Genomic DNA, 119,222 nt, shown 5'->3' with positions numbered 1-119,222 from the left:
GTCCCTTCTTCCTTCCGCCTTCTACCATGGGATGACATGGAAAGACGGCTCCTGCCAGATGCGAGCCACTGACCTTCAACTTCCAGTCCGAGAAGGAACTTTTCTCTTGAGAGTGTCTCCTGTAGTCATGTTGGCCTTGAGCTCACTATGTATTGAGGGTGACCTTGAATTCCCAAAGGTCTTGCCTGCACCTCCCCAGTGCTAGGTTTCCAGATTGTGTCACCACGCCTAGTCTACGCTCCGGAGGACTGAACCCAGAGCCTGGAGCACTGAAGTCCACTACCCATGAGCCGTACTCCTGGCTGGAAATGAGCTCCTGGTGTACTGTTCAGCCTGCATATTTTTGTCCCAGACAGACCTCTGTACTCCCAACTGGTACTTCTCGCAGGCAGGGTGGAGGCCTCTGGGGTGCACAGTGGACAATTAGAAAACAGACTGAGGTTCTGTTCTGCAGAACACCTGGCAGAGTTAATGGTCTGAGACATAAATCATGGCGTCGTGATTGAATCTTCACACTGTCTTTGCTTTCCAGATATTTCTTGGTCTTGCATGCTCCTCCAGAGTGTGTCGTCTTTACGTGCTCATGTTAACTCACCCTGGCACCTGACGTCATGATTAGCTTTATGCTAGGCTACAAAAGGCAGCTCTCCTCGCTGAAGCAGGCTGTTTGTTCTTTACAGTTAGTGCCTTGCGCTGCTGATGCTCTGCGCCCAGCGCTGTGTATTTGGTATACTGAGGACTCCAAACGAGTCCTGGTAGAAAAGGCACGGTCCAATCTGCACAGCATTAGGGAGCTTGTGTCAGATTCTCCAAGTTCACTGCCATTACATTGTCAAAGCACCCACAGCGCGGTGGCCCTGGTGTCAGACTGTTGGAACTGAGTGGGTATGGAAATCCAGCCATTTTAATTTACAGAGAACTGGGCCCCACAGTACTGCAATGGGTGACCCAAGGTTATCTCTCTTGGCAAAACCCATGAGAGTTAATCTTTTAGCTATAGAAGGGAGTTCCCAGGACCTTGTACAGGGGAGACAGACTCCTTAGACGCAAAGGAACTGGGGAACTAGCCACTTCTTGGGGTACACTTGGGTCTCACAGGTGAGGACCGGCTTTTCCCCCAAACATTCCCTAAGCTATTAGAAGTTGGCCCTGTCCTTAGGACTCCACAGATATCTCTGTCCGGAGAGCCGTGGCTCAGGTCGCTGCAAGTCACTCAGGACGTGGGGCTCGGGAGGCTGGGTGGAACCAAATGTCTGTGAGTGGAGCCTGTGTGGCCCCTGGTGCACCCGTCTGCATTCCTGCCCCCACTCCGCGTGCTCTTGCTACATTACCCATCGGTACTGATAACAGTCTGGAAGCTTCTGGAACAGAGGCTTTCCAACACTGGCAACATTCTGAGGACCTGACGGCTTGCTCACCTGGTAAGGCTTTCTCTAGCAGTTTAAGTTCCAAGATAGACAGGAGCCGAGGGGGTCATGGCCAGAGCTGCGGACTGTTTCCTGCCCCACCCAGGTTTGGATGAACCAGAGAGTGCTCCCCCCTAGTCTCGCCTTATCTCAGTGGAGTGGGGTTCATTCTTGTTCCTAGTGACAGGGTTCCTGAAGCAGTTCCTCAGCAAGACTCAGGGGCAGAGTCCTGGAAGCATTTGGCCTTGTGTATTTTAAGAAGCAGGATGAGTGTGAAGGCAATTGTAGACAGGCCCGATCTGGGTGACAGTGACCTTGACCGAGCCTAGAATTCACACCAGTTGGCCTTGTAAGCAACCATTGCTAGTGCCTTCATTTCAACCCCGTGTCCAAATTCTGGAAACATCTATGCTACACGTACCCCTTAACGAAAAAGAAGCTGACCTTCCCCAGACCTTCCCATGGGTGACAGACAAGGAGGCTGGAGTGTGAGGCCTGGAAAGGCAAACATGAAATGCTCAGAAGATTCAGGGAGGGAGGAGTATGAGAATTTTGGATAAAGAACAAAGAACAACTGAGGTATTAAAGCGAGGAGGCAGGAACTGTACTCAGCAACTAAGGTAAAAACCAGGGCGCCTCCGCTTCCCCTGCTAAAGGCTTGGGATGGTGAACTTAGGCCGACTGCATAGTACACACACCACCGGGTTGTGTGCAATGTTAAATAACCCTGCAGTGACCTTTGTCCCTGCTCTCCTCAAGAGTTCGTGCAGGGCATCTCTATGCCACAGGCCCTTCAAAGGCTAGACAGAATGGTAAACTGTGAGAACGCTGGCTGTCTGCCCCTCCCGGTGCCAGTCTCTCCCTCCCAGAGTAGGAGAAGGGTTTGCTCTGTAAGGGTGGGAGCCCCGCTCAACCAGAACCACTGCAGTGAGGGAGGGGGGTCACGGAGACCACACACTGTGTGCTGGGAGCGGCCTGGGAGATTATTCCTGTTAAAATTCACAGTTTTTTATTTTTATAATTTTTTTTTGCATGATACAATTTATCTACACGGCTCTCTGCCTTATCTCTAAAAAGGGTTGAGTGCTTATTGGTGCCGTGCCCTTTCGTCCAGCATCTTCACTCTCCATAATGCTCGCCCAGCAATCCTTTCCCATAGCGCTGTATGCTTGTATGTGGTGTAGCTTCCTTAGTCACGGTGCTTGCTGTCGGATGTTCCTCTTCCCACTGAAAGGTGAGCTCCCTAAGCGGGATTTCTGCGAGAGCTGTTTCTCATTCTGCCCAGAACAGCTGGAACAGAGTGTGCATCTGCATCTGGGAATGCAGCGATCATTCATCAGAAGCAGGCATGCACGCATGAATGCACGGATGCCTCCGAGTTCCATCCGAACTCCCAGAATGAGAGACCACACAGGCAGCCGCTGGCTCACCCCCAGAGACGCGGGCGACACCTGCGAATCTCCCTGAGGTCCTTCAAGGGCTTGTATTTTTAGAAGTGATTCCTAATCCACTATCAAATGCAAGATGTGCAGGGTGATGTCAGGACTGATTCCGTGGGAACTTGGGGTGCCTTCCTCATTTACAGGGAAAACCCAACAGGCGAGGAAGGCAGAAGTGTTTGACCTCTTGGATACAATGTGAATTGTATCCAGGAATCGGAGGAGCACAGGTGAACTTAGCAAAGGGCCCCTCAGGGACCACAAAAGGCAACTACAGTGTTACAGTCTTCCTCTGTGGGGGGCGGACACTGTGCTATCAGTCTCCGCAGAGACAGCCCAGGTGTGTGGGGCGGGTGCATTAGATGACCCAATCGCTCTTTTATCTCAGTGGAGTGCAGTAGGGATTAGGGATTAGGCGTGCACCTTAGCTGTTACCTGGCTTTCTTCGAGAAGCTTCCCATTCCCTCATAACTGCAGCTACGATCAGATATCAACCTTGTTCTCCATGTCCCGTGCCTTTCCCACAGCAAAAAAAAACCAAAACAAAAAACAAACAAAAAAAAACCCCAAAAAACAAAACAAAGAAACTTCCTGATCAAAATAATTAAATAATTAATCAATAAAATAAAGTCAAGGTTCTTTGTGACCGATATGCTTCAAGTATTGCTGAATTGGGGGTGGGGGGGATCTCTTTAAGGCTGAGGACTGGGGGTGGTGGTTTTAATCTTCATTTGATGCTTTTAAATATTTTCCAAATTTTCTCCAAGAATGCAAGCCAGTAAATAATAAAAGTAAAAAACGTTTTCCTTTAACTTTCCTGTAAGTGAAGACAGGCAGAGAGGGGACTGGCTAGGAGTTAAATCCATGGCCCCAGTATACAATGTGCCTGTAGCCAAGACTGGTCCTGGCAGGGTACCTGTCCCAGAGGCCGGAGCCCCTGTCTTACCTGGGTCTAGAAGCCTCTAGAAGCCAAGGGAGCCTGGTGTGCAGCGGGATCCTTGGTGCCTGTGCCGGGGTCTAGGACTGACAAGCCAGAAGCACCCAAGCGATGTAGCTTTGGGTGGGCGGAGCCTCACAGACCCTGGGGCTTCCTGCGGGCTCAGCTTGCGCTCTGCCAGCCCAGATCTCCGAGGTTACCCAGCCCACCCTGCACCCTGCACCCTGCACCCTGCACCCTGCACACCGCACCCAGCCCCAAGGGCAGGAAGCACTTTGAATCCAGCGGGTGGGCTAGGGCTGGCAGACAGTCTGTGGGAGACTAAAGAGAACAGACCGGGGCAGCACCGGACAAACACCCTGTTAAGCAGCTCCAAACACTGTCACCTCAGAGATGGCTCCAGATCCCTTTATCTTAATATCCTGCTGGACCCCTGTGGCTCCGCAGCTATTCAGCAAGGCTATCTTGAGCATCTACTTACTGGGTGCCTGGTCCTGGGTGGATGGTGCAGAGGTGGCTAAACAGTCGGGGCTCTGCTGTGGGCAGTCTGTTGCTGGAGGAACTCCAGCCTTGGCGCCACCTCAGTTCTCAGGCAAGTATGAACCGCCTTTCTCTCTCAGCGGGAGCAAGCTCTGAAGGCTCAGGTGACTTCCTGGTCAGTTTCACAGCGTTGCCCACCCGCTTGACAGGTGTGAGTCAGCAGGGGCAGTTCTGGTGAGAGGACTTGGCCAGGCTAGCAGATGAGATACAGAGGCAGGCTTCTGAGGTACAGCTAAAAGACACAGCCAAGGGTCACTGCCCCCACCCTGTGGTCTTCCTCATCTGGTCACTTCTAAGGACCACAGTCCCTGTGTGCCCCTGGGTACAACTGGCTGCAACTGAAGGCCCTCCCGCAGCCCTACCTGCAACATTCCAGGATAATACTCCTGTTGACACAGGCAGATGGGGAGCTGTGTGGGTGGCAGAATCCAGGGACTGAGCCACACTGGAGTGCACTAGAACGCCTCCAGCTTTTGACCTGTAATGTTATCCTGAGGAATCTATTTTCTCCCATAGGCTCCGAGTTTAGAGACGTCTTAAGGATATAAAGGTTCTTCATAGTTTTATTTACAATAATTAAAATCTTGATGCCTAGCGCTAAAAATATAAAAATAAAATAATCATTAAATTAGGTCCTGTATAGTACCAAGTTATTTCTCAGTGAAATATCCTAAGAAGCCACTAGCAAAATGTCTACAAGTGGGATGTAATGTGGTTTTCATTTGTCTGTTTGTTGAGACAGAGTCTCACTATGTTACTCTGACTGTCCTGGAACTCTCTGTGTAGACCAGGCTGGCCTCAGGGTCACAGATACCTACCAGTGTCTCCCTCTGTGTGCTAAGACTTAAGTTATGCAGTATCATACTTGGCTCACACCACGTATCTTATAGTGCTACATGAAAAAGACAGGCCTAGATTTTATAGAAAGTGAAACATTGTTTCAAGGGAAGCAAGGGAAACACCGCGGAGCTCAGCGCTGGCTGGTGGGGATCACCCAAGATGGACTTTGTGGGTTCAGTTAGATACCTTCAACAACCGTACATACTCCAGAGAAAATAAAATTCATAAACTTGGCCTTAAAAAAATTCCCAGTTCTTTCTCCTCTGTGCTGTATGTACTGTGTGGGTGTGTTGTCCTTCTGTCCGTCTTCCCAAAGCCAGAGTCCAGCAGACGGGGGGAGGGGTGAACAGTGTTTATCCTACCAAGCTCTTAGATGCGGTCCTTCCACAGACAACGCCTCCCTCCCGTCCCTGGGCACTGCGAATGGGAACGTTTCCAGAAAGGTAGTGTTGCTCACGGCAGTGTTCTCAGCTCTCTTCCGGATTCTCGCTGCTCCCCACAAAATTAGTTATTATTCAACAGCTGTGCTAGACATCTCATTTGTCACCGAGAGGTGTGCTCCACCCTTCGTGAGCATGGCCGGGGGAGGTGCGCTCTACCCCTGGTGAGCTGGGACGGCCTCCCCGTCTTTTCCCTTCACCCTTTCATCCGCACCCCTTCTCCTCTTAGGTACAATGGATATGACCCCAGACACTTCAAATGATCCTGTACCAGAGCCCCTTCCTCCTCCTCCTCCTTTCTTCCTGATCCTTTATCAGAGTCGTGACAGATATGGCCCCTGTCCTCTCGGTAGGGTTAGCTTCATCTTCCAGAAGCCCCTACTTCAGTGAGTGTGACTTCCGCAAGCCAACCACTTGCCATCATCCTCTGTTAGGAACGCCTCAAATCCAGGCAGGCGCTTTGCTCTCTCCTAGCTCCGCTCATTCTCTGATGCTAAGAGAGTCAGCCTAAGGCTTCAGTGTGTGTGTGTGTGTGTGTGTGTGTGTCGTGGTCATCCCCTGTGGCTGCTGTTCGGCTGGTGTCCTTGCTGCATCGGGCCGGGCATTCCCTGTCCTTTGGCTCCTCCATTGCTGTCCAGGTTAAGCAGCTTTGCATTACCTCAGCAAACACCTGAGATAATTACCTCACAGGAGAAAAGGTTCTCTCTATGCTGGGTGGGACCCATCGCTTCGGACCTGTGTGGTGAGACAGCGTGTCACAGCTGAACCAAACCAGTATCTGGAAGCCAGGAAGCAAAAAGGGCAGAGAGGGAGCTGGAATGCCTCTGGCCCTTGCAAAGAATCATTCTCCGAATGTCTTAAAGGCTCCATGTCCGTCTTTCTTTCTTTCTTTCTTTCTTTCTTTCTTTCTTTCTTTCTTTCTTTCTTTCTTTCTTTCTTTCTTTCTTTCTTTCTCTCTCTCTCTCTCTCTCTCTCTCTCTCTCTCTCTCTCTCTCTCTCTCTCTCTTTCTTTCTTTTAACATCTTGGCTGTCAGTAGCACCAATTGAGGATCAGACTTTGGAGGACATTTAAGGCCCAAACCATAAGGCTGGGGAGATGGTTCCGAGGATAAAGTGTTTGTCTTGTTTGCATGGGAACCTCTGTTTGACACCCCCCACCCAAGAATCCAAGTCCCCACCCTAGGGTTGGGGAGGTAGAGGCAGGAGGATACCCACGGCCTGCAACCTACCTCAGTTGATGAATCCCGGGTCAGTGAGAGCCAGTAACAAAAAAGGCTGGCAGCACCTGGGGACCAGCACTGGCCGCAGTCCTCTGTCCTCCATATGCACACACACGCACACAGGTGCTGCACATAAATGTGCAGTCCTCGTGCACATGCACACACACACACATACACACACACACACACACACACACATACACACACACACACACACACACACACACACACACACACACACACGACCATGCACAGAGATCAAAGTCATAACATTGCCCGTGACCCTTCTATCCCGGGACTCTTTATTGCCTCTGGGGGCAACTGTAAGCTTTCTGTATCCTAAACACGGGACACAGCTGTAGCATGCTGGCCCTGGTTCTTCCTCACCAGGCAGAGACAGGATTGGGGGTGGGGACTCAAGGCCCATTGTGAGTCCCCTGGAAGATGGAAGATGGCCTCTGGGCCATCTGCTTCTCCATCTCTCTCAGGGGCATTGTCATTCCCACATCCACGTGACCTCCATGTGCCCTCTAATCCCTACAACCCTCCCCTTGACTACACTTCCTCACCTGACAAGATTCAGGAAGATATAGATCTGCCTCAGTTTACCCCAGAGCTCCTCTGTGGGGAGAGCCCTGCTCAGAAGCGGCATCCATCAGCAACGCTGGTCTCATGGCGCTCCCAATGACTTCTGGGAGTGCCCTGGACTAGAAAAGAAACTGCCCACCCCCTTCTGGGCTGGCGGGCCGCACTGGTGACTAACCTCAGTCCCCACCACAACTTTCCTCCAATTGAGCTGAGGCGGCAGATGGGGAGCCCCCACTCTTTTTGCCATGGGGACCCTCCCTCAGGGACACTGCCTTCTCTTTTCTGCTTTCCAACTCACAGACTTAAGACCATCCTCCACACAGACCCCAGGGCTGGTTCAGACCTCAGCCACACAGTAGGGGTCAGCTCTGAGCCTGTAAGTCTAGGTCTGTCTACTTAATTTTCTGTTAATTTTTTAAAATTAAAAATAGAAATATCTAGATTTTTGGTTCTCAAACTCAAGGAATCTGGAAAGGCCCCCCATCTGGTAAGATGAATCCCTCTGTACAAAATTCAAGTTACTCACCAGAGACCCCCCTCTCAGCCCATGTTCCCTCCAACAGTGGACCTCAGCAGGCTTAGCTTGTCATCACGACCTGCCTGGTTCTGGTATGGAGTTTGTTACTGTGGCAGGTCTGTCCCTTCTAGGGCCCGCTGCCTGCAAAGCCAGGGCGGTGCAGCCCAGCAGTTCCTTTCTCACACCTGAAAAACTCACTTCCCCATCCTTTGTTCTTGGGCTGCCAGTATTTTTAGGCTGGTCAGGTATGTGCCATTTTAGAGCAAGAGTGACAACCTTTCCCCAGATTCTGGGAATATGGAAGAGAGAGAGAGGGAGGGAGGGAGGAGGAAGAGAAGAAGGAGGAGGAGGAGGAGAAGGAGGAGAGATACAAACAAAATACTACAGCTTTCAGTCTTCCTGCCTACAACCCACACATGCAGCACCTCAACCTAGCTGCAGAGGTCTGCAGATCAGCAGCACTGCCACACTGTGGCTACCACACCTTCAGGCAATGGCTGCCTTTTCCAGTTACCTCAACTGTAGCATCAGTCCTACCGGACTCTACCGTGGACGAAGACCATCAAATGCCTTGCACATGGCCCTGCTGCAGGAAAGCAAGATGCTCACTGAAATTAACTTCCAGCTGGCTCTGGCCAGGGTTCGAGGACATATCTGCCAACTCGAAACATCCTTGACTACACCCAAAGAAGTGGCAGCTTTAGGCTCATGGCCGCCCTTGACAAATCGCCGAGATCTTCATGATGTTATAAATGGAGCACACACGCGATTAAGACGGCTTTTCCAAAAGAAATAATGGAGTCCCCACCCCCTCAGCCTCTCCCCCGACCATTGTCTGTCCAGGAATAATGCAGGGCTACTGGAAAGGTGGATAAATTAATCACAGCTTGGAATATTACTCCTGGGTCGGAAAGAATGCCAAATCTACTCATACGGGGTTTGACATTTGAACATCAACACTGCCTTTATATTTTCCTTTTTAAACTCAATCGGTCCAGTTTGCCCAGACATGGGTGTAATCCCTTTGAACACTGTGGACCTAAGATTGAAAGGGTAAGAGCATGCCGGGTGTTTTCCTAGGCCCGGGAGTGTGGAGATGAGGGAATGAGATTGCAGTCTCCCTTCCCTGCATGTCTGATATTATTTTGGTTTGTCTCCAGTTCCTGAGAACACAGAAACCTCATTGTTGAAGTCCTTGAAATGAAAGGACAGGGCACCTCTGCATTTCACCTGGGTGCAAGTGGTCTTCTTGGGGAAAGCACGTGTGCATGTTTGTGTGTGTGTGTGTGCATGTCTGTGTGTACATGTATATGTGCACACATGTGTGTGCATGTGTGGACATGTGGGGGCCTTGAGGCTAGAGGTTGACATTATACCCTGTGACAAGATGTCTTGTCCCACCACCACGTCAGCCCCAGGCCTGTGGGAGCTTCAGCCCTGAGGTCTAGACACACATGGCTTCTTGTCTGTGTCCCAATGGGTACGCAGTGAGTGAGAGAATAAAGCAAGAGCAGAGGCAGAGGCAGGCATGACTCATAGGAAAGAAAAAATATATTCATATGAAATTTTTAGAAAAAGCAAATGTCAAAAATCTGTAGTATGAAATTTATAAAATAGTAAAAAGATTTAGAAGACAACCTTGACCTTCAAACCGTAATCTTGGTTCCCACCGTGTCTCATCTGAGCATGGACCCATTGCCTTGATTTTTTTTTCCTCAATAAGGAAATCGCCGCTGTCTTCTCAGCTTAATTCAGAGTTTTCTGATGTCCTATGTGGGGAGGGCACAGGGCACTGGGTTGCATGCATCTGTGTGACTGGACGCCTTACAGGTAAAGCTAGGATTGCAGTCCTCTCCTCTCACCAGCCTGCCCTCCCTAGACCCACAAAGAATTTCCAACAGAGTGGTCGTCACTCCTTGCTGGGAGCAGCTGGGAAGTTTCCAGCACCAGAGTGACCCTTCCTCCTCTCAGTGCACCTAGGGCAGTTTCTCCCTGTCCATTCCTGAAGCCCCCACTGAAGACCATCCTGGACCTGCTTTAGACAGGGTCTGGACAAGAGCTCCAGGCTGATCTCTCGGTCTCCCGTGACCCTGAGCGGTCTATTCCAGGGTATGTCACGTCCCATCTTAGCCAAGAATGGCTACTGTGGCTTTACTTGGAAGCTTCCAAAGGGCAGATTCGGACAGCCCATTTTGTTCCCAGTCCTCCATCTCCAAGGAAGAGCTTGGCCACGTGCCACGAACTTTCTGGATGGCTCTGAAGTAGCAGGTCAGTCGTCTCTCTGAGATCCAGGGGCCCCTTCTTGGGATGGAAGCAGCCCAGCCTGCATCCCGCAGTGGTGTGTGAGCACAGAGCCCAGTGAGGGCCAGGCTGAGCTGAACTCGGTGGCGGCAAGTTGGAGCATGTGTGCTTGCGCCACAAGTGTGAGAAGGAAGGACAAACGAGCGAGAATGATAGGAGCTAAATGGAAACCGCTGAGGTGACAGCGGGTCAGACTGTCTCCTCGGCCATTGTTCTTCTGGAAATCACAAAATGCCACAAAATGTAAGCATTGAATAAGTGGACAAGGAAACCATCTTCAACAAAGGTCACGGTCACTTACGTGTTCCATTTCTCTTGGCAAGAGTGAAGTGGTTCCTGGAACACCTCGTGGGGTCCCAGGCTCAGCAGCCAGCCATTCGTGGACCCCGAGCCAGGGGACTGGAGTTCTGTGTCTGGCTTTGTTCATGTGTCCCTCAGAGGTAAGAACGCATGCTCTGTTTCAGGAGTCGCGCTGCCCTGTGATTCCCCATCTCAGTCCCGGCTCATAAAGTTGGTTGGTATCAGTGTGTGCCAACTCTGTAAACTAAGGTGAGGTCCGTTAGGCACCTTTGGTATTAGAGCTCATCATGTTTTCAGATTTTAGGTTTCAGCCTCACCATGGGTGAGTTTTGCCTTCATCTCCTTTCCTTCTCTGCCCAGCTGCCCCTGACACCCAGGCGGTCCTGCCTTGATCACCATTGTAGAGCAGCTTCTGCCCGACCTCTGGGGTATCCTGGATTGGAGGCATAACAGAAACTTGGGGACACTAGGGACAGTTTCCCATCACGAGGACAGTGTGTCGTTAGACTTGGGTCTCCTCTGGGCCTTGGCTCTGAGAATCTGAGAGTCACTGTTCACTCTTTCGAGGCCTCCCCTGGTCTCTGACTTTATGCTCCATGTTTGGTTCCTGTGGGATTTCCTTACGGAACACTCTGGGTTTGCCCAGCAAGGGCCAAGTTCCTCGCTAGGTTAGACAAAGAGGCCTGTGAGCTGGTGTCCCAGCAGCCTCTTCCCTGTTTCTGTTGAATTAGACATTTTTTCCAACTCTTTATGTGTAATGCGTCACCTGCCGTGACTTTGTGCTCAGAGCTGAAGATGATCAGAGCTCCAACTCACTGAGCCTCCTTGTCTAGGACGACTTCCTCTAGCTTCCTTCCCCCTCCCTCAGGGTAGATTAATTGTACAAAGGAATGGATTTCCTGCCACACAACCACAGCTGTGTGCAGTGTGCTTTTCAGGTTTGCTCCAGCACTGCTCTTTCTTACCTCTCTTCCCTTCTTTCCTGTTTATCCATCTGGTCTAGGGTGCGATCCCAGGGGTCAGGCAGAAGCTGCTCTACAATGGTGATCAAGGCAGGACTGCCTGGGTGTCAGGGGCAGCTGGGCAGAGAAGGAAAGGAGATGAAGGCAAAACTCACCCACGGTGAGGCTGAAACCTAAAATCCTAAAACATGATGAGCTCTAATACCATAGGTGCCTAACGGACCTCACCTTAGTTTACAGCGTTGGCACACACACTGATACCAACTTGCCAGGACCAAGATGGGAAATCAGAGGGCAGCAGGACTCCTGGAACATGCCAAAATACGAGACCAAATGTTAGTGGATGGAATCCAACAGTCCTAAAATAAATACATGTGCTAATTACGGTAAGCTGTTTTTTAAAACATTAGGTTGTTAAAGCATTGTGTGACACAGGAAAGCGATGGCTACCAGTCACAGCTTAGCATTACATAGCAGGGTTCAACTTGCCTAGGACGTGTACTGCCCAGATACTTATTTGGTCAAAACATTATTCTGGGGTTGAGGAGACAGCTTAGTAGATAATGCAGCCGTGAACAAGCATGAAGACCTGAGTTCAGGTCCCCTGCACGTATGTAAAAGGCTATGGATGCTCACACACGCCTGCGACCCTGAGCTGGGTGGTAGAGACAGGCAGACCCTGGGGCTCACTGGCCAGTCTATCAGGAACTGCAAGCTCAGTGTTCTGACAGAGAGCCTGTCTCAGAAAATAAACCAAAGAGAGACAGAGGAAGGCACTCAACATCAACCTCTGGCCCCTCTGCATGTGCACACATGGGCCAGCGCACTCCACACACACACACTCACACACACACACACACACTCCTGGAGAGATGCTCTGAGGAAGATGTCTTGGGGTGAGACTGCTATTGTCGTCTGCACACTGACTAAAGCAGCTTGCTCTCCACTGTGTGTCCCCACCCCCATCCACTCAGGCAACCAAAGGCTTCACCTACTGTGCACAGCATGGAGATGGGAAAAGAATAACTCCAGTGGGTAGTCTGACAGGCCCTGCTTCACACAGGTGACCGAGGCCTCTGCCCACACACATAAATCACGGTGACAGTCACCACGACAGTGAGTCTGCTTGATAGGATGTGAAGAAAATAGCCTGTCCCTCTCAATGACCCATAACCTCAATCTCATCCCAAGATGAACCTCAGACAGGCTCTGCCGGTGGGACAGCCTGCAGATCACCTGCTTGCAGTTCTCTAGACATCCGAGGGCAAGGGGAATGAGGACCTGAACACGGCACGGCGAGCACAGCGCCATCGGGAGATGGAGTGTGATCCTCGCCTGAATATAGGAAATGGATATTGGGTAAAGGTTTCAAAAGCAGAAACAAATTATGAATTTACTAATCATATGTCATTCTAGTTCACTGTAACAGACAGAACATACGGGCACAGCGGTTTAATAAGAGAACTTGCTTCTGGGGGACATGGGAACCCTGTATATGACCTCTGCCATTTTCCTGAAGTTCTAAAACCTATTGTAAAATGTTGACTCTTAAAAATAAAGGAACTGAGTCAGTCAGCTCATGTTACCCCAAAACAAAGGGACGAGATTGTCAGCTAAGACAGAGAGAGAGAGAGAGAGAGAGAGAGAGAGAGAGAGAGAGAGCTCTGTGAGAGAGAGAGAGAGAGAGAGAGAGAGAGAGAGAGAGAGACAGCTCTGTGACCCGGTTCCTTCCGTGGCATCTGGAACTGGGAGAACTTGGTGGTATGGTATTTTTGTTTTTGGTTTTTTTTAATTGGCTATTTTATTTATTTACATTTCAAATGTTATCCCCTTTCCCAATCCACCCCCCTAGAAACCTTCTATCCCATTCCTCCTCCTCCTGCTTCTATGAAGGTGTGACCCCTCACCCACCCACTCCTGCTTCCAACCACCTTGCATTCCCCTACACCGGGGCATCCAGCCTTCATGGGACCAAGGACCTTTTCTCCCATAGATGCCCAACAAGGCCGTCCTCTGTTACATATGCGGCTGGAGCCATGGGTCCCCCATGTGTACTCCTTGGTTAGTGGTTTAGACCCTGGGAGCTCTCGGGGGTCTGGTTGGTTGGTTTTGCTGCTCTTCCTATGGGGCTGCAAACCCCTTCTGCTCCTTAGTCCTTTCTCTAGCTCCTCCACTGGGGATCCCATGATCAGTCTAATGGTTGGCTGTGAGCATCCACCTCCGTATATGTCAGGCTCTGGCAGAACTTCTCAGTATCAGGCTCCTCTCAGCAAGCACTTGTTGGCATCCACAGTAGTGTCTGGGTTTGGTGACTGTATATGTGACGGATCCCCAGGCGGGGCAGTCTCTGGATGGCCTTTCCTTCAGTCTCTGCTCTGCACTTTGTCTCTGCATTTGCTCCTGTGAGTATTTTGTTCCCCCTTCTAAGAAGGACTGAGGTACCCATACTTTGGTCTTCCTTCTTCTTGAGTTTCATGTGGTCTGTGAATTGTATCTTGGGTATTCCAGGCTTTTGGGGGTGTGGTTTCTGAGAGAGCTTGGGGGTGTGGTTACATTGGTGGAGCAGAACTGGTGGTGACTGGTTGACGTGGCATAGAACTTCTGAGGCTCAGTTGGCTCTGTTTCTTGTGTGATGACATGGGACGGACCTTTACTGAACCAGCACTCATGATTTTTGTCTTTTCCCATAAAAGTGAACCAACACAGACAAATCTCACAAAAGAACCCCCAACTCAACAGGTAAGGTGCCAAGAAAAGATGCCATTTAAAAAGGGAGGCCATACTTGTTTATGAACAAAATGTATTCCAACCCTTCAACATACTCAAAATCACAAAAACCAAATTCATGATAGCAGCTATGCCTGTCGAGAGAGGAACAGAAACAGAAAATTTAAAGCGGGGTTGCTTCTCCATCTAGCTTTAACCTTTTTGAGATGGGATGTTGCTGAAATTTCTTCCCTGGGAGAGATGTAAACAACACCCACCCCTCCCTCCAAGGTCCCAGGGACAAACAGGCACTACTCTGCCAACGGGGCGTGGACGGGCATGCTGAGGTGAGGGAGCAGCCACACTGGCCAGTCTGCACCCAGAAGGCATGATGGCTCCCCCAGGGCCCCTCCCTCAACCTTCCCTATCACCCCACCCCCGCCATGTCCTCTAACCCTTCCCCAAAGACAAGGCAGAGTTAGGGCAGATTACACATAACTTATTGGGAGGGGTGACTAGCTATGGAGGTAGGGTCACATCTCTCTTGGCCCCTCCTCCTCTGAGGGGACCGATGACAGGCCCAATGGTGATTCTTGGCAAGCAGGCTCCACAGACCTCCTGAAGAGGGTAGCACTTGGTTGGAGGATAGTCCTGTACAACCGAGGTCTCATGTAGCCCAGGTTAGCCTCAAGCTCACAACCTAGTAGAAGATAACTCTGATCCTCCTGCCTCCATCCCCTGAGTGCTGAGTTAACAGGTAGGCAGCACCACACCTGTTTCATTCAGTGCCGGGGATGGAACCCAAGGCTGTGCGCATGCCCCACACCAACTGAGCCAACCCCGGTCCTTACAGCTTTTCATGTCTTATAAAGCAGGGAGCCCGGGCTGTCACCTGAAGTAGAGCATTAACTCACACACACCCAAGGCTCTAGATTTTATCCACTGCGGTGCAGACGGATCAGAAGCCCACACTGTAAAGTGCTGTGATGGACAGTTGGGTTCTGTTCTGCGGGTAAACACGCTGCTCTGTGTTATGATTTATGCTTCTTTCCATTTAAAAAAACGTACATACATAAGTATAAACAAACGCACGTTTAGAGAAAGATAACCAGGAGAACACATGGTTCCTGGGCGAGCACACGGCAGGGCTGTGCAGAGCAGCGGAGGAGCACGAAGGAGCACGAGGAGCACAAAGGAGCACGAGGAGCACTTTGTCATCAGCACCACCTTCCCTGTCTCTGGCAGCTCGGCTTTTCATCCGGTGTTCCCCGACCTCTGCTTTTCACCGCCCCCTTGGTACACTCCTATCTTCTAAGGAATCTAGCCTCCCAGTTCCCTGGGAAAGCAATTACATTTGCTGACAAGCTTGCCAAAGCCTGGCACGGTCAGGTCCTGGAGGTCAGCGAGGCTCTGACCTGGCCCGGCACTGTGCAGTGTGAGCTGAGCACCTGCTGGAATCTAGAAGACAGGGTGGGCTGGGGCTCACAGGAGATAGGGTGGAGAGGGGTGGGGAGGGGTGGAGAGGGGTGGGGAGGGGTGGGAAGGGGTAGGGACAGGGTAGGCAGAGGTCTCTGAAGATACAGACTGGGTCTTAACATGTCAGGGCCTAAGAGAGGGGAAGAGGAATTGAGGATGATGAAGAGTTGGTTTGAGCAGCTATATGGAGGCTGACAGACAGAGGGCAGGGCAAAGAGACAGACAGGTGGACTGAGGAAAGTTCTAGGCTACTCAAGTCTGTCTTCTGGATGTGTGGTGGGTGAGGTGCCTTTCAAAGCCCAAGACTAAAGGTAGGGAGTCAAGTATTGGATCTTGAGCCGAGAGAGGCCCAAACCAAGGAGAAATGCACAGAGTGTCATATGTTCAGTGATGGTAGCTTCATGCCAGGGCTCCCCAGAGACACCTGGCTGGCTTTGGATCCGCAGCCACTACAGTGGTCATCACACCTCACAGGAGAGACCTGAACTAGTGATCAATCAGGTGAGGAAAGCCAAGGCTGCTCAGAGCTAGCGTGGCCAAGGCTCCCCATCTCCTGCAGGGCCTCAGAGGCATAGGGAGGGTCAGAAAGCCTCACTGGATAAAGGGAAGACTTCGGGTCTGCCCTAGTTGGAGGCTGTTGGTCTAGGGAAGCTGCAGGTGGGTTAGCAGGATGCAGGATAGCTTATGAGAACGGTCAGAGGGCTCTCTCTGGTGGGGACAAATGTCAGGGAGATGTCAGGTAATCAAGTTCTGGCCATTTGGAAGTGGTTGGTGCTGATGTTAGTTTTGAGTTTCCTGGATTACTACTGGAGAGAGCAAGCTGGCTTCCTACAGGCCTAGCCCAAGGCAGGCTGGCCCCCCCTCACCCCACCCCACCCCCACCTGCTGTTTAGTTTCCTATTTATAGATAAAGGGGGGTGGTTTCTAGGAGGTGGCTATAGGTGGTGAGCCAGGGTTCCCCATCTCTCCTGCAGGGCCTCAGAGGCATGGGGAGACCTCTTTGAAGGAAAGATAAAGTCTTCCCTTTATCCAGTGAGGCTTTCTTACCCTCCCCATGCCTCTGAGGCCCTGCAGGAGATGGGGAGCCTTGGCCATATGGTTTGGCCACTGTCCATCGGCACACGAGTCTCTCTGAAGAATCAAGCAGGACGAGAACCCACAAAGGAAAGTCAGAGTGAAGGGGGGAGTGCGGGGGGAGGGAGGAGGAAGAGGGAGAGGGGAGGGAGTGGAGAGGGAAGGAGAGGTACCTGCCAGGAGAAACATCCTCTTGGACTCAGGAGTTCTCAGCGGCAGGGGGTTGGTGCTAAGCTGTAGAGCTGTCTGCAGAGAGGATGCCCAGGAAGGTGAAAGCCAGGGGATGAAAAGAAGACACAGCCATTGTTCTTGTGTTCTCCAGTGCAAAGCACTTCCTGTGCTCCAAGCGATAGTGAACTCAGAAATAAATAAACTAGGAAGAGAAAAAACTGTCCACTCCTTCTGGGCCACAAAGGGCTCCCTGGCTGAGAACTGAACAGCCCCTTCCCCCACTTGTCTCTTTCCTGTGACAAAACTACTTAAGGACTTAAGGAAGGAGGTTTATTTTGATTCATGTGGGCCCTGGCAGGGAAGGCACCGGAGAGAGCAGCAGCTGTCACAGTTTCCAGTCAGGGAGCAGAGAGAGACTAATGTCCATGCTCAGTCCGCCTTTTCTCTCTCTCTCTCTCTCTTTCTTTCTTTCTTTCTTTCTTTCTTTCTTTCTTTCTTTCTTTCACCCCAAATCCCAGTCCCCAGAACGGAACAGCTAATGTAGGGTGAATCTTTCCACCTCAATCTAACTTGCATATAGTCGCTTGCAGGGAAGCCTAGAGACTCGTTTCCATGGTGATTGTAATTGGATGAAGCTGATGGTCAGTATTAAAACACCATGGCCTTCTATTTGGAAGAAGTGGGTTCCAGCTCAGCTCAGGGGTCCCTGACTTGGTTAGATAGGCAGGCTGAGGGCGCCCAGGCCCAGTCCCCGCAGCTCTAATGCAAGGGAGTGGGGAGATGGGGAGACAGGGAGCCCCTCACGCCCCGTGCTGTGACTCCCATTCTCATCAGACTTTCATCTTTCCAGTGAGGCAGAGCCAGGGGGAAGAGAAAGGGTCTCTGTGTCTCCCACCCACTTTGAACTTCACTGTGGGAACTTAAAATCAGCCACAAGAATGGCACTCTAAGAAGGGATTCTTCAATACTTTCCATGATCACAAATACAGATTTCTTTCACATAAGCAGTATAATCACGGTTCAAAAAATTTCAAAGTGCAAAATTGTTCTGTGTCTGTGTGGTGCTGCTATGTATTCAAATGCTAAATCTTCTACCCCACAATCTGGCCGCCCGCCCTGGGGTGAGTGACTCCTCACGTGCGCCAGCTTGTGTTGAGTATGCCTTGCTCCCCAAGTTAAAACTATTGGTTAAATAAAAATGGCACCAATTTCTGGATGAAACAGAGGTAGGCAGGGTTTTAGTCACGCGCCTGGGAGTGGCAGGTAGGGATGGGAGGAGGACTGAGGGGAGAGAGGAGTACAGAGATTACAGAACAGGTCTCCATTAGTCATGAAGGGCCAGCGGCTCGTGCCAGAGGGAAATGCCCCCAACCCCAGGCTGCTGGGGCACAAATACCCAGGAAGATTCAACAGCAAGTATTGGGGGACCACAGTTGGGGAGGTAGGCAGTCCAGGGTTAGAGAACAGAATAGAGGTTATCCCCCAGTAATTACACAGAGCCAAATAAATAAATTATAGTTTGAGCCTCATTCATTTGAAGCTAGACTGATATAAACATAATTTATATTATTTTACTGAAAATGGGTGAAATTTACCAAGAACTCAGTGGGTTACCCCCCAAAAAGACATAAAGTTGAGGTGTTGGGGTAGATATGGGAGATGGGCATAATCAAAATATACTGAGTGAAATTCTCAAAGATTGATAAAAATATTATATATACCGTTAAAAGTTACCCATCTCACCGGGCGGTGGTGGCACACGCCTGTAATCCCAGCACTCTGGGAGGCAGAGGCAGGTGGATTTCTGAGTTCGAGGCCAGCCTGGTCTACAGAGTGAGTTCCAGGTTAGCCAGAGCTACACAGAGAAACCCTGTCTCGAAAAAATCAAATCCAAAAAAACAAGACAAAACAAAACAAAAAAGTTACCCATCTCTCTACCTAACATCCCTTTTATAACTTTATAATCATCATTTTATTTTTATCTAATTTTATTAAATTTTTTTTTTTTTTTTTGAGAATTTCAGGCTGTCCTTGAACTAACTCGTGAGTAGCCAAGGCTAATCCTGAGTAATCCTGCTTCCTGTACTCTCCCAGCTCTGGGATTACCCACATGCGCAGTGGGGACCCATACCTCCTGCGCCCCACCTGCCCTTCTTAGTCATCATTGTTGAGTGATTTGAGCAGGTGTTTCTTCCTCTCTGTGTTGGAAACACTCTCCTTGCTTGGTATATAAACCGAAGTTTATTTCTTTGACAATCTCCTTAAAGATGGCGGAGGTTGAAGAGCAGAGAAAGGTGGAGAGGGATACCCCTGTGTGACGCTGACGTCACCTCCCGTCACCTCCCACAGTAGGTTTGCCTTCCAGTCATTTATCCCTACAGCCTGGGCTCAGCTGCCTCCGGTCCAGAGCCCTGGTTTCGGTGGTCCTGCAAAAGCCCCATTCGCACTACTGGGAGCTCGTGAAAACTTTAACACAGGGGTTTGGGGGCGCGTAGTGGAGGCTTTCAGGCCTATGTGGATGTGTCCTCAAAAGATGCCTTGGAGCCCTGGCCCTCTCGCCATCTTTACTCTCTGGTGCCAGTTGACCATGGCCCGGAGCCTCCAAATCCGTGATCTCGTATGGACCGTCCTCTGTAAGCTGGCTTTCCCGGGATGTTTGTTATGGTAATAGAAAGCTGACTGATGTAGTGTACAATCTCCCAGGTAGAGATCCCCTGTTCTATCCTTTCCTATCTGTCCTCCACACAATCCTGCCATCTTGCCGCTCTCCCCTACACCCTCTGGAAGGCTTCCCTCTGCTGGAAAGTTCTAACCCAGACCCCCACCAACACACAAAGTTCCTCCACAGCCTATCTCCAGTGAGTTGTTCTTAACCTTGGCTACATTTCAGAACCTGCAGGAACATTAAAAACTGCCCGTGAGTTATCATTTAATTAGTCTGGCCAGGTCCCAGGCATCTGAAATTTTATTTCTTTTCCCAAGACCAGGTGCTGCTTCCGTGGACTATTTGCAGATTCCGGTGCCTCCACTGCGGGGCCTGGCACCTTCTAATCTCAGATCTGAGAATCGATGTAGGAATTGTCTCGAGGCTTGAATCATTTTCTTCTGCCCGTCATAGTTGATAGTCAGTCTGCTACATTTAAAATCAAAAGCAAGAAAAGCCTTCTGTGTTACCAGATCTGGGCCCCATTGCTGCACACAGGAGGCTATCCCAAAACATGCCCTGTGAGGGTTTATATTATCAACGTGACAACTTGGAGATACGTCTCTGGGCATGTCCATCGGATTTTCTTTTAGGCTGGTTTAAAATGGGTAGCTTCCCTCTAACTGGGGCTTTACCACCCCCAGGAGGGACCCCAGGCTGAATAAGAGAGAGAAGCTGGTGGGGCAACAGCGCCCACTCCTTCTTGCTTCTTGGCTACAGATGCCTCAGCCTCTGCCAGCCTGCCTTCGCTGCTGTGATGGACTGTACCCCACCTGTGAGCCCCAACTGCCTTCCCTTCTCTAAGGTCAAGTTATTCTGCTGCAGCAACAAGGCATGTAACTAGCCCATGCTTCTCCGCCATCCAGATCATTATGACCGAAGGAGTTTTAAGGAAGAGAGGGATGGAAAGGTCTTACCCACAGAGTAAGTTTTCTTCTTAGGAAGGACCATGGGGGTGCCACAGAAAGACCCTTAACAACACAAGGAAGAGGCATAAACTTAAATATGTACAACAGATCTCACGAATCAAGCCTGTTCGCTGCGTTTCCTGGTCACCTTTTCATAACTTGCTTTCCCCGCCCAGGAGCATCCATCTCCTCCCTTTCCTTTTAGCTGAGGATGGGCATTTACACCCAAGTCTTTTTCAGGCATCGGGGATGTTTGAGGTAGGGTTTCTCAGTATAGGCCTGGCTGCCCTGGAGCTCACTCTGTTGACCAGGCTACCCTCGAACCTCTGTCTCCCAAGCACTGGGATTAAAGGCGTGTGCCACCAGCACCCAGCTTGAGCCCACGTCTTAACTTCATGATTGGGTTGCTCATTTTTGCGGTACCAGAAATTCCCCATCGTTTTCCGGGCAGTGTTGCAAAATATCATTGCTGTCATGCTCTGGAGAGTTTTTGGTGTCCCATATCACCTGTCAATCAGTCATTGGTCCTTGGAAGTCAGAGTGGTTGTTCTGCCCAAACTTTGTAGCCTGTTGTGCAAGGCACACTGCAGCCTGGCTCTCCTGTTCCCTGTGATTTGTGGGGCACCTAACAGGGCCCACCTCTGTCGGTTCTCAGGGTGCTTAGGTTAGCTTTGATGAAGGCCATCTTTGTGGTCTCTGCTTTGTACCACCTCTTGGTGTTCACAGCCAAAACCACAAATCCTGCCGGAGAGTGCAGCGCCACGGCGTCTTAAGAAGCATCTGCCGGGATGTGTCACACTCATATTTGGCTGAATTTATGTGGTGTGGCTGTTTTGGAAAAAAATGTTTCCAGTCCCTTAGCACATCTATCAGGACAATTTCCTGTTGACTAAAGACGTCTTGATTAATATGATGTTTCCTTTCAGTACATGCAAACATCAAGGGACAAAATCTTCAGCTGAATCCATCAGCGGCATACTGCTTGGTTGGCCTTTTTTTTGCTTCCTTTTGAGCAGGTTTTCTTAAAACGCCAGATTTTATTTTAAGTATTTTCCCAATAGCAAGCAAATCCTGGCACATTCTCACAACACCCAGATCCTTGGCAAGAGAGGAACCTGATAAATGCCCGAGAGTCCCAGGACCATTTCCAAGTACTAGGGGGGTCATTGGGTGTCTGTCAGGAGGGAGAGCCAGTCTCTGGGGATGGACTGAGACATACCACCCATTCAGCCCTCTGAGAAGGAAGCACAGACTCTCACTACAGGCCCGCCATGTCTGAGTAGTTTTAAACTTTTGCACAACTTGAGCGTCTTCCCAAACGCGGGTGCAAGCGTGGTCTAACAGGCTTCCCGGTCTTTTTCGTTCCCAATGACGAAGATCCCCATCTTCCTCAGAGCTCTGTTCAGGTAATCTGGTGTCTTCTGGAACTACAGGAAGTCTTCAGAGACGCCAGCGTCTCTGCTGTAGGGATGCATGTCCCAGGGTTGTATCGCACAGACAGCAGAGACCTTATGTGCCTATTGAAGAAAGTAGGGATGCTCAGAGCTGCAGTGGGCATGGACGCGGCTCATCATGGAGGTGGGGCATGTTCCCCCAGCTTGGGAGGACAATTCAGATTCCAGTCCCATCTCTTGCTGATTCCCTGGAGGCCGATACTCTGCTGCCTGAGAAAGAACATGAAGTCACCTCTGTTGGTTTCAGAATGTGTGCACAGAGGTGCAGGGCCTGAGGGGCAGGCTGGAGGTGGAGGGCAAGGTTGATAATATCTGTTGTGGATTAGAAGGTTGGTGATGTCTGGATCCTGGAGGCGGGGCTAATGAAGCACGTGGGTGTGCTCAGGGGCCAGCACCCACCTAGGGCATAGAGGCTGGCTGGCAGAAGACAGCTTTGAGTTCGAGGGCCCCACACCAGTACCCAGGAACAAGCCCAGACACGGGGACCCACCCCTGAACTGTGACCTCATCCCAAGCAGGCCACCACTCTATGGTTGGCTTGTCCATGACTCCCACACACTGAGATGGCACCTGCCAGTCACCTGCCCAGACACAGCTGAATGATGGAAACAGTGAGCCAGATAACAGCCCTGAGTGACTTAGATTAGCACATCCCGAGCGGGAGGGGAGGGGTGATGTCATCAGTCAGCAGCTGATGTCAGGGCAGCACAAACCAAGCCAGGTGTTGGGAAAGATGCCATCCCTGATGAGCTGCTGTGGACCAGCCAGCCAAGACTACTGAGGCCATGGAAACGGGGGCTTGTGGTGATTTGAATGAGATGTTCCATAGTCTCGGGGCATTTAGATACCTGATCTCTTGTGGTGGCACTGTTTGAGTAGGGTTATGAGGTATTGTAGCCTGTGAGTGACATGCAGTTCCTCCACTCAGTGAGGCACCGCAGGGAGCTACTACCATGAACTACCACCACAGGAGCCGCTGTGGTGGCGGCACCTCCTCTCCAGCCGCCCTGAATACCTCCATGGTCAGAAATGTCTTCCTTGTCCTAACCCACGGGCCCAATGTAAGTAAAAAGGGGTGAAAAAAAAAAAAACCACCAATCCTGAACTTTCCAAATTCACTAAACAGGAGAATCCACCAATACCTGAGCTTTCCTTAGAAACTCACCAATCCCTGAACAGGAAAACCCGCCAATCCCTGGGCCCTCCAAGTACTGGACTTGAAATCTCACCAATGCTTGCCCTCGGCCTCACTGCGGGGAATCGGCTGAGGTGGACTTTGCGTTTATAAATAGAATCGCTTCTCTCTCACGCCCTTCATCTTTGGGGTTCAGGGCACAGGCAGTCAGCCCCTACTGCCTTTCTTGCTCCCCTTGAGGAGAAGGACTCAGTTCCTGGTTCCATTTGCGTCCAGTCACAGCCAGATCATGAAGACTTGGTTTATTCTCAGTACTAGCCCCCAGCCTGTTCTTAGTAATCGTTAATAAGTGAATGAGTGAACGAATGAATTCAGCAGCCAAGGAAACTGGTCTGAATATCATCTGCTGGTTCCCAAGGTCACAAGTTCAACTCAGCGCTGTACCTGCTGGGAAATAGAGGTCAAAAGAGGCGTGTTCTTCCTGAGACCGGTCCTGCCTCTTGTACCGACTGGGTTGGCATTTCAATTTGACACAAGTCAGAGTCATCAGAGAGGAAAGAGCCTCAGCTGAGGAAATGCCTCCATGAGATCCAGCCGCAAGGCATTTCTCAATTAGTGAAGGATGAGGGAGGGCCCAGCCCACTGTGGGTGGGGCAATCCCCGGGCTGGTGGTCCTGAGAGCTATAAAAAGGCCAGCTGAGCAAGTCGTGGGGAGCAGCACCCACCATGGCCTCTGCAGCACCCACCATGGCCTCTGCAGCACCCACCATGGCCTCTGCAGCACCCACCACGGCCTCTGCAGCACCCACCATGGCCTCTGCAGCACCCACCATGGCCTCTGCAGCACCCACCATGGCCTATGCAGCACCCACCATGGCCTCTGCAGCACCCACCATGGCCTCTGCAGCACCCACCATGGCCTCTGCAGCACCCACCATGGCCTATGCAGCACCCACCACAGCCTCTGCAGCACCCTACCATGGCCTCTGCGTCGGCTCCTGCTCCAGGTTCCTGCTCAGTTTGCACTCCTGTCCTGACTTCCTTCAGTGATGGACTGCAGTGTGGAAGTGTGAGCTGAATGAGCCCTTTCCTCTCCAGCTTGCTGTTTGGTCATGGTGTTTCATCCCAGCAGATGAAACCATCTTTCATCCCTAAGCCCTGTGTAGTCGTGGGCACGCTCAGAGTTCTTACTGCCAGTCCTTAGCTCTTCCCCCCCCCCCTTGGTGGGCCTTGCCATGAGCTACAATTAGGTCAGTCTGTTCTTAGCACCACACTCACCGACCCACCTCAGCTGAGGGCCTGCAGGTCTCTCTGTCAGTGGCAGGCTTCCCGGAGACACTGCTCACTGTTCATTGTTCTCTACTGATGCGGACAAGAGATGCTCAGGGCAACGGGGACACAGCCAGGCTGGAGATCACACTAACACTCCCTTTAAGCCATAAATTTCTGAAGGAAACATGAGTCTTGCCATGTCTGGTGACGTGTGCCTGCGATCCCAGCTATGTGGGAGGTGAGGAGTGGAAAATCCCAAGTTCAGGGTTAGCTTGGGCTATATAGACCTTGTATTGAAATAAAATCTAAAGCCAGGTTTGTGGCTCAGGCCTGTGATCTTGGCATCCTGAAAGCTGAGGTTGGACGAATGCTACCAATTAGAGGCCAACCTGGGCTAGATAGTGAGCTTGTGGTCAGCCTCGACCCTGTCTCAAAAAAAATTAACCAACCAGTCTCAGCCAATGAATAAGCTCAAAGACCCAGAACTTCCCTATAACCTTGGCTATGGCCCCCATCAGGATGCATAGCTGAAATGTGATATACATCCCACAGAATCACTCAGTTATTGGAAGGAGTGAAGTCCTAACTCACAGGACAATGTAGACGAATCACAGAAACAATAACTCTAAGAGACAGAAGCCCGCTAGCTACAAAAGACCACATCTTAAAGAGATGCCATTCAGAGCAAAGACCTAAGCAGAGAAACCGATTGGTAGAAGGTGGATGGGTGGTGTCAAGGGCTGGAGGGGCATGGGAGGAGGGGCTGGGATGCAGGGGGTGAGGGTTGGAGGGACACGGGATGGGGGATGTGATGGAGAGGTGGCAACAGCTAGGGTTCAGAGTTTCTTTCACACTACAAAGCCCGTCAAACAACACATGCCAAGTGGGTGAGCTGTCTATATGTGGATTATATCTTGGAAACTCCATTAAAAACAAAACAAATCAGAAAACCAATAGGATGTGGCCATGAGGCACGAGAGGAAGGAGAAGCTTGTGGGCGGAGCACAAGGCCTCAGTCTCACCCTCTGGCCTCCCCACAGCTACGGACGTTGTACCCAGTGCCTGGTGGCCTAGTCAGGACTGGTGGGCACTGGTGCTACAAACAAATGTCTTCCTCCTCCCCACAACCGCCACAGCTGAGAGTGCATCTGTTCACATTTGTTTCCTGCACATTCCTGAGGGACCCAGGCATGCCTGCTCCTCTTCAGGCCTCACCTGTGAGAGCCAACACCCTTACTGGTCACTAGAGAGACAGACAGAGAGATCAGACCAGGTCTCTGCAAAGGACCAGACAGCCTTGTCTTCTGGAGTCAGTCCTGCACCCGAAGGCCATCAACTGTCTGAGTTACCAAGGTCTCTTAGCCGAGGATGAGGTCCTGATTTCGCATGTTCACCAGTGTGCTTGAGCTACTGTTCATCTAGTGTGAACTGTCTGGTGTGAAGTCTGTCACCCTGGCTTTGACATCCTTCCCCCCCAGCCCCCCTAAATCCCCCCCTCCACCCCCCTCATCCCCCCCCCCCCCATGGAGTATCTTCCTGTGCTCATTAGCCATTTGGTTGGAACTAGCTGGCCTCACACACACACACACACACACACACACACACACGCACTTCTCCTCACTCTTTTCCTATGTTACTCAGCAAGACAAGGGCTTCCTAAACAAGGAGGGTTTCAAGCATGGCGTATTTCTGAATTACTTATTTAATTTTGTTGTATGTGGCTGGTGTGCATGTGTGAGCGCCTGGCCACAGTGCACGGGTGGAGTTTGTTCTGCCCCTCCACCTTTACATAGGTTCCAGGGATCGAATTCAGTCATGTTCAGTGAAAGCTCACAGAGCTCTCTTGCTGTGCCCCCCACCCGCAGCCGCCCATCCCCCGCCCCAGTGTATTTCACAGACCACTGCTGCTTAGGGAGTCTGATACCTACCCTGTGTGTCGAGTGACTGGTGGTGAGCTTGCAGATGCTCTACATCGGGGTTAGTTTGATTTTGGTTCCCTGTAGGAAATCCTGCAGGAGTAAATGCTATCCTGCTCTCTGATGTAGCCATGATGGTTGGATGGTTGCATCCAGCAGGTCTTGAAACTCACGAATGTGCCCTTTCTGTCCCAGCTCCCCAGGCCGGGCCCACGGAGACAGACACACTTCCAGATAATTTCTGGCTTGCTGGACTTCTCTGTCTTTGAAATGCTTTCTCAGTGTTTAGTTATTTCTTGCTTCAGTTTAACTCCACTGACCTTGGGCAGGTGACAGTTTCATAGCCAGGGGCACACAGGAGGAAAACCAAGCTACCCTGACTGCACCTGGGGGAAGAAAGGCTGACATTCCCATGTTTGGATACATTGTCTCCATCGAGAAAACAAGTTCCCTGAAATATTTACTACATCAGGTGCTTGGCCCCGCCCACACAGTCTCAGCATAACCTGTGGTGTCCAGGGACATCTGGGTCTATAAAGGGTTAATAAACACTCTGGAGGCAGGTGGATTTCTGAGTTTGAGGCCAGCCTGGTCTACATAGTGAGCTCCAGGACAGCCAGGGCTACACAGAGAAACCCTGTCTCGAAAAAACCAAATCCACCCCCCGCCCCCCCCAAAAAGGGTTAATAAAAAGGGGGAATTGAGTTGAATAGAATTCATCCAACAGTCACCCACCAAATAAGGACAGTCCCAAGCCTTTTGACATACTGTGGCGGTGTTGCCATGGAGACCAGAGAGACCATTGTGTGGGGAATACTGTGGCCAAGCAGGGGCCCATGGCTCTTCCTAGTGAGACCAGCAGGCGTCAGGCACAGTTCCTCAGAGGACAAGAAGCTTGTTAAGGGTCTGGAGACGAATGAGAGTCTGGGAGATCAGAAGAAGGCACAGTAGGTGAAGATGCAGAGCCTAGGGAGCGAGGACCATGCCCACCACATCTGTGGTCTCGTAGAGAAGGAGGGAAGAGTATCTACCATAGGTGGGGCCACTGTAGGAGGCCGGGTCTGGTCTTTGAAGATGGTCAGGAACACCACAACCTTCACCCCTTACAATGCTCACTTGACAGCAGTGAGGAGAACATCTGGGGACGCTCTGCCAACTGCAAAGGGAGACCGGATACGAGAACGTGCCAAGGGCACATCCTCAAGGGAGACGAGAATGGCTAGGAATTTAGGTGTGACACAGGAAGATGGGGACCCATCGCTGAGACCAGAAAACTCGAGGTGCTCTGACTGGAACAACAGACCCTCAGAGCAGGGTCATTAGGAAGAGCCCTTCAAAGGCAGTTCTGCAGGACGGCTCTGCTCTTGTGAGTGAAGACATTTTTTTATTGCAATTTTTAGGGGAGTTGTTGCCCAGTTAGACTTGTTATTAATGCTGGTCGGGTACTCAGTACCCATGCCAGCCCCTTGCCAAAAGGAAAGGCTCTGTGGCCCGGGCCTTCCTACCCTGCTGGGCCATAAAAAAAGGTCAGCTTTTAAAACGATTGATTTATTTTTATGTTCTGGGTGCCTTTGCCTGTATGTTGTCTATGTGCCCGGTGTGTGCAGTAACCAGCAGAGACCAGAAGAGGGTGGCGATCCCCTGGAACTAAGAGTCACTGACATCGTGAGTGACCCTGTGGGTCCTCTGAACCTCAGTCCTCTGGAGAGCAACACGCAGTCTTTGCTGCTGAGCCATCTCTCCAGCCCTTCTTTATAGTTCTATAAAACTCCTAGATAATTTTAGACTCATCTCAAGAAGGTAAGCAGGCGTTTTCCTATGTCTCAGGCTGTTCTTCCTTATACTTTATGACTGAGTCCAACAGTCTCAAAGCACTTCCCAGAGCCTGCAGTCTTAGTACCCTGTGTCCCCAGACCCTGTGTAGTGGACCAAACAGAACACCCCTCCCCCATCCCACTCCCATTCACAAAGATATTCCTGCCCTAATCCCAGACTCTGCAGTATGTGATTTGAATAGTCGGTGTGCTTACATTACTGATTTTGGGATAGGAAAATTATCTTAGATTGTCCAGAATGCCCAAAAGCGAGGCAGGAAGCTTAACTCCAGTAGCAGAGAATATGAGAACAGGATACAACGCACAAAGCGAGACTCGGTCTTACATGCGGCCTTCAAGTCTGGTAAAAGCAGGAAGTCCCTGGGGACAGTCAAGCCACCCCTCCTCCTCACCAGACAGACCGGCTAGCATTGCCACTTGACTCTGGGCAGTGGGCCTCAGTTCCCTCCCAGGTTGTGGGACTGTCTGAGGCATGTCAGTCTCCTCTGGAGGGCCAAAAGCAGAAGTTCTAAAGTATAGAGCCCGGAGCCGGGCAAGCACGAGTATGTCTGCTGCCACCAAGGAGCCGATGTAAAAGTATTTTTTTAAAGATTTATTTATTTTATGTGTATGAGTACACTGTAGCTGCACAGATGGTTGTGAGCCATCGTGTGGTTGCAGGGAATTGAACTTCAGGACCTCTGCTCACCCCAGCCTAAGATTTATTTACTATTATAAATAAGCACACTGTAGCTATATTCAGACACTCCATAGGAGGGCGTCAGATCCCATTACGGATGGCTGTGAGCCAGCATGTGGTTGCTGCGATTTGAACTCAGGACCTTCAAAAGAGCAGTCAGTGCTCTTAACTGTGGAGTCGTCTCTCCAGCCCTGGATGTAAAAGTATTAAGGAGTGAGACCTTGTTTGAAAGTGTCCCTTCCAAACTCCAACTGTTTGAAACTTAGTGGCAACATGACAGCATTAGAAGTCGCAGCCTTAATGGTGACGGGCGGTGTGTGCGTAGTACCCATGTGTCATTTCATCACTTGACACACAGAAGCAGGGTGACCCATGCACGTTCTAAGCAGCCTGTCCCACGTAGGGAGTTCCAGGGCTCCCCTTCAAGACTAACAGCGCCATACTGCTACACAACTAAAAGCTACAACGCAAACTTCTCAGTGCTGCTTCCATGGGTCAGAAGCTCAGGCGTGGTTCCTATCTTCAGGGGCTCATCAGGCTGAAATCAATGTGGCAGCTGGAGCTGTGGTCTCAACTGAGGCCCAAGGTCCTCACTGTGCCATAGGTTGTCAGGGCACTTGGGTTAGCCACCGCTGCCGCCGCCGCCACCACCGGAAAGCCCGCCCTGGTGCCAGCCACAAGAAGAAGCCTCTTCCCGGGCATGGCGGTGCACGCCTGTAATCCCAGAACTTGGGAGGGCAGAGGCAGGCGGATTTCTGAGTTCGAGGCCAGCTTGGTTTACAGAGTGAGTTCCAGGACAGTCAGGGCTACACAGAGAAACCCTGTCTTGAAAACCAAAAAAAAAAAAGGGGGGGGGCAGGGGGCGGAGAAGAAAAGAAAGAAGCCGCAGCAGCAGCGGCCGGTGCTGAGCAGAGATGATGCGGCCTGAAGCTCACCCAGTGGAGCTCTGTTAGGTTCCCAGGGCCACCTGAGGAGGACCGGCTGGGGTTCCTTGAGCATCATGGTATATTTAAGGGCTAGGGCCACACAGGCTCCCCTTAGGCCCTGCTCTGCTAGACAAGCCTGTTTTCCTGAGGTGGGTGGTAGGACAGAAGTGTAGTTTTCTCTTGTTGGCTCCAGGTTAGACTTTTTTTTTTTTTTAAATAGTGAATAGAGGAGGCCCCCAGGCCCTTGCCAGAGGCTCCCCTATCCAACAACAGTCACTTGTTTATTTCTGGCCAGCAGAGGGCGTTGCTGTTCCTGGCCTTCCCAAAGGGTCAGCCTGATTTGGCCGGGTCTACTCCAGAATCTTTCTGAAGAACTCAAAGCCAATTGGCTCTATATCTTGGTTACTTCTACAAAACTTTCCCCACCCCCACATGGAAGGACAGGGTGCAAGGGTGCCAGCCGTCCCGCCATCCTCAGAGGGCATGCCCACACTCAGGGTTTTGTAAGGCATACCTGTCCACTCTGGGAATGGAGCAAGACTCAGGAGGGTTATTTTAGCATCAGTCAGCAACGAGCCCTAGTTCAAGCTTTATCCTGCCCCTTCCATCTAGGGCTCACAAAATCTGTCATGGCCGCCAACCCCCCAGGGGGTGGGGGACATACAACTATGCTGTCTCTCACAAGGGGACAACCACTTCTTTCTTCCCCTCCTCTGATGGCCCCCATCCCATGTGCCTGGCCACACCCCTCCCCCATCCTTCTGGCCACGAGGCCTCGCAGTGCTCGGACACGCTGGGCACACACTTTGCTCTTTTCTACTGAGAACTTTCCTTCTGGCCCTCATTTTCTTCAGGTTTTTGCTCAAAGCTCTTCTGGTGAAACTCCCTTTCCTGATCTCCTTAGGATCCAGTCTCCTCCTGGGACGCTACCTGGGCTGGTGGGATGCCACGGAGAGACACTAGTTCTACTCAGACCCCTGAGCAACTCTTCCACTTCCAACAGTCTCAGGACTGGCAAACCCTGCCTGGAGGAAGTGGCCATGCTGTGTGGTTAGTCAGTCTCCCCCTCCCTCCCGGGCCGAGGTGAACATAGGAGAGTCAGACCCTGCCCTCCGTTGGGTGACAGAGGTGAGGCTGAGGAACCTGCCCAGGTGTGCATCTGTCCGTGCATTAATGTATGGCCCTGGCCCTAACGGGAAGAGTCTACCCATGGTCTTGCAGGCAGGGTCCCCCTCAGGTAGCCCCAAGAACCTGGCAGAGCACTGCTGGGTGAGCTCCAGGCCACACCACCTTCTCCACAGGCCAAGGGGCTTGTCCTTAGCACCAGGGCCCTCTCACCACGGCAGCCATGGAGCCCCGCCTTGCTCACCTAGCCACAGCCTCTCTTCTGTACCTGCTGCCTCACCTGGGAAGCCCTGTGCGCTCATGCAGTCAGCTGTCAGTGGGCTCAACCCTCCAGGGCAGAGCTGAAAGCAAAACAAGCCCTTTGGGGTGCCTTTGTCACCTGTCTGAATGAGGAACCCTTGTCCTGGGAGGCAGTCATTAGCAGGACCCAATGTGGCTCCATACTCCGTTCATCTAAACCTTGAAGAACCTGGGCGTCTGCTGCACCTAGACAGGGGGCGCAGGAGAGCTGATGTCCCGAGGGCTGAGCCTCTTACCGGCTTAGCCTCTGAGTGACTCCTGTTCCTGCTTCCCTGAGAACCCATCCCAGTGTTCCTGCTGGGCTCCTATCCCTGAGAGGAAGATGGATTTCCCCAAAACAAAACCAAATAAAACAGTAACTTAGGAATTTGGGGTAATTCATGATTTCCAAAAAGTCAGTGGCACAGCCCTACTTACCCCTTGTAATATGACCAGCCAGAGCCGCAGGATTCTCAGGCCCTGGGTGGCCACAGTATTTCCTGTCATGGAAGAGTCTCAGATCTAGCAGCCAAAGTCCAGAGACCAGCAACTCTCATCTTACCCACGTGTTTTTCCACATTTCACAGACAATGTATGTTGTTCTTGAAGGAAAAACAAAACAAAACAAAAGCTGAACAGGTTCTGGGCGTATAGAAATCAATCCTTTTTAACTTGAAGGTGACTGTGGCTCAGCTGGACTCGTTACATTCCCATTTACTTTATGTATTTGAGCGGCAGCCTGCATGTGTCTATGAGCACCACGTGTTTGCCAGGTGCCCATGAAGGTTGCAAGAGGGTGTTGGGTGCCCCAGACTTCAGTTGTGGATAGTTGACAGTCACCGTGTGTGTGTTAGGAACTGAATCTAGGTCCCTACAGGAGCATCAGGGGCTCTTCATTGCTGAAACATCTCTTTAGCTCCCTCAGTTTGGGTTTTTTTTTTTTTCTTTCCCCCTGTGGCTGGGAGTGTAGCTCAGTGGTAAGTGCTTCCACGGCCTGTGCATTGCTTTGGGTTTAATTGCTCTCAACACACGCGCACACACATACACACACACACACACACACACACACACACACAATTAGACACATCAATGTCTTCTAGAAAATATTTAGAACACTCACACTCAGGGTCCACCCACTCTCCTCCGTGTAACAAGCAGCATGCTTTAAATGGTGTCAGCCTTTTGCATCTCCTGCGTGACTCTCACAGTAGATGACAGGGAGGAAGACCTTCCCTCAGTTCTCACGCACGGTCCAAGACTTGGGTTTTCTCCCCATATGGTGATTTTTAAGTCAAATATCTTTACTGGCACCCAGTAACAAATGACTCTGGTTTGTGTGCGCTTTGGCGTGTTTTTGGGCAGATGCACACGCCTGGGATGCACACGCCCGTGTTGCTGCTGCTGCTGCTGCTTGGTGTCGCTTCTGTTACCAGGTCTTAGTCAGGAACAGGCAGTCTCATTACTGAAAGTTCTTTTAAGTCCTTCCCAGTCACTTGCCCTCCAGCCAATCTCTGTCTTAGAAGAGTTTTACACAAGCCTTTCTTCTTCTCAGTGACTTCTCTACACAATCAGTCTCCTAATCCCTGCTTTTAATTTCCTGTCCCATCAGCAGCCTGACAGTTTGCGGGATTAAAGCGCTGAGCTGCTTACAGGCTCGCTGGCCAGAGACAGGAACGGGTTTCATTGTTTGCCTATGCCTTCTCAGCAGAAGCTCATTTTTCATTCTTCACAATTCTCATTATCTATCTGTCCGTTCACCAGCCTGTCTATCCATACATCCCTGCCCCAACCATCCAACCACCCCATCTATCCATCCAGTCTATCTGTCCAACCACATACTTTCCCATCCATTCACCCGTCCGTCCATCCACCCACTGGTTGACCCTACTCATCCTCTATCAACTGATCTATCCATCCACTGATCCATCAATCAATAATTCTAATCAGTTTAGTATCCATCAAGTATGTTCAATGTCTACTATCATTAGCTGGCTACCCAAAATCCAGTTTCCACCTGTTAGCATTTTGTCTAAGCCCCGCCCCACAGTTACCTGGCAACAGACAGGTGTGCCTGACTCACCACAGGAGGGGCTACTTGCCCCTCCTCTCTCCTGCTCCTGCTCTGTCCCCATTCCCTTCCCCCTCTCTCCATGTGCTCATGGCCGGCCTCTACTTCTCTACTTTTTCTCTCTCCCTCTCTCTCTGCCTTTCTCTGCCTCTACCACCCTCTTGGCTCCCCTCCCCATGCCCTGAATAAACTCTATTCTATACAATAGAATAGTGGCTGGTCCCTCAGGGGGAAGGGATGCCTTGGCATGGGCCCGCTGAGACACTCCCTTCCCCCCACACCTCGCCACACCCCTATAGAACATCTCTTATATCTCTTTGATCTTTTTATAAACACATCAGTGGGCACTACAACTCAATAACTGGCAGATATTTCTGACTTTCATACATGTCTCATATGTGTGCCATGATGAAAATGGCCAGCCATTCACAAACAGCTGGAAAGACCTCCTGGAGAAGATGGGGTGTGTGTGGAGAAAACCGGTCTGCCCGATGGCCAAGTGACTCAGTGAGTCAGACTGAGTTTCCAGTGTGAATTACCTATTGTGGAGAGAAGCACACTTCAAAGAAACCACCCCCCAGGTCCTACCTAAGACGCAGAAACCCAGACACCAGGGGAGGGTGTTTGAAACTCAGGATCACTGGGTGGTGGTGGCGCACACCTGTAATCCCAGCACTCTGGGAGGCAGAGGCAGGCAGATTTCTGAGTTCGAGGCCAGCCTGGTCTACAGAGTGAGTTCCAGGACAGCCAGGGCCATACAGAGAAACCCTGTCTCGAAAAAACCAAAATCCAAAAAACCGGAAACTCGGGATCTTCTAAGTAATTTTGAGGTAAATTATCTGTGTAGTTTCCATTTGAGCTGCTGAGTTTCGATGAGTGTTGCTGAACACACTTATTAAATGGCGGCAAGCATTCCATGCCGTGAGGCAGGACATATCCCAGCTGCCTGTTCGGTTTGGCCCACACCAGGCCCACAGGCTGCATTCTGTTCTTCGTGATGTAATATTTGATAAAGCTGATTTACTGCACAGTTGAGTTCTGTATGTCTCACTGAAAAATTAAAGCTGTCTGAAAAGCCACATTTCCTGCTGACACTAAGTCATAGAACAGTCTGGGAACATCCTCTCTTCCATGCTGGGTTTGCTAACTGCAAATATAACCCTGAGCCTTAACAGTGTCAAGACCTACCACACCCTGGTCACCAAGTGCCAATATTACGTTGGTTTAGCCGTCATTCCAAAGAGTGCGGTTTCCTGGATGATCCAGGTCGGTCAAACAGCTATGTATTGGTTTCGTATTAGGTATTTTCTACATGTGTTTTGGAGGCTTGGTCCTCTGCATGTTACCTCAGATCCTGATACTATTTTGGGAGGTGGTAGACATGTTAGGAGGTGAGAGCAAACTAGAGGCCACAGGTCACAGGTCAGAGGTTGCAGTGGGGTGTGTATAGCTCTGAATGTGATACTTGGTTCCCAGCCCCTTCCCTTGTCCCTGCCGCCTGTCTGCTCTGAGGTGAACAACCTTGCTTCATCGTGCTCTCATGCCGTGGTCTGCCTTACCAGACCCAGGAGCAGGGCCAGCCAGCATGGGCCGGACCTTGGAACCATAGGCTAAATCTTTCCTCCTTTAAACTGTTTCAGAGATATGACACAGCAGCGAAATGTGAACCACACTGTTTAAGAACTACATTTGATAAACAGCCACATACATCCTGCCCCCCCACCCCCTGCATCTGTTGCTGAGCCCCTCCCTCTCCCCGAGAATCTCAGGCATGTTGTCATGCAGGCATGGTGTCATGCAGGCATGGTGTCATGCCTTCAACTCTGGGTGATCTAGCCGGTAACTGTTCAAACTTGCAGCCACTCACGCCCACCACAGAAGAGAGGCCTTCCACGCGGTGACTGGTGACCTGTGAGTTCTCCTCTAGGGTCAGCTTCAGCAGCGGGGCTACCACCGTTCCATAGCAGCTCAGTCAGTTACCCCGCAACACCCCAGCTTTCTTCTAGGGTTATCTACAAACTAGTACCTGGGCCAGCACACCACAGTCTTGGTCATCTAGAATGATGGAGGGGAACCCCATGGTGTGTTTCTATTTAGAAATATGTCCTTTCTATCTCCAGGTAGTCAGTGAATCTGTCCAATAATTAGTTCTGAGCAACTGGATTTAAAAGGGTAGCAGATAAAATTTTCAGAGAGGAATATTTAATGTTAATCATGATCAAGATTGATGCCTCCTTCCATTTAGCAAATAATTATTGAGGCCTTTGCAGCCTGGCCAGGAGCTGTGAACCCCTATTTCGGAGAAAAGGTGGCCAGAGTTTCAGATCTTCTGAGCACTTTTTATCTAGTATAGCAGGTAAAAATGCTTGCAGGCACGCCTGATGACCTGAGTTCAAGCCCTGAGACTTGTCTGGTCAGAGGAAAGAACAGACTGCCAGCAGCTGTCCTCTGAGCTACACACATGCAGCATGGGGTATGACTCACACATCAACCGTAAATACATGGTTTAAAATGTGGTTTGCCTTATTTTCTCTGGATATTCTACTTAGTGGGTAACCCCTCAGATTGGCAGGCATTCCTGGAGCTGGGCGTGTAACTTGGTGGCAGAAGTGCTTACCTGGTTCCTATGCAGCCTTGGATTTAATTCCCAGCTCCATACGTGAATGAATGAGTGAGTGAATGAATGAGTGAGCGAGCGAGCAGAGGTACCGGTGAACAGGGCCGACAGCCTAAGATGGTCTGTCCCCTGTACAGAGGAGACACTGAGAATTTTAACTCTGGTTTTTATCTGTTTGGCCTTTTCCTGAGTGATGTGTGCTTGACACTGAATTATAAGTAGAAGCTGATAAATGGAGGCGACCTCCTACACTGGTCCCAGAAAGAAAATGACAAACAACTTCTCCAGAAGAGCATATTGTGCTGATTTATTATAGAATGCAGATTAAAAAAAATATCTTTGAGGTTAGCCTCTCCAGTTCAAAGTGCAGAACTAGAAACACCGGGCAGGCGGCCAGGGAAGGCCCCCCCCACCCGTGGGCTCCCTCCCCACTGAGCCAGCGAGAGCTGGGAATAGGGTTTGGAGAACATCAACCCATTTGCTCCCCAGGGGAAGCCACCTCTGAGCTCCCAAAGCATGCACTGTTAATTGGCATTAGGTTATTCAGAGTGACAAACTTTGTCATGGCATTGTAAGACCAAAATAGAACACCTATTTACCAGATACACTCCTGATGACTGACTGGCAAAGGAAAACTCAACTGTTCACCGAGTGTCATGGTCATCTGAATGAAAGGGAAAGGCACTGTGTCCCTCTAGGAACACACGGCTACGACGGACTCCACATGCGCTGATTCACCCCATTAAACACATGACAGGAACTTCTACCACGCACAAGTCACAGATAGCTTGCTACTCCCTCTGCCCTCTATTTCCACCCAGGTACAGACAGGTACTAAGATATGCTCTTGGCTTTATTTACAAGTTTATCTTCATGTTTCAATGGGGGTGAAAAACTCTCAACCAACAGTTCCCAAAGAGGGTTTTGGCTGAAATTCACGCACAAACCACTACATGAAGGAAAACAATGGAGACCAGTGCTGAACGCAGACACCCAAACCGAACCTCCCCACCCGCAGTCGCTGGCAGGGACCTGCTGCTCTCCCACCACAGAAGCTAAGTTCTACGCGGGACTCAAGACCAGCTTCTTTTGCAGGAAAGCACAAGTGCCGTGCCTCCACCCCATGTGCATGGGCACTGTGCAGAGACAGCCAGGACCAGGACACGTGGTAAGAGTGTTCCAGAACTTTCCTGGATTCCCAAGATGGAAAACAGAGTAACTTCCTACGTGGGAAAAGGTTGGTCTTGGGACCCAGTAATACACATGCATGAACATTAGACCATGAGGGAAGGAATGAGAAGGACAGTTCCACACGGGGCGGGGCGGGGCGGGGCCTGACCCACAACCTTTCTGCACTGGACACTTGGTGGCTTTGGGGGGTGCCTCTGCCTACCAGTGGGGGCTGTACCCTGAACGCTGGTTGGAGACAGAAATCTCTCCCTGGGCCACCAGTCAACCTGTCCTTGCCAAAACAGAACCTAGAAAAGAACGAGTACATGAACTATCAGTTTTCTCAGGATGTCCCCAGTGTCCTTGTGTGACTGCCACACACTCAGTGTGGCCCAAGACATTCCCAGGTGCCGCGGGCCTGGACTGAGGTGCAGCGTCAGAACAAGGGGAGGAGGCCTTGACTCTCTCCTGAGCAACATGAACTGGAATTTCTGCCACAGTGGTCACGGCTGTTACCTCCAAAGCCATGACCAGCCACCTGCACTTAAGTAAAAGATTTCTTCCCACATGTGGGATTGAGAACGCGCTGTCTCGGTCTGGGTGCCGTTCAGCTGAGGTGGATGGGCGTGTACTCTGGCCTCCGAGTCTGGATGATTTTTGGCTTGGGTCTCTTCATTCTCTCCATCTCTTCCTCCTCCTCCTCATTCTCTTGGTCACTCTCACACACGTGGACCACCACGCTGGGAGTGGTGTCTGTCGCTGCGTGTAGCTCATACTTCTCTCCTGGGGGACGGAAACAGGCGCGTGGTGAGTGGGGACCAGGGCTCGTCCTGGGAGGACTCAGGGTTGGCTTGGCCACGATCTGCCTGTCTTCTGATGGGCTGAGAGACTTGGCCAGACCCAGTCTGCACTTGTGCCTCCCTCGGGGACGGAACATTTGCACCACAGAACGGCTCTCAGTCAAGCACTGAGGGTGGGTGGGGAGGGAGGCAGGGTGTGCACTGCTGGCTACCCCTTCTCATGTCCACCCGGGGCTCCCATCAGCATTCTCCAAGGGCCCTGCGGGAAGGTCGGGACTGGGAAAAGATGAGCAAACACCATTGCTGGGAACGAATGCCCTGTAGGTGGGCTCTGGGTGGGCATGGCGGCCCTATGAGCGCAAGGCTGATGTGAATCTGCCCAGCCCTACCGTCCTTTCCTTAGTCTGGACACAGAGTTTTATATTGCATGGGATGGCCTCGGGCTCACTGATGGCCACACTTGACCTCGGACTTCTGCTGTTCTTGCTTAACCTGGGTGCTGGGACCAGAGGTTCTGCACCGCCATGCCTGGTTTATGTGACACTGGAGGCCAAGTGCTTTACACCTGAGTGAGACCTTCAGCCACACCATCCTCTGTCTGTCTGTCCACCTACCTACCTACCCATTCATCTGTTACTTTTTCTTGTAAAATTTACTGGAACTGGGAGTGCTCCCCCATTGCTCTTCTGGGCTAGCCTGAGCTCACCCAGGCTGTCTCACTCCTTTGTGCCCTTTGCCTCCTCTATAAATGGGGCAGCGACGGCCTCGATGGAGCCAGTTCCATGAGAGAATGAATCTAAATCACCCAGTGGCAGGCTCACGACACACATGCCTGGCGTGCGTGCCGGCAGATGCCAGGCCCGGGTTTGAACCCTCCTGATGAAGCGGCTTGCTGAGGCCGCCTGCTTTCTAGTCTGCCCTTCAGATGTGGGAGGCACAGCACTCATGAACGGGGAGGCAGCATGGCCAGCCTCTTCCCCACCAACAAGGCTAAAGAGCCAGGCAACCTCAGCTCTCCCTGAGCGTTGCTGGGCAAGCTGTGAGTGGAGGTTTCTCCATAAGTATCCACCCTGGGTCCAGAGGCAGAGCTGAGATAACACACAGAAACATACACACACTTATTTACTCATACAGAAACACATCCATCCATACAGAAACAGCAGCAACTTCGCAGATGGAGGCAGACTGTTCTCGGTAGCCCCTCGCTGCAGCCCTGAAGGCAGGCCGAAGTGTGCTGGCTGTGGAGAATTCTGTCATGGCCCTGGTTATGGCCCTGATAGGAATGTCTCAGCCCCTTCGTTCCTCGCCTGGGTTCTCAAAGACACAAGGCTCACCTCAATTCCTGCCTCTGGAATAGTCTGGTCCCTGGCGGCAGATGAGGATCTGTGTCCATGTGTAACACACCCACAGACTCCAAGGCCTCAGCTGCGCTAGGAGCAGGACGTTTCCAGTTTTGACCTTGATGCTACAATTAGCGCTAGTAAGGTGATTCTTTCTCAGTGCGTGCAGCGGGAGGAATTTCCATTTAGGCCGTGTTCTCAGAAATGTAATCTTTCAGCACGAAACTGCTGATGAGCCATGAAAACGAAACCCTTGCCCTAAAGGGCCGCCAGGGGTCTGTGAGGGGGAGACGAGGCAGCGGTGGGCAGCGGCGGCTTGGCTTGTGGCGGTGTGCAGCGAGAGATGCGCACGTCCCGCACGGTAGGCCTGCCTTCCACCCAAGTCGGGTGGGATGACGCTGACATGAACTCCCTAGAGGCTGGTCCGTTTGCCCTTTCCCATGCCATCCAGAACAACATGACCTGGGGCCTGGAGTGAGCCACACAGGTGTGGCCTCTGAGTGACAGGATAGATTCAGGGGACACTTAGGACAGTGGTGCACAAAGCCCACAGGCTGCTACCGTCTCCAGGAATCCTCCAAGGGGCACACACTCTGGCACCAGCTGCAGCAACGGGCAATAACGCAGGGCTCACACAACACACCTGCATGGGGTGAGGCCTGGAGACCGACCCCAGACAGTCTCCCACAACTCCCAGACAGTCGCCCACCTGAGGGTGCTGCTTACCTGGCCCCAGCTTGGAGATAGCATATAAAAGGTCATAATTTATGACTGGGGTAGCGTCCTCTACTTGTTTCCAGCCAACGGGTGGAGAAGCAGGAGGAGAGATGAGAAACTGCTTGTCTGGATTGGGCGGGGCCAGGTGTGAACTTCCTATGTGTAAAGTCTGAGGAGAGAAATCAGTTCATCATTATGCAGCAGGGTCGCAGCAGTTCATGGCAGCTTCCGGAAGGCAAGCACACAGGGCCGACTGATGGCCAGGGATGAGTCCGAGAGGAACCATGATGTGGTCTGTTCAGAGGTGAACAGGAACTGAATTCTGGTTTTGATGCCCGTGTCTATGACAACCCTGGATGAAAACTGAAGGGGGAAGGACTTACCCTGGCTCACAGTGTGAGGGGGCGCAAACATAGTGGGGAAGGCCAAGCAGACGTCCTGGCAGCTATAGAAGCATGTGGGAACCTGTTACACGGTACCAACCAGGAAGCAAAGAAAGCTTCAACACGAGTGGGGCTGGGCTCTAACCCCTCAGGGATCTGATTCCTTTAGGTTTCCAGTGTATAACACAATCAGCATGTAAAGTGCTTTCCCACAGAAGAGCTTCGAGGGAGAAACCTGCTTCACAATGAACACACTTACCTGAGCAAAATATAACTTCATTTCCTTCCCCAGGAACTCGGTCTTATGCAGCCGCAGTCTGGCGTCGGCTGCAGATAAGGGATTGCTGAAGTTTATTCGGACGCGTTTGAAGCTCTTAAAATACTGGAAGGTGATGTCCTTGTCATATGTCCTGAAGAGGGATTCAAATTTGGCCTGAAAAATAAAAGGGTTTAAAAGTCACTGTCCTCCTTGGTGAAGAAGTGAGTTATCATTCCCTTCAAGGACTCCAAACGTCTGCATTAGGGAAAGGCCTGCCCCTCCTACAGAAGGAGACACTGCTGTCTGTCATGCTGGGCTGGGAGGCCTTGCACACCCTAAGTACTCGAGCCTCGGTTAGACTCAGATGATTTTATAAGGAGGATAGAAGATGGGATTCAGAGTAACGAAATCACGTAGCCAGCAGAACGATTAACTTCTGCACCTCGGCGAAGAGTCTCAGCTGTCCGATAACCCCCACCCCACATTACTAACGCGGGACAGGCATTTCCCAAGGAGGTACAGTCAGCATCCTAAGCCTGATAGCCGGTGACTTCAGCCTACTAGGCAGCTCCATCCAAGGTGGAGACTTGTGTTCTTCCAGAATCGCTTTAGGGCCCAAGACTCTGCGGCAGATTTGAATAGGTAGAGAAGGAAGAGTCTTATGAAAACGGAAGAACTAGGAACAAAGGCCTTAAAAGGAGCTCTCTGGAACTCCACCATGGTTTTATCTCAGTCTGTTACTTTTTAACTCTCTGAAGAAAGAATACTGGTTTACAATTGAACTTGGTGCAAATGGGCCCTCTGCACAGCTATGACTTTCAAGCAGGTGCCGCTCACCCTGGTGTGGTAAGGGCTGCTGAGAATTATGAAATATCATGAGCTCTTAGCTCGGAAAGCCCAGATTCGGGGATTACAAGCTTGGCTCTAGGCTTTTGGAAAAACCTCATCAGCCTCCTGGAAAAAGCTGTGGAGCCCCACCCTCCCCTGCAGCAGTGTGTGGGAAGGGCAGAAGAGGGGCTGCAACTCCTGGGAACCCCAGGAAGATTCTGTGAGCTTTCAGATGCCAGGTGGTTTCTGAGTTCTCTCTACAGGCGAAACACTCAGGGCAGTTTGTGGGGGACTACTGGAAGGTGGGGTGTTGAGAAAGCGGCTGGCAGAGATTCTGCATCCTGAGAGGTGAGCTCTGCATAGGAGTCGGCCTGAGGCACAAGAGGGTCCACTGTTCACAAGCCTCTCCTGGAAACAGAGGGGTGTCGGGAAGGAAGGAAGGTGTGTCAGCCATCTTTGGGAATAAAGGCCTAATGAGCTACACCTGCGGCCTCTCCTCTGCAGCAGGGGCTGGGGAGCCCACAGGACTCCCACCAGGTGAGGGGCTCTGCAGAGGTGTGTAGGGAGAGCAGAGCTGACCTCTGACCTGGATGTTGCTGGCTGGGTGATTCCTTTCCTCCATCTCTCTTGGGCACTGGTTGAGTTTCTGGCTTAAGGGTCTCTTGGTAAAGCTGAGATTACGCATGACCTCATCAATAGGCACTGTGACCAACTGTGCAGTTTTGAAGTTATGATTCAGAATTTGGGAGAGATGACTTTGGTGAATATTTTTAGAATGCAAGTCAGGGCTCAGAACCAAAGAGAACATGCATTCTTGCCAAGTCCACAGCACCACACACTTGTGAAATAATCTTATTTGTTCTAATAGTAGGTACCCGACAGTTACAGTTGTATCTCTACCTAATTAAGAAACAATTGAGTGATTTCACTTATCAGGCTAATAATACTTGATGTGCAGAATATGAATACAATATGTTCTACAGTCAAGTTCAAAACTACCGTCCAAGTTTCTCAAACATACACAATTAACTAACAGTAACCAAACCCTCTACAGGTCCTCCTATGGCTTGAACATAACAAACACCATCCCCACGGACACCAGACCATAGTCACTATCCATCCATAGATAATTCCTATGAAAGATCAATTAGATGGCTCGGTAGTAACCGATGGGGGGGGGGGGGGAACCTCTTACGTTTTTCCCAAACGGAGAAGAAAAGCGCAGTGGTTAAGATGACTAATTAATTGCCTGGGTGAGAGCTGTTCTCTCTCACTGAGTTTTAATATTAGCTTCGTCTGCATTTTTTTCTTTACTCAGAAAGATCTGGAAGCAGACCCGCGCCATTACTATAAACAGGCAATCCATTCACAGTATTTGCCACGAGGAACTCCAGGCGCAAGAGCTGGAGGCAGCCTCCCTCCGGAGTTCAAGAGAGCCTGGTGCGGCCGCACCGCACCTCCCACGCGCAAGAAACCTGGGAGCATTCAAAGACGAAGCTCTACCCAGCTCCAATCCCAGTTCATTCTTCAGGCAACAGCCTGATTTTCATGGCTGTAGATACTTTGGGGCTTACTTGATAAACCCCCACGGGAGAGCCACCCACCCCTGAGTATTTCAGCTAATTGTCTCAATTAGCCTCGTGCTTGGAAAATGCTCAGAAAGCACAGTTCGTCAGAAGGCTTACCCTGGTCTCATTTTCGCTGAAGACATCACCGTTTGCCACACAGGCAATCAGGGAGCTAAAATTGTAGTTAAAGTCCCTAAAATGCATTCTGCTTTTTCACAGGGTAGACGCTGCTTAACGAACGACTCACTCACTCGCAGTCAAGCCCAGGCGGGAGGTTCCTTTGCGGGAGAGGCGGACCACGGTCCTTTCTCCGGCTGCAGTTTATAAAGCTCCGCGGAGAGCCAGCCCCCTGGGGGCGGGGAGGGCTGGGCTTCCAGAGCGTCCTGTTTAGACAGCAAATTCCTGAGTCAAGTCCCGCATGCCCTCAGGCAGACGGGGACAAAGTGTAAGTTTCTACTGGAAAGAGGTGACGTCAACACCTTAGTCATTTTCCCTATGCTAATTACCTCTGCTCGGAGGGTGGAAAAGGCCGCTCAGGGCTGCTGAGCCTCGAAGCCTTACCGCCCCTCCTGCGGCATAGTTCCCACTGGTAGTAATTCCACTCAGCCGCCCAGACAACACGCTTCTGGGGCTGACGGGGCGGGCCCAGCTTAAGATGGAAAAAGTTACAAAGGAGGGACAAGGTCTGTGGCAGTAAACAGCAATTAGCCTCCAGGGAGTCCCGAGGCTTTGAGAGACCTGGCAACGCAAATCTTGCGAGCCCTATTATTTCCTGAAAAACCTCAACTGATGTGTCCTGCTGGGCATCAGAGAAACATTTTGAAATCTGTCTTGGTCAGCGAGCTGTTTTTTAAGAAAGAAGGGGGGAAGTGGGATTTGTTCTGAAGTGCAGGGTTTCCCCCTCCCCCACTTGTTGGATGAAAGTCGCAGGGCCAGGGATGGGCAGCATTTGTGGGTTTCCTAAAGGGCTCAAAGAATCCAAGCGAAGGAGGTCCTAGAAGGCTGAGGATGATGAGGCACTTGTCACAGAAACAGAAGCCTGACAGAGAACCAGGTTCTGATCCTGGGCTGGGGCGGGGGGGGGGGGGGGGTCCTGTTCCACAGCTGAATACTTTTTATCAGAAAAGGAGGAAGAAGCGGAAAGAATGCAGCTTATACCGGATGAGCACGTCTGGCCAGGCTCCCGCGCCTGCCGGGGTGGGGGGTGGGGGTGCTTCCTGGAGAACGCAGGAGATGCCACCACCCCACCTTGTAACTACCAGTCTGAATCCGGTCTGTCAGCCCCATTTCCCCAGTCTCAGTAGCACCTGAAAGCCTTCAAAGTATTGAGACCTTCTCTAGGCAGTGGACTGTCAGCTTTTAAGTGTCCAGAAGTTAGGCTGAACCTTCCACATTGAAAGCTGGATTCAGCCGGGCGGGTGGTGGTGGTGCATGCCTGTGATCCCAGCACTCTGGGAGGCAGTGGCAGGTGGATTTCTGAGTTCGAGGCCAGCCAGGGCTATACAGAGAAACCCTGTGGGGGGGGGGGGGGAGCTGGATTCAAAGTACTATTAAAGCCAGCCAATAACTATGAACAACATATGTGACCGGAACAAACAGGACACATTAGCGCCCCCCCCCCCCCCATACACACAGGGCAAGTCTTCTCAGATGAGCAAGTGTTGCTTAATTTCGGAGCCTTGCTGCCAACTGTGGGGTTATGTAAGAAACCAGTTACGGTGTTTGCTTTGCCAGATTACCCAGGGCTGCCAACCCCAAAAGACTTAGATGAATTTATACTAAAAATGTTTGGGACGCCGAGCAGTAGATGCGTGTCAGTCACCGAGATTCTGAGGCAGGCGGTCACCAAAACACGTTTATCAAAAGATTCTGACAGCATGGTGAGGAGTAGGGGGGCTCAGGGGAATCAGATCTACGAGGTAAAATGGGCATTGCTTCTTAGAGGGTCTCAGAGGGGCCTACAGACACTCTTTGATTCTCCAGCAGAGGGAAAAGTTGGGGAAGAAAATATGCCACCAAGAGCCTTTTGATGTGCCCTATATGTCTACCCTGCCGGCCTACAAACTCACTGGGGAGCTAGAAACCAGGGCAGCTGCAAGTCTGTTAGTGGAGACTCAGACAGTGCTTGCAGAAGGATGCTTGTGGGGAGAGAGAATGGAGGAGACGTTTGTGTGTGTGTGTGTGGGGGGGGGCTGCTGCAGGGGCTGTGGGAGGAGGGGAGGGGCTGCTGCAGGAGCTGTGTGCTTGGAATCCTATTTCTTCATTACTGCAGTCTTTCCTGGGCACATAAAGATCACCTTCCCTCTGTAACTTCTTGAAAAAGCACTGCTTGCAAAGTTTCAGAAAGCCACAGGCAAACAGCGGTTTCTAACAACCTGGAGCCCATCGCTGACATCACTGTGGACTGAGGGAGGCAGCGCTGATTTAGTCACCCTGGTCATTCAGTCCCTTTCGCCTGCTCACCTGCTTCTGTGTCTTTCCTTCAGCTCTGATGCAATCCTCACCCAAAGGGCTGCGATCTCACATAAAGCCTGGGCCACTGCCTGTGGGGACTCTGGCCACGCCTACTGACACCCCCTTCCCTCCCCCTAGCCTCACCCTCATGGCTGTCTTCCTTCAGCCAGGTGTCAAACAGCTTTCACAATCCTCTGCTCAATCTTTCCAAGTCCACCCCATCCACCCCTTGCCTCCCAGGTGTGAGCCTGCTTTCTGGCGGAGCCACTGCTGAGCTGGTCTTTCCCACTCCTTTCAGGACTGAGAAAACCTCTAGAAGCTTCCTCCAGGCAGCCTGGGGACAGGCAGACATAGCACTGAGGCCTGGAGAGGAACTGGAAGTCAGGGAGCTGCTCTAGGGAGCAGGAAGGCGGGGCTAGAATCTGTGGCTTCCCTGCACCAGACAGAAAATCCAACTTCAGGGCTGGGTGCCCCTCGGTTGGTAGAACATTTGCTAGGATGCAGAGGCCCTGGCTTTGATCCCCAGCACTGCATACACCAGTGGGATGCACACGGGAAATCCCGGCGCTTGGGAGGTAGAGGTGGAGGATAAGAAAACAAGGTTATCTTTGGCTACATCCCAAGTCCCAGCCAGGATGGGCTACATGAAAGTATGAAAAAGAAAGAAAACAAGTCGACAGCTCTCCAACACCCATGCTACAGGCCATCCTGGCCGCACCCAGGTTCAGATTTGGGAGGCTGCTCAGAAGTAGGGCCTGGGCAGATGCACTGTGTGGCCTCCCTGCTGTCTCCATCACTGCCCACAGCCTGCTTGGCTTCCGGGTCTGAGGTGGAAGCAGCACAGAGCCCAGCCTCAGGTCCTTCCTGCTTCCTCCTCTGTTGACTGCTTTCAAGTATGATAAGCTGCATGCTGAAATATGCCGCCCTGCCCCTCATCCTTCAGGACCCCCGCCCCTCATCCTTCAGGACCCCCGCCCCTCATCCTTCAGGACCCCCGCCCCTCATCCTTCAGGACCCCTGCCCCCTCATCCTTCAGGACCACTGCCCCCTCATCCTTCAGGACCCCCGCCTCTCATCCTTCAGGACCCCCGCCCCTCATCCTTCAGGACCACTGCCCCCTCATCCTTCAGGACCCCTGCCCCTCATCCTTCAGGACCCCTGCCCCTCATCCTTCAGGACCACCGTGAGACATGATGGGAAAGTGCTGTGGACAGTCAACTGTGTCCTGTGACAAACAAGACCCACGTCAACTTGGGTGCTCTCTAGGAAACCCAGGGGTTCCCATCAAGTTGCAGAGGGAAGCCGATGTTTATGGGCCTGAGAGTTGGGCTCATGCCCTGTACTAGAATACAGGAGATCCAAGAGCTGTCCTTGCTTCCCCAACACAATGGCCGGCCTGGCCAGTCCTTCCCTGCCCAGTGGCAGCCACCCTCACAGAAAAGCAGCTGCGTGTTTACAGACTGGGAGCTTCCATGCAGATGCTGATTTCTGGTTTTTCTGGGAGGGCAGGGAGAGGACACGGCTAGACAGCTATGAGCCCTGTGTGGTTTGAGCTATGTGGATGACCTTGGGACAGACACACTGATATTCTCCATTACCAGTGGCCCAGTGTCCCTACCCACGGGGTCCCACTGGGTGGAGTGCTGCAAGCACAGGCAGGACAGCTTGGCCAGCCCACCCCACGGCTTGTGCTGTCCTGCTTGCAGAGTGCGCGCTGTCCCTGTCACCCTCTCACAGCAGCTCCCTGGCTGTGTTTGTTCACCTTTCCTTGTCAGAGCCCATTCACAGGGATGCCACTCTCCTTGGTGACTTGCTGGTCACTTGAATAATGGTCTCTCACTCCTGAAATCACACTGTAAGCTCCAGGGAATTATAAGATAGTCAAGGGAACGTGAATGGTCGTGATGCCACTCAATTGTACAGAAACCACTATTGGTTCCAATAGCAATCGTCAGTAAGAAATTATGTTGTCATTTAAAGGAGAAATGTTTAAACACAGGCTCATGTGGCACTGTCCTGGAAGGCTACAGAGCCATGAGGAGGTGCGACTCAGCTGTGGAGCACAGGCTGGTGGGGTGGCCTTTGAGGACTAAGCCCATCTCTGCTTCAGGTCCATCTCTGCTTCCTAACGCATTAGGATCCACGCAAGCTCCGGAGCACAAGCTCGCGGAGACACAGCCCAAGCCAAGCTAGAAAACGGACTGTGCTCTGTAAGCTATGAGCCCGAATAACTCCGCTTTCCCTGTCCTTCACGTTCTTTCTCGCAGGCATTCCCCAAGTGGGGGGAGGGGAAGACAATATTGTTAAAATGCATTTAAAAAATAAAGATGCTAAATCCATTCAATAGAGAATAAAACTACTTAAGAAGGAGTGAAAATGTTTAATATTAAAAGATGCTAAGGTTTACTGTCAAATCATTGCTGTTAATAATACTTATTAATAGTATTATTGTGACAGTTTGGTAAAGAAAAAGAATACAGTAAACGGAAACAATAAGGGAGATGGCTGTGTTTTCTCTCTTGGCTTATTGGAGTCACAAAATTCCCAGTTCATATTAACTAAGTTTTGAATTACCGAAAAGCTTTTTTTCCCCCTTTCCTTACTCTATGCTATATTTCAGTAGTCAAGGTTAACAGATATGCTACATAAAGTTCAAGGTTAGAAGACGGATTTGGGATTTTGCCATTAATGTTATACTATATTTATGAGCTAAAATCCCTCAAAATTTCTTTTAGTCTTCCGTGTGCATATGGGTGTGTATATGCATGTGTGCACGGACCAGAGATATAATGCCAGCTGTGGTTAGTTCCTCAGGTCCTAGACACCTTGTATTCATGGAACAAGGACTCTCATTGGCCTGAGAATCACTAAGTAGGTTTGGTTGGCTACCCAGGGCCCCAGGGATCCTCTGGCCTCGCCCCACCCAGTGCAGACATCACCATACCCAGCCTGCTGTATGTGGTTCCCAGGGATTGAACTCAGTCCTTAACAGACTGAGCTGTTACCGCAGTCCATGCCTGGTGTTTTCATTTTGTATTGTCAGTCATTGATTTCCTTTCCTTTTTCCTTTTTCCTTTCCTTTCTCCTTTCCTTTCCTTTCCTTTCCTTTCCTTTCCTTTCCTTTCCTTTCCTTTCCTTTCCTTCTCCCACCACCCCCTTTCTTTGGTTTTTCAAGAGAAGATTTCTCTATGTAGCTTTGGCTGTTCTGGAACTCTCTCTGTAGACCAGACTGGTTTTGAACTCAGAGATCTGCCTGCCTCTGACTCCCGAGTGCTGGGATTAAAGGCATGTGCCAACACTGCCTACCTACTTATTTTTTTAAAATCCTTCTAAACCAAAATTTTACCAGAACTATTTATTTTACTAAAGACAAACAACAGCTGGGCGGTGGTGGCACATACCTGTAATCCCAACACTCTGGGAGGCAGAGGCAGGCAGATTTCTGAGTTCGAGGCCAGTCTGGTCTACAGAGTGAGTTCCAGGACAGCCAATGCTATACAGAGAAACCCTCTAAAAAACAAAAACAAACAAACAACAAAAAAAGACAAACAACAACAAAAATCTGTTCTGCCAACCATCTTTAGTGAAATACCCAGTTAATGAATTGTATTGGCTGAGGTGTTCGCAGTACAATCTGGTCCAGGGAACAGTCATTTGATTCTGTCTGTGATGTGACATAGGTGGCTGGGTCAAGCTCTGCATACGTGTGAGCAGATAGATCCCAGAGCACAGAACATTGTGCAGACTCCAGTGTGAGGCCAACAGTGAGACGCTAACACCCACTGGAGGGTCTGCTGTGTGGGCACTGCACTTGAATCTCCCCTCGCTCATCTCCATTTCTCTAAGGCACTGGGATCACCCCTCCCTCCCTCCCTCTCTCCCTCCCTCCCTCCCTTCCTCCTCCTCCTCTTCCTCCTCCTTCTTCTTCTCTCCCTCCCCCCTCTCTCTCTGGTGTGTGTGTGTGTGTGTGTGTGTGTGTGTGTGTGTTGTGTGCTCACGCGCGCCTGGCTCCTTCCCTGGAATCACCCTTCTAACAAGTCTGGAATGTTACCCAACAAACTTTCCCCATTACAGCACTAATGATAACAGCTGTTTAATGTACAAGGCCTTCCAAGAGAATTTGTATTTAATCAGCAAATTCTGGAGATCAAAGTCTCAACTCCAAAGGAATGTATTGCTAAAAGGAAAATTCCAGGCAAGAAGTCAGCTGCAGAGGAAAACTCCCAGGGCCACACAGCCCAGGACCAGTCTCAAAAGACGATGATAAATTGTCCATCCAGCTATCATTTATTAAAGTTCTGCTGCATGTTCTAGTTTGTTTTTTTTTTAATAAAAAGGATTTATTTATTTATTTATTTATTTATTTATTTATTTATTTGTATGTGAGTACACTGTAGCTGTAGAGATGGTTGTGAGACATCATGTGGATGCTGGGAATTGAACTCAGGACCTCTGCTTGGTCTAGCCCAAAGATTGATTTATCATGTAAATACACTATAGCTGTCTTTAGACACACCAGAAGAGGGCGTCAGATCTCATTATGGATGGTTGTGAGCCACTATGTGGTTGCTGGGATTTGAACTCAGGACCTTCAGAAGAGCAGTCAGTGCTTTTAACTTCTGAGCCATCTCTCCAGCCCATCTAGTTTGCTTTTTTTGTTGCTGTGATAAATGCCTTGACCAAAAGCAACTTGTGGAGGAAAAGGTTTATTTCAGGTCACAATCTATCACTGAGGGAAGTCATGCAGAAATGGAAGCAGAGAACATGGAGAACCCTGCTTCCTGGCTGGCTTGCAGGCTCCTGCTCTGCTAGGTCCTCTGTATGAAGCCGAGGCCCACTTCCACAGGGACAGTGCACCCCCACTTGAATCATTAATCCAGTCAGTCTTCCACGCATGTGTCCACAGACCAATGTGACTGACACGATGCTTCAGCTGAGGGTCCCTCTTCCCAGGTGACTCCAGCTTATTAGTCAATAAGAACTAAGGACCCCATATCTGGTAAAGGAACTCCAGGTTCTTAGCACTCATCACATTATGACTGGTTTCTTCCACTAAACTAAGGGGAAACCAAGCTGTGTATCCCAGAACACAAAAACTCCTTTCCAAGCAATTGCTGAAGGGCACGTAGCACTAATTAGAGTCTCTGTGGAGATCTGTAGGGGAGGACTGCATAGTACTCCCTCCAGTAGCTCCCAGCCAAATCAGTCAAAAATTACTCAGCCATCAAGGGTGCAGTAGCCTTAGGGGCCCCAAATGCCCAAGGCACAGTTCTTGTCCATATACAGGGTTAGCACTGCAGCTTGGCAGACAGGCAGGACTGAAGGTCGGGTGACAAGAGAAGATGCAGAGGGCTGGGAAACAGCTCAGTTGGTATAGTTCTGGCTTAGCAATCATGAGGGCTGGAATTCAGTCCCAAGAACCCAGGTTGAGAAGAGAAAAACAAAACAAAACCCCAAAACTAACCAACCAACCAACCAACCAACCACCAACCAAGCTGGGCGTGGTGATGCACACTTGTAAGCTCAGCACTTGGGAGGTAGGGAGAGATGGATCCTTGGGCTCACTGGCCAGCCAGCCTATCCACTGGGCAACAGGCCAACAACAGTCCTTGCCTTGACAAAGTGGGCAGTGCCTACAGAGCAGCAGCCGAGGCTGGCTCCTCACCTCCACAATCATGTACACATGCGCGCGTGCACACGAGAATCTAGAGACACACAGGTGTCCAGGGATGAGGTGACGGGTCTGCTAAGGCGAAGCCCATCAGGTGACGAACGAGCCCAACTCAGCCAACCAGTTCAACAACAGCACGCTCTTCAGATAGAAGACTTGAGACGAGGGTTAGATTTCAGATGGATAGGAAGGATACACCTTCCTTTTCTCATTCCTATCTGAAAAGTTGATATTCGGTGCAGAATCAGAGAAGCCAGCTGCCTTTCTCTTCTCTCTCCTTCACTTGGAGCACTCGTGTTATGCAGTCATAGATGGTTGTGGCGAGTGGAAATAGCTCACTTATATCCTGAATGTTAGGACCTCCTATCTCTCTATACTTTATTTTCAAAGGGAAAAAACCCATACCTTTGGTAAGAACATCAACATAAATAAATGAATCTACTAGATGACATCTTTATTAGGCCGCATGCCAGAATCTGGGCCCATAGAACAGTGCATGCGAGACTCGAGGGGCAGGCTGCTGAGTGTGGTGAAGCAGGAGGAAAAGCTTCGGGCAGCTGTGGTACGAGACTGCTTCTACAAAGCATTTCTAAAAGGCCTCTGCAACACCATCTTCATGGTCCTGTGACCTCTGACATTCCCCCATCAAAAGGTAGAGTGTGTCCCCTGCTTCAGGGGACATCCTATGGCTTCTGGGAAGTTAAAAAGAGCCATGCACATGCCTCTTAGAATGTAAGCTATGTGTGGCAGCCTGAATAGAGGCTCTGTGCAGCCTCTGCGCCAAGCAAAGCCGGGGAGACTCCACAGAGAAGACTCCAGAGGGAGAGACCCCAGAGGGAGAGACTCCAGAGGGAGAGACTCCACAGAGAGAGACTCCAGAGGGAGAGACTCCACAGAGAGAGACTCCTCAGGGAGAGACTCCAGAGGGAGAGACTCCAGAGGGAGAGACTCCAGAGGGAGAGACTCCACAGAGAGAGACTCCAGAGGGAGAGACTCCACAGGGAGAGACTCCACAGGGAGAGACCCCAGAGGGAGAGACTCCACAGAGAGAGACTCCAGAGGGAGAGACTCCAGAGGGAGAGACTCCACAGGGAGAGACTCCTCAGGGAGAGACTCCAGAGGGAGAGACTCCACAGGGAGAGACTCCTCAGGGAGAGACTCCAGAGGGAGAGACTCCACAGAGAGAGACTCCAGAGGGAGAGACTCCACAGGGAGAGACTCCACAGGGAGAGACTCCACAGGGAGAGACCCCAGAGGGAGAGACTCCACAGAGAGAGACTCCAGAGGGAGAGACTCCAGAGGGAGAGACTCCAGAGGGAGAGACTCCACAGGGAGAGACTCCACAGGGAGAGACTCCTCAGGGAGAGACTCCAGAGGGAGAGACTCCACAGGGAGAGACTCCACAAGGAGAGACTCCACAGGGAAAGACCCCAGAGGGAGAGACTCCAGAGGGAGAGACCCCACAGGGAGAGACTCCACAGAGAGAGACTCCAGAGGGAGAGACCCCACAGGGAGAGACTCCACAGGGAGAGACTCCAGAGGGAGAGACTCCAGAGGGAGAGACCCCAGAGGGAGAGACTCCACAGAGAGAGACTCCAGAGGGAGAGACCCCACAGGGAGAGACTCCACAGGGAGAGACTCCAGAGGGAGAGACCCCAGAGGGAGAGACTCCACAGGGAGAGACCCCACAGGGAGAGACTCCACAGGGAGAGACTCCACAGGGAGAGACTCCACAGGGAGAGACCCCAGAGGGAGAGACTCTACAGAGAAGACTCCAGAGGGAGAGACCCCACAGGGAGAGACTCCACAAGGAGAGACTCCACAGAGAGAGACTCCACAGAGAGACTCCAGAGGGAGAGACTCCAGAGGGAGAGACTCCAGAGGGAGAGACTCCACAGAGGTCTCTGCAGAAATGGAGACTCGACACCATCGCTTTCTCTCTAAGCGGTGGTCTCATCATCCACACAACAGTAATGGGAGATTTCCCAGACATGCTCACCAACACAAGAGTTACGCTAATCAGATGGGAAGCAAGCCCCGAGGGTCAGCCATCACTGTTTTCCTTCTGTGTGAATACAAGAGCAGGCTTTGCTGCAGTTTGCATGTGAACAGTTCCCCAGAGGACCCTGTTGAAAGCTTGGTCCCCAGATTGGTGCTACCAGAAGGTGGTGAAACCTTTAGGGGGTTAGGCCTCTTGGTCGATCCTAAGGTCGGGTGATTGTAGGACCCTGGCTGGCACTTCCTCTCTGTTTCTTAACTGTTATTCAATGTAATATGGAGCTGTGTGAAATCAGGACATAACCCTGATTGGCCTTAAACTTATAGATCTGCCTGCCTCTGCCTCTCCAGTGTCGGGACTAAGGTGTGCGTCTGGATGGGTATCTCTGAGGTTAGCATACTGCATGGCCACAGCCTGGATATGACAAGGCTCTTGCCCTTCCCGGTAGCAGTTCCTCGGCAACTGCAGCTTGCCAGGTTGGACTCGATGAGATTTTTAGCTGGACTCTGGCATGACTGGCTCTGACCCAGTCTGACTGTGTGCTGGCCCAGTCTGACTGTGTGCTGGCTGAAGTGCTCTCAGCTGCTCTCCTTCTCTGTGAGGCAGAACAGTTTAAGCCAAAGGCAGCAGAAGTAAGTGCTCTTCTCAGACGTCAGCTGCGATCGAGCATTATGGCCACCACCTGGGGCCTATGGGAAATGCGACTTATGCCCCTTCTACTGCAGTAGGCAGAGACCCTAATGTGGCCCCTGGTGTCATGGCCTGAACTTCCTGGAGCTGTAACTGGAAAGGCTTGCTTCTGTTCTGTGATTAGATCAAGTCAGTCCTGGAGATGATGCGGGGAGCCTCTCAAAGTCCTGGCTCGTCCAGAAGTCGGGCTCAGTGGGAGGCCTTCCGGCATGGTGGAGCAGGCCTGTAATCCCAACCCTTTGCAGACCGAGACGGGGAATCACAAGGTTAAGGTTAGATTGGGCTACACAGTGAGCTCAAGGCCAGCCTGGGCACCTAAGTGTCTGAATCGCAAGCAAGGGGCATGAGACGGCCTCTGAAGCCGACTCTGACGGTGGAGGGAGGGAGGGGTCAGCTGGCAAGGAAGGCCAGTGCTGTGAGGAGCGAGGCAGAGAAGGATCTGAGCACGCTGAGAAGAAAGTCCCCTCCACAGGCTGCTGACAGCCGAGCAGAGCAGTCAGGGCCCTGCTTCCGGCCTCTGAATGAGCGTGCCTCTCGAGTACGCCTGGTCTTCCCACCTCTAGACCTGTCGGACCCTGACGGGGCAAAGCATGCGTGTGCTGTGACTCGGTCCACAGCGGCAGAAGCAGACATGTGTAGTTGCTGGTTTGGAAAGTGTTTAGCGAGCCTTCCGGGTGAGCAGCCTTGTGCAAGCTGGGGCTGTTGCTGTGGAGACCGAGCCGGCTGGCACAGTTCTGGCCAGACCGGACTTCTGGGCTCACATGCATACTTAGCCCAACCACGGACACCCTGCAAACACCAGCCCGGCCCCCGGGGACACTCCCAAAACAGGTGCGAGGAATGGCAAGCCCACCTGTGCTTTGCAAGTGCTTTCAGGAGAAAATCCATCTCTGGGTCAGAGCATAGCTCCGGCTACCTCTCAGTCGGGTCCTGTCTCATCTGTGACTAGCTCCGGCCACACTGTCCTGGATCTCTGGTGCTCCCTAAGGGTGTCTGGTGCTCTGAATCAAACCCTCCTCTCCGGGAGCATCTCCTCACCTTTTCCTGGCTCACTGTCCTTTAACAGAGAGTTAAAAAGCCCCGCTCTGGTTGGAAAGCCTGCCCTGGACGCCTCATATGAGAGAGCCTTCTGCTGGTTCCCATTTTTTTCCTGGCCCGGATGACAGTGACAATGGGCCCACATTTGTCTCTTTAGAAAGCCAGGTTGCCCATGCGACTCCCGGAGGGCTGGAAGACAGACACCCATGCGCTCACACCTACGCCATTTCTGGGCCCCCATCCTGGGTCTCTGACTGTTGATGGAATGCTGGCGTGAACGGTGCAGCTGCTGTAGACTCTAAAATATTGACCCACAAAGAAGAGACATGGCTTAGAAGACAGTCGGTGCGGCAGCGCCGAGCACACTGGAGAATGGCTGAGGTAGAAAATACTGCAAGTTTAAAATGAAGGGGGAGAAATCCCTGAGCCAATTTTTTTAATAACTGAGGGCGGTTCTGATCTCTGGATGAAAGTTTTTTTATCACTCCTTCTTTCAGGGTCTGAGGCCTCTTCCTTGTGGGAGGGGCCTGCTGGCCATGGTGGACTCACTCATGGTGGTGCCCACTCAGCTAGAGTCACAGGCTGCGTGGCAGTGAAGAACAGTAAGCAGTTACTGGCTGACTGGAGCCGGATACAGCTGTCACCTGGGAGGCTCTGCTAGTGCATGACAAATACAGAGGGGGACACTCTCAGCCAGCCATTGAACTGAGCACAGGGTCCCCAATGGGGGAGCTAGAGAAAGGACCCAAGGAGCTGAAGGGGCTTGCAGCACCATAGGAGGAACAATGATATGAGCCACCCAGTACTCCCAGAGCTCCTAGGGACAAAGACATCAACCAGAGAGTGCACGTGGTGTTACCCATGGCCCCAGACACATAAGCAGCAGAGGATGGCCTTGTTGGACATCAAAGGGAGGAGAGGCCCCTGGTCCTGGAACGGCCCCATGCAGCAGTGTAGGGGAATACCGGGACAGGGAAGTGGGAAGGGATTGATTGGGAAACGGGGAGGGGAGATGACTTATGGGACTTTCAGTGGGGGTGGGGAGCCAGGGGGGGGAAATCATTTGAAATGTAAATAAAGAATATATCCAATAAAAGAAAACAAAAAGAACAGTAAGCCGCCAGAGTGACTGGAAGGGAGTGGCAAAGGCCTCCCATGGGTAGAGGAGGGGATGTCCTACAGGAACATCAAGGTTTGTCCCTGAAGAGCAGGAAGGTCAGTGGGGACTCTAGTGTGACATCTTGGGGTTTTGGAGCTTCCTATAGAACTCAGGCAAGGGCTGACAGGAACAACATCACCTGTGCGCTACAGGTGGGCGAACGAGCACCTCACGGCTTTCGATGGGATGTGTCCCCTCAGGAAAGCAAGTGCAGTGTCAAGGCGGAGCCACACAGCCAGGCAGGCCCAGGCTCTTCCCACAAGCACCATCAGCACCACCCTAGCTTGTGAAGGACACTGGCTGGCCTGAGCATGGCAGGCCTGGCAAACAGGGCGCTGGCAGGCCTTGCCCTCCTCCCCAACCCCTGCCTTGCTGGGTACACTCTGGGTACACTCCTGAAGCTAGCCCCTAAGCCCATCCCCTTATTTGGCCACTTCCTCCTCTGGAGGCTGACTACCGAGGTCTAGCTGTCAAAGTGTTAAAGTCCGGCGATCAAAAGTTCTCTTTGCCTCACCTAATTAACATGCCTAATTAAAATTAGACGCCTCATCCTAACTGGGGTTTTCCCTTCTCCCTTCTTAGTAAACTGTCATTTGCCACAGGCCACGTCTGTCTCCTCTATCCAGAGGCCTCCTTGGCCTCCACTCCGGGACAACCGGGCCCCTCTTCCTCATTCTCCTTCCCTTCTTCCTCTGTCTCAGTTTTTGTTTCTTATTCCCGCCCTTGATCAGTCTGGGGCAAAGAAATCTCCTCTGTGCTGAGAACTCTCCCTCAGCGGTCCTGGTCCTAGAGAGGTCCTTTCCGGTGTCTCTGGCCCAGTGGCCGACTTCAGAAGGGTGGAGTGGGCGCTGCGCAGGATCCTGCACGCTGCCTCTCAAGACTCTCAGCGGGCTCTTCTGCTAATAAAGGACGATGCTGTCGTGGACAGGAGCCTTGGTCCCTGTGGAAAGTGAACTGCCCCCAATCTAGGAAGGCCATTCAGAAAGGGGATAGCATACAGTAGGCCCCACGGAGGCAGAAGCCGGCACTGAGACACGCTTGCTGCGTGTGTCTGAGGAGAAAGGAGCTCACCAGGTAGGAAGGCCCAGTGTCCTAATACTGAGAGCCATGTTTTCGTGTTTTCACTCAGTGCTTCAGATGAAGGGCTCCCTCTCCATGAGGTCTTGTCACTTGCCTCCTGGACTCCTCTCCCTATATCCCAGCCCCTGCTCTGCTGGCTCCTTCTATTGATTGTCCTGAACACCAACCACTGTCCTCTATTTGCTCCAGCCAGCGCGAAGCCTCATGGAGGCCGCCAGATCTCCTGGGAGGGTATCCTCAGAGAACAGTACTGCGGGGATGGTTGTCCTCACCTGCCGAGAATAGCCCCAGCGCCAAATGCACTTGTTTAATTTCTCATTCAGCAGGAAAGTACGGCCTCTTTTAATATACAACACCTGTGAATCATTTCAGACAGGTCCCAAGCAGATCCCCGTACTGTCCGCAACTCAAAAAGTGTGTTGGCGCATGCCGAAAGGTTTCAGTTGATCTTAAGTGAATCCTCACACGTACAGAATGTTCTTCTGCCGGCTGAGAGCTGCTAGTGGGAGGGATTTCTTCCCGAGATACAGGGCCGGGAGAGGCCCTGTCTCAGAACAAAACAGCAGCAGAAGATTCAATGGTTTTTCAGGCCATAGTTTTGTTGTTGCTGTTAGCCCTCCTTCCTTAAATAAAACCCCACCTCACAAAGCCTCTACCCTTGCCAGTTCCTCAGCCAAGAACTCACTACACTCTGGCTAAGAGGAAATGACTTTACAACGTTGATCCTTGGGGACGCATCCTATAAACAGTCATCAAACCCTGACACTATTATGGATGACAAGAAGTGCTTTATGGTTGTCTCCAGAGGGGCCCTGCCAGAGCCTTACAGATACAGAGGCAGATGCTAGCAGCCAACCACTGGACTGAGCACAGGGTCCCCAAAGGAGGAGTTGGAGGGAGCACTGGAGGAGCTGAAGGGGTTTGCAGCCCCAGGGGAAGAACAACAATGTCGGCCAACCAGATGCCCAGGGACTAAACCATCAACCAAGGGGTACACATGGTTCCAGCCAAAAGGGTGGCGGAGGAATGCCTTGTCGGGCATCAGTGGGAGGAGAGGTCCTTGGTCCTATGAAGGCTCAATAGAGGCCCCAGTGTGGGGAAATCGAGGAGGGGAGAGGGTTGGGTGGAAGGGCATCTTCTTGGAGGCAGGAGGTTTTCTGGGAGGGGGAAATAAAACATTTGACATGTAAACGAAGATATATTCAATAAAAAAAGTTGATCTTATGGTGTGATGACAGTTTCTTCCTTATTTTTTTTTTAATTAAAGAAGTTAGTTAAATAAATAGTACAGAAACTTTGTTTCAAACTAAGTAGGCTGTATCTGACAAACAATTGCTGGTATAATTAAATTACTGGGAAAAAAAATCCCCCCAAATGCTAGAATATCAACATCCCTCATGTCTATTCTAGAAATCATGGAAAAAACACAAATCTCAACAAGAAAAGCTGCAGCTCAAAGGCTGCAGCCTTGACAAACGCTGCTCTCTGGTAAAGCCTGCAGTTGGCGGCACCGCGGAGGGGAAGGTGGAGGCCGTCAGGCAGCAGCCCGCAGACCAGGAACTCAGGAACAGGAGGAGGCAGGGGAGGGGAGCAGGGGCTTCCTCCCACAGACATACATTTTACAAGAAATGTTTGATTCTATTTTAGATGTGGAAAGAGAACATGTTTTTCCCACTGAGAAGGGAAACAGGAAAGGTCAGAGGCCGCTGACCCGTTACTATGTCTGGGAACTGAGAGCAGCGGAGCCAGTGCCGGTCATGCAGTGACCTGGGAGAAGTGGCTGAGGACCGGGCTGTCCCTGGTGAGGACACAGCTCCAGTGCTATTCGAGGTCTCTCTATAGGACAGAGTCACACAGTAAGCTGGACAGTGACTTTACAGGCCGTAGGAGCCAGGGCAGGACTTGTTATACATGCAGGAACCCTGGAACCCTCATAAAGCTACACACAGCTGTGCCCAGCTGTCGTCACCGCTCTCCTGTGGAGAGATGGGGGGCAGAGACACAAGGATCCCTGAAAGGTGACAAGTGGCCAACTGGAGGGACACAGGGTGAACAAGACAGTGTCTCAAGCAGAATGGAATCAATCCTGACCCCAGCATTGTCCTGTGACTTCTAGACATGTTCTATGCTATGTGCACACCTGCTTTTACATACACACACACACACACACACACACACACACACACACATACACACACACACACACATGTACAAAGATGAGATAACAAGTCTCACAAAAGGACACAAGGTGCCACAAGGCAGCAGCGGCCACCACCAGCAGAACCAGGTTACGGAGACCTAGCCAGGGACTCTCCCACGCAGGCTCTGACAGTGACCTGTCACCCCACACCAGGCTTCTCCACCAGAGCCTGAGCCCCTTGCTCTGCCACTCCTCTGAGCACAGCTGGCCTCTCCCCTCGCCCCTCTCACTTGCTCCCTAGGGATACATCCTGGGAGCTGTGGATGTCATATGACCTAGGACATAGAAGGGAAATAAGAGACTCATTTCCCCACCGCTATGGCCTGAATTCTGCCGTCCATAGTCATAGAAGTTGGAGGAGGGCTTGAGGAAGGGCTTGGGTTCGATGAAGTCCCATGGATGGGACATGGGAGTCCTCTGTGTTAAGCCACCCAGTCCATGGTACTTTGTGAGTAGCCTAAGATGGCCTCACCAGTCCATGGTAGCTTGTCAGACATTCAGCTTTAAAACCAGGGATTTAACAGTCTATGGACTCCAAACCCATTTTCTTGACTTATTAAGAAGCAGTGAGGGGCTGGAGCGATGGCTCAGAGGTTAAGCACTGGCTGCTCTTCCAGAGGACCTGGAACCACATGGCAGCTCAACTGTGTTCAACTCCTGTTCCAGGGGATCCAACGCCCTCACACAGACGTACGTGTAGTCAAATTACCAATGTACATAAGATAAAAAGAAATGCATTATAAAAAAGAAGCAATGGATTAAGACAGTCAGTGTCTTAAGTGCAGCATGCAATTTGCTTTCAAAGCCACATGTGCAACTGATTTGCCGAGCTGGCGCTACGTTGGGTGAGTGAGGATTCTGTTCTCGTCAGATGGCAGGTCTCTTCACCACCTTCCTGAGCCCCTGACAGGGCTGCTTTTACTCCCCACAGGGAGGCATGGCAACAGTGTGAAGGCAGCTCGTGAACTGCATAAAGGGTCCCTGAGATACAAACCTGGCACTAACAGCTGTTCTGAGCTATGACACATACGATGTCACAGCACAGTCAAGACCCTTATGCTCTGACATACACCTGACATATTGCTTGAGGTCATAAATACTGGTTTTTATGGTTGTTGCTGTATTGGTGTGGTATGTGAGGTGTCCTCTTCTGGCCTTGTATGGTCCCACACATGTGGTGCACGTAAACCAACAGCACACATTGACACATAACAAATACACAATACATATAAAGCCTTATTCTTCTGGGTTCCCTGTAAACTGAGGCAGAGGGTTACCGGAGAGCCCATGAAGCAACGGAAGGGTGGGGCCTGTTTCCAGTGCGTTTACTTTGTACAAGGTCTGCTAACCTTGTGCCAGTCTGATGGCCATGCTCTTTGTGACTGTGGAACTGCCTCATGGTCACACACTGGGAGATGACAAACATTAGCTTGGCACCTGTCTTAGGGTTTTACTGCTGCAAACAGACATGACCAGTACGAGTCTTATAAAGGACAGCATTCAATAGGGGCCTTCATGCCTTCAAAACCAGTACCACCTGGGTGACTCTTACACATTATCAAGTCCAGCTCCAGCACAAGGTACAACCTTGGCTATCTCTGGAACACAGCTTCTTTGTGCTCTCAGAAAACACTTCCCAGATTTTACCTCAGTGAAGCTGATCTCTTCTTAAGAACCCCTAATTTCTTAGTTCCAGCTAACCAGCATCAACTGTCCCAGTACTCCTTCTCTTGAATATAAAGCCACAGCCACAAGGCCGAAGCTGCTTAGCTCTGCTGCTTGCAGGAGCTGGAACATGGCCCCCTTGTTCTATTACATTATCATTAGCTTCTTCTTTCCCAACTTCTTCACTTCCTAAACTTGTATGTCCTGGATCTTGCTCCATAGATTGACCTTGAACTCAGAGAATTGTATACCTGTATCCTGGGGTTAAAGGTTTGTACCACCAAGCCTCCTGGATTTAAGTCTTTCTTTCTTTCTTTCTTTCTTTCTTTCTTTCTTTCTTTCTTTCTTTCTTTCTTTCTTTCTTTCTTTCTTTCTTTCTTTTTCTTTCTTTCTTTCCTTCCTTCCTTCCTTCCTTTCTTTCCTTCCTTCTTTCCTTCCTTCTTTCCTTCTTTCCTTCCTTCCTTCCCTCCCTCTTTCTTTCTTTCTTTCTTTCTTTCTTTCTTTCTTTCTTTCTTTCTTTCTTTCTCTCTCTCTCTCTCTCTCTCTCTCTCTCTCTCTCTCTCTCTCTCTCTCTCTCTTCTTCTTTCTTTCTTTCTTTCTTTCTTTCTTTCTTTCTTTCTTTCTTTCTTTCTTTCTTTCTTTCTTTCTTTCTTTCTTTCTTTCTTTCTTTCTTTCTTTCTTTCTTTCTTTCTTTCTTTCTTTCTTTCCAAGACAGGGTTTCTCTGTATAGCCTTGGCTGTCCTGGAACTCACTCTGTAGACCAGGCTGGCCTCGAACTCAGAAATCCACCTGCCTCTGCCTCCCAAGTGCTGGGATTAAAAGCATGCACCATCACTGCCCGGCTCTGATTTAAGTTTTTCTTAACCTAGAACTTGCTCTGTCTCAGGCTGGTCTTGAACTCAGAGAAATGCTTGACTTTATCTCCTGGGATTAAAGGCGTGGCCACCAGAACTGGATCTAGATTTAGCAGGGTAGGATCTTGCCCCAAAGTCCCACTCCCTAGATTTGTTATCTCATTGTACACCTGACATTCAGCTCCATTTCCCGCCGTCCTGGTGCTGCTTTAATACTGGGACCGTATATTTTGTATATTTCCTTTCGACACTTGCTACACTTGATCAAAATGCTCTTCATGAGGCAAACCAGAGAACAAAGTCTGTGCTGGGCTTTTCTGAGACGTCCTTTGTCAACACAATTAAACTCAGGTAGACTCTTCAGACAAGTGCACAAAGCAGCCATGTTCTTCAACAAAATACCACAAGAACAGTCTCTGGGCCATGTGCTGAAATTCTTCTCCTCTGAAACCTCTTGGGCCAGGTCTGCACAGTTCAAATCACTCTCAGCAGCACTGTCTTCCATATTCCTACCAGGATGGCCCACTGAGCCCCACTAAAAGCATTTCACTGCTTCCAAATCCACATTCTTCCAAACAAAAGCCAGGCCAGGTCCATCATAACAATACCCAAGTCTCTGGTACCAACTTCTGTCTTAGCTAGGGTTTTACTGCTGCGCTGTCGGCTGTTGGGTTATGACCAAAGCCTCTTAGTTTTCTGCCCTCTGCCTTCCCGACTCATGCTTTCATTGTCCCTGTCCATGACTAAGGTGCTGTGCCCAGACATGCTTACCTGTGCCCCTGGGGGTGAAAGGAGAATCAGACATGGCGGGCCACAGGGTCAGCATGAGCTCAGGCATGAACTACTTATATGGGCACCATCCGGAACTTAACCTGTGATTTCATCTAAATATTATATTTATTTCTTTTATAATTGTTCACTTCCTATCCTGGTGGTTAAGGGATGGTCTAATATGCTTCAGGGTTTAAAAACACATCTGCCAACTGATTCACTGTGGCTGCTCAAAACTGGCATTAGTGGTGAGAACCCAAGACCCTAAAGTGACAAATCGTGGCAGGTGGGGTGGGGAGCTTAAAAAACTGACGCTCACAGCGTTACAGGCTGGCCCTGCTGATTCTCCAGTCAGGCTGGCCTGGCTGACCCAGCTGACCCTCCGGCCCAGGTTCAAACAGGGCTGCAGGGGTCCTGGTTTATTTCCAATATGCAACACAGAAGCGGGGCCTTCGCCAGGCTGGTAACACACACGGTTGAGATCCCCACAGAGCAGAAGCACCAGCTTAGACCAGACGGTCCCTAGCTCTGCTGAAACACTTGGGAGTCGGGAGTGGTGAAGAGCACACACCCCCCACACCCTCACACCCCCCTACCTTCCTACCTTTCCAGTTACCTCAGCCGCTTACTGAGCCGTCCGTTCCTTCAATGAACACCAGCTATGGTTGGGGCCCTGACTGGGCCAATTCTCCCTTCAACTGATGGCTCCACAGGGCACATGTGATCACCCAACGAGACTGTTGGGGCACCACGGAACATAGACCCAGTGGGGTCCTTACCCTTCAATGTTCTTGCTGGTGCTGGTGGTTTTAATGTAGACCCAGAAGGTTAAGGCAGAGAGCCCCTACCTCTGCCCTTACCTGAGTGCTGGTTTTAAGGTATCAGAAATCAAATGCAGAGCCTCACAAAGACTAGGCAGGAGCTCTACCCGTGGGATGTCTCTCACCCCCTTTTACCCTGTACTTGGAGACAAGTCTCACTAAGTTACCCATTGGCTGGCCTTGAATTCATTCTACTACCTGGGCAGGCTTTAAATTTGTGATCCTCCTGCCTCAGCCTCCTGAGTAGCTGAGATTACAGGCTTGTGTCATAGTCCTAGCTATGACCTATCTTGTAAGTGGCAAAGGCCCACTCAAGTATTTCTCAAGCAGTCTTCCTATAGAGTCAAGCCTTCTCCAGCGACGTGGAGTGTGGGATGGAGACTTACAGCTCTCACTAGAGAGGGCATAACTCCAGCCTGCTGTCAAAGAGGCTGTCAAAGAGGGTAGAGAGTACATTCTCAAGCAAGGGGCAGAATAAGCTGACTCTGAGGAAGAGCCCTGCGTTCACCATGGACCTTATAGCCTCTGTTAGGGACGGTGTAGCACCCCCAAATCCAGCACTTTCCCCACAACTGACCCTGAAGGGAAGACTTTTAAAAAGTTGGTTATGGTAGGTAGGCCATTCCACTGGGTCCTAATTCAGTCTGGCTGGTGTCATGGCAGACCTGGAGTTGCAGAGGAGTTCCACCAGACAGACAGGCAAGGGAGACAGTAAGAAGTTACCATCCACACTCCAGGGATAAGCCACAGGAGGAGACGCCCCACCCGTATGCTGGCCTTGAACTTGTAGTCCCCAGGAGCAGGAGGGAAAAGTTCCAGTTGGTGAACACTTAGTCTGGACTTGTGTTGGGCACTCCTAATAAACCACTCTATCCTCCGACGCACAGCACAGCAAGGCCCATTCGACCTAACATCACCACCCACACAAGGCGCCTATCTACAGCTCCTATGTATCCAGGGAGAAATCCTGACGAAAATGAGTTGACAGCAGTGGCTCCAGGCACTAGCTCCCTCAGACCTGCAGAAAGGGGTGCTAACTCCATCACAGAGCTGAGGACGCTCATATCCCACCGCCCAACACCAAGCTGCAACTGCTTCATACATGAGAACCCACGAATGTCACCGCTGAGAACGGAAGCACACAAGCGTGAGGTGGGAAAGACAGTTCCAAGTCGTTCCCCTCCCCTAATGTCCAAGGACAGTGGCAGCCAGGCTTTCAAAGGCATCCACCACAGCAAGAGAAACCTAGGGTGGATTTGTGCCCCAAGTGTCGCCCCCGAGCACCGCTCCTTTCCCGGTGATGAGCAGGAAGCGCCACTGGCTCTTTCCGGGTGGAAAACTCGCACAGCAATGTCTCCTTGCAGAAAATACCTGTGATCGTTTCTTCCCTGGAAAAGGGGATGACAAAGCCTGAATCATGCCTGGACTTTAAGATGATGCCGATTTGCCAATTTCCATTGGAGCACTCGAGGGGAAGGAGAGGCAGCGGCTCTGCCTCTCCAGGCTGACCTTCATCTGGCCACAGCATGGCCTCAGGGCTAAGAGCTGCCGAGATGCTCCCTAGTGGCTACTCTTCCCCTCAGTCCCTCCAGTCAGCATTAAAGCACCTCTTGAAGGTCCCTGACCCTGTAGGTCAGCAGAAAGTCCCCCTGGAGGGCATCTTGGCCTGACAATGGCACAGGACCTTGTAAAAATACCATGAGAAGAAGATTTAGAATTTAACTCATGTGTTATATGAGAAGACCTGGATGGCTGAGGGCTCTTCAAATACTCATAGGAAGGCTCCAGGTGAGAGAGAGGAAGGAATGCGCAGTTCCTCACTAGGCTCAGGCAGAGTCTAAGGCAGCTGAGTGCTGGGTAAGGATGCAGGCTTGGATACAGGTAGAACGCTCTGCTGGGCTTCCTGGAGGCAAGACTCACACTGGATCTCTACTGGATACACTGTGCACAGGCAAGTTCAGCTACTGGCTTAGATACTGGGTAAGGCTACACTGTATCTCTACTGGATACACCGTGTACAGGCAAGTCCAGCTACCGGCTTAGATGCTGGGTAAGGCCTCACTGTATCTCTACTGGATACACTGTGTACAGGCAAGTCCAGCTACTGGGCTTAGATGCTGGGTAAGGCTACAGACACAGCTGTATAGTGCTGGCCATCAACGATCCTGAGATCTGTAGCAGGCCTAGGCATCAGCCATGAGATGCCTAGGAAACACAGAGTTTTGGCACAGATTCTATGCACAGTGAGGTATGAGGAGCACTGTGGGAGGAGGGGCAGGGGATGCAGATTATTAGCATCTGGAGACCAAGTGACAGTGTGAGGATGTTCAGAGTTAACTTCTTTACAGGAATATACTAAACTGTCACAAATGGCCAGTGTGGTTTTCAGGATCCTGTCCAGGGAAATGCTTAGCACATTATCAAGGGTGCTGAGGTCAACTGAAATTCCATCAGTGTTCAGCACCAGGGCCGGGGCCATGGCTCAGCGCAAAGTCAGAGCACTCATATAAACTGGGAACGGTAGCATAAGCCTGCAATTCCATCACTCGGGAGTGAAGGCAGGAGGATCAGAAATTCAAAGTCAGCCTTGGCTACAGAGTGAGTTCAAGGCTGCCCTGGGACATGTGAGACCCTGCTCTCCAAAATCAGAAAATGAACACAGTCAACTACAAACATACAGCCTCTATTCCTAACTGAACCATTCTATTTGATGTGCCCGTTGGACGCGTGTGGCGCATGCCAACCTGTGATCATGGAGGGCTGAGTGTGGTGACCCATGAAGATGGGAAGCAGCTGGCTAAAGTTTAATCGACTTACATGGCCAATAAAGTAATATACTTCTTTCCCTCCATGAGCAATATCAGTGGCTGCTTGTGCTTCCAGCATTTCCCTCTAAAGACTAGTTTTATAGACGTCACATGACTGAGACTTTAAATCCACCCCATTCCCACACATTTTTTCTTTCTCTTTAATGGGGTGGAGAACACTGAAATACAATGACTTTATTCAGAATTTTAGGCTACCCGAGACACGGCACTCTGGACTCTCTTCTGTGACAGTTCTGAGGGCTGTGGGAAAAAAAGATCAGGGCCAAAAGTTCTGGAACAGCAGCTTGGGCAGCTGCTCTGCTGTGGCTGCTGCTCCTCAGACTTGGCCCCCAGCACCCTCTGTGGGGCTCCAGATGGGTGGCCAAGTCTTTCCTCTCTGTGGTTGCAGGAAGCAGGTGCCTGACCTACACACACACACATACACACACACCCTGCAGGGGGAAAGCCTTTGACAGCCTTTGCTAAATCAGTGCTTGTCAATTTTCTCTCAAAACTTAGGATTGGAAAAACAGGCAGAAGGCCCAGTCCTGTGCTTGGAGACACCACCACATGACCTCCAGTGCCTGGAACCACGGAAAGTCACACTACTTCCTGATTGCACACGGCCTGAGCGGCCACTGAGACACTTGTTCTGACTAATTCATTCCGTGCTGCAGTTTTCCCTGGCTGACTCACAGCCCTTTTCCCCCCATCTCATTTCCCGAGTGATTCTGATGAGGATTATTCCACATTTAAAAAGCGGGATGATACGTAAAACCCAGAACCCCAGGCACAGTTCAAAACTCCTGAATCTAAGTCCGGAATTAATGTCTGGTTGGAAAATCCCAAGCCTTTTGGTGTTGTGGGCCTTAAGGGGCAGGAGAGCCCACAGCACAGCACAGGAGACCCAAACTCCCGAGTTCAGTACCACGGGAGGCTGGTGACTGCCAGGGACACGAATGATCGGAGCTTGGGAGCCGGGAGGCTTGGAACCTGGTTACAGCAGTAAGGTGCGAACAGGCAACTCCACGGGACCACATGCACCTCCTCTCCCTCAGAACGCGGTCAAGCGGGCGCCTCATTAAAGACTGCTTGAATATGTCATCATCGTGTTCTTATTACCAAAGAAACACTGCCTGCTTTAGTTCAGACTTGAAAGAGGAGAGGGCTGAATGTTTCTCATGATTTTCTAAAATATGCTCTGGAACGCCACGCACGCACGCACGCACGCACGCACGCACGCACGCGTTCAGTTGGCACTGACAGACAGTAAACAGCTTTAATTCTCTACCAGTCACTTCTACTGGTCTTTCTTTACAACTGCTATTTTATTTTTCACCGTTGGGGATCGCTTCTAGGTCCCCAAGAATGCTGGGCAAGTACTGAGTGGCAGCCTTTGAGCCACAACACTTGACTTTAGCTTTTATGATTCTAGTAATTTCTAGCTTTTATGATTCTAGTAATCATCCTGAAAAGTGTCCCTATAAAAAGATGCCAAGACACTGAATTACGCCAACACTTTGACCTCAAAAGGATTTCTTCATCAGAATCTCTGTGCTTTAAACACCTACAAAGAGCTGGGCACAAAAAGTGATGGTATACACCTTTAACCCCAAGAATCAGGAGGCAGAGGCAGGTGGATTGCTAAATTCAAGGCCAGCCTGGTCTACACAGTGATTTCCAGGACAGCCAAGGCTATCTTGAAACAAACAAACAAACAAACAAACAAACACCCCCCCCCCAAACAACCAACAAACCAGAATTCTTCAATCTTAGACCTGAAGTACATTCAAACATATTCCCTGCTGTGAGGCAGGGACGGGGAGCATGTGCAAGCCAGTGGAGGTTGGGAGGTCAGGTGAGCAGACTCGCTACATGAGATCCTCTCTGCCTTTGTGTGAGGTTGAAATATCCACAGCAAAACATCATTTCAAAAAACAAAAGAGAAAGGATGAGAGGGAGGGAGGGAGGAGGGAAGGGAGGAAGGAGACTTGCTAAGAGACTCAGGGCAAGGCTGGCACTGTGCACACGCAGCCTGATCCCGAATGGTATGTCTAACAGCTTTCATAATGAAATGGATGATTCATAAAGTTGAAACACACTGTTCAAATTTTAATAGTTTTTGCAGAGATTACAACTGTCTTCTTTGTACAGTCACTATAACCAGTGGCAAACATATCCAGATTATTTTAAAATCATTGAACTACTGTCAGAAAGGGGAAATACTGAAAACCATGCAGAGGTGGTCTGGGCATGCGTGTGGTAGAACGGTCTCAGAGAGCCTTTCCCCGGGCAGGAAGCAAGGGTACAGCTGCTTCTGCACCCCCCCCCCCCACCCCACCCCAGGGCCCAGCTGGAAGGCACTCTTACTGTTGTTGAGGGAAATGTCTGGCCACATTTGGGCCCTTTCAAAGCCGTGAAGATCAGAGCCACCAGTTGCGGTGAAGTCACCTAGCCATTACCGCACCTTGCACTCAAGTCACTCATTCTGGCCACCTGTCTCAAAGCCACTGCCTCCCGCCCCCTTGGCAATCCTGAGCGGCCTGGAGGAGGCGGCCTGTGTGTCCTTCCCCCTGGGGGACGCTGATGCACTCAATGTGTCTGCTCGGGGCAGGGCAGGGCAGGGCAGGGCAGGGCAGGGCAGGGGGCATGGCCTAAAGGCAGCTAGCTGGTGCTACTGCTACCCAGCAGGCAGCTCCGATACCGATACCGGAAGCTGCAGCCAACCCGGGGAAGACTGTAAACCGATGGCATGCGTCACAGGGATCGTGAGGTAGCAGTTCTGATTTTGAGGTAAGCTGTAAAATAGTGACCACGGAACAAGTTTCACACACAGCATACTTGAATGATGAGAAAGCTGGTGCTCACTGCTCACAGGTGACCTTGGGGACTGAGCAGTGCCCAGCAATGGTGGTGACAGGGTTGTGGGACAGCTGGCTATCACTAAGGGACAGCTCACAGCACCTGCCAGGTACTGAGCCTGAGGCCACGCTCCATTTACTCCCACAGCATTCTGAGACAGGTGGGCTTGTTTGCTTGCTTGTTTGTTTGTTTTTGCAAAGAAGCATGCATTGCTTAGGTCTCCTGGATATCTGACTTGTAATCGGGGATTTAAAGCAACTTAATGATGAAACTGTATCCAGCTTGACACAAATTCTTCAAATAGTGAGGAACGATCCATCAACCCCGGGGCAAGCTATGCTGACAAGCTCAAGCTCCTGTGGCAGTCCCATGGTCCCAGGCGTCACCGCCAGAAAGGCCTGTGGGCCGGACACTGCAGTGCCCACTCCACGCCTGGCTGCTGTGCAGAAGGAATCTATAGGGGAGGGAACTGTGGGGGGACGGCTGCTCCAGACTCTCATCTCTGCAGTTCTACAGACAGGCACCATGCTGCCCTGCAGGGGAGCTCAACTAAGTAACTGCTGTGTGAAGGCTGGGGGCTTGGCCTAGTAGTTAGAAAACTTGCTAAGGCTCTGGGTGTGATCCTAGAACTGCAAGAAATATAAACCAAAACACCACCAATGACAGAACAGAAATAGTAGTTTTCTGGGCATAATTCCTAGCACTCTGACTCAGGCAGGAACACTGGAGATTGGAGGATAGCTTGGAATGCACAGTAAGACCCTGCCTCACACACACGTGGCAGGGCCCACACTCACACAGGGAAACAAATGCAAGAGAACAGATGGGAAGGGTCTCCAGCTCAGTCACCTTCTCCAGAAGGGCGGGTCTCAAGATCGGGCACTGGATTCCTGGACGCCCGACCTCCACCTGTAGGGGAGCCTGTGACAGAAGCCTGTGGTGCCTGAGGAGCCATGGACAGAAACGGCCTTCCTAAGAACTACCAAGAATGCATATGACTGCCACAGTTGCTGAGGTGGCTCAGACGGGCAAAGGCTCTTGCCAACAAGGAACGAGCCTAAGTTTCCAACCCGAGTTGACGCCCAGAGGCCACCCGGTACAGAGGGAACATGGACTCCCACAGGTGTCCTCTGAGCACACCACATGAGTGTGTGCTGTCCGTCCCAGGCAATACATGTAATAATTCACCCTTTTAAAGAAGAATGAAATTTGACATAGGAGGGAGGGTTGGAGTGTGTGTCCTACATGGATGCCCAAATAGTCAAACCTGTGGACTCTGGACCATACCGCACATAGCAAGTAACCTATGTTCTTCAGAAAACCACTGTCCTCAATAATGATCTTTTCTAAAGGATTTCAGATGGGAACAAAGTTTTATTCTGGTTCTCAAAAGAACCGTGGTGGCACCTTGGGAGTCTGAAGCTCTGGTTTGTGCCCTGGCTCTGGTTATGACAGGCTATGTGGTACCTGACTGCTAACCCCCACCCCTCAGTCGTATCTGACTCTAAGCTGATGACCAAGTCTCCTTTAGCCCTGATGCTCAAAGTTCAAGGACTCCACAGGATGCCACTGAAGACCATCACTCCTCTGGTCAGCTTTGCCAGCCCGACCTAGTGTGGGAGGGAAACCGACAGCAGGAAACTGTGAGACGCTTCACCCGAACACCAGAAATAAGCTGCGAGTAAGTAATTCTGAAGGTAAGAAAGAGTGTAAAATTCTGTCAGTGTGGCTGTGTGGAATTTCCATTGATGCCACTGGGAACTATGGAAGGCAGAAGCTGATAAAGCTCATTCCAGGAATGGCTGGAGAAGCACAAGAGGCTGAATTAGGGCAACAAGTAGAAGAAAACGCACTCAGCCATTGGGTGGTGTCAGAAGTTTATAGTATGTGTTTGATTCTCAGCACAGGATGCCGGCAGGAAGAGTCCTCGCCAAACTCTCTTTATCCTGGACACTGGCCTAATACTGGAGAATTCTCCAGACAGTGTGCTCTGGTGAGGAGTCTCAACAGACACCAGTAAAAGACCTTTTTCAGTTTTCATGGGTGGGCTGAAGGTGAAAGATAAGAACTCATTTATCAGGGACAAAAGTGCCCCTCTGGCGATAGTCTAGGGAGGCTGTAAACCACGCTGGGAAACACCTTTGCTCCAAGTGGGTTAAGTCAGGCTCCGTGCTGGGAAGCGGGCCCATACAAGGGCCTGGCATTCTTTTGAACGTAGATCACATTTTCCAGCGTGTGAGGCAGGCTCTGTCTGACGACATGCCCAAGTAACTCTCAGCCTACACCCGGGAGCTGGCAAGGTCCCGTCCACGCATCACCGCGCTCATTAAGAAATTCTGATCTTTGCAAGCAAATGGATGGAACAGGAGTCGAGATACAACGGAAACAAAAGCCAGGTTCAGGAATAAGTGCTATACACTCTTTCCTGTACTCAGAATCCACACTTAGAACTACATCTACAGAATCCACATCTACACATATAACACATGTATGTAGGTGCACACATATGTGACATGAAAGGAGAAAGGGTAGAAGGGCTGTTGGGGTGGGGAGAGGCCAACAGGAGGCAGGGAGGACACGGGAGGGCAGTGGGGGTGGGACAATTAAAACTAAAGGCTGAACAATGAATTCATGAAATTCTTATAGGCAAATGGTTGGAACTGGAAAATATCATCCTAAGTGAGGTAACTCATTCACAAAATTACACACATGGAATGCAGTCACTGGTAAGTGGATATTAGCCCAGAAGCTCTGAATACCCAAGACACAACTCACATATCAAATCATTCCCAAGAAGAAGGAAGGTCAAGGCCCTGGTCCTGGAAAGGCTTGATGCAGCAATGTAGGGGATTACCAGGACAGAGAAGTGGGAGAGCGGTGATTGGGGAACGGGCAGAGGGAAGAGGGCTTATGGGACTTATGGGGAGTGGGGGGAAATGGGAAAGGGAAAATCATTTGGAATGTAAACAAAGAATATAGAAAATAAATAAATAAATAAAACTAAAGGCTGATACATATGCTATGAAACTGTCAGAACAGAAGCCACTACTTTGTGTGCTTATGAAACGTAATAATTTAAAAAGTTTCCAACTGTGCTTACTGGTCCAGGGTCATGGGTTCATGGGTGCAAACTGACCCTATTAACTGATATGACTGGATCCTGGTGTTTTGTTGCTCATTTTCTTCATTGAAAGCCTTTAGGTTAGCCCCTGTATTGCCGCATGCACACTGACTGTGCTGGCTAATTTCTGTCAACTGACACAAACTACAGTCAGCCGGAGAGCGGGAATCTGAGCACAGGAACTGCCTCTGTTGGACGGCCGTGGGTGGGGTGTGCTCTTGATGAATTCTTACTGAGGGAGGACACAGCTGGCCCTGTGTGTGGCCGTCCCTGAACAGGGGATCCTGGGATAAGAAAGCAGGCTGAGCAAGCCCTGGGGAGCAAGCCAGTGAGCAGCTCTCTTCTGTGGCTTCGCCTTCAGTTCCTGCCCTAGTTTCCCCGCACGGTGGACTGCAACGCGTAAACTAAATAAACCCTTTTCTCCCCAGGCTGCTTTTGGTCATAGGGTTTATCATGGCAGCCAACTTGGACCCCGACAGGTCTTTGCATTGCCCAGTGAGAGCGTGCGTCCAAGGTGAGAAAAGGTTCTTACGCTAATGCATTAAGTGTGGGTTGGGGGTCTAGGCACATTGGAACCCACCCCCATACAGACTCAGCCTGTCTAAGCAATGCTAGAGAGTGCACGCCCAGCTCCCGCAGCCTGGGCCGCTCAGGCTGAAGGCACCCCTTATTCCAGACACGCACTGGCACTGGGGTGCCGGCCACCTGTAAAAGCGCCATGCTGGAGGGGCTGGAAGTTTCCTCAAAGCCACTAATTTTAGACCCTCGAGTCCTCCATTAAGACTGTCTTAGTCGCAGGGTCCATGTGTGTGCCTACAGTGAAGGTTTGAAAACTTGGTCATTTATGAGGATTTTTTTAAACTCAGGGTTCTAACGGCCTGCAGCCATTGAGAACCTCCTACTCTGTCAACTCATGACAGAGCAGAGGGGACTGTCAGGCGTGTGCTGTCTGACAGTAGCAACACGCTCTTGTAGGGAAACAGTCCATTCCTTGAGGATTAATCCAGGCCCTGGAGAAAAGCCTCAGTGGCCCTTAGCCTGGTCAGTGCCCACTTCCTTCAGCACTATTCCCAGGAAGGCACATTCCAGTGAGTAGTTCAGCAGTGACGAGCTGGTCCACGGCAGAGTACTAGACCTCTCTGGAAGAGTGCAGGCAGGACAAGCCTTTCCCGTCCGTCCGCCAGCTCTCTCCAAGAACATGGAGGCAGCAGAGGCAACTGAGGAGTAAGAAGGGACGAGAAGGGTTTTCCTTGGGACTGTGGACTTTGAGAGGAGACCCATTTCCTGGAAATATTTTTACAAAGATAGCTGCAAATGGGGGAAGTGGGATTTTATAATGGAAATTATTTTGCAATTCTTTCATACTTTTCGTGCTTAATAGGATAATATAGAATGTTCTAGAAGAAAATTTGGTTGAAGTGACAACAGAAAAGAAACTGTTAGAACTCAGAAGTACTGACATGGCTTCAGAGAGACATTTCGAGGGCAACAAGGCAGCTGAGGAAGCCGTTGGTGCCTGGGGCGGGGACAGGGAACACAATTAGTGGTCAGTCAGGAAGCAAGCGAGCACCACGTCCAGTAAAGCCAGCTGACTGTGTTGAAACCATGACCAGCATACACGGAGGAGACAGTCCAGGTCCCATCCGGTTCTCTCCAGCACTAGGATTTTTTTTTTTTTTTTTTTTTTTGGCAAGTGACTACTCTGAAACTTTTATTTTTAGTGCAATGAAAAACGACCCCTAACGCATATCTGTGAGCCATGGTGGGACTATTTTTGAATCTAGAAATGGTGACCTGCCTGTATTTGATTCTATTCTCATGCTCTGTGCATAGACACAAAAGCATTCAGAACAGTTACATCTTCCTCCAAGGGATACAAATATTGAGCAAGTTCTATGTGACTCAAATAACCTTATTTTTAAAAAGTCTTAATTTTTTATTTTTTGTGTATGTTTGCATGTATGCATATAAGTATGCATGCCTGGTGCCTGTGAAGGCAAGAAGAGGGTACCAGGTCCCCTGGAACTGGAGTGACAGGTGTCTGTGAGCCACCAGGTGGGTGCTGGGAACCAGCCCTAAGTGCTCAAAATGACTGAGGCTTTTCCCAGCCCGTTAAAGCTGAATTGTGGGAATTTAGCCACTTCGAGAAAGTATTGCTTCTTTCTGAACTGTGTGAGGTAAAGTTACCCTAGAAGTCTGTTTATAAGAAGAAATGGGTTCAGAGGCAGTTCCGGGGAAATGAAGACCCAGCTTCTAAGCCTAGTGTGGTGACTTACACCTTGGGAGGCTGAGACAGGAGGACTGCTGGATGCCTGGTGAATTCCAAACCAGTCTGGGCCAGGGTGAGACCCTATTTCAAACCCAAAAGCAGACAGCCTAAATTTTAACTTGAGATTTTCTTAATTAAACTATTAAATACTGACTCCACATGAATGGACCACAACAGTCGGCTGTCAGAATAGCTGTGGGTGTGGCGCCAGCTGCTGTGGACCACTGGACTGTGGACTGCGCTCCTCCACAGGCATGAGGCGCGGGGCTCGGGATTTGGTTCCATAACAGGCTTATAGTCCTGTTCCTTCCAGTGCAGACTTACCACTCTGCGCCAGCGCCGCCCTCAGTTACATGTCCCGTGTGGCTGCACAGGCTGAGGCGGGCCCTCCCCACCTGCCCCCTGTCTTCTGTGAGGTCATCTAAGCAAAGCATCTCAAGAAGGCCTGCGAGTGCTCTGGGCTCCCACAGGGCGGTCTGCACAGCAGTCACCCGCTCCGCTTCTCTGCAGGACGAACCTTAGGGCAGAGTTTGTCTAAGCCAACAAAGTGACACCTTTAGTGAGTGACATTATTGCTACGTCTTTACACTTCTGGAAACCAGAGTCTGACTGGCCGGTCGTCTGTGTCCATGGGTGCTGGCACACAAATCGCAGACCGCACAGAACACATTGGGAAAGGGAGCGGCGCACACGTGCACACCACAGCGCAGTGACTGTGTGCATACACTCACATGGAAGCAGTTACTATGAAGTCTAGAGATGCCTTGAAGGATGCAGGGCAGTGCTGAGTGTCACATGCAAGACCGGAGCACCTCCCGAGTCTGACACCCAGGCCATGGCAGAGCAGAGCCACTTCCGTGGGGATCATGACGGACAGCTGAGCTCCGAGCTCCACAATCTCCAATACACATTCCTTCCTTCAGTCAGTGTGGATGATACTACAGGACGAGCATCCCTACACGTCCCGGGGAGCCAGGCTGTCTGTCGGGAGACATGGGTGGCAAGCCCAGTAATAAATGCATGTGCTCTTAGGGCTGGAGTGGCCCAGAGAACACAGCCTAGGCAGCCCGCACTAAGCAGCAGCAGCACCTCCCACACATCCTGTATCCTAACTAGGGCTGTAGTCCCCAACAAGATGCCCAACAAAGAAGGCTTAGTGGTGGAAAACAGCGGTATGCTATAGCAGCACAGCCGCGGCTGGACAGATGTCCTTTGATGACTTCTTATAGCCCTGGGTGTGGATCACACTGAGTGATTTACTGTCCCTCAGATCAGAAAGCATTGCTAGTATAAGGGTGCCTACCAACCAACGCACCTAGAACCTCTTATGGCTCAAAGACTTTTTATTTTGTCATGTTAGAGGCAGCATTGGATGAATTCAGTGGCCTATCTATGTCCTCTATATAATTTGCAACTTGAAACAAATACTTGTGACCAGTCTCCTGGTTACCATTAACTGTCAACTTGCCATAGCCTAGAATCACTAGTAGTTTGATGGGCAAGTGTCTTTATCAGTTATGCCTGTGGGTGTGTCAGTGCGGGAGTGTGCTGACTGTTAACATGCAGACAGCCCAGGCCACCATGGGCGGCACCGTACCTAGGCAAGGCCGGGCAGTGAAAGGAATTGAGAGGAGCATGAGCAAGGCGGAGGTGAGTCAGGGTTGTCGCAAACAGCATCCTTCCGCAGTTCCTGCCTCTGGGATTCTCTCTTGAGCACCTGCCAGGATCCTTCAGTAATGGATGGTGCCCTGGGAGTTCTGAGTTGCTTTTGCTCCCAGTGTTCTATCACAGCAACACAAGCAAACTAGACCAACTGGCCCCAAGGACGGTAAAGAAAGGATGGTGCTTTGCTGAATCGGGCAAATACAGACCTGTGATCCAATCACAGGGGAGAAAAAGGCAGGGGGATTGCAAGGTCAAGGACTGCCAGGTCTGTATGCATAGTGAGAATCTATCTCAAAACAAAGCCAGACCCAAACTAGACAGAAACCCAACAAGAGATGAGACACCTTTTGATTTACAGGGCTCTGGTGTCTCTTAATAATGACTGTGCTTATATACTTGACTGAGCTCTATGTGAGATATCTGCTTCCTCCACACTCTCCTGCGTGTGTGCGAGCATGAGTGAGTACATGCGTGTGCACACCCACCCTCACGATGTGGGGCACAGGACACACCGGGCCTTTCCTTCCCCAACTCTTGCAGTTAACTCTGCTCGTCACACTGGCTATCAAACCGGAATGTACCAGATAACATCACAGAGAACAGGGGGGCATTTCTGGATGAGGGCACAGAAGCACTGTTTGAGAACCTAGTAAAGATGGGTGGATGTGTGCGGACTGAGGAGGCCGCTCTGTCATAGCACAGGCAGAGGCTGAGCCACCACTGGGGCGGGCCAGCGGGGTGTCAGTGCCAAATGGCTTCTGGGTAAAGGGCTTTTAAAGTGCATTCCCAGTTCCAGTCTACTATCTCCCTGTTCCTTTCCTTCCCTTCTCAGCACATGTATGTATGGTGTGTGTATATGTAGTGTGGTATGTGTGATGTTTCTATTTATGTCTGGCATATATGTGGTGTGTGTGTATGTGTGAAGGATATGTGTGTGTATATGTTAGGTTGTGTGCATGAATGAATGTGTGTGTATGTAGGTGTGCATACATATATATGTGTGTGGTATGTGCATATATAGTATGTAGCTGTGTGATAAATATGTTGTTTATATGTATGTCTGGTATGTATGTGATGCGTATATATGTGTGTATGTATATATATGTGTAGGGTATATGTATGAATGAATGTGCATTTGTAGGTCTGGTAGGCATATATACATATGTGTGTGTGGTATGTATATGTATGTGTACATATAAGTGTGTATAGTATGTATGTAGTATTTGTGTGTGGTGTGTATGTGGTGTGTGTACATTTGTAGGTGTGACTTGCATATACAAAGTGTATATATGTGGTGTATGTATATGTGCTGTGTGTTTGTGTGTGTGTGTGTGTAGGTGTGGTGTATATGTATATATACACACATATATATTTATGTCTGTGCATGGTGTGTTTATGTATGTGCACATATAAGTGTGTGTGTGGTGTATGTATGTAATATGTGTGCACGTGGTGTATGTGTATATAGTGTGTGTGTACATACAGAGCAACCACTGGCTCCCGATGGTACCAGCTGCAGCCACCTGGGAATGGAGCGACTCAAGTTCCGCATGCAAAGGGACATGGAGAATGACAGAACATTCTAGATGAACTTATACCACTGTTCTTTACTGAATGGCTTTGAGCTCAAAATCTTACAGACCTACACTTCCTACCCCCTGAATGCTACTGTGAGTCTGTGCGTTTTTTACATTTGAAATTGTGTAGACATAAGCAGAATGTCTCAAAATAAGAGAAATACTGATAATTCACATAAGAAAATAAACTGCAGACATAAAATGTTGAAAGGCTAGCTGCAAGGGGCAGCCTCTGATACACAGTAGTCATAATTACCAGGGTAGTAATCTCAAATCAGCTTTGAAACTCTGAATCTCGGCTTCGTAACTGACTGGGAAAGCACTTGGCCGGATCTGTAAGATTAATTACAGTGGAAGAAAGCGCTAGCAATATGGGCCTTCTGAGGCCTTTCCTCTTGCTGCTATGGCTGACACGCTGACCCGACAGTCACAGACGAGGAGGCGGGAGCCTTGTGTGGGCTGCTTATATCCAGACCTCACTCGTGTCTCTCCCCTTCTTTCCCAGCCTCTCCTGTGACTGACCGGTCAGTCTCACAGGCTCTTGGAAGAACAGGTACACAACACAGGGGGAGAGTATACTTCTAGCAGTTTCCATTGGAGTCTCCCCAAAAGGCCGGAGCTCTGGCTCTGAGGGAATGCCCTGTCCCACCGGGAGGACGGTCACCAGACCTCTGCAAAGCAGGCGTCCTGCTTCAGGGCTGGATCTCGGGCTGGCAGAGGGCTCCCTCCTCATTAGCCTCATGCGGTCAACGTGGAGCTCACCGTGGGAGGCCAGGCTTCCTTGTGCATCCGGTGAAGGCGCTTGGTACTGGGTACAGTGTTGTCCCGGGCCCAACAGCTGTCAAAGGGCTCTCCTTACAATTACATGGGCTGCTGGAAGTTGATTTCAAATGTGTTTTAAGGTTTCAGTTAACTTTGAATGTTGTGCAGCCTGGAGCCTGCAGCCTGGAGCCGGCCCATACCTGTAGCTATGGAGGGACTACTGAGGCTGTGAGACAGAAGAGTCTGTGAGGTCAATGTCTGGTGGGAACTTTCTCTGCAGAAAGGAGCCTTGTTTCTGGGAGGAGGCTGCTCCCTCACCTGGGCTGGACGGATGCATTGGCACAGGGTGCAGGTGCCTTTTGGGTACATCAGCGTGCCCAGGGCACCTAAGTCTCCCTTCGTCGGGGCTGCTTCCTTTAGAGACTGGTTCCAGACCAGCTTCTAAACAGGGTTGCACAGGTGTCAGTGGGAAAGAGCTGCCTAGCACGGGGCAGCCGGCTCACAGGTGTCCGGAATGACGCACGTGATGTGGGAAGAATGGCTGGGTAGGAGCCAGAGAAACAGCTCCAAGAGGCGCTTTCACTACAGTCATCACTGACTGAATCCAGGGGGCTGTAGAAGGCGCTGCGGCTAAGGCACTCGTTCCTGTAGAGGTCACCAAGCACCCACATAGTGGCTTACAACCATCCAAGACTGCAGTCCCAGGAAATCCAGTGTCCTCACAAAGACACACCCATACCATCACTGCTGCTGCTGCTGCTGCTGCTGCCGCTAGTACTACTACTACCCCCCAATGACTAATAATGATATGAATAATAATAACAAATAATAATGATTTAACATAATACTCAGTACCTCATGGGCTCCTGTATTCTGAAGCAATACAGTCCACACAACCATGTCCTAGACCAGATGCCCTCTTGGGATCATGATCCCTGGAACAGAAGAATGGAGCTGGGCTGGGAAGCAGCGGCCTCTGTGTGCCCCACACTGAGGGAGGTCCTGCTGTGTCTGACTAAGCAGGGACACTGCCGAGGGTGTCTGGATGGACAGGTGTGAGGAGGAGGAATCCAGGAGCCTAGGCTCCGTGTGTGCTGCGCCTCACCGGGCTCCGTGTGTGCATTTACATCGCCGGGCTCCGTCTGTGCTACACCAGGTGTTTGGGCAAAAAAGAACATTTCTCATCTTGGCTGTGAGGTAGCTGGGGATTCCTGTCCGAGAGGGAACTACCTACGACGTGGTTTGGCCTTGGATCCATGGATCCTTGGGATCCGGTGTCTGGAGACAGGGATGGGACAGCTCTGCGGGTCTCAGTCCAGGAGCCTGTGCCGTCTGATGTTAAGGGTGCAGGGGAAGGCAGGCCCCGAGCCTGGGCTGAACGGCAGAGCTGTCTGAAAGGGTGAGACCACAGATATCTCTTAGAGATCTTTTTGTTTTAGTTGTGTGTGTGTGTACATGTATGTGGGTGTGCGTGTATCTGTATGCTTATATGTGTATGTGTGTGCATGTGTCTGTATATGTGTGTATATGTATGTATACACGGGTATACGTGTGTGTATGTACATGTGCATCTGTTTGTATATGTGTGTGTGTCTGTATGTGTGTGTATGTGTGTGCACACATGCATGTGGGTGTCCACTGAAGCCAGAAAACCGTGTTGGATATGAAACTAGAGTTACAGTTTTGAGCTACCCAATGTGGTGCTGGGAACCAAATTCAGGTCCTTATGAGAGTAGCACTTGCTTTTAAGCATTGAACCATCTCTCTAGCTCCCTAATAGACCCCAAAGAGAGAAAAAGCACGTCCCTTCCTAGATATATAGAGCCCCCCCCAAAAAAAGTTATAGGGAAAAATATGAGCTAAAGAAAACAAAAGGCATCAAAAGAAAGCCCTGACTGGCCCAGAACTCACCCCAAAGGAAATGCTTTCCCCTGTACTTCCTCAGCGCCCACTGCAATGGCTGGAGAGAAAGGATCACCATTTAGTGGAGATGACCAGCACATCACCACATCACCACATCAGCCACCACATTCAAAGAGATGTCTTTCATGGGCACTGCTTTTTCTGAATGGTCTAGTCTGCAGCTCTAGGATTTTAAGAATGGAAGATGTTCACAAATTTTTCCTGGAGGGCAGATCCAGGGTTTGACTGTTCTTAGGTGTGTGGTGACTTGGGTGTCTGCTTGCTCCTAAGTAGAGTCTCCTATGCCTGAAGAAAGACAAGACTGCTTGGCTCCTGCATGCAACTTCGATTGCTTGAGGTCTTGGTGAGGCACATGTCTAGTAAGAGGAGGCCACAATGACATCTTGACAGTCTGGGTCAGGGTATCCTGCTGTACTTGGGAATAAGTCTGACCACTAGAAGAGAGAGCCAGCCCCCCCCCCCCTTCCTGCCCAAGGCTCTTCCCCTGGTGGGAGTCAGCCTGCACTGATGGCTATAAAACTTTTCTGATGATCCCTCTGCCTTTTGGAGATAGTGGCGTTTGTTTTATTTTATTTGCTTTGATAAAAACATGACACACCAGTCTGTGATAAACCCAACAACACAATTTTATACCAAAAAGAGAAAACAGCCATCACCTGTCGTGGTCCTCACACAGTGCTGAGGGTACTTGCTTGTAACGCAATTGAAGACGACTCTAACTGCTTTTAGCAGAGCTCTTTGCTTAGAAAGACATGCGCAGTGCTGTAGAGGGCCGGTTGTGAAGCAGACCTGTCCTCTCATCGCAGACTGCATGCCGCACCCGCAAACATGGGCCCCTGTGAGAGGAGCTGAGGGCAGCTGCCCTGGCAGAAGGGCTGGTTGATAAACACTTGGGACCCTTCTGAATGCGACACTCTGCTATTACTTTCCTACTACAGTTGTTAAGTTATTCTGAAGATAAAAACAAAATTACTATTTAAAAGCTGGTTAAATATATCCTATAAAAATTAACATATTTACTTCTTAAAAATAAGCAATGCTGTTAAAACATGAAAGTACTGTAAAGAAATTAAATTTCCTTAATATTACCAATAAATTAGTTTTAAATTAGAACTAGATAGCGAATACAAATACATCTTTTTTTAAAAAAACACATCAAGTTAATTTACTTAATTTGGTAAATTACAGCAAGCTGCTTTTACTTCATGTCTTCCCGAGCCCTGATTTAATAACTGGAAACCAAGAAACAAGGCACTAATCCTCTGAGTGTAAGAAGAGCCCTCTTCTATCACCAGGGAAACAGTAGTTGTCCTTCAGTATCCAGATGGATTAATTCCTGCACCCCTCAGACGCCCAGTTGCCAAATGTGGCAGAGTATTTGCAGAATCATACACATCCTCCTGTAAGAACTATGCCCATCTCTGGGTTGCTTATAGTATGTAATAAGAGGCAACTCTAATCTGGATTGTTAGTGAGCTGTACTGATTAGAAGATGACTATATAAGACTATACAAGACAGCTGCGCATGCTCTGAGCTTCTATCTGATCTCTGAGCTGCCGCTGGCTGGCCCCACAGTCCTGAGAACTGCATGCAGAGGGCTGGCTGAACCGAGCTGTTCTGAGGTGGCCACTGTCAGTCACTGTAGTAGACTGGACGCGGGCAGAGCTCACCTGCAGTTCATCCAAGGGACACAGAGACCACCCACAGGGCAAGAACCCAGCTACTAACTTCCCTATGACCAGAAAATTTCCTACAACTCAAGGGACCAAGGCCCTGAACTAAACCCTGTCCTGAAGTGATTCCTCTCACCTCTGTGAGGAGGCTGGAATGTCAGAAATCTGAATTAAAGCGCATGCTCATTGGTCCTGGGAGCTGCTGCTTCTTAGGCAAAAATATGGAAGCCATTCCAACACTTCTTCCTGGCTCGGTTTCCTCGGCCATAAAATAAGGAGATGTGCTATGCAGTGGTCAGTGGGTACAGCTCACTCCATAAGTGAGTTTAAGGTCAACTCTACTCCATACAGGATAGCGCTGGATTTGTATGTCAAGATTTGGTGAAAGAATTCATTCATTCAGAGCAACATCAAAACTGTACAGCGAACCTATTTCCTAACCACCGAGACAGTTATCCACGGAGGCTACGGCTTCTTCCGGCTTGGTCCACTGCATTTGCCCCTGATTCCCAACAAACATCAGCAGAAACTCTGAATGCAAGACGACTATTTTCTTGGGTGAGGATTTGGTTTTATATCTGGGATTCAAAGATGCTGTCTGATCTCTGTTTGCTGTCGGGGTGGACTTGGAAAGACTTTGTCTGAACGCTGTTTCAGAGGACATGGAGAAACACTGTCTGAACATCGTTGGCTATTGCAATGGGCACAGAGAGAAGCCTCGTGCCTGCTGTTTGTGTGGAGGTGGAAGCTGGTTCTGAGTCCTGTGTGGGTGGACATGGAAAGACGCTGTCCGAGTGCTGTTTGCTTGGACGAGGGAAGATGCTGTGTGTGTGTTGTCTGGACAGACATGGGAAGATGCTGTGTATGTGTTGTCTGGACGGACATGGGAAGATGCTGTGTGTTGTCTGGACCGACATGGGAAGATGCTGTGTATGTGTTGTCTGGACGGACATGGGAAGATGCTGTGTGTGTGTTGTCTGGACCGACATGGGAAGATGCTGTGTATGTGTTGTCTGGACAGACATGGGAAGATGCTGTGTATGTGTTGTCTGGACGGACATGGGAAGATGCTGTGTGTGTGTTGTCTGGACGGACATGGGAAGATGCTGTGTGTGTGTTGTCTGGATGGACATGGGAAGATGCTGTGTGTGTGTTGTCTGGACGGACATGGGAAGATGCTGTGTGTGTGTTGTCTGGACGGACATGGGAAGATGCTGTGTATGTGTTGTCTGGACTGACATGGGAAGATGCTGTGTGTGTGTTGTCTGGACTGACATGGGAAGATGCTGTGTATGTGTTATCTGGACTGACATGGGAAGATGCTGTGTGTGTGTTGTCTGGACTGACATGGGAAGATGCTGTGTATGTGTTGTCTGGACGGACATGGGAAGCTGCTGTGTGTGTGTTGACTGCATGGACATGGGAAGATGCTGTCTGGGTGCTGTCTGCATGGATGTGGGAAGATGCTGTGTATGTGTTGTCTGCATAGACGTGGGAAGATGCCGTGTGTGTGTTGTTTGAATAGCAAAGGAAGATGCTGTGTGTGTGTTGTCTGGATAGCGAAGGAAGATGCTGTGTGTGTGTTGTCTGGATAGCAAAGGAAGATGTTGTGTGTGTGTTGTTTGAATAGCAAAGGAAGATGCTGTGTGTGTGTTGTCTGGATAGCGAAGGAAGATGCCGTGTGTGTGTTGTTTGAATAGCAAAGGAAGATGCTGTGTGTGTGTTGTTTGGATAGCGAAGGAAGATGCTGTGTGTGTGTTGTCTGGATAGCAAAGGAAGATACTGTGAGTGTGCTGTCTGGATAGCAAAGGAAGATGCTGTGAGTGTGTTGTCTGGATAGCAAAGGAAGATGCTGTGAGTGTGTTGTCTGGATAGCGAAGGAAGATGCTGTGAGTGTGTTGTCTGGATAGCGAAGGAAGATGCTGTGTGTGTGTTGTCTGGATAGCGAAGGAAGATGCTGTGAGTGTGTTGTCTGGATAGCAAAGGAAGATGCTGTGAGTGTGTTGTCTGGATAGCAAGGGAAGATGCCCAACAGAGAACCACAACTTCAGGTTCCACTTGCTCCTGTGTCTTGCTCAGGCCAGCACTGGTGTGGAAATGGTGATTCAGAGCGGTGGGGAGGGCTCAGAGAGATGAGGTCACACATTTGGACATAGCTGAGATCCCTGCGCTAGTCTCTCATGGTAACCATGAGTGATGGAAAGAGTGTGCCCGATGGAAAGCCCTCATCAACATTCCATCACCATGATGATGACTGTGCCAAATCTCAGCTACGCCTCGGCCACGGCTTCTTCTATCAGTACCAGAACCCAGGCTGACCGGCCCCACTATTGCCACATCCTATGACCCCACATGGGACCACAAGCTCTGGGTCAGGGTCGCATCAGCTTTTGTCTTCTCAAGCCCTTCACTGCATTGCTGTCCTCAGCATCGGTCTGGAGATGACCTCAACCTGACGTCGTGGCCACTACATGTAAGCAGCAACTACTTGTTCCTTCCCAGAGAGAGGGGGGTTTCCTTTGTTCCCACTAACCCTCTCTGCTGCTTCCTCTTTCCCCAGAGGGACCCCCCCTTTTTGTCTCCTGTCTTAGTACCCTGCTTCTCCGAGGTCTACTTCACCCTTTGATCCTTCCTGCTCGTAGTTTCTGATACAGCTGGTACAGAACATACTGCCTTCCCAGTTTCTAGAGAATGACTAAAATTACCAGCATTGCAAAAGCACACAGCAGAAAACCTGATGTCAGAGACGAAGAGCACCTTTCCAGGTGGCTCAGCATCGCCAGGAATCCCACAGAAGAAATGAGGGAGAAGGAAGGCAGGCCTAGAGCTGCTCGGGACTCAAGAAGCTAGACAGGAGGCCTCAGGCTTCTGTCAGTCCAACAAGAAAGCCCCCTTCCTCCCCAAAACAGCATTCATTGGAGACCTCTTCAGTCAGGTGCTTTAAATACAGCAGGGGCAGACGTATGCACTTTCAGGAATTTTCAAAAGGAGGAGAATGGCGGTCCACTCCATAATCCCAGCACGTAGGTTGAGGCCGGAGGAGCATGGAACGTTTGAGGCCAGCCTCAGCTACTTAGTGAGACTCTTTCTCAACTATTAACAACAACAAAGCTAACTAAAGAATGACAGCCAAACAAACATTATTGAGAAATCATGTAATTTACTTTCCATTCTGTGTGTGTGTGTGTGTGTGTGTGTATTAATGTGAATGTGGCCCTTCAAGACCAAGGCAAACCAACAACAGAAGAAGAAGACATGGCATTTAGACATTTGTTTAGGAGGTTGAAAGGATCCTGTGGTGTGGACAGCCTCAGATCTTAGCCAATGCAGAATGTACAACGCGAAGGCTGGAGTCTGAGGAGAAGCGGAGACTCAGACACAACAAAACTCAGGATGCACACAAAAGGACTTAGGGAAACAAAAACACCACTCAAGACAGGCAGGTCCCACAGGAGGCACAGCACCATGTGACACGGCCTCCGTGGAGACTGGTGTGCACAACAGGCACACCCTCTTGTTCCCTCCTGCTCAGAGCCGTGGCTGGCCCAGCACCATGAAGGTCTGTGTACTGCTCTAGCTGGATCCATGCAGACCCTACTTCTGAAGGTCTCGGAGTTCACTCAGGGATTAAAGAAGGCCAGGGCTGGCCACTGTCTTCGCCAGGGAAATGTGGTAGCCTGAGTCCAGAGTGTTTCAGACCCATTCCTGTACCCACCTCCTCACACACACTGGGGCCATGTGAGCTGCTCTTCCTAGGGGTGCTGAATTGGGGACCCTCCCAAGGCTGGGCTCGGAGTGGCCTCCAGAGGTGACTGAAACACCCATGAAGCACGCGCACGCACACACAGACACACACACAGTCACACTCACACACACACACACACACACACACACACACACACACACACGTACGTGATGGCTGAGAAAGAGTCCAAATATTTGACAGCATCTGAATTTTTTTTTGTTTTTTTGTTTTGTTTTTGTTTTTGTTTCTTTGTTTTTTGGATTTGGTTTTTCGAGACAGGGTTTCTCTGTGAGTTCCTGGCTGTCCTGGAACTCACTCTGTAGACCAGACTGGCCTCAAACTCAGAAAACTGACAGTCTCTGCCTCCCAAGTGCTGGAATTAAAGGCGTGTGCCACCACTGCCTGGCAGCAGCTGAATTTTGAATGAGCACTTTATGTAGTTTGGACATACAGCCAGTTCTCGAGACAGCCGATTCTACACATGTACTGACCGAGCCCTCAGCCAACTCAGTCCTGCTGACCTAGCACTGTGTGCATACAGCTCAGCTCCTCAGGCTTAGCTACCCCTGCGGGCAGCTCCTGCTTGCTTTATACAACAAGGGGCATGGGAAACCAGCCAGGGATCTGGGGGTCCTAAAAGGGACCTATCTGTCAGTCCCTCCAGCACATTTCTAAAATCAGGGCAATGGCTCTCCCACACGCCTCTGAGCTTCACACGCCCCTGAGCTCCACACGCCCCTGAGCTCCACACGCCCCTGAGCCCCCCACGCCCCTGAGCCCCCCATACCCCTGAGCCCCCACGTCCCTGAGTCACACACACCCCTGAGCCCCCCACACCCCTGAGCCCCCCACGCCCCTGAGCCCCCACGCCCCTGAGCCCCCCACGCCCCTGAGCTTGGTAGAGGCGACCAGAGGTTGGCAGGCCCAGGTGTATGAGCTTTTCCTGTCAAGGCCGCTGGTTTGCCCTGAGCCTGAACATTGGAATTTTGATTTCTTTTCTTTTAGCCTGTGCCCAGGGTAGCTGAGAGGAATACATATGGCATCAGCTAGAGTCGGACAGTCACATATCACAGGTGTCAGGGCCAGGGAAGAATGTCACACACAGATCTCTCAGGCCCAAAACATTTATAATCACAATTACCTCAATATCTTAAAATAAAAGTGGCCAAGGACTACCAAGGAGAAGGGTGGCTGGCGTTTTGCTCTTGTGGGTAAGTCAAGCCATCTTATCTGTCATCGAGTGTACGGAGGGAGGCGAGGCTACTCAGTAGGTCAGCAGTTGCAACTTCCTGTAGCTGCTCTCTGGCATGCAGGCCCGGCAGCCCCCGGGCTCAGCCGCAATGGAAAGACTGACACCGTGTCCATCTACCTTCCTGAGGCCCGGCTGTGATGGAAAGTGTGACACTACTCTTGCTTAGGGCTGAATGACTGAAGGAATAGTCAGCCTGGGGCCCATGCTAAAATATCATTGCAACTCACTCTGCTGGCAGGGATCCAGTCCTGTCCTGGCCTGGGGCTCAACCTGAGGCAGGGCTTACAAAAGCAGCAGGGACAGGCTCCTCCCTCAGAACTGGACTCAGGGAGCAGCAGGTGTGGTGGGACCCACAAAACGCCCAGCTGTGGGCAGCACAGACGTCCTGCTGACCCCCACCTTGCTGCTGGGCTCAGGGAGATCTTCAGGGCTGTGTAGTCGTCCCACTCTATGGATGACAGAACGACTGGCTCAAGATTGCACGAACAGGGAGACCCCAGGACCTGTGTGATAACTGGCGGCCTGCAACCACCCTCTTCTTACATGCGGGCACTGCAAGCACTGGTACCTCAGCAAAGCACCAGGAGCCACATTCTGCGGGGAACGCCTGTGAACGGGGCTGGGGGAGAGTTGGCAGAACAGTTTCAGGTGAAAACTTTCTAGAATGTCCTGTAGATAGGAAAGAGCAGGGAACCTAGGGGATGCTTGGCCCTCCACAGGGAGTTCCTCAGACTGAAGGGATAGAGTGACAGCAGAGAGGAAGAGATGAGGAGGAGGCGGGAGAGGAAAAGACAAAAGATTCCCTGCCTCCGAGCTCCCAACTCGGCTCTGTGCTTACCAAGCTGATTAAGGGCGTGGAACCAACCCTACAGAATGAGCAGTGGCTTCTTGAGATCACTGCCACGAGTCACGAGGGAACAGTGAACAGGAGAAAGTGGCAGATGTTGTGGGGGGCAGGGAAGGGGGTAACGGTGCCCCCCCCCCCCAGGAATCTCTTATCAATGACAGGGCTGATCTTTAAGTCAGACACAGAATCTTGCAGGCAGTTTCTCCTGGGTGTGTCCTGGTCTGAGCCAGGAGCCATCAGGCTTTTCCTAGCTCGGCCCAGCCTCAGGAGAGAACTCTGCTCTCAGTCTCTGACACTGCGGACTCACCGGAGCCACAGGAGGACATTTATCAGTGTGACATTTATTCATGAACCAGGTGAGGTTTTAGGTGCTCGGTGCTTGGTCGTCAAAAAGACAACTTCCTGGGCACAGCTGCTATTCCAGCAAAGAAAGGTAAGTGACCGTGTTCCAAGCTGTCGAGAAGTGACCCGCGCACAAGGACAGCTAAGGCGGTCAGCGGTCAGCGTCGGGGAGGGTGTGCTGCTGGTGAGTGGCCTAGGGAGACCTGTTAGGGACTCGGGCTGCATCCATGAGGAGGAGCACGAGGAAGATTCCAAACAGTGCCCACCAAATCGGAGGACAGGTCAGCCAGTTCGCGGCCATGTTCACAGAAGCCCCACGCAGGCAGAGTACGCTCAGTGTGACTAGCTAGATGCGACTGATGTTTAGCAACACCACTGGCTTCTATGGGGGAACAGCACCTCAGGAAAGCAGGAAGGGTGACCGTCCAGAGGCTGTGGTTGAGGGTGTGGAGGTGCTGGAGAGATGGCTCAGTGGTTAAGAGCACTTGCTCTTGCAGAAGGATCCAGGTTCAATTCCCAATACCACAACAGCTTACGACTGCCTGCAGCCCTCCATCCGATGACTACTTCTGGTCTCCTTAGATACCAGACAGACATACGGGTGGTGCATACACAAATATACGTGCAGGCAAAACATAAATAAAAATATTTTTAAAACTATGCTGAGGCCATGGGGAGCTGGAGAGAAGGATGGTGTAGTGGTTAAAGGTATGCGCTGCTCTTACAGAGCATGCACTGCACTCTTACAGAGGACCTGAGCTCCAGCGCACATGCCCAGCAGGTGCCGGCCTCCCTAACAGGTCTAGAGGATCTCACGCTCTCTTCTGGTGTCTGTGGGCAAAAGGATCCATGTGCAGCAACTCCCCAACATACACACTTTTAGGATAAAATTAAAGTTTAAAAAGAGTGGCTATGCCTGAATGTGGAAATCTTCAGACACACGGCACTTCCTGGGTGAGAATGTGAAGAAGGACGCCAGCGGCCAGCTGCGTGATACTGGAGAGACTTTTAAGTGCATTCAAGGGAGAAGCACCTGCTGTGTATTTCAGAAACAGTACTGTCGGCTAATAGCGCCCCGCAGGAATTCTGACAGTGCCCTTGGAGAGTCCAGGTCACTACCACAGTTGAGTGACTTCCTGTCCCAGTTACAGTTTGCCTTGTGCTAGGTCTGGACACCTGGTCCCCAGCTGCCGGCACACTGTCTGGGGAGGTTGATGACAGGTGGCCTAGCTTGAACCTGCACGTGCCTGGGGTGGGCCTTGGAGGCAGCAGCCACTTCATATCCCAGACAGAGCTTTCTGCTTGCTGACCCGCTGAGAGGAGAAGCCATTGTCAAGTGTCTACTGCTACAGACCAGCTCACTTCTACCTCCACTGCTCCGCCATGTGGACTGTATGCCCTGAAACCATGAGCCAGAATGAATCCTCAACTCCTAAGCTGTGTCTGCTGTGTGTGGCTAGAGCAATGACTCAGGTCATTCCACAGCTTCTCATCTGATCCTGAGCCCTCCCCGCCAGGGCTGTGGACTGACTGTTTACACCCCTGTAAAGAGTAAAGTTCAGTCATTTAGTGGGTCTGAATTCAACACGCATCTGCAGGAGCCAAAAAGGGCAGGGTGCACAACAGTTGCTAGAAATGCGTGTGTACAGATGGACAGCCTGTGAGGATACAGGGAATAGAAAGCGGCCTCAACCAAAACCAACCTGCTGATGCCTTGATCTCAGACTTCCAGACTTCCAAATGAAGAGAAAATTCTGGTGTACATGCAGACAGAATACCTAATTCATAAAATAAATAGATAAACCTTTAAAAAAACACAATGCAATACTGAGAGAGACAGAGAGAGAGAGAGAAAGAGAGAGAGAGAGAGAGAGAGAGAGAGAGAGAGAGAGAGAGAGAGAGAGAGAGAGAGAGAGAGATCTGTTCTGACATTCTGTTATAGGCTGATAAACGTACCTATAATTTAGCCACAGAGCCAGAGTGGCCACTGCTGAGAACTAAAGTCTGTCCATTTAACACAGTTCCATCCTGTCTCATGCACATGCTCACAGATACTCACACATATGCACACATGCACACACGCACATAAGCCAGGTCATGGGTCATGACAATCATCATAATGAGGTCTAACCAAGAGCTTCGGTATGTACCTCAGGTACCTTGGGACAGCCTTCTGGTGGCTCGGCTGCTAACCCGGCATAGTTGCTGCAGCTCCTATCTGACCTCCAAGACCAGGCGGGTCTAAGACAGCTTGCAAGGGTACTGGAAGGCCCCCAGGGCACTCTCTGTTTTGATGCAAGAATTTGCTGAATTTAAATCTTCTGCCAAATTTTAGAAGTAGAAGTCTCACCCTGTTCTTAAGTTATTTCTAAGATCACTCCCCAGCTCCCCAGAAAATGTTCAGGAGCCCAACTATGTTAGAGATCCCAGCCTGGCTGATTTCCTGTGGATTCACCAAACACTTGCAGAGCAGAAAACAGCCTCTCAACACCAGCATCTTTCTGAGTATTCTAACCAACTCCAAGAAAACCAGCACTCAAACGGTTAACATAAGACTTAATGCTTTGTTCTGCAAATGGCGCCTCAGACCCAGCCCTCAGGCTAAGGATCTCTAGCTAAGTGTTATTACACAGCTGAGACCCATTCTTCAGCCATGCTGACTGCTGTGGAAAGTCGTGTTCTGTTGCTGGATACAATCCTCTTAATGTTAGCACCTATTAAGGTTTCTGTCAAATTGCTAGGTGAGTGAGTGTAATTAGGACAGTGGGAGAAATTACCCAGGATGCAGAGGGTGTCGGTCAAAGGAGGAAAATACCCAAAGACCAGCACTCCTTTGAATGCTGGGTCACCTGCTTACCTTACCAGCCAGGTGTCTGCAGAGGACTGCAGAAGCGCGTGTGCCTGCTTGCCCTGGGCAGCCCGTGAGTTAGCCTGCACCACGCATGCTCTCCTTGCTGAGCCTAATCCCAGCAGATTTCAGAGGAGCCTCACGGGGCCCCTAACAGCTTTGTCTCAGAGAACAGCCCGAGGACCAAAACCAACTACCAAGACAGAGTCGTCACCCTGTGATGTATCAAAATATTTTATACAAACTGCACACTCTTATTAAATCACTTAGAAGTTATTCTTATCTAAAGTTATTAATTTTTTTTTTTTTTTGGTTTTTTTAGATTTGTTTTTTCGAGACAGGGTTTCTCTGTATAGCCCTGGCTGTCCTGGAATTCACTCTGTAGACCAGGCTGGCCTCGAACTCAGAAATCCTCCTGCCTCTGCCTCCCAGAGTACTGGGATTACAGGCATGCGCCACCACCGCCCAGCTATCTAAAGTAATTTTTTAAAAAGAAAAATCAGTAGCGAGATGTTTCATAACTTAGCTGGTTTCTACTGATCTCCTTTTGACTCACTCCTGAGATTATTTACATCAGCCTCCCTTGAGGTCTTCTCTTCCTGGGCTTCTTATCCAACAGCAACGATGACAAGAGCAAATGGATCACTCATTGGCTAGAGAAGCCAACGAGAGGCATCAATGGCTCTTCGTCTACGCACACATTTGCATTAGACCAGGACACGTCACCTGTACGGGAGCCACTCGAAAGAGCGAAATGAGATCTTAACAGCTGAGGTCCTGGAAAGAAGTAATTTTCAAAAATACTTCAAAAGAAATTCAGAACATAAGTCACTCAGAAAAAACGGGAACCAAGCAGGTGGCACGGAGAGTGACAGGAGCCCGGGGACAGCCCTGCTCCCACGGGACAGGCGGGCCTGAAGCCAAGCAGAGATGCCACAGCTTGGATCTTCGATGCCCCACAAAGGCTGTATGTATGTCAAAGGCTTGGTCCCTAGGCGTGGCTCTACTGGGAGGTGTGGAACCCTTTGAAGGAGGGGACATGTTGGGCCTGGGCCCGTTCTCTTCCTTATGGCTGCTTTCTGGCCCTGAGTTGAACTCCACTGAGTGTGGCCATGAGTGTGCTCTACTGTGAACTCCCTTCACTGCCATCCAGCACCCTCCGGGGAGCCAAAACCAATGGGCGGGCCTGATCACCAATGCGGCACTGAGGCTATGGGTGAAAACCAACCTTTAATATGTATACACATATATACTGTATAGATTATATGGTGTGACTGTGTGTGTGTGTGTGTGTGTGTATTATGGCATATATACTATATATGGCATATGTAATGTATAAATATAATATATATACTTACTACATCCTGACCACAGATTCCCCTCCCTCTTCTCCCCACTTCCCCTATTCTCCTACCCCATTCACTCCTCCATTTTGAACCTTTCTTCTTACAAGTTGAATATTTCAGGTATTTCGTTACAGTAACAGAAAACTGACTAACAGAGCAATGTTTAATAATAAAAACCAAAAGGGTCATTTTTACCAATTCTAAGTTTCTATTTGCATGATGAATCTATAGCTTCAAGGGGACTCAAAGCAAAAGCTGGCAGAGCAGGAGGAGAAGCAGCGAGTTCAGAGCCGGCCAGGAGGCGGAAGAGGCTTCTCCAGCATGGGAAGTCTCGCCTGCCGGTCCTCAGACTGATGCTGCCATCGCTGGCCCCACCGGTTCCAGGCCCCCAGACTCTTGTCAGCCGCACCACCGCTGTGTGCTTGCAGGAGGCAGGTGGCAGGCAGTGAGATGGCTCGGTCCCCGCAGTCACACCAGGTATACCTTCACAGCGCATCTCTGCCTCTCTGCACCTGCTCTACGGAGTCCCTTTTCTCCGCTGAGGTACAAACTATTAAGTGCTCTTCCATCTTGCACATAGCCCTGGGTTTGCTGCCTTCTGCTTCCACAGACACCACGGCTGCCTTACCCTTGTGTGAACGCACCATGACTGTTTGGCCAGGGAGGGCCAATCCCTCCCTCTGCTTGGCTCTTTATATCCCTCAGACCTAGGCTTAAAAATCACCTTCAGCCAGGCGGTGGTGGCGCACACCTGTAATCCCAGCACTCTGGGAGGCAGAGGCAGGAGGATTTCTGAGTTCGAGGCCAGCCTGGTCTACAGAGTGAGTTCCAGGACAGCCAGGGCTACACAGAGAAACCCTGTCTCGAAAAAACCAAATCCAAAAAGCCAAAAAGCCAAAAAGCCAAAAAAAAAAAATCACCTTCTGATCACTTCATGGATGGCAATAATTACGTGTACTAGTATGTCCTGAACTAGCATCTGACACTTGTGGACATGCACTTCCGGCGAGGACACGCTTGGCTTTGAGTTCCTGCGTAGGTTTTTGGCCAGAATGGATGCATAAACAGGTACTGAGGGAGTGTCCAGGTAAGTCTCATGCAGGGGAGAGCAAGAAGCGGCAGCATGCTCGAGACCCTCTAAACTGCATCTCTGCGGGTGAGTGCCGTCTCCATACTATGCTGACCATCCTGGCCTTCACAGCTTCCCAGGCTCTGATGACCCCAGGCTGCAGAGAGAGCTCTGTGTATTGTGTCCAAGGTCTGCCATCCTTGATGATCCCTGAGTATGAGGGACTCTAAAGGGAGGTTACAAGGGGACTAGAACATTATCTACCCTACACAATCATCTCTCAGCAGGTACAGGAAATGGTTCCAGGACCCAAACCCTCAGACACGTAAGGTCCCTTCTGTACAATGCTGTAGCATTTGAATATAACCTATGCACATCCTCCTGAATGCTCTAAGTACCCAGGCAAAGCTGCGCTCCCATGATTAGTCCCTGCTGGTGCTATCTACCTATGTGCTGAGGATGGAGCGATGGCCCTAGGTACAGGGAGGGGACATGGATAGGGACTGTCCTGCTGTGACCAGTGTCACAGCACTGGAGAAGAATGCTTGCACCCTTCCTGAGAGATGAGTGCAATCCTCCAGGGTGACGTGTCTACTAAATCTGCTGCCTGCAGCTGATGGTCTCCACCTTGCTAGGTCCCACTAGGTCATTACAGGATGATTTCTGAGAAACCTAGTCAGAAAGAGGCACAATGGGGACACACTCACATTCCTGATAAAAAATGCCATATATTGGCAAGTTCAAGAGTTTCAGCCTAATACTAACTGGTTCTCACCCAACTGCCACTGGTTGACAGTGCCTGCAATTGTCAGGTCAGGATGTCCCTAAATGACTCTCAACAGTCAATAGTATCTGTCTGGGCCACCCAGAGTCTCAGTCTTCCTTCTGGGGAGTTAGCCCCACGGGCAAGGTTAATCCATCTGCCACCTTCCCGGTCACTTGCAGTGGCTCTCAGCACTGACTGAGCTCTTCCTGGAGCAGTGGACTCTCTGTAGGAGACAGGAGTGACCACCTATGTTACAGGATCAATGGACTGATGCCAGGACCTCTGCAGCCCAGAGGAGGATACACACTGTCTCCAGAGGCAGGGAGAAGGATACACTGTCTCCAGAGGCAGGGAGAAGGATGCACTGTCTCCAGAGGCAGGGAGAAGGATACACTGTCTCCAGAGGCAGGGAGAAGGATGCACTGTCTCCAGAGGCAGGGAGAAGGATACACTGTCTCCAGAGGCAGGGAGAAGGATACACACTGTCTCCAGAGGCAGGGAGAAGGATGCACTGTCTCCAGAGGCAGGGAGAAGGATGCACTGTCTCCAGAGGCAGGGAGAAGGATGCACTGTCTCCAGAGGCAGGGAGAAGGATGCACTGTCTCCAGAGGCAGGGAGAAGGATGCACTGTCTCCAGAGGCAGGGAGAAGGATGCACTGTCTCCAGAGGCAGGGAGAAGGATGCACTGTCTCCAGAGGCAGGGAGAAGGATGCACTGTCTCCAGAGGCAGGGAGAAGGATGCACTGTCTCCAGAGGCAGGGAGAAGGATACACTGTCTCCAGAGGCAGGGAGAAGGATACACTGTCTCCAGAGGCAGGGAGAAGGATACACTGTCTCTAGAAGTAGGGAGAAGGATACACTGTCTCCAGAGGCAGGGAGAAGGATACACTGTCTCCAGAGGCAGGGAGAAGGATACACTGTCTCCAGAGGCAGGGAGAAGGATACACTGTCTCCAGAGGCAGGGAGAAGAATACACTGTCTCCAGAGGCAGGGAGAAGGATACACTGTCTCTAGAAGTAGGGAGAAGGATACACTGTCTCCAGAGGCAGGGAGAAGGATACACTGTCTCCAGAGGCAGGGAGAAGGATACACTGTCTCTAGAGGCAGGCGCCATGCTGAGTGAGCAGATGGAGACTGTCTAGAATGCTGAGCCAGATCCCATCTGCTCTCAAGGATGGAGGCTTCAGCCAGAGGAATGGCTTATGCCCCAGAATGACCTGGGCAGACCCAGAATCCCAGAGTAAATAGGAAAGCACATAAGTGTCCACACACTTTAATTCTGGCCTTGGGAAGGAGGGGATGGATGAAGTACGCTCTTACATGTTATTTGGTATTGCGGGAAAGTGAGTAAGTCCTAAGCTGTTGCAAAGCAGAAGCGGGGCAGAGATGTTTCCTACAGACTGATGATTTTAGAGCCACGTCTCTCCTAGCCCTTGAATCAGAAAGTCAGCCTCCTAAAATAAACAACCAGAAGCTGAACAGATGAAGGCCCTGAATACCTCCCACAAGAGGCTACAAGAAGCTACACACACACACACACACACACACACACACACACGAAAAGAACAATCTTGTAGTCAGAGAAAACAGCGTTCTGTGGAAGCAGAGGGGAACAAATGTCCTTTAGGGGGCCTGTGGGTCCCTGAAGTGTAATATGGGAGTGTTGTAGTGTTTTTTCCCATTGCTATGGTAAGTACCAATAAAAGCTAAGGGAGAAAGGGTTTATTATGACACACAGTTCAAGGTACAGTCCAACATAGTGGGGAAGTCGCAGTGACAGCAGCTGGAAACAACCGCTCACATCACATCCCAAGCTGGAAACAGAAAATGAAGAACACGAGCTGCTCTCTCCCTCTCCACTGCACAGTCCCGGGTCCCAGCCGGGGATGGCGCCCAGGTGCCGGGGGATGGTACCCAGGTGCCGGGGGATGGCTCCCACAGTGGACAGGTCTTACCACCTCAGTTACCATAACCAAGATCATCCCACAGGCATGCCCAGAGAAGCACCATTCGGATGATTCAGGCTTCCACAAGCTGACAGCTAGTACTGGCCATCACAGGAGGCTGGAGCAGGACACGGTGCAAGGGACAGCGACAGAGGCCATCAAGTGCTTAAGAAAGAAGGATGTAGGTGTGTGTGGACAAATTCCCCAGGCTTCAGTGTCCTCATTAGGAAAGAGGAATGCCCCAGGGGTCTTAGTACAGTCCAGAGCAGACTGGCAGTAAGGGCTGGAAAGACCATGGACTCTGGAATAAAACAACTGGGGTTCACACCTGCTCCCCCCAACTACTTGGTTGTGCAATTACAAACAAGTGACTGTCCCTCCACAGGCCTAGACTACCCCCCCTCAGAACTGGGAGAAGCTTGGAGGGTGTGCTACGAGTCAGGTAACCGCAGGGGGCACCTAAGAGGAAGGACACAGCTCTAGCACCTCCAGCTCTTCCCTGGCCGTGAATGGCAGACAGAGCACCAGCTGCTGAGAGAGAGTCTACTCCAGCTGTGTGTGACCTTTCCGCAACACTCCTTCTGCCAAGTGTGTGGAGGGCGGCTGCATGCGCTCTGCAGGCCGCTGCTGCTGCTGTCTAGGCCTCTGCAGAAGCCAGTGCCCTGGTGCTTGCTGCACATTGAGATTGAGTTAGCTTGGCTCCCAGGAGACAGGGTCCCTGTCACAGCCAAGGATGACATCTTAACTGGTCAGAGAGAGGACACCACACAGGCTCTGCTGGCTGCTCATTTCCATCACAGGATGAAATACCTGAGAACGCCAACTTAAAGAAAAGCAAGAGAGGTTGATGTTGGCCCGTGGGTTGAGAGGTTCCATCCAAGGTGTATCATGGGGAACGGCAGTGACAGAAAGCAGCTCATCTCCTGGGGTCAGGGACAGAGGGAGGGATGGAAAGAGCTGGGGGAAGGAATGGAGGGAGGGAGAGGAAGGGCAGGACGGAACACAGCGGGAGACCGGGACCAGTTCTATCTTTTCAGGGTACACCCTCAGTGGTATATTCCCTCCCCTACAAACAAAAACAGCAAACAATGAAGTCATTAAGGCTTTAACACATGCGCCTTTGGAGACATTTTTGCATCTAAAAGACAAACTTCCTGCTCTGCAGGGGGCAAGGCTTGGCCCCCACAGACCCCTGTTAGGGGCAACTGAACTGAGCAGAGACCCATGCAGACAGCACTACCACCCTGTCTCGGACCTTGAGATGGCAGGTAGGCCTTCCTATCCCCTGGGAAAGTGGAGGGCAGCAGGGGAAGAAGCAGCTGTGGGTGAGGCAGCCCTGGCATCGCCATTCCTGAGGAAGCTGCGTGGATGGGGGTCTCAGCTACTCCCCGGAAGCCCTCCTTCCAGTTTGATGGCAGGTCTCGCTGTGTGGCCCGGGAGTGGCCTTGAACTCCTTCCTGCCCCATCCCCCAGAGGGCTGAGACTGCAAGCATGCACCATCACGCCTGGCTGTCTTCTCTAGTCTAACACCACGGCCTCGAGTGCCCGCTGCCGTAGGATGCTCGGTTGAGCCACAACAGAAGGGCCCAGGAGGCAGATTGCCAGTGGAGCAGGAGCAGGAGCAGGAGCAGGAGCAGGAGCAGGAGCAGGGGCCTCAGGACACAGTGCCTGAGACACAGCCAGGGGACTCTGCTTACTGGGACCAGAGAGGGGTGGCCTTAGCTAAAAATTCAATACTTTCACAAATACTTGCCAACCCAGCCTTAGTGAAGAAGTCAGTGCAGCTCTGGGACCAAGGTTACAGACAGGAAGTGAAAAGAGGAAGAAAGTGGGGCAGGCAAGGGGAGGATCTCATGACCAAGAAGGTTGGGTTTGGTCATGAATTGGCTGTGTGATTTGGGGTCAGTGTCAACCTCTGTGGGTGACAGGTGCCGTTGCAATGAAAATGAACTAGTCTAAAGAGGAAAGATGCAGCAGCTCTCAGAAGCACAGCTATGAGGGCTCAGTGCAGTGTAGGGATCCAGATTAAAATGATTTAGAACTTAATGTACCTGTAGCCCTGGCTCCCCGGTCCAAACCGCCACAGTTCAAACCCACTTCTGGCTCACAGTTCTTGCCCTGATGGACAGTCACGGACTGTCACTATGAGGGTGCACAGAGTTCCACGGGGCAGCCTCGTCTGCAGGTGGGGACACATAGTCCATAAGAGATTTCTAGACCAGCTGTAAAGGTACTTTCTAGGACCTATATAAAATACTAGGGAAGAAACACAGAAGTACTTTTATCCTGAAGCAGGTCTAAAGCAGGAGAGTATTCATTGGAGATGGCTGAGTGAACTACCACAATTCAGTCCATGGACAAACATTAGCATGCGTCCATAAAGCAGGGTGTCCACCTGCCAAATCTGTAATTTAATGCTGTGGTAAGGAGACCAGAAACCAGAACATGTGTGTTATAGATGATGGCAGCCACCACTTGCATGTGGCATGCTTATGTGTCTAAACATTGCAGAATAATCACCTACAGGTCGAGCGCCCTTGGTCCAGAACACAGAAATCTCACAGCTCCTCACCCAAAGTCTTTTGAACACTGACATAACACAAGAGGAAAGTTTAACACTGGAGTGAAGGGTTGACATAGAAACACAGATTCAATAAAAATCTCCTAAACAGCTTGGGCCATGTGTAAGATATGTACATAAACCATGAATGATTCTTGTGTTTAGACTGCAGTCCTGCACACAAACAAGATAGCTCAGTATGTTCGGAAATACTGCAGTCTGAAAATACATTAAAGCCAGAACAGGTTATCCCAGGTGCTTCAGGGACACTCCACCTGTGAGAGACAGCAGGAGGCGCTGGTAAGAGGGTGAGGAAGAGTCCAGACAGAAACAGAAACTTCCTTTATGGGAAAGGAAAAGTTAAAAATTAGTTAAGTTCTCTAATTTTCCTTCTTTATTACATTTATTTAGTTAGTGTGTATGTGGGTATGTGTGTGCATAGCATGATGTGTGTGTGCTCACATATATGTATGTGTGCATGTGTGCGTGGATGCACATGTATGTGTCTCTGCTTGTATGTGTGTGTACATGTGTATGTCTCCATGTATGTGAGTGCATGCTTGTGTGTTTCCATGTATGTATGTGTATATATGCATGTGTGTGAATGCATGCTTGTATGTGTGTGTGTACACATACGCGCACGCACACACACACACACATGCACACATGCACATGAATGCACGCTGTGGGCACAGAGCTCCAGTCATCAGCTTGGTGGCAAGTACCCTTACCCACTGCAGTATCTCACTGACCCAGCTCTTAGTTTAATGCATTTAAGGGACAAAGAGGGAAACAGGAGACAATCAGTCCTATGAACAGGAGGCCACGCCAGTGCACAGTCACAGTGCTGGCTCAGAATCAGAGAGAGTACCAGGGCTCAGGGGTTCTGAGACAAGCCTACGGGGACAAGCCACAGGTGACAGATGAACAACTAGCGCTCTTCCTGTAGCAGAGTAGAAAAGCAGGCACTAAAGCTCTGGACGTCTGTGACGTAGGACACATGGCAGGAAGGAGCTCTGTGTGCTGCTGTCACCGGGGAGTCAAGGGCCAGCTGCAGAGATGGCTGCAGACTAAGTGTGCCAGCCTTCTCTTAAATCCTTAGACACGGGACGACACTGCACCAGAAAAACAGAAAATGCCAGAACCTTTTACAGAGACAACGTGACAAGTGACCAAGGAGCCTGCTGAGACGGCCAACCCTGTTCCTGAGTAAGCCCAGGCTACTTAAAGCAAGCGCTTTTCCATCTGTCAAAGACCCAAAATGACAAGGGACAGGATTCCACAGGGCCAGCGGCAATGTAGAGCCATCCATACAGTGACACGGCGGAGAGCAAACTGGCAGGGACTGCTGAACAGTCAGCCACCCCCACCCCCGTCCGCCTCAGAAGTGTCTTCCCACACACAAACAGACGTTCATGGAGGATGCTGAGCACAGCACTGCAGGAGGGAAATTTCCCCAAAGAAGCTGACTGCTCATAAGTGGACAGGGTGTGTCTGAGCTAGCTATGTCCCAGTGGAACCTCAGACAGCCAAGCAATGCAGAGTCCAGGCCCACCACACTGTGGAAGGGTAGGCAGCAGACAGTCTTCACAGCACTCTGCAGCTTGTAAACACGGCCCACAGCCACGGCCCCTGCATTTATCTCTACCCACCAGACTCAAGTACCTATGAAAACAACGCATGACATGTCCCAGACACCACCACTGAGGAAGAAGTTGAGGAAAGACTGAAGCAGAGTTTAAGTAAACACTTGCAGCTTTAGTTTTACAATGACTTTAGTAATTACAGAGCAAGCTACACAAACGGAATAATCTGTGGCTGGTACGGGGCACACAGTGTGGGGGAGCTGGGCTCTCCCGACATCCCACCCTGGTGCTACCAGTGAGCTCTTCAGCAGCACAGGGCTGGTGGGAAACTGCGGGACTCGGTTTATATGAGCTGTGCTCTCTGGTCTCCAGAAGATGGATGAATCACGGGGTCCCCAAGAACTGAGAATGGATCACTCTACGTTAAAGGCCCCCCTCTGTTAGGCGGCAGTGCTGCAGGGATGAGAAGGGCTTTTAAGACTGACTAGTTTAATTAAGACTGCAGTGAGGGGGCAGGGAGGGAGGCTCGAATATTATGAAGCCAGTGCCACTGATGACAGAGTCACCTTCGCAGGCACACACCGATGACAGCGAGTGGCCTTCCCCAGAACGGCCTCATGCAAACCAGGAAGGCATTCAGAGATAAAAGGATCACAGCTGCTTTGGCCCTCCAAGGACCAGACATGGTAAAGGACACCCAACCATCTTCCATCTAGGGGCTAGAGGCTGGCAGGGGTGGAGATACAGCAGAGATGCTGGTCTGAACAGATGTCCATCTCCTAAAAGGAGACGTGGACAAGAGCAAGGGACCCAAAGGAAGGAGGGGGCAAAACGGAAGGGAAGGAGAGCTCTCCACAGAGCATCCGCATTTGTCTTCCAGTTAGCAGGGCCCCTAAGACCCGAAGATCTGTCATCTGTAGTTCTTACTGCCCACACTGCTCATGGTGCCACTAAAGCCACTGTGTTCTCTGCACCTGATTTTAAAAAAATAAAGACAAAAAAACAAAACAAAACAAAACATGATTCAGTTCCTAAGAAAAACAACTTTGGGGCGAAGCTCATTTCCTACTAAATAGCCGTTTAACAAAGTCCCCAAACTACTTTGATCTGGGTATTTACAAGAGACAAGAGATTTACAGTGTTCTGGGTGTCTAGAGGTCACACACACACACACACACACACACACACACACACACACCTTAGAGCTGCAGGTAGGCATGGGAAAATAAGGGTTACCATTTAATAGATTTCACAATGCAATACTTGCTGGGCGTTGTGGATAGTTTTTAATCCCAGCTTTCAGGAGGCAGAAGAGGGTAGACCTCTGTGAGTTCAAGGCCAGCCTGGTCTAAGTAGCAAGTTCCAGGCTAGCCAGGGTTAACATAGCAAGACCCTAGCTAAGGGGAAAAGAGTGCTATTTTTCATTTTTATGGTAGTTTTTACTCCCAGTGCTCCATAACACACACACACGGATATACACAGACATAGACACACACACACAGACACAGATACACACACAGACACAGACACTCACACAGGGATATACACAGACACACACACAGACACACACACATAGACAGACAGATAGACAGACAGACAGACACACACACACACACACACACACACACACACACACATTAAAGGCCCAGTCATGTTTCATTTCGATACTGACGATACCAAAGCGCTAACCCTGCTACCCCTCCGCTGTGCGCCCGCACTACTCTGTGCTCTCTGGGCTCCTTCCATCCTGTGACTGTCACAGAGCAGGTAAGGAACTCCCCACAAGCGACACAGCCAGTGGTTGGTGAATCAGGGTTAGGATTCAGCCTGACTTGTCCCAGGGCTCGGCTTCTGGCTTTCCACACGGTGTGGCCCGAGATGCACCTCTCTGACTGCAGAAGCACCCGGTGTAAGGAAGCGCGGGTCCCAGCCGCGGCTGCGTGCATCTTTACCATCCTCCTGCTCTCCTGAGAAGCAGCCAGGCTAACTATGCGGCAAGAAGCCCGGGTGTGGGAGACCCTGCCGAGGAGACAAGGGACTGGAGATGAATGCGGAGACAGACACCCAATAGTGATGTGGAACCGGGAGGAACTCTCACTGGCGTCACAATGAGAGCCCTGATGGAGACTGGGTCAGTGTTTATGTGGTCCCCATCTTCAATGCCATCACAAGTGCCACCACGAGCACTCTCATGCCCACAGCATCCCAAAGAGCACGCACAACCCACACACCATCCCGGTGGCTCTCTCACTAGACCCAGCTTGATCCTCCCTAACCTCAGAACCCAAAATGCTTTCATTGGATTTTGAAGGCTGTTCAACTGGTAACGCCTATGCAAATATCCCAAAGTCACAAGAGCTCCCAATCCAGCCTCAGGCACCTCAGGTTACAGGTCTTGGTTTCAGCCAAGAGAAACTGCAGATGCAATGGGGGAGCTGCTTGGCATCCAGGTACCACCCCTGAGCACCTGAGTTCCATTCTGAGCCCCAGGCTATCCCGTCCTCTGCCCAGCTGTCCTGTGCACCAAGTGCAGAGCTCACTGCCCGACACACAGCCCTCTGCCACGGTCTGCCTGACTCCACATCTGCTCGGAAAGCTCTATCTCAGACTCTCCCACTCTAGAAAGCTACGCACCTGAAGCGATGTATGCACCCTGTGTCACTTTCCAAACCTCTGAGGGGGCGGGGAGGGCCTGTTTGTAGGAGCTGCCGGGTCTTACAGACTGCTGACCCTGCCTACCTGAGATGAGACGCATGAGGTCAGAAAGTATGAAGGAAGCTAAAACCACCCTGTGCCTCTCAGAATCCAGCCCCAGCCCCAGATGAAGTCACAGTGCAGTCTGGGCAGTGGGAATTCTGGAACTTGGAGGGCTCCCATGAGAGTGAGCTAAGTACACGGCCCTGTGAGTTATCCGTGGACATAAGCTTTCCCTTTTTAAAGTAATCATTAGGAGCCTGACCCAGTGTGCTGCTTAGAATGCCCTAGTGTCTCTGAAATAGTGTCTGTTTTCACGAGTGAGAATTTCTCTGCTATTTCATTGTGGGTCATGGAGCTGGCATGGAACCCAGTCAAGTGACCTACCTACAGCTACACCCAGGCCCAATGAGTTATTCTGGCTATTCGGATCAGGATCCCCCCTCCCTCCCTCCCTCCCTCCCTCCCTCCCTCCCTCCCTCTCTCTCTGTCTCTCTGTCTCCGTCTCTCTCTCTCTCTCTCACACACACACACACACACACACACACGCACACGCACACGCACACTCTCACTCATGTTGTACTAAATCAGAGTTTTCAGAAAGAAATTGTATAAGCCTGTGCCAGGGCCCAGCTGGGTGGGAGGGTCACTCCTTTAGGAGGGCTTCCCCTCAGGCAAACTCTGCTCTCCTACCTTAGAGACCAAGCAGAAGCCAGTCTCCTTCCCACTTGCCAGGTGCCTGCTAGGAGATGGGACGCTGTCTCTCCCCTTTGAGGTTGAAATTGCGAGCTTGTCTTTGCGGCTCTGAGTGTGACTGCTTTTCCCTTCCTTTAGGGAAAGGCATGCCTGAACAGTCTTCAGCCACCCAGTGCATCCATGGACAACACAGGGGAAGTTACTGCCCCCTGGTGGTGATCAATGAACAGATTTGGAGCAAATCTCTGCTTCCCAGCATCCTGCGAGATGCCTGTCCTCTAAACGGAGGATCTGTGGATCTCCGGGAAACGGAGATCTGTGGTAGGCTCCCGGGTCTCCCCACATCTGGAGAACACTCCGGAGTCCGCACCATCACCTACCTGGGTCTCAGCTACTCGCCAGAGAAATGCAAGGCAAGGCTCACAGGTCTCTCCTTCACATGGGCTTTGAGAGCCCCAGAACCAAATCTCCAAACCTAGAAGATTCTATGATGCATATTAACTTTATAAAGAGAAGTCACCTTTGTCTGGAAAATGAGCAGATAAAAGTGTCGCCCTTAAAAGGTTATAAGGAAGACTGGAGAGCGTAACCCTCACAGAGGCGGCACAGGCAACACAATACCAAACTGAAGTACTTAGAGTTAGTTTTGGAGTTACTAATTTTATAATTTACCACCAAAACTTAAGGGGAAAGATATGTTACTGAGAACATCCCTAGCCCAGAGCAGGGGCATGCACCTGTAGTCCTGGCCACTCGGGAGGCTGAAGCAAGAGTCGTCTGGGGTCAGGAGCCGGACGCCACACTGGCTAACAGTGAGACTTCATCTCAAAAAAAAAAAAAAAAAAAAAAAAAAAAAAAGAGGAGTAAGAAAAGAGGAAGAGGAAGAGGAGGAGAACTAGTTTCTCTGGGACATGAGCATAAATCAGGTAGATAGCCAGGAACCAGCCATCATCTCAATAAGGTAAAACTGCCGTGACATTTGGAAAACACTTCGCTGTCAGACTTAAAACAAATGTCACTCTAGTATTCTGGCAAGTCTTCAGATGGTGGCTGGACCATTTACTGACCAGTGCTGGTGTCATTTAAATCCTCAATGGTGCAAGATCATGAGATTAATTTTAAGTGGGTTTCCAAAATCCATTAAAAGCATACAGTTTAAGAGTCTGAGAGACAGCCTCCTTCAGCCACAAAGTAACGTGTAAGACACGGTGGAGGACCTGCGAAGAGCACAGCTAGACTGACTGGAGCCATCTCATCCCGAGCAAATGCTGCTTGGGGGAAGTCTGGACCGTGGGTTTGGGGAGCAGAAGGCGGGGCGGTAGTCTATGGCAGCCACAGGGAGACTAGCACACTGCTTTGGAGCCCTCAGACGCTCCGGTCTAACCTGTTCAACTGACAGCAAGTAGACAAAGCTTGGACACAGAGTAACTCAACCGATGCATCATTTTCATGGCGTGAACAACATCGAAAACTAATGTCTTATGTCTTGGGATTTGAAAGGAGAGGTGTTAACTGTCTGGGGGCAGTGGGACGCCTTAAATGGACTTTCCTAGACTTTTGATAGAGATTAAGGTGGTCTTTTTGGCCACTGAGGGTGGGCAGGATTTGTCTGAGTCCCCATGGCTAGGCTTGAACTAAGTAATGCAAAGTGTGAGTGGTACCCAATAAACGCTTGTTGAATGAACGTGCCGAATGAGTGGCTGGATGAACAGTGGACCCAGGTCTGCCTGGCTCCGCTGGCTGGGTATCAGTCAGCTTGGAGATTAACGTAACGGCTGCCACTGTGCCTGACCCACCAGGATTGCCCAACAACATCTGTTCAGAGTAAAGACACCGTGAAGCGCACAAGAGCTGTGACTTGTCAATCCACACCTTACATACGAAACCACCACGTCCTTCACAGAACTCCCTGGGGTTTCAATGTGATGCCGTCCCACTGGACAAGGGTAAGTATCAAGGACTTCAGACTCAGTGAAGGATGGATGGAAGCATGGACCAATGATTCCAGCCAGGAGACTGACCGGTGACTGGGAGACTGACCGGTGACCGGGAGACTGACCGGTGACTGGGAGACCTGGGATTTGAGAGCCTGAACCAGCTGAGCCACAGGGGTGAGAACAACGGTGCTCCTTTCACAGAGTTCTTAGGAAGGGAAACGACGTGTGTGGTACAGATGGTATCCATGATGCACTTGTTAGAAGGACTAACTAGGAATGGGAAGGCTGGTAATGAGGGACTACATGTTTCTGCCCTTCCCCTTTCTACTAAACTTACATGCTGAAGACATAACAGCAGTGTGGCTGTACTGGGGGATAAGCCCCCAAGAAAGTAATTCATTCATGAGCTAATGGCCAGGCCTTCCTGTCTTTACCTGTCCTTATAAGAAGCCTCCATTCCCTGTCCACATACATGCAGCAAAGACCCTGTGAGGACACAGTAAGAAGGCGCCCTCTGCAGGCCAAGGAGAGACCCTTCACCCTGATCCCAGCCGTGGAGGCTCTGAGCTGTGAAGTCACCTGACCTGGCGCTGTGGTGTTTGGGAAGGGAACCCAAGCAGACTAATGCCACGATAAGTAAGGAAAGGCACTGTCATCTTGAGTGGAAAAACCTCCAAAATTAGCTCTCTGAACTAAATAACATGTTTGTCTTCTAATTCTAAATTCAGGCCAACCTCAAATACCTCTTTCTACTGGGCTAACTACGATTGCACTGAAAATGTCATACCTTGCCTGCTGAAATTAGCAAGGGAAGGGAAAGGACTCGGCCTTCCCAAGCCAGAGGGGGCTCAGTTTCTCCCTCCAAGTTAACCAGGCCTGAGCCTGCTCACGCTCTGGGGTCAGCCGTGTCAGGGCGCGGTGGCCATCGACAGCTCTGGCTCCCAGAACATGTCAGGGCGCGGTGGCCATCAACGGCTCTGGCCTCCAGAACATGTCAGGGCGCAGTGGCCATTAAATGGCTCTGGCCCCCAGAACCTGCATGACAGCTTCTGCTGCTCAGGTGCTCCACACTGCAGCTAGCACGCACCAACTAGGCAATTTATGTAAGCTGTGGAGGCATGTAAAAGTAATGTAAATGTAAAAGTAATTTCCTCCTGGTGCTGAACTCAAAGGAAAAGGTCAAGGAAACCTTACGAAGTTATCTTTTGCATCTGTGCTGGGGCTTGGACTTGGGGTCCTGTGCGTAACAAGCAAAAGCTCTCCACAGCAAGCCCCAGTTCAAGGCAGCTCTGGTAAACATTTCTAAGCATTCGAAGAAGTCTAAAAGGCTTATTCTAATAACAAGACACACAAAACTACGACAACCCAACAGGGGTGGTGGTGCGCACCTGATGTCCCAGCACCTGGGGACTGGAGGCAGGAGAATCAGGAATCTAAGGTTGGTCTCCGCTACGTGGCGAGTTCAAGGCCACCATGTTCTTTCTGAAGTCTAACAGTAAATAAAGAGGACGCCAAAGGTCTCACTGTGGTGCTGCTAGGTGGCCTGTCTCAGGTTCTGGTGTCCCATCCCCAACACTAGTGCCTTGTATAACGGTATCTGTATGCTATCACCTTTATTTAAGGTTCAGAAATTCTAAGATTAGGGAAATAGAGGGTAAATCCTAAGCCAAACCTGTCCTTGTGCCTCACTCCTAGAAGAACAGCACAGTATGGCTCTCATGTGGCGACTCAGGGCGGAACGGTGGCTTCTCTCCTGCTCTGAAGGAAGCCAGCGGCCATGCTGTGAGCTGCCCTGTGGCGAGGCTCAAGAGGCAAGGAACTAAAGACACCTCTAGTCTTCAGCCATCAAAGGACTGAGGTTCCCAGGAGCAGTCACAGAAGATCCCCCGTGCCAGTCTTCTTGTGAGACTGGAGGTGATGTCGACCACAGCTTTGTGCTAAGCTCAGCCCGGATCCCACAACCATGCCCTGTTAGCTCACTAAGTGTTAGGTAACTTTGTAACACAGCACTTGAAAAGGGATACAATGCCCTTTTGCTAGATCCAAGTCACCTATTCTTTTTGGGTTTTTTTCCCCTTCCATAACTACTATCAGTATCCCCATTTCACAGACAGGAAAACTAAGACAGGTGGGTGAATGTGCTCTTAACTGCTAGGCTACACTGCCTCCGTGTGGACCGGCCATGACAGGATTTCCAGAGACTGACTTTTAGACTTCAGGAAGCAGTGCCTTACCCTGATGCTCTCAGCTCTGATGGTGCCTGGTCCTACATTTTGATGTATTTGGTTTCCCCAAGATATACAGTGATGGATGCCCTTGGCTGTCAGCAACACTACATCTGGGATTAACTAAAACCCTAGCAGCCGGGAGTGCCTGCGAGGGACTTGTCTTGCTTGGATCATCTCAGGTGGGAGACTCACCCTAGGTCTAGGCCATACCTTCCGGTGGTGGCCCTCATTTTTTTTAAAAAAAAAAAGTTTATTTATTTTATATGTATGAATACATGCTACAGCTATCTTCAGACACACCAGAAAAAGGCATCAGATCCCATGACAGACTGTTGTGAGCCACCATGTAGTTGCTGGGAACTGAACTCAGGATCTCTGGACAAGCAGGCAGTGCTCTTAACCACTGAGCCATCTCTCCAGCCACAGAAGAAGGAAGCCTGTGCTTCCTGTCTTCTTGCCCTCACACTCACAGACAGGCTTACCTATCCTGACCCATTCTTTCACGGGTGTGAGAATCCACTTCTTTGGGATTCCAATGTAGACTGAAAACCAGCCGGCATCTCTCTAGGACCGCCCCGTGACTCCAGCACCAGACTGGGGCTGCTGAGACATCTGGTCTCAGGGATGGTTCTGTTCCCTGCAGAGCAGAACCCTGACTAACACTGACACACGGAACATTTTTATCATCTCCTGTGTCCAGAACATGGCTCCCTTCTTGTCACCTCCGCATCTGCAGATTCTGATAGTCACTAATATTTACAAAGGGAAAAATTGCCTCGTACAACAGAATTGGATTTCAAAGGGCTAGAACTCCCCACAGCTCTGGAAATGGATCTTAGTGACTGCACGACACATAAATAGCCCAGGGGTCTATGCTACACACAGGCACATGTGCCACTGCATGGGAGCAAAGATTCACAGAGCTAAGCAAACCAGCCCCTCATGGACTGTACTCAGGAGTAGATTGTGTTTTCTGGTCACAGTTTTTAAAAGAAGGGCACAACCTGAGCCACAAACACAGGAGGCAACACTCCCCCCCCCCCAACTCTCCTGCTCTGTCACGAAGCCTATTTCTCTGCCACCTTATGTAACTGTCCTGTGAGGCTTGAAGAGTCTGTAGTTGTGGCTTCAGCTATGAAGAGTGCTGTTATTAAGATCTGTGGTAGACTGATTTGTTGGGGAGTGGGGTGGGAAGAAGACTATAAAAAAGTAAGAAAGGAAAACAGAGTGTGGCTATAAAAAGCATCTCACTTTGTAAAGGGTCAGAAATTCTAAATCAAGGGAAGAGTGTGTAAACTCTCTACTAAACCTTACACCTATTTAATGTGGGATTTAACGGATTAAAACAGCATTCCAAATAAGCTGAACCTACCACACCTGAAGCCAAACCACGGCAGGGGAAACTTTACCAAGATTGAGTACGTCTGGGAGAACACAGCTTTGCCCCACGATAGGCTGAACCGTGAGAAAGGCCTGAAACCACCTGGACTCCCAAGGCTTCCTCTCCAGCCAGGATGCCACATTCCCAGCATGCTACATGGACTGACTTGGATATAAACAGGCAGAAATGTGGCTGGGGATGTTCCGTCTTGGAGTGGAAGTTGTGGACACTGGCTGCTACTCCGGAGCCCAAAACATACCAACCAACAACTTCCCACTGAATGTAGACTTGCATACAACAAGTCCACGGTCTGTCCTTGGGGAGAGAATATAAGGGTAAAAGGAAGGAATCCTTAAACTGGGGCTTCCTAATTAAACACCACTTCCTAAACACAGTAGGCCCTCCCGATTAGCCATAATCCTGCTTAGGCTTCAAAGTCACTCACTAGCAAGGAAAGAGAACCTCAGGTCCAGAACCTGACCTCCATTACTAGAAGAAATCAAGGCGCAGGCAGGCTGGATATATGCTTGGGCGTGGGACCAGTTACTCAGCATTCTCTTTAAATCCCGCAGTGCCTCTTTCTTTCTCCCACTACCTTTACCCACACCCCCCCCACACACACACACACACACGGGTCACATTGGACCACAACTCACTGTGGAGCCCAGGTATCAAGCAAAAGACAATACCCCTGCTGTAGCTCCTTTGCACTGACATATAAGCAGAAGCTAAGACCCAAAGCCCTTCTAGCTGAGCAGGAGGCACTGCTTCTCAGTCTTGACGAAGAGAACCACCCACAGGCCATTCCCAGCTCCCACGCCTGAGAATGGAATTAGTTTGGAGTGGCAGCGGACAAGGGGATTTTTCAAATCTCCCCTGGGATTCCAGGGGCTGGGGGAGGGGTGATGAGGTAGCTGGCTCCGTAGGTAAATGCTTGTTACATGCAATCAAACGACTTTGAGCCCCAGAACCGGTGTGAAGAAACCAGGCGCACTGGCTCACATCTAACCCTGCGGCTCCTACAGGGGAAGCACGTGGAGGCTTTCCGGCCAACTGGCTGGAGGTCTGCAAAGCATCAGAGACGCGAGAGCTCCTGCCTCAAACACAGCGTGGGAGGAGAGATGCTTCCCAAAAGGTTCCCTGACGCCACAGGCTTATATTCTCTTATTCTCATTTTCTTTCTCTCTCTCTCCCTCCTTCCCTCCCTCCCCCCCCCTCTCTCTCACACACACACATACACACACACAGTTTTTCAAACAGATTCCAGGTTACAGGTACCGTTTGAATCTCCCCTTTGGGGGAGGGGCACATACGTAGAGAAGTTAGAACTCTTACTTAAGGTCCTTTTACGCAGATCAGAGTACATGTTATTAAAAGAAAATTATAGAAAGAGTTACCACAAATCACAGTCATGTTGTAAAGAAATGTGTGTTCAGTAGAAACGATAGACTACATATGATTTCCTGACAGCAGATTCTGACACAGCCTTCGGGTAAAGCTGTACCCACCAATTACGCGCCCGTGTTTGAGATGACCAATGAAAGTGTGTGTTTCTGCAACTGCCTGTAGCTCTGCCTCCTGGAAGCCAACCGGGGACTCTGAAACTGCCGGTTAGCTTGGTCACGGCTGAGCAAAGGGAACCAGCTACCCAGAGCCAACGGCCCCAAGCACAGGGGAGCACTGGTTCGAAACACAGCTTTGCTTTCTAAGTACAACTGTTCCTAGAAGGAGCAGCTAGGAAAACAGTGTGCCAGGCAGATATTTGCCCAGTAGAAAATACCCAGATATTAATAAAGGTTTCCTCTAACTTGTAACAGTATGAATTTCTCTAGTAAGATTACCTTAGATTAATACTGATAGTTTTTTATATAGACACTTAATAACATGTTTTACTACAAGCAAATCTCACACTTCAGATTGTTACTAGTTTTAACAGTTTCTGGAATTCTCAAATGAGTAGATCAGGTCTGTTTCTTCTTTTCACTTAAGATTATAGGATTAAGGTTACAGGATCAGGAGAGACATAGGTAATGAGCTTTTCTATAGGTGGCCGGCCCTTCAGTGTGGTTAGAAGGAGGACATCAGCTCTAAGGACTCTCACGGCTTTGCAATCATACCCACTCCAAGGGTAGCCACGGTCTACCTGAAGCAGACACATTTTCTTTTTTCTTCATCGTCTTTTTTTTAATAGGTATCATTTTTATTTTTTATTACATTATTTTATCTATTTACATTCCAAATGTGGTCCCCCCTTCCAAATTCCCCCTCTCAGAGTTCTTCACCCCAACCCCTTACCCTTTGCCTCTTAAGAGGGTGCTCCCCCAATCCCACACCCCCGACACGCACATCTGGCAAACCCACTCTTGGCCGCAGTGCCTTTCTCTCTTGAACCCAGATGAACCACCCCATGTGAAGGAAAACACAACACAAATTTAGTTCAGAAACAATGGTACCTCAATTTCTGGGTGCAACAACTAAAACCTAATCTTGTAAACCTTATTAAAATCTGATCCCTCCGGTGGCAGATCCACAAGGATCCGCCATGATACTAGGAGACTCTAGCAGCTACCTCTTACCCCTCTGCTGTCCCGCCTCCAAAAGCAGCAGGCGCATTTTCTTTTTTTCTTATTGTATTTATTATTATATGTAAGTACACTGTAGCTGTCTTCAGACACACCAGAAGAGGGAGTCAGATCTCATTACAGATGGCTGTGAGTCACCATGTTGCTGGGATTTGAACTCAGGACCTCTGGAAGAGCAGTCAGAGTGCTCTTAACCATTGAGCCATCTCTCCAGCCCAGCAGACACATTTTCAATCTACAGTCTAAAGGTGACCCACACGCAGGTGGTAGGCTGGAACGCCAAAGCCGCACTTTCTCACTCAGACAGATGGTTCTAGCTGAGAAATGATCAGCTTGCTGGAAGGCCTACCAATGACCTACCACGATGGCAGTTTTGTTAAGTTTTCTTCCTGTGTGGAGCTATTGGCCCTGGGGACTGGCACCATTATGTCTGCATCACTGAAGCTCCAGCCCTCAAGGTGGAGGTGCGTCTGTCTCCTTCAATACCATGCCTCTGCACTAAGGACTCTCCTTTCCAGCCACCTGACAAGCTCCCTGGCCTGCGTCCCCCACCCATCTTCCTTCCCTGGGGGATATTTTCCACCCAACTCTGAAGTTAGAGTAATGTCTGAGTGTAGCCCTCTGGAGACCCTTCCCTGGCCACTCTGCAGACCCCTGCAGCCCAGCACTCTACCCCTCAGCCCTCACCCGAGCCCCTCCCAGCCCTTACCACCCTGGCATCACACACCAACATTGCTATTCCTTTGGATTCTAGACATAAAACTCTCCCTAAGGATCCAGTCAGCCTTTGCAGGGGCCACCCGAGGCCCCTTGCACTGACTGCCCATGAAGGAACTTTCTGTACCCACACTGTGCCCATGGCCCTCCTCCAGACCCTGTCCGTGGATCTGGCGTGGGCTCCGTGGATCAGGGAAAGCCAGGCTCCTTCCTGTGAGCTTCAGCACCTCAACTCCACATCTTCAGATCTATGCACTCGCAGGTAGTTCCTCACAGGGGTTCCAGCCACACTGCTTCCCCTCCTCGATCCAGCTTCTAACTGCTGCTCCTGGCTACTGGCCTGGATACCTCCTGTGGAACTCCTGAGGCCTGCCCAGTTAGACAGTTCCGAGGTCAAATATCCTGAGCCGCCAGTGTGCAACCCTGTAAGGACCTACCACCTGTTGCTACTACCTGATTCTCTTTCACATCCCGTGCGATATCTCTCTCTTCTGCCAGCCCTCAGTACCTTCAGGTTGCACAAGCACAGGTTTGGGCAATATAGAATCTTTTTTTTTTTTTCATAAAGAAAAGCTGCATTAGCAAAAACAGGCATATACCTTGCCTTCTTGCCATTAAAAAAACAAAGAACAAAAAACAGTATAACAACTATTTGTACACATTTACAATCTTAAGTGGCCTAGAGTTGACTTAAAGCATATGGGAGGTTATGCATATGCTATATTATGTATATGCTATATTAGGCATATGCTATATTATGTAAATGCTATATTAGGCATATGCTATATTACACATATGCTATATGCAAGCACCTACTGTTTTACATAGGAAACTTGGCCATGTGTGGATTTTAGTATCCAAGAGTCAGTGGCATGGTTGTGCTTAAGAGCACCTCCCTCATGTGCTTCCTCCCTAAGGTCTCCACACCCTCCAGTTCCAAGTTCTGGGAAAGTGACAAGCCTGGCAAGCGCTCCACTTCCTCCTCTGAGTCTGAAACCAGCATGGGCCATTAGCAGTCTCCACCTTCTCTTTCCAGAGTGTCGTTGCTGCATACTGGGTGCACAGCAGCCAACTCCTTCCTTCTCAGACCTGGCCTCCCGGAGCCCTCCTCCTTCCTAGAGCGCCAGCGCCTTCCACTACATCTGATATTTACCTTTTCTGTTTCCCTCAATCAAACATGTCAGCAAAGCTTTCAGCCCTTGGCACTGAGTCCACATGCCAATGAAGTGTAGCTGAAGGTCGCTGCCAAGTGAGACACCACTGTGTCTTGGTTATTTATAATTTATACAGCCATTTACTTTCAGAAAGGATTTACAATGGCCATGCATGCTTCAGGACATCCTGGGTAGAGCAACAATTGTCACACCCAGCTCAGGGGCTTTCCGTCTCTCTCTGCGGGCTTAGCTTTGGCCAGCACTTCAAACCCCCTTTAGGGATCTCAGGCTCTCTCTGTTTGTGTGAAGCAGGATCAGTTCATAGTGAGACTGCACTTGCCGGTGTGCCTGATATCCCAGAACAGCACTGCCTAAGGCTCTGCCCACCTGGCCAGCCGCTCATTTCAACATTTATTAAGATTGTGTTGTGAGGCTGTTCTGGGATCCGAAGATACAGCAGAGAATAAAATTGCATTTCTGCCTTTAGGGCAAGAACTGGATGAATTATCACCTCTAGTGGCCAAGAGAGCTGTTCCTGGCCCCTGGGGGGTTTAGCCCCTGCCCTGCATTTACTAGATAGTGGAGGGGTGCTCCTCATTCATTGGGAGGAAGGAAGAAACAGACGTGATTCACTGTTCACAAATAGACTACACTCTGCATTCTCAATCTGCACTATTGGAAGAAAAGCCAGTGTTTGGGTGAGGATCCTGGTTGCTCATTATCTTGCGGTTGATTGGCCAGTTTTGGTTGAATGGTGTTGAGGGAAAGCCTTTCCTAAGCCTTTAGAATATTTAATCTCTTAGAAGGGTGACATGCCACCAGCAGGGACACTCAATACATTGGGAGTTATTCCTTCCTCGCCCAAATCCACACAAATTTGACATCCTGGGAAGGAGAGGGGGCAGGTGTGAGCAACCGACCATGGCACTGGGGAAGAGGAATTGATTTCAAATCTTCAGTGATCTGGTAGAACACGATCTGGACTATGTAGGCGGTGCAAAAAGAAGTCCGCCTCCAGAGCTAGCGACCCCTGAAGCAGGGCTACGGCCCATCCCCGCCCCGGCCGCGCCCCGCAACAAGTGTCCACCCTCCGCCCCGACGGCCGCCCGCTCCTCACCCGGTACAGGCCGTCCACGAACACGCGCGGGTCCAGGTGGCAGGCGATGGTGGCGCTCGGCAGGTCCTGCAGATCCACCTCCTCCATCTCGCAGTCGATGAAGCTCCAGTCGCCACCGCCCCCGTCCCCCTCGGCAGCCGCGGAGAAGGGCGCGAAGGGCCGCAGAGTCACCCTGCGGGGCGCCCGCGCCTCGACCGCCTCCGCCATCTCTCCGAGCCGCGGCCCGGCCACGCCGTCCTCCATGCCCGGCGCGGGCTCCCTCGCTCCGCTCGGCTCGGCGCCGCGGCCGCCGGCTCCTGCTTCACCCTCTCGGGGTCACCGCGGCGCCCGGACGCCGCCTTTCAGCACCCGCCCCGTCCGCCTCCGCCCCGCGCGGGAGGGGCGGCCAGCCTGAGCCCATCCGCCTCGAGTCGTAGCTCGCGCAGAGCCCAATCGTGTTCCCTTTAAGGTCGGTCCACTCGGGCTATTAAGTCCCGCCCTTCCTATAGAGCAGACCAATAACACGACAAGATTGTTGTCACGTGAGAGCCACTCTGCCGCCCTAAGCCTGAAGCCTCAGAGCGGCCATATTTGTTAGGGGCAGAGGCCTCTGGCCAGCTCTGCTCTTCTGACAGCTGTCTGTGCCTGTTGAAGGACACAAACTGGGTGCTAGCCTGCAGGACAGGACGGTAACCCGGGAGGCAGCGTTTCTGCCGTTCCCATGCGGCGACGTTGGAAACACACAGCCAACTTTGGAGGACTTAAACTAAATCTAGTTAGAGGCTGTGTTCAGTAGACATTAGCAGTGATTAGGTATTTAGTGCATATTACGCGGAATCACAAATAAGATTTAAATAACACCGTCCTATGGTCTTATGTTTACAGTTCAACGTATTAGTCATTATGTCACTGTCCAATTTTTAGATAATTAGAAACATTTTAGCACAAAAATAAGTGGGTTTCAATAATCATTTTCATACATATATCATGTATTTGTGTGTATATACAGATATCTCTATATTTTACTCACATCTCTCTCCCATTGAACTCCCTCATGCACTTTCTCTAATCCTGCTGGCTGCCTCTTTTCTCTAAAAATTTTCCTTTCTGCTTTAGTATCTCAAGAAAAAAAAGCCATGTGTATCAATTACTTTTCTGTTACTGTGATAAAATACCATGACCAAGGCAATTTAGAGTTTATTAGAGTTCGATATAGGGTCCCAGAGGGATAGGAGTCCATTGAGGTGGGTGAGTATTAGGCATGGCAGCTGGAGCCAGAAGCTGGGAGATCAGATCTCAACCACAACCATGAAGCAGGGACAGCGAACCAGAAACAGGGTGAGCCTGTATGCTATCAAGCCCACCCCCAGAGGCTCACTTCCTCCGGTAAAGCCAAACTTCCTACACTTCCCCAAACAGTACCACCAACTGGGGACCAATATTTAAGTGCCAGAGACCATAGGAGACGCTTCTTATTTAAACCATTGTGTGCAGTAGGACAGTGGATCTCAGCCTGTGGGTCTTGACCCTTTTCGAGGGCCAACAACCCTTCACAGGTATTGCTTATAGATGTCCTAAATATCATTTTTAGATGACCATTTGTAACAGCAGCAAAATCGTAGTTACAATGTAGCAACAACAAACCTATTTTCTGGTTGAGGGTTGCCACAATCTGAGGAACTGTGTTAAAGGGTCGCAGCTTTGGGAAGGTGGAGAACCAAGGCAGTAGGAGATGAGGCAAGACACTGGGGTGTTCATCACGGGATTGTTCTGGGGGGATTCATCATGGGAAACAGAACCTCAAGTGAGTGCTATGCCCGACAGCCAGCTCAGCAGAGTGAGAGCAGCTATGTGAGTTCCTCCTGTCTGTTAATTACCTGCAGAGTGAGGCAGATCCCTTCTTTCTAATTAAATGAGGTCATATGGGGAAGAATTCAGATTGTTCTCAGTAAATGGTACCTCTGCTTCTGCAGTTAACTTCTTAGTGGGATGTTGAGGTAGGTCTGTGCTTTCTCCTAAAGTAGGCACAGCATCTAGTCAGGAAGTGGAGCTATTATCATAAAATGTACACCCCGCTAGAGCTGTGATTTATTCAAAGTATGCCTCGTGTGAGGCCCTGGGGTCGTTATGATGCCCTTGTGAATTGAAGAGAAGAAATAATTCACAAAGCTCTGAGGGTGTGAAGATAGGGAGGAATGGACCTGTCTTAGGCCTGTCTCCTGGAAACGAAAATCTCGAGTTAGCATGTGACCCAGAAGTTCTTCTTCTACGTATAATACAAAGAACAATAAAAGTATGCAGTCACACCACATGGACCGCAGATGACAGCTCCTGGCATTGGTGTTCGAGTGGCTGTTATTCATGCAAAGACCTGGCGCGGCCTGTGAATGGATGCACCTGGAGCACGCCTGCAGCAAGAAAGGATCGAAGGGAAAAAGAATTAACATTGTCAGCCCCATGATGGACCTCGGAGACATGATGCTAATGAAAGAAGCCACTCACACGATGAATGACATGTGTGAAATGTCCAGATTAGGCAAATACACAGAGGCAGAATAATCGGTGGCTGCCAGGGACTGATGGGAGAGAAACAGGAGTGACTGAGAATGAGTCACGACTAAAACTGATCGTGGGGATGTCTGCCCGGCTCCTTGTATATTGGAAAAATCACTTGGTTGTGCTTTAAAGGGTAAATGTTACAGCAGGCGATTGTCTCGACATAGCCAGTATTTTTAAAATAGAACATGATAAAGGCCACGCGGGATTAGATTGAAGTTCAGCAGAGAGGACGACATCACAGAACCCTCTGCAAACCCAGCCAGACATTCTGAAAAGGATAACAAAGGGAACGAGGCCCCAGTTTTGGAAAAACAACACCCAGCCAACCAGTTGCTGGGTGAGTCTGTGGTATCCGTCCTCGGGACAGGGAGTTGTTTCGTGTCTGGCTTACTCTAAGCTGTTCAAGGCGTGCGGGGTGGGCCTGACGGGCAAAGACCGTGATGGGGAAGAACACATCATGGAGACAGAAACCCAAGATGTGGTCAAACGTAGCACCATCCTTCACAGTGGGCACTCTGTGGCAGCTGTGAGGCAGGAGAATTGGGTACAACCTCAGGCAAGCGACAAAGTCAACGTGATCTGTAGCTAGTTTTAGAGTGCTACTGAGATGTGGCCTACTACTACTAAGATGAGAATGAAGAAGATTATTCCTGCCTTGTCCTCCCTGGACAGCCAAGCAATGTAAGAGTGCTAGTTCTTAGATCATCAGCCAAGGCCAGCAACACGGGTGGTCCCCTGCTCTCTGTCTCCTCTGTCTCTCTGTCTGTCACTATCCTGTCTCTCTGTCTCCTGCTCCCCCCTCTGTCTCTTTATCTTTCTCCATCTCTCTGTCTTTCTCTGTCTGTCTCTCTTTTCCCTATCCCTCCCTCTCTCTCTATGTGTGTCTGTCTGTCTTTTTTTCTATGTCTCTCTGTCTCTGTGTCTCTCTTTGTCTCTCTCTCTTGGTCTGTCTGTCTGTCTGTCTCTCTCACTCTTGGTTTGTCTGTCTTTTCTCTGTGCTATGGGCACACGAAGGACAGAAAAGGAGGCGGGATCCCTGAAGCTGGAGTGACAGGTGGTTGGGAGGTTCCTGGTGTAGCTGCTAAGAACTGAACCCTAAAATAGCAGCCAGTCCTCTTACCTCTAAGCAGCCATCTTTTCAACCCAAACCAGCTTTTTTTTCTTCTATGAATGTAATTTTCCGTGCATGCATCTGTAAGCCAGCTCACATCCTCAACCATCGGGGCTCCTCCTGCAGTTTCTCAGGACAGAGGCACCGTGCACCCTTACAGGGCTTTCCCTCAAGCAAACAGGCAGCAAGCAGAACCCAGCCACTCTCATGTTCTCCTGGTCCTTTGGTTCTACAGCCAAGGGAAAATGGGACAGGCCTAAAGAGGCACAACCAAAGGGTAGAGCAGGAGAAAAATAAGGAGAAAAATAAGAAAAAAAAAAAAAAGAAGAAGAAGAAGAGAGAAAAGTGGGGAGATGAAGAGCAGGGGTCTGGTAAAAGTAGGGAGCAGGACTAATGATCCCGAGAGAGCCCAGCCTCCCTCCACACAGGCCGCCCTTACACGGCGGCACACCCTGACGCACCTGAACCAGCTCTGGCAACACGCGTGTAAGACAGAGCCTCTTAAATGCCAGGTCAAAGTGCTGTGTACGAGTAGGATGAGCACTCTGCCTTCCACACCTGGGTAGCCATCCTTCTTGCCCCTCCCCCCCCCCAGCAACGTCCTTAATGATAAAATGTCCCACGTCTCTTTGCACTTAGACTATAGAATTTTCTAGTCCCTGGAACCCTCGCAGCGTCTTTTAAATGGGAGCTTAATTAAGCTGCGCCTTATGCTTCCAGTGACACTATCTGTATCAACAATCAATAGCTGCTCCCAAAGAGGTAAAAATAGACAGCGAAGCTGTCAACAGCACAGGC

The 119,222-nt window shown here is 50.5% G+C and overlaps 1 protein-coding gene across 3 annotated transcripts; it reads right to left on the bottom strand.

Annotated features, from left to right (window-relative positions):
- Positions 1 to 36,115: 36,115 nt before the first annotated feature.
- On the bottom strand, positions 36,116 to 115,205 carry Rcan1 (regulator of calcineurin 1). 3 transcript variants are annotated; one of them, XM_052158667.1, is made up of 4 exons: positions 114,776 to 115,205; positions 40,505 to 40,678; positions 39,872 to 40,031; positions 36,116 to 37,788 (listed from the first exon to the last, which is right to left on the bottom strand). In XM_052158667.1, exons 1-4 carry the CDS (start codon positions 115,016 to 115,018, stop codon positions 37,613 to 37,615), a joined length of 753 nt encoding a protein of 250 aa, XP_052014627.1. In that variant the 5' UTR covers positions 115,019 to 115,205; the 3' UTR covers positions 36,116 to 37,612. The 3 variants fall into 3 exon arrangements, with proteins under 3 accessions (XP_052014627.1, XP_052014628.1, XP_052014630.1); XM_052158668.1 differs by lacking the exon at positions 114,776 to 115,205 and adding an exon at positions 43,018 to 43,212; XM_052158670.1 differs by lacking the exon at positions 114,776 to 115,205 and adding an exon at positions 43,152 to 43,174.
- Between the last annotated feature and the right edge of the window lie 4,017 nt (positions 115,206 to 119,222).

The sequence above is a fragment of the Apodemus sylvaticus genome, chromosome 15 (genome assembly GCF_947179515.1).
Source record: "Apodemus sylvaticus chromosome 15, mApoSyl1.1, whole genome shotgun sequence".
NCBI lineage: Eukaryota > Metazoa > Chordata > Mammalia > Rodentia > Muridae > Apodemus > Apodemus sylvaticus.
The sequence above is the reverse complement of the archived record's forward strand: the minus strand, read 5'-3'. Positions and strand labels throughout refer to the sequence as shown.

Coding starts and splice junctions, on each gene's coding strand:
- Rcan1 (XM_052158667.1), bottom strand. CDS start 115,018: ATGGAGGACGGCGTGGCCGGGCCGCGGCTCGGAGAGATGGCGGAGGCG. Junction 40,032..40,504: donor TGAAGTTATATTTTGCTCAG/GTAAGTGTGTTC, acceptor TTCTCTCCTCAG/ACTTTACACATAGGAAGTTC. Junction 37,789..39,871: donor TATCTCCAAGCTGGGGCCAG/GTAAGCAGCACC, acceptor TCCGTCCCCCAG/GAGAGAAGTATGAGCTACAC.